Source organism: Somniosus microcephalus, chromosome 16 (assembly GCF_052327205.1).
Source record: "Somniosus microcephalus isolate GS21.2 chromosome 16, FLI_Smic_1.0, whole genome shotgun sequence".
Lineage (NCBI taxonomy): Eukaryota > Metazoa > Chordata > Chondrichthyes > Squaliformes > Somniosidae > Somniosus > Somniosus microcephalus.
The window spans coordinates 7507213-7651391 of record NC_141002.1 but is presented as its reverse complement, the minus strand read 5'-3'; the positions used below and the strand labels follow the sequence as shown (position 1 = coordinate 7651391).

The following is a 144179-nucleotide window of genomic DNA, read 5'->3' as shown; positions in this document are numbered from 1 at the left end:
GTCCGTCCATAGAAGAGAACGTTGCCTTGGTGGACAAGGACACTGAGGGGAGATTTTTACGGCTAAGGGTAAAATTGGAGGGATTTAATTGCAATCTTTTTAATATCTATGCACCGAACGACCATTGCAAGCGTCGCGAGTTTTTTCGGGGGTTATTCACTGAAGTGACAGAGGTGGAAAATCCTTGTATTGTGGGGGATTTTAATGTATTTTTTATCTTGGATGGACATTTCAGCCCAGATGACCTTTAAAGAGGATAACTCCAGAGGGATGATTATAAAAATGATGGCAAATTTAAATTTGAGAGACTTATGGAGGGACCGGAACCCCATAAAAAGGGAGTTCTCCAGAGCAGGTTGGGTGGGTGATGTTTTAAACAGAGCCGAATAGATTTTGTGTTAATGCGGGAAGGGTTAAGTTCGGAGGTGATGGAGATTTATTATAAAAAAGTATTTTTTAGTGATCACTCGGTTTTGGTTCTTAGAATTAGGAACAGCAGAGGTAAGATCGGTTCAGGGGTGTGGATTTTAAACAATCAATACCTGAAGGAAAGTGCTTATCAAGAAGGGATTATAAATATAATAAAGAATGCTCAGAAGGAACTTTTGTTTTTGAAAGAAGGAAGAGTTTGGTGGGACAATTTCAAATATGAGGTAAAAGTTTTTTCGGTACGTTATGGGAAAAAGAGAGCGGCAGCTAACCAGCGTCGAGAAGAGAATATAAACAAAAGGTTTACGGATGTCTGTAAAGCAGTTGACGGAAGGGATAAGTGAGCTGAGACTAAGTTCCGGGTGCTAAAGTTAGAGTGGGAATTATTGCAAGCTGAAAAATGCAAGGGGGCCATTCTCCGTGCAAAGGCTAGAGATGCATTGGAGGGCGAAAGATGCACTAGATATTTTCTAGAGCAAGAGAAGCTGCGACAGAGATTATCGTTAATTGAGGAGTTGACGGTTGGGGAGAAGATCATTCATGAAAGTGAGGAGATTTTGGAGGCGGCTAGCAGCTTTTATCAAGAGTTATATACTAAAGAAGACATTTCCAATTTGGAGATGGAGAAGGTTACTGCTTTTATTGAAAAGGGTTTAAAGGAGGATGAGAGAAGCATGTGTGATAAGTAGGATTAGCAGAAATAAAAATAGCAATAAGTGGAATGAAGGGGGGGGAAAGCCCAGGGTCCGATGGACTAAGTGCAGAATTTTAGAAGGAATTTTTCAAAATTTTAAGTCCATTGCTCTTAGAAGTTTTTAAGGAAATTAAAATTGAGGGAAGCCTGGCCCCATCTATGAGGAGAGGTATCATAAGCTTAGCTTATAAAAATAAAGGGGATAGACGGGATCTGAAGAATTGGAGGCCCATCACACTATTAAATGTGGATTATAAGATCTTGGTGAGGGTTATGGCAAATCGTTTGAAGGAGGTGTTACCGGAGATAGTTTGGCCCTCTCAGTCCTATGGAGTCATAGGGCGGGACATCGCAGACTCTGTGGTCTCAATCCAAGATGCGATAGAGCTCATGGAAGAGAGTGGGAGGGAGGCTTATGTATTAAAGACTAGCTGAAGTGCCCGGCGGTGCCGAGGCTTTTTCGAGGGAATGTTGTTGTTGGAAGAGAGAGAGAGAGCGACTGGGGGGAAGAGAGAGAGCGACTGGGGGAAGAGAGAGAGCGACGGGGGGGAAGAGAGAGAGCGACTGGGGGGAAGAGAGGGAGGGGGAGGGGAGGGGGAGGGGAGGGGGAGGGGGGGAGGGGAGGGGGAGGGAGGGGGGGAGGGGGGAGTGGGGGGGGGAGGAGGGAGGGTGGGGGGGGAGGGAAGGGGGGAAGGGAGGGCGGGGGGGGAGGGAGGGGGGGAGGGAGGGGGGGAAGGGAGGGCGGGGCGAAGGGAGGGTGGGGTGGGAAAGGGAGGGGGGCGGGGGGAAGGGAGGGCGGGGGGAGGGGGGGAGGGAGGGGAGGGGGGGCGGGGGGCACCCCCGAGGGTCGCGGCCCCCCCGAGGGTCGCGCACACCCCGAGGGTCGCGGCCCCCCCCGAGGGTCGTGGCCCCCCCCCGAGGTGAAGACCGCCGATTGCGCGCGCAGCAGGAGCTGAGACGCGGCGTCTCTCTCTGGCTCGGCCGGCGGGCCCGGTTGCCAGGGTAACCGTGACGCTGACCAAACCCCGCCCCCTGGCTGAGCCAGAGAGAGAGACGCCGCGTCTCAGCTGCTCCTGCTGCGTGCGCGGCCCCCCCGAGGGTCGCGGCCCCCCCTGAGGGTCGCGGCCCCCACAGAGGGTCGCGCCCCCCCCCGAGGGTCGCGGCCCCCCCGAGGGTCGCGGCCCCCCCCCCCCGAGGTGAAGACCGCCGATTGCGGCTGTGCAAGACGGCCGGGGGGCCGGTTGCCAGGGTGACGCTTGACGCTCAGCAAGCCCCGCCCCCCGGCCGAGCCAGAGAGAGACGCCGCGTCTCAGCTCCTGCTGCGCGCGCACCCTAGCGGCGCTGGGCTGAGGCTCGGCCCTCCAGCCTTCGAGTGGGGCCGGGAGGTGCCTAGCTCGGGCGTGGGTGCGAAGGAGAAGCCGAGGCTTCGAGGCCTACCTGGAAAAATGGGGAAAGGTAGGAAAATTAATGAGATTAGATAAGTTAATTACTTTCTAAATCATTTTTTTTTAAAACAATATGTGTTTTAAAAGCAACGTTTTTTTTTAAGACGCAGAAAGCGGGAAAAAGAAAGGAAAAGTTTGGAATCAAGATGGCGGCGACTCACCTCGGTTCAGAACGATAAGGCCCGGCCACACACGCACCGATTGGCCCGGCGGCACATGCCAGCAACCCAGCATACGATTGGTCGAGCTCGAGGTCACTCTGTCGCTAATGAGCGGATAATGAGATGCTAATGAGCGGAACGTTGAAGGTTTTTGGGATACCGCGAGCGCAATTTTAGCCCGGCCGAAACGTAAATACGCTTAAAACCGTCTCGGAAGCGTAAGCTTTCTTTGGAGGTAACGCGCGCGTAGGTACGCCCTGTAACTTTCGAGCGCATACCCCCCAGATGCACACGCGATGACAGACAGACAGACAGAAGGACAGAAGGGCAAAAGTACCGATTTATATATATAGATAGACTAGCTGAAGTGCCCGGCGGTGCCGAGGCTTTTTCGAGGGAATGTTGTTGTTGGAAGAGAGAGAGAGAGCGACTGGGGGGAAGAGAGAGAGCGACTGGGGGGAAGAGAGAGAGCGACTGGGGGGAAGAGAGGGAGGGGAGGGGGAGGGGAGGGGAGGGGGGAGGGGAGAGGGGGAGGGGAGGGTGGAGGGGGGGAGGGGAGGGGGGGAGGGGAGGGGGAGGGCGGGGGGGAGGGGAGGGGGGAGGGCGGGGGGGAAGGGAGGGCGGGGGGAAGGGGGGGATGGCAGGGGGGGAAAAAGGGGGGGAAGGGAGGGCGGGGGGGAGGGGGGAGGCCCCCCGAGGGTCGTGGCCCCCCCGAGGGTCGCGGCCCCCCCCGAGGGTCGCGCCCCCCCGAGGGTCGCACCCCCCCGAGGGTCGCGGCCCCCCCCCGAGGTGAAGACCGCCGATTGCTGCGCGCAGCAGTAGCTGAGACGCGGCGTCTCTCTCTGGCTCGGCTGGCGGGCCCGGTTGCCAGGGTAACCGTGGCACTGACCAAGCCCCGCCCCCCAGCCGAGCCAGAGAGACGCCGCGTCTCAGCTGCTCCTGCTGCGCGCGGCCCCCCCCGAGGGTCACGGCCCCCCCTCCGAGGGTCGCGGCCCCCCCCGAGGGTCGCGTCCCCCCTCCCGAGGGTCGCGGCCCCCCCCCGAGGGTCGCGCACCCCCCCGAGGTGAAGACCGCCGATTGCCCCCCCCCCGAGGTGAAGACCGCCGATTGCGGCTGTGCGAGACGGCCAGCGGGGCCGGTTGCCAGGGTAACCGTCGGCGCTCAGCAAGCCCTGCCCCCCGGCCGAGCCATAGAGAGATGCCGCGTCTCAGCTCCTGCTGCGCGCGCACCCTAGCGGCGCTGGGCTGAGGCTCGGCCCTCCAGCCTTCGAGTGGGGCCGGGAGGTGCCTAGCTCGGGTGTGGGTGCGAAGGAGACGCCGAGGCTTCTAGGCCTACCTGGAAAAACGGGGAAAGGTAGGAAAATTAATGAGATTAGATAAGTTAATTACTTTCTAAATCATTTTTTTTTAAAACAATATGTGTTTTAAAAGCAACGTTTTTTTTTAAGACGCAGAAAGCGGGAAAAAGAAAGGAAAAGTTTGGAATCAAGATGGCGGCGACTCACCTCGGTTCAGAACGATAAGGCCCGGCCACACACGCACCGATTGGCCCGGCGGCACATGCCAGCAACCCAGCATACGATTGGTCGAGCTCGAGGTCACTCTGTCGCTAATGAGCGGATAATGAGATGCTAATGAGCGGAACGTTGAAGGTTTTTGGGATACCGCGAGCGCAATTTTAGCCCGGCCGAAACGTAAATACGCTTAAAACCGTCTCGGAAGCGTAAGCTTTCTTTGGAGGTAACGCGCGCGTAGGTATGCCCTGTAACTTTCGAGCGCATACCCCCCAGATGCACACGCGATGACAGACAGACAGACAGAAGGACAGAAGGGCAAAAGTACCGATTTATATATATAGATAGACTAGCTGAAGTGCCCGGCGGTGCCGAGGCTTTTTCGAGGGAATGTTGTTGTTGGAAGAGAGAGAGAGAGCGACTGGGGGGAAGAGAGAGAGCGACTGGGGGGAAGAGAGAGAGCGACTGGGGGGAAGAGAGGGAGGGGAGGGGGAGGGGAGGGGAGAGGGGGAGGGGAGGGTGGAGGGGGGGAGGGGAGGGGGGAGGGGAGGGGGGAGGGGAGGGGGAGGGGAGGGCGGGGGGAGGGGAGGGGGAGGGCGGGGGGGAAGGGAGGGCGGGGGGGAGAGCGGGGGGAAGGGGGGGATGGCAGGGGGGGAAAAAGGGGGGGAAGGGAGGGCGGGGGACCCCCCGAGGGTCGCGGCCCCCCCGAGGGTCGCGGCCCCCCCCGAGGGTCGCACCCCCCCGAGGGTCGCGGCCCCCCCCCGAGGTGAAGACCGCCGATTGCGCGCGCAGCAGTAGCTGAGACACGGCGTCTCTCTCTGGCTCGGCCGGCGGGCCCGGTTGCCAGGGTAACCGTGGCACTGACCAAGCCCCGCCCCCCAGCCGAGCCAGAGAGACGCCGCGTCTCAGCTGCTGCTGCTGCGCGCGGCCCCCCCCGAGGGTCACGGCCCCCCCTCCGAGGGTCACGGCCCCCCCTCCGAGGGTCGCGGCCCCCCCCGAGGGTCGCGGCCCCCCTCCCGAGGGTCGCGGCCCCCCCCGAGGGTCGCGCCCCCCCCCGAGGTGAAGACCGCCGATTGCCCCTCCCCCCCGAGGTGAAGACCGCCGATTGCGGCTGTGCGAGACGGCCAGCGGGGCCGGTTGCCAGGGTAACCGTCGGCGCTCAGCAAGCCCTGCCCCCCGGCCGAGCCATAGAGAGACGCCGCGTCTCAGCTCCTGCTGCGCGCGCACCCTAGCGGCGCTGGGCTGAGGCTCGGCCCTCCAGCCTTCGAGTGGGGCCGGGAGGTGCCTAGCTCGGGTGTGGGTGCGAAGGAGACGCCGAGGCTTCTAGGCCTACCTGGAAAAACGGGGAAAGGTAGGAAAATTAATGAGATTAGATAAGTTAATTACTTTCTAAATCATTTTTTTTAAAACAATATGTGTTTTAAAAGCAACGTTTTTTTTTTAAGACGCAGAAAGCGGGAAAAAGAAAGGAAAAGTTTGGAATCAAGATGGCGGCGACTCACCTCAGTTCAGAACAATAAAGCCCGGCCACACATGCACCGATTGGCCCGGCGGCACACGCCAGCAACCCGGCGTACGATTGGTCGAGCTCGAGGTCACTCTGTCGCTAATGAGCGGATAATGAGATGCTAATGAGCGGAATGTTGAAGGTTTTTGGGATACCGCGGGCGCGATTTTAGCCCGGCCGAAACGTAAATACGCTTAAAACCGTCTCGGAAGCGTAAGCTTTCTTTGGAGGTAACGCGCGCGTAGGTACGCCCTGTAACTTTCGAGCGCATAGCCCGACAGACGCACAGGCGATGACAGACAGAATGACAGACAGACAGACAGACAGACAGACAGAAGTACCGATTTATATATATATACTAGCTGAAGTGCCCGGCGGTGCCGAGGCTTTTTCGAGGGCATGTTGTTGTTGGAAGAGAGAGAGAGCGACTGGGGGGTAGAGAGAGAGCGCGGGTGGGGGGAAGGGAGGGCGGGGGGAAGGGAGGGGGGAAGGGAGGGGGAAAGGGAGGGCAAGGGGTGCGGGGTGGAAGGGAGGGCGGGGGGGAAGGGAACGGGAAAGGGGGGGCGGGGGGAAGGGAGGGGGGGAAGGGAGTGGGGGAAGGGGGGAAGGGGGGGCGGGGTGGAAGGGAGAGCGGGGGGAAGGGAAGGGGGAAGGGGAAGGGCCGGGGGGAAGGGAGGGGGGAAGGGAGGGCGGGGGGGAGGGAGGAAGGGAGGGCTTGAGGCTGAGAGACAGGCACGGCCACGCCCGGTTGCCGTGGTAACCCTGCCGTGCCGCCCCGCACTGCCAAGAGCCCAGCTCTCCGAGCCCCGCCACCCCCCCGGCCGAGAGCCGCGCTCTCCGAGCCCCGCCCCCCCGGCCGAGAGCCGCGCTCTCCGAGCCCCGCCCCCCCCGGCCGAGAGCCGCGCTCTCCGAGCCCCGCCCCCCGGCGGCCGAGAGCCGCGCTCTCCGAGCCCCGCCCCCCCGGCCGAGAGCCGCGCTCTCCGAGCCCCGCCCCCCCGGCCGAGAGCCGCGCTCTCCGAGCCCCGCCCCCCTGGCCGAGGGCCGCGCTCTCCAAGCCCCGCCCCCCCCCGGCCGAGAGCCACGCTCTCCAAGCCCCAGCCGGCCCGCACTCCCGTTGCAGGGGTAACCCGATCCGCACTCTCGAGAGCCCCGCCCGAGCCGAGCGCGGAACAGAGTCTCACCTGCTCCTGCTGCGCGCGCACCCTGACCCTCGTGGCTGACGCCGTTGCCCCGGTGCCCCGGGTAACGTGACACGGGGGGGGGAGCGGAGGGTGGTGAGGAGCTTAGAGCTTAGCAGCAGCCCAGTTACCTAGCTCGGGCCTGGCTGGGCAAGAAAGGCCCAGGCTTTCAGGCCTAAGAAAAAAACGGGCAAAGGTAGGAAAAAGAATGTTCAGGTGAGATAAAATATTTACAAATGAGCGATTTATTTTAAAAGAATTTAATAAATTGAATTTTATTTTGCTGGAAAAGTATATTTGAAAAGAAAGACGCAGAAAGCAGGAAAAAGAATGGAAGCAAGATGGCGGCTACTCACCTCGGTTCAGAACGATAAGGCCCGCCCACACACGCACCGATTGGTCGACCGTCAGGTGACCAAAGCGTAGGATTGGTCAATCGTCCCATCACTCGACCGTAGGAGGGCCCGGCCGCACGCGGCAGCAAGCCGCCGTACGATTGGTCGACCTCGAGGTCACTCTGTCGCTAATGAGCGGATAATGAGATGCTAATGAGCGGAACGTTGAAGGTTTTTCAGATACCGCGGGCGCGATTTTAGCCCGGCCGAAACGTAAATATGCTTAAAACCGTCTCGGAAGCGTAAGCTTTCTTTGGAGGTAACGCGCGCGTAGGTACGCCCTGTAACTTTCGAGCGCATAGCCCGACAGACGCACAGGCGATGACAGACAGAATGACAGAATGACAGACAGACAGATCGACCGATTTATATAGATAGATAGATAGATAGATAGATAGATAGATAGACTAGCTGAAGTGCCCGGCGGTGCCGAGGCTTTTTCGAGGGCATGTTGTTGTTGGAAGAGAGAGAGAGAGCGACTGGGGGGCAGAGAGAGAGCGACTGGGGGGAAGAGAGAGAGCGACTGGGGGGAAGAGAGAGAGCGACTTGGGGGAAGAGAGAGAGCGACTGGGGGGAAGAGAGGGAGGGGGAGGGGAGGGGGAGGGGGGGAGGGGAGGGGGAGGGAAGGGGGGGAGGGGAGGGGGGGAAGGGAGGGCGGGGGGAGGGGAGGGCTGGGGGGACGGGAGGGAGGGGGGGAAGGGAGGGCGGGGGGGAAGGGAGGGCAAGGGGGAAGGGAGGGCAGGGGAGGGGGGGAGGGCGGGGGGGAAAAGGGGGTGGAAGGGGGGGCGGGGGGGGAAGGGAGGGCGGGGGGCCCCCCCGAGGGTCGCGGCCCCCCCGAGGGTCGCGCCCCCCCCGCGAGGGTAACGGCCCCCCCCCGAGGGTCGCGGCCCCCCCCCCCGAGGGTCGCGGCCCCCCACCGAGGTGAAGACCGCCGATTGCGCGCGCAGCAGGAGCTGAGACGCGGCGTCTCTCTCTGGCTCGGCCGGCGGGCCCGGTTGCCAGGGTGACCGTGACGCTGACCAAGCCCCGCCCCCCGGCCGAGCCAGAGAGAGAGACGCCGCGTCTCAGCTGCTCCTGCTGCGCGCGCGGCCCCCGCCGAGGTTCGTGGCCCCCCCCGAGTGTCGCGGCCCCCGCAGAGGGTCGCGCCCCCCCCCCAGTTGAAGACCGCCGATTGCGGCTGTGCGAGACGGCCGGGGGGCCGGTTGCCAGGGTGACGCTTGACGCTCAGCAAGCCCCGCCCCCCGGCCGAGCCAGAGAGAGACGCCGCGTCTCAGCTCCTGCTGCGCGCGCACCGTAGCGGCGCTGGGCTGAGGCTCGGCCCTCCAGCCTTCGAGTGGGGCCGGGAGGTGCCTAGCTCGGGCGTGGGTGCGAAGGTGAAGCCGAGGCTTCGAGGCCTACCTGGAAAAACGGGGAAAGGTAGGAAAATTAATGAGATTAGATAAGTTAATTACTTTCTAAATCATTTTTTTTTAAAACAATATGTGTTTTAAAAGCAACGTTTTTTTTTAAGACGCAGAAAGCGGGAAAAAGAAAGGAAAAGTTTGGAATCAAGATGGCGGCGACTCACCTCGGTTCAGAACAATAAGGCCCAGCCACACACGCACCGATTGGCCCGGCAGCACACACCAGCAACCCGGCGTACGATTGGTCGAGCTCGAGGTTACTCTGTCGCTAATGAGCGGATAATGAGATGCTAATGAGCGGAACGTTGAAGGTTTTGGGATACCGCGGGCGCAATTTTAGCCCGGCCGAAACGTAAATACGTTTAAAACCGTCTCGGAAGCGTAAGCTTTCTTTGGAGGTAACGCGCGCGTAGGTACGCCCTGTAACTTTCGAGCGCATAGCCCGAAAGACGCACAGGCGATGACAGACAGAATGACAGACAGACAGAATGACAGGCAGACAGACAGACAGATGTACTGATTTATATATATAGATAGATCAAGAGAAAGCCTTTGATAGGGTCTCTCATGAGTTTTTATTGAAGGTTTTGGAAGCATTTGGTTTCAAGGAAAATTTCATTCAGTGTATAAGGATTTTTTATTCAAACATATTTAGCTGTGTTAAATGTAATGGTTTTTTTATCTAAGTATTTTCTGATACAGAGATCAGTGAGACAGGGTTGTCCCCTGTCCCCACTGCTGTACACATTGGTAGCAGAACCATTAGGTTACATGATGCGAAAGAAACAAGGTGTAGTTGGGATTGTGGTACCCAGTGTCGGTGATACACCAATATGCAGATGACACAACCTTAACATTGAGAAATGGGGAGTCAGTGAGGAAAGCTATGGAGGTAGTGGAGGAATATTGTAGAGCTTCAGGTGCCAGAGTGAATTATAGTAAGTCCCAATGCCTGGTTGCAGGGAGGGGTAGGGGGGAATGGTTGGGGGAATGTCCCTTTAAGGTGGTGGAGGTTTTGGAAGTTCTGGGGGTGCATATGGGGTGCAAGAAAGACAGGGAAGAAGTGGATCGATTAAATTGGGAACCGAAGGTTATGAAAATTAAAAAGATTTTGGGAAGATGGAAAAGAAGGTGGTTGAAAGTGCAAGGAAGAGCGACAGTGGTGTCTGCTCTCCTGCTATCTAAGCTATGGTACTTATTGACGGTGGAGGATATTCCTGAGTGGGCAGAAAAGTCCATCCGAGAGGCTTGTGTGAGGTTTTTATGGGAAGGGAAACCAGCCTTGGTGGCTTACAATACCATCATTGGACGGAGAAATCAGGGAGGACTCAACTTCCCAGATATTGATTTGAAGAAAAAATCCTTTAGAATCAAATGGGTGAAGAGATTTCTTCAGAAGTCAAATTCCAGTTTTTGGAAGAGTTGTTCTGAGCATTTTTTAAAACGAAGTGGGATAGGAGGGCAGGGGATATTGTATATGGAATACAATAATATGTTTTTGAAATCGATTAAGCTTCTCCCTAGGTTTTATAAGGTGGTTGTAGAGACTTGGGCTCAATTTTTTTAAAATGTGCAGTTTATGCCCAAGGGGGCTGAGGAATTTTTAGAACAGCCTTTATTTTTGAACAGGTGGGTCAACATCGAAGGAGAGGTTTTATTTAATCAAGCTTTTATAAAAGCTGGGATTATATCGGTGAAAGATGTATTATACGAGGTGATTCCAGGTTGGTTGCCGGAAGCGATAGTGAGGGACATGGTGTGGGAGGAGGATCAGGAGGTAGAAGGAAAAGCAATAGGAATCATGTATGAGAAGATTGTGAGGGCAATGCCACAGGATTGGATGGAAGAAATAAATGCGGAAATCTCCAAAGGAAGTAAAATGCGTCCTGCTTTTCCAAGCTTTGTACTGGAGAAAGGGGGAGAGTTAGTCCAATTTGACAACTGTAATACTCGAGATTTCTATGAGGTATTCAGAGAATGGAGATTCAAGACACCTGCTGGTCAGGAGTTTTGGCAAAGTATATACCCACAGCTGGACTTCAACAGGATTTGGAAGGGAGTGTGGGCGAATTTTAAATGTCCAGAATGGATTGAACTGGATTTCAAATTGGCTCATAACCGGATTTTTACCATGACGGTCTTGTGTAAGATTGGACGAGGGGATGTGGCAACTTGCCCAATGTGTGGGACACGGGATGAGACTCTGTCCCATTTACTGGTGTTATGTCCGCAGTTAAATGACTTCAAGTACTATGTTCGACAGTTGTGTGAAGCTTTTTTGCTGGGTGGGGACCCGAACAGCGAGAATGGGAATCCCGTGGGACTCAATTTTGAGATGGGGATTGCAGGAGAGTCTGCCAGAGTCTAGCGGAGCGGCAATAAATTTAATGTTCAGTTTGGCTAAATTTGTGATTGTGCAAAGAAGGAATGCTCTGTTTTTTAAGGGGAGGAGAATCAATCTAAAAGATTATTTTAAATATAAGCTAAAAGACCATTATAAGGCTCTGTGGATGTTTTATTCAGAAAGGAATTTAAGGACAGTATTTTACAACCAATTTTTAAAGTACAATCGATGTTACAGGTGACAAATTAAACTTCAGGTTTTGATGTTAAAATGTGGTGGCGGAATGGCTGTGCAGGGCGGTGGAATTGATTTGTATCATACAATGTAATGATCACGATGTTGTAAATGTTCTTAATGTTCAATAAAGTATTATTTTAAAAAAAAGTTGGGAGCACACTCGCCTCTGAGTCAGAAGGTTGTGGGTTCAAGTCCCACTCCAGGGACTTGAGCACATAAAGCTAGGCTGACACTCCAGTGCCGTGCTGAGGGAGTGCAGCACTGTTGGAGGTGCCGTCTTTCAGATGAGATGTTAACCGAGGCCCCGTCTGCTCTCTCAGGGTGATGTAAAAAATCCCATTGCACTATTTTGAAGAGCAGGGGAGTTCTTCCCGGTGTCCTGGCCAATATTTATCCCTCAACCACCATAATAAAAACAGATTATCTGGTCATTATCACATTGCTGATTGCAGGAGCTTGCTGTGTGCAAATTGGCTGCTACATTACATAGAAACATAGAAGATAGGAGCAGGAGTAGGCCATTTGGCCCCTCGAGCCTGCTCCGCCATTCAATGAGATCATGGCTGATCATCCAAATTCAGTACCCTGTCCCTTTCTCCCCATATCCCTTGATCCCTTTAGCCTTAAGAAATATATCCAACTCCTTCTTGAATATATTTAATGAATTTGCCTCCACTGCCTTCTGTGGTAGAGAATTCCACAGGTTCACCACTCTCTGGGTGAAGAAATTCCTCCTCATCGCTGTCCTAAATGGCTTACCCCTTATCCTTAGCCTGTGACCCCTGGTTCTGGACTCCCCGGCCATCGGGAACATCCTTCCTGCATCCAGTCTGTCCAATCCTGTTAGAATTTTATAAGTTTCAATGAGATCCCCTCTCATTCTTCTAAACTCCAGCGAGTATAAGCCCAATCGATCCAATCTCTCCTCATACGTCATTCCTGCCATCCCAGGTATCAGTCTGGTGAATCTTCGCTGCACTCCCTCCATGGCAAGAACATCCTTCCTCAGAGTGTAGTTACAACAGTGACTACACTCCAAAAGTACTTCATTGGCTGTAAAGCGCTTTGAGACATATGATGGTTGTGAAAAGCGCTATATAAATGCAAGTCTTTCTTTCTCTTTTTTTCTCTCAACATGTCAGTATGTTTTCTCCCTTGTCGCCCCTCAACCAACACCCAGTACGGTGCCAGCAAGCCAGCTGGGCCAGACTGCCCCAGCAGAAGCTGAAGTGCAGCAGTCTGCAGCCGGGCCCACTCAGGCTTGAGCACCCTGGACACACCGGTCACTAACATCTCATGGGTCCCCACATGAGCAACAGCTGCCTTCCACCAGCTCTACTGAAGCCACTAGGCAAGCGCCTTGTAGGAGTAGAGTGAGGAAACATTGTTAAGAAAAACACTATGGATTGCGCACTGGTGTCAAGTTGGAGGCCGGGCCACGGGGACCTGTTCCCCTGGTTCTGTGTGTGCTGGTTTGAGCCGGTCGATGGAGACTGTGTCGACCCTGTCGCCGAGTCGCAGCTTGAAGACCTTGTCCCCGGTTTGTAGTACCTCGTACGGTCCGTCGTACGGGGGTCGCAGGGGCCCGCGGTGCGCGTCGTGTTGCACGAAGACGAAGCGCACCTGCTGTAAATTTGGCGGGACGTGAGGTGCGAGTTCGCCGTGTCGGTTGACCGGAAGTGGGGCGAACTGCTGAGCGTAAGAGAAAGAGTTGAGCCGCTGCTGTTCGGCCGACCAAGGCGTGGTAGCCTCTGGAAGGAATTCGCCTGGGACGCGCAGTGGTTGTCCGTAGACTAACTTCGCTGCCGAGGACTGGAGGTCTTCCTTGACCGCGGTGCGTAGGCCTAGTAGCACCCACGGTAGGCGGTCAGTCCAGGTACTGTCCTGCAGGCCGGCGCAGAGTGAGGCCTTGAGTGACCTGTGGAAGTGTTCACAAAGCCCGTTGGCCTGCGGGTGGTACGCCGTGGTTCGGTGGAGCGTCACCCCGAAGTTGCGTGCTGTGGCCGTCCAGAGTTCGGAGGTGAACTGGGCACCTCTGTCGGAGGTTATGTCGGCCGGTACGCCAAACCTCGCAACCCAGGTGTTAACGAATGCCCTGGCGACGTCGGCTGTGGTGGTGGAGGTCAGCGGCACTGCCTCAGGCCAGCGTGTGTAGCGGTCGACCATCGCGAGGAGATAAGTTTGGCCTTGCGATGGCGGCAGAGGGCCAACGATGTCGACGTGTACATGGTCGAAGCGGCGGCTGGGTACCTTGAAGTCTCCCAGGGGTGCTTTTGTGCGCAGCTGTACCTTAGCCCGTTGGCAGGCGAGGCAGGAGGTGGCCCAAGTCCGAACATCTTTGCTGAGGCCGCGCCAGACGAAGCGCTGGGAGAGGAGTTTGACGGATGCGCGGGAACCCGGGTGGGAGAGCCCGTGGAGCGCGTCTAAGATGCGGCGGCGCCAGGTTGCAGGGACGACCGGCCTGGGTTGGCCGAGTGAGACGTCGCAAGTGACTGCCGTGGCTTCGGGCCCGTGCGCGACCTTGGTTAGGCGTAGCCCTGGCAGGCTGGTAGCCGCCGAGAGGAGGTCTGGGTCCGTGAGCTGGGCCGCTGCTAGTTGCGCGTAGTCGACCGCGAGGTGATTCGCGCAGATGGCGGGATGGGAAAGGCAGTCGGCGACAACGTTGTCTCTACCGGAGACATGCTGGATGTCCGTAGTAAACTCGGACACGGCTGCGAGCTGGCGTTGCTGCCTAGTGGACCAGGGTTCGGTGTGCTTGGCCATCGCGTATGTGAGCGGCTTGTGGTCCACGTACGCGGTGAAGGGGCGGCCTTCCAGGAGGAACCTGAAATGGCGGACCAACAGGTGGAGCGCAAGAAGCTCGCGGTCGAAAGTGGAGTATTTGACCTCCGGGGGGCGCAGTTGGCGGCTGTAGAAGGCAAGTGGCTGCCACGCGCCATTGACCCACTGCTCGAACACGGCGCCGACCGCGTGGTCGGAGGCGTCGGTGGTGAGCGCGACCCGGGCATCGGCCCTCGGGTGCGCGAGCAGGGTGGCGTCGGCGAGCGCGTTTTTGGTGGCGTCGAAGGCGGCTGACGTGTCAGTGGTCCAGGCTACGTCCATCTTGCCGGATTTATCTCGGAGGGAGTCGTATAGGGGCTTGATGAGGGCTGCAGCTCTGGGGATGAACCTGTTGTAGAAGTTCACCATCCCGAGGAACTCCTGGAGGCCCTTGATGGTTGTGGGGTGGGGGAATTGCTGGACGGCCTGCACCTTGTTGGGCAGGGGGACGGCCCCAGCAGGGGTGATGTGGTGACCGAGAAAATCGATCTCGGTTAGGCCGAATTGGCACTTCGCCGGGCTGAGGATGAGCCCGTGTTGGGCTAGGCGCCCGAACAGGATGCGAAGGTATTCGAGGTGTTCCTGTTTGGAGGAGCTGGCCACGAGAATGTCGTCTAGATAGACGAATAGGAAGTTCAGGTCCGGGAGGACTGAGTCCATAAGGCACTGGAAAGCCTGGGCTGCATTCTTGAGGCCGAAGGGCAGAAACTGGGGGGCCGGTGGTGGGGATATAGTGCTCCACACCATGTTTGGCGGCTTTGGCCGAAAAGGTCGGGTTAGTGAGGGCGGGAAACTCGGCTAGGAGTGACGAGTAGTCGTCCGTGGCTCTGGCGAGGCAGTAGGTCGTCAGGCCGGCCGAACGGGACGGGGTGAATGCGCCGGGGATGGGGGCCATAGTGTTGATGTCGACGAGGCGGTGCCTCGGAATGTCGACAAGGAGGCGGTGGGCGCGTAGGAAGTCGGCGCCGATGAGTGGGCAGAGGACCTTGGCTGTGAGGAACTCCCAGTGGTAGCGGTGGCCCGCGAGGTCGAGCGTGACCATGCGGGTGCCATATGTGCGGATGTCAGAGCCATTGGCTGCGGCCAGCGTGATACCCCATGTGCCGCGTTGGATTTCGAGGGCGGAAGCGGGGGTGATGCTGTGCTGGGCCCCTGTGTCGCACAGAAATCGGCGGTTGGTTCTGTCGTCGGTGACGTACAGTAGAGGCCCCTTTTGCCCCGCGGCCATCGTGGGGGCTGGTGCGGGGGGGGGGGTTTGAAAGTACACGGTGGCGTGCAGCGTTGGGCCCTAGTGCCAAAACGGGTGTGGTAGTGACCCGGAGTGGTAGGGCGGTCGGGCCTAGTGGGCCGGGAAGACCGCGTGGTCGTTGCCGTGAGGTCGGGCGCGACGTCGCGAGCGGACTGTGCAGAGAGCAGCCGGTCGGCCTTTTCGGCTATGTCATTCAGGTCCGTGGAGCCAGACTCCACAATGAGCGGGCGGATGCTGGCGGGGAGCTGCTGAATGAAAAGCGTGCGAAAGAGGGCGCCGGTGTTTTTGTCGTCCGAGAGGGACAGCATGTGGGAAAGCAGATCCGAGGGTGAAGCGTCACCAAGGCCGGGGAGGTCAAGGAGTTGGCAGTTGCGCTGGTAAGAGGACGTTTGAAATTTTCTAAGGAGCGCAGCCTTCAGATGTTCGTACTTGCCTTCCGGTGGTGGATCCTGCAGCGCTGCCCAAACCTTGGGGACTGTGGCGTAAGTGAGAGAGATGAGGCAGTCGTACTTTGTGGCGTCGACTGTAATGTGTTTCAGCCGGAATCTGGACTCAGCTTGAACAAACCAGGCTTCGGCCAGGTTCTCCCAAAAGTCCGGTAGTTTAACCGAGGCTGCGTTTGTATCCGCCATGCTAGCTTAGGATTCGTCCTGAGCGTCGGGGTCACCAGTGTTGAGATACCGCGGCAAAAGTGGGAGTCGAGACCAGAGCTAGTAAAACACAACTGCTTTTATTCTACCTCATGGCAAAGAGAAACTGGAAAAGCCCGTGCATCCACTTAAATACTCCCCAGACAGGAAGTGCTCCTGGCAGCCTGTCCCTGCGGGAAACAAGTTGCTGGAGGAAAGGGCCCCCGGCTGGGGGCGTCTGCTTAAACTGTCCGTGCCGCCGTGAGCGGATTATGTCCAGTGGTGGCGTGTCGCCACAAAGTTCTATTTTTTAAGGGGACCTCTAACCTATTACAAATTCCCCTTTAAGGCACTTTAGCCCCTATGTTAACTCCAGGCGGAACGCAGTGGACAATTGCACGGCGCTGATGCTGCCTGATGACTCCAGATAGGTGGCGAGATCGGCTTCAGGGAGCCGTCTCCTGGGGTCTCGCGTTCGGGGCCAGCGGGAAGGTTGAAGCATTCCCTGTGGGGCCTGCGGGAGTGACCCTGTAAGGAAAGTGAATAAACGGACCTTTTTGGACCTCTTCTGGTCCTGGCTCCTCTTCCCTGCTGTCTGTACCTGGCGGGAAAGCCACCGTGGATTCCTCCCTCAGGCTATCCAACTAAAATTACAGCAGCAAAATACTGCGGATGCTGGAAATCTGAAATAAAAACAGAAAATGCTGGAGATACTCAGCAGGTCAGGCAGCATCTGTGGAGAGAGAAACAGAGTTAACGTTTCAGATCGATGAAAGGTCACCGACCTGAAACGTTAACTCTGTTTCTCTCTCCACAGATGCTGCCTGACCTGCTGAGTATTTCCAGTATCTTGTTTTTAAAATTGCAGTCAGGTCCCGATGACATCATTGGAACTCGACGTGCCTATGTAAAGAAGAACCCCACTGACTGTGGCCAGGTATCCTTGCTGCCTGCTCAGTCGATCAGGTTAAAATTCGGATCGATGGGTTCCTGGCAGCTTTCAAGCGGGTAAGTAACATGGGTGATCTTAACTGCTCACCTGCTCTGTTTCCCCTGGTGTGTAGGGTTAAAATTGGTCCGCGGGGGAGAAGAGAGATCAAATATGAACACGCTGTGCTTCCTGACATAATTCTCAGTCTGTCTCTCTCACTACTTACAGCCAACAAGATTTGTCAGATCCCACCAAGCTCCCAGAACCAGAGATTCCCAGCACAATCGGTGAGATGTTTATCTATTACCGAGAGAAGCTAACCAATTTACTTATTATTTAGTCTTTTGGGGAAACAAGCTACCATTGGTACATTAATCACCTTTGATCTGATTGCGAATGCACCTTGTAGAACTGATGCTTACACACAAGCGTAATGTTATTTCTATTTCATATGCTAAGTTAACTTTTAATTTCCCAGCAAGCTCTCTGCCAAGCTAGGTCATTTGCCTCGTTAGTTAATTGTAACGTGAATATATAAAGAAAATACGCGTTACTAAACAAATGCGCACGATCTTGTAGTGTTTGCTCCCTATACTATATGCTAAGCTAGCCTTAATTACATGACATCCTTTCCTACATTACAAATGTATCATAACCCTTATCACACCTTCATTAGGCCACAGATGAATTATGATCCCTACTCCATAAAATCAGAGTATCCACTTAGAAGTCAGGTACCAAGAACTAATTTTTTCCTCTCCTGAAGGCGTTGACTCCTTGCAGTGCTGAGGGGTCCATGGGCACCAGCCGCCTTCCAGATATCCAGTAACATGGCCATTATTATTGTTTGAGCATAGACACTGAATAGCAGCAGGATATTTGACCATGGAAGGCAACACACCCAAGCCTGACCCTGTTCGCAACCAGCATCCATATGTGAACCCTTTCCAGCAGCAGTCACTGATTCGTGATCAGGAACAGAAACCTCAGATGATTTACCCCTTTAATTGTAATCTCGCTGTTACCCCAGCTGAGATCAGCTAACAGAGGGGCCGTCTACTCTAAGGCGTAGACTAAACTTTACCCTTATCCACTAAGTCAGGATATCTATCTTTTTAAAGCTAGGGCTCATAACCAGCAAGATGTCAAAACCAGTAAGTGGCCACGATTATGAGGCCTCATAAGCAAAAATGTGAGCCCCATACACAATGACATGTGATACATAAAAAGTGAGATCCTTACATAAAAATTCCCAGACCCCGCCTTACACAAACAAAATGGGAATAGGCTCCTTGTAGTGCCCTCTGCAGCCACCACAATCCTCCAAACAGGTACACTCCTTTTTCAACAAGTTGCATTGATATTTTTCTCTGTGTAGAAGGCACCCACTGCTACAGTTCTGAATCCTCAGCCATTCCTACCATTATACCACAAATAATTGGATTGCCAGGGATGTGGATGGGTGAGCTGTGGCACACATTTTGGGCGCTCAGGCTTCCTCTGAAATTCAAAGAGCCACTGCGGATGTGCAGGAATGTGTGTACGTGCTATAGTGCTCCAGGTTTTGATAGAAGGCAAGTCTAATTCAGTTGTCTAATGCCACTTCACTCGTGGTGCTGATGCTCCTCACGATGGTGACTTAACAGCCTCAATTAGAGGCAAGATTCATTCAACCAGAGGACTGGACAGAAGTTTCTGAAGACCATGCAACCCCTTGCATCTTGATCTCCTTTGATGGAACAATGAAAGTCGTTTCTTTCATTCTTCAATGTCACCGTTTGTTTGTCTCACGCAAGTCTCCCACTCGAGTTTGTTGGCTCCATCCTTAGTCTGACTTCATCCATCGATATTAAGAACATAAGAAGTAGGAGCAGGAGTAGGCCATACGGCCCCTCGGGCCTGCTCCGCCATTCAATAGGATCATGGCTGATCCGAACCTAGACTCACGTCCACTTCCCTGCCCACTCCCCGTAACCCCTAATTCCCTTATCAGCTAGGAAACTGTCTATCTCAGTTTTAAATTTATTTAATGTCGCATTAATTTATTTAATATTCTCTTTCTTACTACCTCCTCTAGTCTCAAATGGAACTCCTACACCTCCTCCATTGCTAAAGCTGCCTCCAGGAAGCTTACATTCTTCTGTTGTGTCAAATCCGTCTTTTTCTCTCAACAACTATTAACTCTGTAAAGTCCAAGTCTGCCCACGATAACCACCCCCCCAGCTCTGAGAAGGCTCTTAACAACTGTCTCGGGCTTCTGGATAAGACACAGGAATAACTTTGTCATCCTATAATCGACACCCCTCTCAGCTCTCTCTCTTTCAATCTTTCTCTGTTGCAACATTTCCTATCTCCATCCAATTTTTTTTAAATGAGATCAGTTTCCCTGATCTTATGTTCTTGACTGCAAGTACACCATCCTGCATACTCTACCCGCTTTTGACATCCTCACTGTGTTGAAATAATGGGACACTTGGTTGTATCTTTGCCTCTGTGTCAGAAGATTGTGGGTTAAACTCTCATATCTGTAACTGAGGATTTGGGGGGTGAAATTCAACTTTGACAGGTCACAAAACAGGTGATAGCTGATCAACCGCCCATTATACACCCCACCCCATTTTCCTTTACATTGATTCAATGGAAAGGGAAATCGGGCAGAGTGTATAACAGACGGCTGATCCACGATTGTCCATTTTGCGCACCTGCCGAAGTTGAATTTCACCCTCCTTGTCTGGGACGATAGCCTAGCAGAGTTCTGAGGGAGTGCAGCATTGTTGGAGGTAGAATTCTTCATCTGCCTTTCAGAATCGTAAAATCAGGCCATTTGGCTCATTCAGTCTGTGTCCGTTTTTTCCCAAGTAATTAATTCCCCTTTAAAAGTATGCACTGACTCTGCCTCAAAAATGGTTCATCACAGAGCTCTGCTCTAACCACTCGAAAGAATGTTTCTAACCTCTAATTCTTTGTGTTAACGTCTCATCACCCAAACGAAAGAATCTATCACCATGTAATTGTCATAACCCTTCATAATCAACCTTCAAAACTGTAGTGAAAAAACCCCAACCTTTCAAAGTTCTCTTCATAACTGTGACTGATCATCCCAACTAGTATCCTAGTGGATCTACCCTGCAACTTTTCCATTGCTTTTATATCCTTCCTAGAAATGGGGTGCTGAAAGCTATATATATTACAGCCGTGGCCTAATAAAATCTTGTACAACGACAACTTTATTTCTGTGTTCTGACGAAGGGTCATCGACCTGAAACATTAACTCTGTTTCTCTCTCCACAGATGCTGCCTGGCCTGCTGAGTGCTTCCAGCATTTTCTGTTTTTAAGATTTCCAGCATCTACAGTATTTTACTTTTGTACATTATTTCCTTGGTTTTGTATTCTATGCCTGCAGTTACAAAACGAAGGATTTAGCTTACCTTTTTATGGCCTCATGTACTGGAACAGCCACCTTTAATGACCTGTGTACCTGCACACCAAAGTCCCTCTGCTCCTCCACTCCATTTAAAACCTCACCATTTAAGGTCTACTTTTTCCCTATTCTTACTTCCAAAATGTATTAAAACATCACTCTTAGCTCAGTGGCAGCACTCCTAGCTCTGTCAGTAGGTTCAAGCTCCACGACTTGAGCTCATAATCTAGGCTGATACTTCAGTACTGATTGAGCACTGCATCGTTGGAGGTGCCATCTTTTAGATGGGATATTAAACTAAGGCCCCGCCTATTCGTTGCTTTGGATGTAAAAGATCACATTATTCGTGGTGTCCTGGCCAACATTTATCCCTCAACCTGCAGTACCAAAAACAGCTTAAATGGTCAATCACCTATTGCTGTTTGCAGATCCTTGCTGCGTACAAATCAGCTGCCACTTTTGCCTACAAAACAGTGACTACACTTCAAAAGTAATTGTTGGCTGTTAAGCGCTTTGACATGTAATATAAGTGCATGTAATAAATGTAAATGCAAGTTCTTTCTTTACTGCACATTTCTTTACATTGAACTGCATCTGGCATCTATGTTCTCCTGCATTTTTCACAATCCTCATCAAAGTTTGCCATATCTCCCCTTCAAATTTGCTGTTTGTAAATTTACATTACTGTTCCCTCAATTTATAAGTCTCGATCATATATATGCAAATAAGAGCAGCCATAGAACTGACCTTTGTGGAATTGTTTTCCTACAAAGTAACAATGACTACACTTCAAAATGACTTCACTGGCTGTAAAACGCTCTGGGATGTCCCGAGGATGTAAAAGTGCAGTAGAAAAGCAAGTCTTTCTTTTAACACTACTAATATATCTTCTCAGTCTGATAAACCATTACCTCTACCCTTAGCTTTCTACCTTCCAACCATCTCTCCATCCATGTGGCCACTTTCCCTTTAATGCTGTATGCCATTATCTTTACCATAAATCTCCTGTATGTGGTACCTTGGCAAATACATTTTTGAAAAGCAATATATGCCACATCTACTGCATTTCCTTTTTTTATTCTCTGTTATTTCCATAAAGAATTCTAAAGGTGAAAGTGTCAGACTTGGCTCAGTGGCAGCATTCTCACCTCTGAGTAAGGGTGTGGGCTCAAGTCCCAATACAGACATTTGAGCCCATAATATAGGTTGACACTGAAACGCAGTACTGAGGGAGTGCTGCAGTCAGAAATTTTCAACAGCAATTTCTGCTACTGACTAGGTGCTCCCAGTATCAGTTGCTAACCCTAACCACTAACCTCAAACAAAACCTAAGCACTAACCCCTAATCCTATCCCTTCACCCTAAAAGTGTCAATAGCACAATACAGGGTGGCTGTGGTGTCAATAGTTATTGTGATGTCCTTGGCGATGCAGGCGGACCACGTTGTCAACAGTCACTCTGAAACAGCTTATCTGGTCATTTATTTCATTGCTGTTTGTGGGACCTTGCTGAGTGCAAATTGGTTGCCGGGCTTCCTACATTAATCATAGAAATTTACGGTACAGAAGGCCATTCGACCCATTGTATCTGTGCCGTCCGGAAAAGATCTCTCCAGCCTAATCCCACTTTCCAACTCTTGGTCCGTAGCCTTGTAGTTTACGGTACTTCAAGTGCATATCCAAGTACTTTTTAAATGTGATGAGGGTTTCTGCCTCTACCACCCTTTCAGGCAGGGAGTTCAGACCCCCACCACCCTCTGGGTGAAAATAGTTCTCCTCAATCCCCTCTAATCCTTCTACCCATTACTTTAAATCTATGCCCCCTGGTTATCGACTTCTCTGCTCGGGGAATTATCCACTCTATCTAGGCCCTTCATAATTTTATACATTTCAATTAAGTCTCCCTTCAGCCTCCTCTGTTCCAAAAAAAACTCCAGCCGATCCAATCTTTCCTCATAGCTAAAATTCTCTAGTCCTGGCAACATCCTCGTACATCTCCTCTGTGCCCTCTCTAGTGCAATCACATCATTCCTGTAATGTGGTGACCAGACTATACACAGTACTCTAGCTGTGGCCTAATTAGTGCTTTGTACAGTTCAAGCATAACCTCCCTGCTCTTATAAGAACATAAGAAATAGGAGCAGGAGTAGGCCAATCGGCCCCTCGAGCCTGCTCCGCCATTCAATAAGATCATGGCTGATCTGATCCTAACCGCCAATCCACTATCACAGAACCATCTCCTGAATCTAACAGAATTAGACACATGAAATAGGAGCAGGATCAGGCTACACGGCCCCTGGGCCCGCTCCGCTACCCACAGGGCCATGACCGATCCGAACCTAGACTCATGTCCAAATCCCTGCCCGCTCCCCGTAACCCTTAATTCCCTTTACTTCTAGGAAACTGTCTATTTCTGTTTTAAATTTATGTAATGATGTAGCTTCTACAGCTTTTTGGGGCAGCATATTCCATGGACCTACCACCCTCTGAGTGAAGTAGTTCCTCCTCATCTCAGTTTTGAAAGAGCAGCCCCTTATTCTAAGACTATGCCCCCTAGTTCTAGTTTCACCCATCATCGGGAACATCTTCCCCGCATCCACCTGATCCGACCCCTTCACAATCTTATATGTTTCAATAAGATCGCCTCTCATTCTTCTGAACTCCAATGAGTAGAGTCCCAATCTACTCAACCTCTCCTCATATGTCCATCCCCTCATCCCCGGGATTAACCGAGTGAACCTTCTTTGTACTGACTCGAGAGCAAGTATGTCCTTTCTTAAGTATGGACACCAAAACTGTACGCAGTATTCCTCACCAATACCTTGTACAACTGAAGCAATACCTCCCTATTTTTATATTCTATCCCCCTAGCAATGAAAGCCAACATTCCATTGGCCTTCTTAATCACTTGCTGCACCTGCATACTAACCTTTTGAGTTTCGTGCACCAGGACCCCCAGATCCCTTTGTACTTCAGTACTTTCCAGTTTCTTGCCATTATATTCTATGCCTCGGCTAATAAAGGAATGTATCCCATATGCCTTCTTAACCATCTTATCTACCTGTCCTGCTACCTTCAGGGATCTGTGGACATGCACTCTAAAATCCCTGTTCCTCTACACTTCTTAGTATCCCACCATTTATTGTATATCCCCTTGTTTTGTTAGACTTCCCCAAATGCATTACCTCACACTTCTCCGGATTGAATTCCATTTGCCACTATTGTTCCCACCTGATTAGTCCATTGATATCTTCCTGCAGTCTACAGCTTTCTTACTCACTGTCAACAACACGGCCAATTTTTGTATCATCTGCAAAATTTGTAATCATGCCCCCTACATTGAAGTCTAAATCATTGAGATATACCACAAAAAGCAAGGAACCTAGTACTGAACCCTACGGAATCCCACTGGAAACAGCTCTCCAGTCACAAAAACACCCGGCAACTATTACCCTTTGCTTCCTGCCACTGAGCCAATTTTGGAACCAACTTGCCACTTTCCCTTGGATCCCATGGGCTTTTACTTTTCTGACCAGTCTGCCATGTGGGACTTTGTCAAAAGCCTTGCTAAACTCCACGTAGACTACATCAAACGCACTACCCTCATCGACCCTCCTTTTTAGCTCCTCATAAAATTACAACAATGACTACACCTCATTGGCTGTAAAACAGGACGTCCCGGGGTGGTAAAAGGCGCTATATAAATACATGTTCTTTCTATTAGAATTTTGGTCAAGTGGAATCTCCTTTTAAAAATCGATGCTCGCCGGCCTTGATTAACTTCGGTGCTCAGTGATTTAATTCCATTTTCCAGCATCTGGTAGGTTAACCAGCACTGAAACTAGACCAACTGCCCAGCATTTTCCAGTGGTTCAGGTGGCGGTTAAAGATGCCACACCTGGCTGTCAACTGCTCATTCAACTCACTGCTCTTTGTGGGATCCTGCTGTGTACAAAATGGCCGCCACGTCGGCCCACATAACTACAGTCACCTTACTTCAAACTGAATGCACTGCCGCTGAAAGGGTCTCTAAGTCTTTCAGGTGACTGGTCCTATGATTTGGCGGGGACAGCGGGTGACACCCCTTTGGCACCCGATTACTCTGCCCCTTTTCTCTGGGAGTTCGGTGACAAACCGGCCGCATGAGGTGGCGGCGGTCCGCTGGTGCTTGGTCACTGCAGTAAACGTCCACTCTGCCATGGGCCGCTTCCTTTCGGCGCCAGGGACTTCCTCTGAATGGCTGCTGACCGGCGTCAGTTGGAGCACACGATTGGCTGAAACCGTCCGGTCTTACCAGGATTGGAGGATGATCTTATTGGGGCGGCGCTCTGATTGGTTCGCGGTGACATATGGCCCCGCCTTCTCCCCGCCCACACGGCCAATGATTGGGCATCTGGCACTCCGGCCATTGGTCCGGCGCGGCTGTCAATCACCGAGCGATCGCCCCGCCCCGCGTCCGCCTTTGTTCGCGCGCACTTTGAACGTGAAGAAGCGGAGCGAGCCGGGGCCTAAGCGGCGGGCTGTGACTGCGAGTAACACTGCGTTACCCGGCTCCGGCCAGCACCCGACACCCCGGCGGCAGGGCTTCCTCTCGGCTCAGGTCACACAGCGGCTTCAGAGTTATCGCTACCATGGGCCGGAGCGGCTGCTGAAGGGACGAGGCCGCAGGAACCGTGAGACAGCGGTCGGGCCGGGTCGCCCCAAGTCCGCTGTGAGTGACGGGCCTGTTCCTGCCGCAATGCACCGTCACCGTGGGCTCTGCTGATTGGGCGGGATCTGCCTTTAGGGGGCGGAACACCCCGGGTGATTGACGGAATGGACCCCCGACTTTGGTTCGGGGGGTGGATCCCCCGCTGATTAAGGGGGGTGGATTGGATCCCCCGCTGGGGGTGTGGGGGAGGGTGGATCCCCCGCTGGGGGTGTGGGGGAGGGTGGATCCCCCGCTGGGGGTGTGGGGGAGGGTGGATCCCCCGCTGGGGGTGTGGGGGAGGGTGGATCCCCCGCTGGGGGAGGGAGGATCCCCCGCTGGGGGGGGGACTGGATCCCCGCTGGGGGTGTGGGGGAGGGTGGATCCCCCGCTGGGGGTGTGGTGGAGGGTGGATCCCCCGCTGGGGGTGTGGTGGAGGGTGGATCCCCCGCTGGGGGTGTGGTGGGGGAGAGGGTGGATCCCCCGCTGGGGGTGTGGTGGGGGAGAGGGTGGACCCCCGCTGGGGGTGTGGTGGTGGTGGTGGTGGGGGGGGGGAAGAGGGGGGATCCCTGCTGGGGGTGTGGGGGAGGGTGGTTCCCCCGCTGGGGGTGTGGTGGGTGTGAGAGGGTGGATCCCCCGCTTGGGGGGGGGGGGGTGGATCGGGTAGATCCCCCGCTTGGGGGGGGTAGATCCCCCGCTTGGGGGGGGTGGATCCCCAGCTGGGGGTGTGTGGGGGGCGTGGATCCCCCGCTGGGGGGGTGGAGAGGGTGGATCCCCCGCTGGGGGTGTGGTGGAGGGTGGATCCCCCGCTGGGGGTGTGGTGGGGGAGAGGGTGGACCCCCGCTGGGGGTGTGGTGGGGGGGGGAAGAGGGTGGATCCCTGCTGGGGGTGTGGGGGAGGGCTGTTCCCCCGCTGGGGGTGTGGTGGGTGTGAGAGGGTGGATCCCCCGCTTTGGGGGGGGGGGGGAAGGGGAGGGTAGATCCCCCGCTTGGGGGGGGTGGATCCCCAGCTGGGGGTGTGTGGGGGGGGGTGGATCCCCCGCTGGGGGGGGGTGGAGAGGTTGGATCCCCCGGTGGGGGGGGGGGGATCTTGAATCCGCTGCTGTTGTGGGTGGCTGCAGTTGCCCTGAGAAGGAGGTGGTGGGCAATCTCATTGAAGCATGGCATTCCTTGAATCTTTTCTGTAGCAATTATTTTACAACTGAAGGGACTCTGTAGGCCACTTAAGAGGGCAGTAAGAGTCAAACACATGGTGTAAAACCAGTCACACGTAGGCTATACTGGGTTGGGTGGCAGGTTCCCTTCCCTGAAGGACTGTAGGGGGTGGTGTTTGGGTCAGCTTCGCCTCTGACTCATGAGTGGTTCAAATCGCTCCCACTCCCTTGGTTCTAGACCTTGGACTTATTTGGGAGTTGTGATAAAAGTGCAGCAGACAACTGATTTTGGTGCAAGAATCTTTGATCTTTATTTGAGAAAGAAAATACAACACAATAATCTTAACACTCTAAAAATGGGGAACACTTCGGTACATACGAGGGAAAATGACAGCAGACAAATACTTCACCCCTCCCAATCCCACTTTACTAGCTAAGTTGGGCTCCAAAGGACCAGGGATAATGCTCACCAAACGAATCCTTGACAGTTGAGCTGGTTCGCGGTTTCGGGGTTGGTTAGTGCCTGCCGTACCCCGGACGCGGTGGAGGACTTCAACTGCGTGTCTGGTGATGTTCTGGATCGCTGACACTGTTGAGAACTTCTCTGGGGAACTGGTGCTTCCAGAAAGAGAGACTGTGAACTGTTGCTTCCAGAGCGAGAAACTTCCTAAATCACCTCAAATCTAGCTCCCCAGACACCCTTCATTTCAAAGCCTTTCAGACCCAAGAGCTAAACCCAGAAAAGAGTCCCCTGAGTCAGCTGCTACTGAAACTAAGTACTCAGCCGGACCCTGACCAGCCCCGGACCCTGACCAGCCCCAGACCAACACAGCCGTCCAAACACCAATCCGAGTGAACCAAATCATTAAACAATGCAAAGAAACCTACCTGGAACATTGGAACAAAATAACCGAAAGCCAAAGCAGATTAGAATGTTACCGGGCCCTAAAAAGAGAATATAAACTGGCAGACTACCTCACGACCATCAGAGACACAAAACAGAGACAGACCCTCACCAGGTACAGACTAAGCGACCACCAACTGGAAATTGAAAAAGGCAGATACAAGAAATCCTGGCAGCCTAGAGAGAATAGAATATGCGATCAATGTCTGGCCGGCGAGGTTGAAACAGAAATGCATTTCCTCCTAAAATGCGAAAAATTCAACACATCAAGAAATATATTATTCAACAAGCTAAGCCAAACAACCCCAGATTTCAAGGAATTGGATGACCTGTCAAAATTGAGATTAGTCCTGGGAGAAGGAGACAGACCATACCTTGGGGCCAAATATGTAACAACATGTCACAACCTGAGGACTGTTTAAAATTAAGAATGTTTAAAATTAATATTGAACGTACCAAATGAAGTAGAAAGACTGTTTAAAATTAATATTGTTTAAAAGTAATATTGTATGTACCCAACAAATGTCAAATCGATTGACACCTACAGAATGTTGGAAAACTGTACCTTTTTGCTATGTAAGCTTTGGCAATATGGTTCTCTGTAAACTTTCATGCCAATAAAGCATTTGAATTGGAATTGGAATTGGAGAACTCCTGTGTCGAACTCGAGAGCGAACTGCCTTTCTGAACTGACTGCTGAACTCTGTAGAGAGAGAGAACTGCTTGAATTTCTTCTTGATGATTTCCTTGATGTACTCCCCTCGATGAACTAACTGCTTTCTTGTAAAAACAGGCCTCCAATTATACTAAACGAGGCCCGCTAATCTACGCGCCAAATCAGTCTTGGCTTATTGTTAGATTTTGGGCGGGCTCATTAATATTGATCTGTTCAATTGGTTTTGGGATGGTTCCATCTCTTGCTTAAGTTGTTTAAGAACGTGTGAAGTGGTTTTGGGATGGTCCCATCGATTGTTTAAACTCTTGTTTAATTGTCAGTTTTGTCCCTAGTCTGAGTTTCCTGTGGTTCTTCAGATTCTTTGTTGGTTGACGGCATGTTTTGTATTATGCATGTTTTTGGATGGTTCTGTAATTTGGGCGAGAACGGCTCTTCAGTAGGTCTATTGTCAGTATGTAAAATTGTCTGAGTGACTGAGACAGTTTGGATAGTCCCCAGACAGCTCGGTTAATCCCAATACCCAAAACTCTCCGTTTACAGAGGCCAATCCCAATCCTTTGTTGCAGCCTTTTCCTTCCACATGCTTTTTAAAATACCAAATCTTAGGGTTTTGACTTTGAATCTCTCTCTTTAGGCCCAGTATTCTTTTATCACCCTGTGATAGTTTAGAATAGTCCAAAATCCCTTCCTTAGGGTTACTCTCCGAGTTTTGGGGGATGTGCGAGATTTGGAGAATCTTACAGGACGGACGTTAGTGAGCCCATTGGGTGTTTGCAATTTTTCATGATCATCTTTTCCAGGTGCCAGCCCACATATTACCAGATTTATTGAATTAATTTTCTTAACTTGCCATGGTGGAATTTGAACTCTCAACCTCCTCTAGTCTAGGACCATAACCACTTGGCCACTGTAACCAGACTTGAGCTAACAATTGCCGTTTAATGGTTACTTCACTGTCTCTCTCTCTCTCTCTCTCTTTCGCAGGATATGGCTGAAGAGAAGCCCCAAGCTTCCTCTCGGTTTCAGTTTCCCTTCAAACCCTACTCTATCCAAGAGGAATTCATGACTGCGCTGTACAATGTGCTTGAAGCAGGGAAGATTGGAATATTTGAGAGTCCCACTGGAACGGTACGTTTTAATATTGAAGGAAAAAAAAAGAAAAGTTTGCATTCAATGTTCCCTATTTTTTGGGGTGCGTGGCCCCTTTAAGGGGCTGCGCGGCCCATTCAGTTTCGTGAAACTTAACATTGAAAAACTGGCCTCGGGCTGCGCCTGGCTGCGCAGATTATAGGCTACGTTGCTTGCATTTATATAGCGCCTTTCACGGCCCTGGGATGTCCCAGAGTGCTGCACAGCCAATGTTACATATGGCAAATAAATCTAATCTGAATCTGAAGTAATTTTGAGGTGTAGTCACTGTTGTAATGTCGGAAATGTGTTCACCAATTTGCGCACAGCAAGATCCCACAAACAGCAAGGTGATAATGACCAGATAGTGGTTCTTTTATTTGGACTCAAGTGGTGCCTTTACTCACTAATTCACTGAGGGAGGCTTACTTATGTAATTGTACTGTATAACAAAGCATTAACTTTTTTTTAGAAAGGTCCAACTTTGCCTTCATTTTGCAACAGAGTGAAGCCTAAGCCTGTCATCCTCCGATGTGTGTCAGCACACGTATATTTTCCAACAAAAGCATTTACAAGTGAGAACCTGGGCTTTTTTTGCTTCCCATTCAGTTCCGGGAGGGGGAGACCAGTATTGCAGCGTTGCCACTGGCAGGAGACTAATTACAGGGTGATAAGTTTTTGTCGGTGTTTCCATTTATAGACGTTGATCTAGGAATTTAAAATAGGGGCAAAAGTTGAGACAAAAGTTTGACAAGACAACCGGAAGTATGGTTTTGTGGATAGGAAGAGCGTAGAGATAAGATTTATTTTTATATCTATCTCTCCATCCATCCATCCCTCCCTCCCTCCCACAACATTACTTACAGTGGATTGGATTATTTGCTGTTTCATAAGGGCAGATATAATATTCTGCTGCTGAGGTGGATCTGTGTCCCTTTAAATTGCCAAGTCTAATTGTCACATGAATTGTTCAAGCCGTTAAGAGTTTAATTGATTGGTCAAACAACTTTGCAAGTTGGCATGTGATTTTCAGTATCGGACTCCCTCTGAAAACGCACAGCACCTTGAATATTGCTCTGTACCTGTCAGAATGTCACTGATAGGCGATTCTGAATATACAAAACACACGAAAGACGAAGAACGTGGAGCAGACCAGCTGGTCCATTGAGCCTGCCCTTCTGATGCCCTTAAGCATCGTGATTTACAATGCTGTCCACCCACCAGCAGTCATGTGATCTCCTGGGAGAGGCAGTATAAAACCAAAGGCCTATTTAAGGAGAAAAACTGTGGAAAGTTCCACTTTTAGGTGATCAAAACTAGACCATAGGAACAAGAGCCCTCGAGCCTGTTCCACCATTCAAATAGATCATGGCTGCTCCGAGTCCAGTAGCACACATTGACTGCAATTTATATGACTTATACCACCTACCTCTGTATGCTGTGATCTCTGCCTCAACCAGCAACTGGCTCAGCTCTGTGTACTAGCAAACCTCCCGTGGCATTGCTTGTGATAAGTCAGAGGATGTGGTGTGTCATAACAACAACAACTTGCATTTATACAGTGCCTTTTTAATGTAGCAAAATGTCCCAGGGTGCTTCACTGGAGTGTTATCAGGCAAAATTTGACACCGAACTGCATAAGGCGATATTAGGGCAGGGGATCAAAAGCTTGGTCAAAGAGGTAGGTGTTGAGGAGAATCTTGAAGGAGGAGAGAGAGGTTTAGGGAGGGAATCCCGGAACTTAGGGCCTTGGCTGCTGAAGGCACGGCAAGTGATGAAAATTGGGGATGGACAAGAGGCCAGAATTGGAGGAGCGCGGAGATCTCGGAGGGTTGTAGGGCTGGAGGAGGTTACAGAGATGGGGAGTAGTGAGGCCATGGAGGGATTGGAGCACAAAGATGCGAAGTTTGATGACATGTAACTGCCTTCAGGTAAACATTGGATTCATACAGAGGTCAGTTAAGCAGTAGATCAGTTCATATAGATGGCAATCAAGAAACTGGTTCCGGAGCACTTCTTTGTACTTTCCTTTGAAACATGGTGCAGAAAGTCGATACTTGAAGTGTGACGGACAGGAGATGCACACTAGTAGAAGCTTTTTACAATATCACTAGTAACTCTCCCATGACGCCCCTCACAGAGTTAGAGGAGGTGCAGTTTTAGAAGGAAAGAACCATCTTGCCTCCCATCTTGCTGTGTGTTCGGGGCTTATAAAGGTAAAAGATCAAAATCAAGTGCATAAGTCAAGGAACGCCCTCTAATAATAGTCACTGGTTTAGAGTTGTCACTGAATTGCACGATCCTGCCCAGATATTTATCATCAAAACAATGGGATAGCATGCACTGAAAAACAGTTTTAGTCCGTCAGTGTAAATCAGTGCCTCAGATAATGCATGCATAATAGCCCTATTTTAATATAAGTTATCCTCTTGCTCGCTGTGGGCAACATCATTGAAGATCTGCTGGAGTGAGTGTGTATGTATTAGCAGATTGCCCATGGTATTGCTCGCAGTTCGAGCACCTGCTTTTTATAACAATAAAGGTACCCTCAACAAAGGAGGAGAGGGAAGGTGTTACAGGAAGTAGGTGTGACATTATCAGTAACTATGCTGTCTCTACGCAGGGCTTATAATATGTTTTTTATTGATGTATTTTCTAACGTTGGCATCTGATTTACTAAATATGGCTACCATCACTCCCCCAGGGGAAGTCACTCAGTCTCATCTGTGGCGCACTCACTTGGCTCCGAGACTTTGAAGAGAAAAAAAAACTGGAAGCAGCCCAGCTTTTGGAAGACCGTATGCCACAGCCAGGGCAGTCCCAAGATCGGCAGAATTCCTTGGGTGTTGGCTCCAAGCAGTCGGAAGCCAAGACCTCAGGGGGTGAATTAGACTGGATCACTGAATTTGTGCAGAAGAAGGCCGAGCGGGATCTGGTCGATAAGTTAAAGGTCAGTATCGTCATAGATTTGAGGTGGTTTTTGCATTTAATGATCTTTATTTGCTATTGGGAGCCATGCCATTTGGATTTTCTACCTTAACAAACCTAACTCTTCAAATAGTGGGGCTGCCTGCTCCTCTGAGGCCCAACTGGTATGTGAGGAAACTTGTCTATCTCACTGTCTATCACACTGATATGTGGAAATTCCAGTGGATTGGAGGCATGTCAACAGGTGAAGGGCCATTCGAGGTGGGAGCTGCTGCTGTTTTGACAAGGGACATAAGGAAACTGTCTTGTAGAATTGGAAACAACCAGATGTTCAGAACCTCAGCAAAGGCTGTGGAGGAAATCAAAATGTAAAGTTTCAAACATTGTGAAGGTTGAGAAAGAAGTTGATGATTTATAGAGTGGAATCATCAGCAAGCGATTAGACAAGGTTGAATGATGACTGGAGGTCACTGACCTGGGGAAGAAACTGTGGGAGAGGGAGGGCACAGAGTTTGAGAAAGACCACCATATAGAGTGTCTTGGGAAGAATTGTTGGAAGTCCAGACACTCTCCCTCACTCGCTCCTTGTTAAGGCCCACAAGGAGTGACAATCCTGTCTCTGCTAATTTTAGTGAAAACACCCATGAGTAAGAGTGGCGTTTTCCCACTTCATACTCCCATTTCCCCTAAATGTAGTGGACAAGGGTTTCACCGACTAAGTTTGACCTGTCTGGAACCGTAAGAGATTTACTTACAAATCGGGATCTGTCACAGGGAATCTGGGCTTCTCCCCGGGGACTTGAGGTATATGAGGGGAGCAAATGGCTATGTTCAGACAGAGCTTGTTCTAAAGCACATGGATATTTCCAAACTTTTTTGTAGGATGAAGAATTAAAGAGAAAGAAAAGGGAGGAGCGATTGGAGCAAATGCGTAACAACGTGCAGCTTAAATACGCTTTGAAACGCAAGGTAGGAATTCTTCTTTAAACTAGAGATGTGGAGGAAGGCTTTGTGGAGACAAAATGGCCATGTGTGGAGATTTTATTTTCATTTGCAACGTTGCTCACAAGAAAAGTTTGGATGAAGAAGGCCCTTTGTCCGTCCTACTGCCTTCCCATTGCACCATTTAGTGTTTTTCCTTCAGTGTGATGTACGGTACCACCCATCCTATAAACCTATTCCAGCTGCTCATTAATCTCTGTAAAATAAAGAAAGAAAAACTTGCATTTCTATTGCGCCTTTCACAACCTCAGGTTGTAATGTAGGAAACGTGGCAGTCACTTTACACACATGAGGTCCTGCAAACAGGAGTGAGATAATGAATAGATAATCTGATTTTAGTGATGTTGATCAAGGGATAGATGTTGACCAGCACTCCCCTGTTCCTCTTCGAATAGTGCCATGGGATCTTTTACATCCGCCTGAGAGAACAGATAGGGCCTCGGTTGAACGTATCATCCAAAAGTAATACTTTCCACTCATCCTATCTCTGTGTTAGTAATTCCCCATCCCTCCCTCTCGCTGCAATCTCCGCCAGCTCTATACTGGGCAGGTGTTAGTGCAGCAAACATTACTGTGATCTACCAAGTGTCCGTAGGTGTTCCTAAAGAGCCATTACTGCCGTTCCTTGGCAAAGTGCCAGCTGTCCTAACCTATCAGACTGACTCCGGGTGCCTTTTAGATGGAAGTCTGGTCTCCAAATTTGAATCGAATATTCTGACCAGACATTACTTGTAGTAATTTTGTCCCCTGCACAGCAAAAACTTGACTTCTCCCCCACCTGTGGCACTCGCAGCAATTTCTCAGTACACAGCTCAACAGCACTAAGATGGTGTAGGGGTTGAGATGCAGGAGCGGAGAGTTGAGTGTGTTCGTTGAAAGAAAAATATTAAATGGAGTTACTGAATGGTAATTATGTCTGAGCAGTCTTCGAGGAAGCTGCTGCTCAGGATTATGACCCTTCCTCAGATCTTGGTGACTCCCTTTGGCCCAAGGTGTCTTGCATCCCCTCCAGTTGCTTGATGAAAGGCTGAGACTTTTGCCTCAACCCCTGAGAGATTTAGACCATTGTCTTAAGTCACTGCATCTTGCATGTCCTCCGCTTTGTGGGGTATAGTAACGATATTTTTCCTCTGACAAGCGATTGCCAGAATGATCTCCATCTAACCTGTGCTTGGTCCCAGAGAGATGACGATGACACTGAACGCCTCATTCAGATGAGTGGAGAAGTGCTGAATCCTGAGCAGGCGTCGAGCACAGAGCCTATGGACAAGGAGGACGAGAGCTTCATTCTGGCAGATTATGAGAGCGACAATGAAGAGAAACCAAAGGATTCTGGGTACGTGGAGGTCTTGGCATTGCCTCTGTGAGAGAAAGAAAGAGAGAATTTGTATTTCTATAGCGCCGCTCACGACCTTAGGACATCCCAATGAAGTACTTTTTGAAGTGTAGTCACCGTTGTAATGTAGTGAAACGTGGCTGCCCATTTGCACACAGCAAGATCCCACTAACAGCAGTGTGATAATAACCATATAATGTGTTTTAGTGAAGGTTGAGGGATAAATATTGGCCAGGACACTGGGGAGAACGTCCCTGCCCTTTAAATAGTGCTATGGGATCTTTTACATCCACCTGAGAGGGCAGACGGGGCCTCGGTTTAACGTCTCATCTGAAAGACGGCACTTCTGACAGTGCCGCACCCCCTCAGTACGGCACTGGAGTGACAGCCTGGATTATGAGCTGAAATCTCAGGTTTGGGACTTGAACCCACAGGCGAGCGTGCTGCCCACTGAGCCACAGCCAGTGCCATGGATTTTGTTGCTATGGAGATTTTCAGCTCTGGGACCTCGGTCGTGCTGATGGTGCTTCTCCTGTCGCTGTGAGCAAGAGCCCGAGTGATCTGAATTTAACAGTGATAACGTTACTCTGCAATTACACCTACCTGAATTTTTAAACTTCACCGCTTCCCCCCCCCCCCCCCCCCCCCCCCCCATGTCCTTGTGGGTGAAGGAACAAGAAGGTGACAATAACAAAGCTGCATAGTTGAGGAGGTCTCGGCTGCAATCTCCGGCCTGCACTGAGCTAGCTAATCTCAGGCGGGCTGGCAGCTGAAGCTACAACTGTGGGCTAGAGCAAAGAATGATGAGCCAGGGTTCCCGCCCCTGATCTCTACCCAACGATCCCTGGTGGACAGTCTGTGTTCCAGATGTTGGGGCAGAACAGTTTGGCCTCCACTCGCATGAAAGTGGTCACTCAGGGAGAGCGGGGGGGGGGGTGGGGGGGATGATTGGGTGGGCTGCCAGTCTCCCTGGACCGTACCCGAGCGAACAGGATTGCTTTCAGGGGAGGAGGGAGAAAACAGACCAAAATAACTGGGAGACTGGTGCAGAGAGAAGAATTGTCCAGGGCTCGGACAGCTCTGTCCACTCAGGGCATCAACTTAGAAAAGTCTGTGACCAGTTAGCGCCTGCTGTGTTGCACAGTATGCACAGATGTTTTTATGATGTTTTATGGGTGGTTCTTCCCTTTCCATTTTTTTTTCAGCCTGTCTGACGAGGATGATTTGGAGGAAGAACATGTGACGAAGGTTTGGAGGACAGATATTGCCTAATCTGGATGTTTTAGTGATTGTGCCCAATGTACATGATCACAAAGGGCTCCCTGTCCTGGAGTCCTGTAACAAGTGCCAGTGATTAATTTCAAACCATTTGCTTGAACCAATTGAATACAAATAGCTTCAGCTGCTGCACTAAAATCATCTCTTTCTACAGCAATTAGTCTTTCATAAGGAATAATAAGGGGAAAAAGTCACTAGTGGGCATAGTCTATAGGCCTCCTAACAGTTGCAACTCTGTTGGTCGGAGTATAAATCAGGAAATAGTTGGGGCTTGTAATAAGCGAACAGCTATAATCATGGGGGATTTTAACTTTCATATTGACTGGACTAATCAAATTGGGCATGGCAGCATTGAGGAAGAGTTCATAAAGTGTATTAGGGACGGGTTCCTTGAGCAGTATGTAACTGAACCAACCAGGGGGCAGGCAATCTTAGATCTGGTCCTGTGTAATGAGACAGGATTAATAAAAAATGTCCTAGTAAAGGATCCCCTTGGAATGAGTGACCATAATATGGTTGAATTCCAAATTCAGTTTGAGGGTGAGAGAGTTGGATCTCAAACCAGCGTACTAAGCTTAAATAAAGGAGACTATGAAGGTATGAGAGTAGAATTGACTAAAGTGGACTGGGGAAACAGATTAAAGTGTAAGACGGTACAAGAGCAGTGGTCTACATTCAAGGAGATATTTCACATCTTTCAAGATAAATATATTCCACTGAGGAAAAAGGGGAGTAAAAGAAAAGACAGCCATCCGTGGCTTAGTAAAGTAATAAAGGATAGTATTCGACTGAAAACAAGGGCATATAAAATAGCCAAATCTAGTGGGAGGATAGAAGATTGGGAAGCATTTAAAAGCCAGCAAACAATAACTAAAAGATTAATTAAGAAAGGGAAGATAGATTATGAAAGTAAACTAGCAAAAAATATAAAAACAGATAGCAAGAGTTTCTACAGCTATATAAAAAGAAAAAGAGTGGCTAAAGTGAACGTTGGTCCCTTAGAGGATGGGACCGGGAAACTAGTGGTGGGGAACATGGAGATGGCAAAGACGCTGAACAAATATTTTGTATCAGTCTTTACAGTAGAGGACACTAAAAATATCCCAACACTGGACAAACAGGGGGCAATGGGGGGGGAGGAGCTAAACACGATTAAAATCACTAAGGAGATGGTACTCAGTAAAATAATGGGACTTAAGGCGGATAAATCCCCCGGACCTGATGGCCTACATCCTAGGGTCTTGAGAGAAGTGGCGGTAGGGATTGTGGATGCATTGGTGATCATTTTCCAGAACTCCCTGGACTCAGGAAAGGTCCCGGCAGATTGGAAAACTGCTAATGTAACACCCTTATTTAAGAAGGGAAGTAGACAAAAAGCTGAGAACTATAGACCAGTTAGCCTAACATCTGTGGTTGGCAAAATGTTGGGAGTCCATTATTAATGAAACAGTAACAGAGCATTTGGATAAACATAATTTAATAGGACAGCGTCAGCATGGTTTTACGAAGGGGAAGTCATGTTTGACAAATTTGCTCGAATTCTTTGAGGATGTAACATACAGGGTGGATAAAGGGGAACTAGTGGATGTGGTGTATTTGGACTTCCAAAAGGCATTTGACAAGGTTCCACACAAAAGATTACTGATCAAGATAAAAAATCACGGGATTGGGGGTAATATACTGGCATGGGTGGAAGATTGGCTGTCTAACAGAAAACAAAGAGTTGGGATAAATGGTTCGTTCTCGGGCTGGCAATCAGTAGCTAGTGGTGTTCCGCAGGGGTCAGTGCTGGGACCCCAACTCTTTACAATCTATATTAACGATTTGGAGGAAGGGACCGAGTGCAACATATCCAAGTTTGCCGATGATACAAAGATGGGAGGGAAAGCAGTGAGTGAGGAGGACATAAAAAACCTGCAAAAGGACATACAGGCTAAGTGAGTGGGCAGAGATTTGGCAGATGCAATATAATGTTGGAAAGTGTGAGGTTATGCACTTTGGCAGAAAAAATCAAAGAGCAAGTTATCTAAATGGAGAGAAACTGCAAAGTGCTACAGTACAAAGGGATCTGGGGGTCCTGGTGCATGAAACACAAAAAGTTAGTATGCAGGTGCAGCAGGTGATCAGGAAGGTCAATGGAATCTTGGCTTTTATTGCAAGGGGGATGGAGTATAAAAACAGGGAAGTCTTGCTGCAGTTATACAGGGTATTGGTGAGGCCACACCTGGAATACTGTGTGCAGTTTTGGTTTCCATATTTAAGAAAAGATATACTTGCTCTCGAGGAGGTTCAGAGAAGGTTCACTCGGTTGATTCCAGAGATGAGGGGGTTGACGTATGAGGAAAGGTTGAGTAGGTTGGGACTCTACTCATTGGAGTTCAGAAGAATGAGAGGCGATCTTATCGAAGCCTATAAGATTGTGAGGGGGCTTGATCGGGTGGATGCGGTGAGGATATTTCCACTGATGGGTGAGACTAGAACTAGGGGGCATAATCTTAGAATAAGGGGCTGCCCTTTCAAAACTGAGATGAGGAGAAACTTCTTCACTCAGCGGGTAGTAAATCTATGGAATTTGCTACCCCAGAGAGCTGTGGAAGCTGCAACATTAAATAAATTTAAAATGGAGATAGACAATTTCCTAGCAGATAAGGGAATTAGGGGTTACGGGGAGAGGGCAGGGAAGTGGACGTGAGTCTAGATTCAGATCAGCCATGATCCTATTGAATGGCGGAGCAGGCCCGAGGGGCCGTATGGCCTACTCCTGCTCCTACTTCTTATGTTCTTATAACTACACCTCCTTTCTCTCTTACATTTCCTGAAACACAAGCTTTAAGGTGGATTTCATCATTTACACCCAGCCAGCTTTCAGAAATACCTATAATATCCAGTTTCCCTAGTGCTGCATAAGACTGAAGTTCTAGTATTTGTTTTTTGATACTTTTGGTATTAACAGAAAAGCTTTTTAAAGATCCATCAACTTGCTGGTTTAAGATTCTCTCTCCCTTAAACCCATGATCTTGACCTTTGTTGTCTTAATGGGTTTTATGTCTCGGTTAATCTCCCTAAAGGAGCCGCATACACAATTGTCCAATACAACCGCAGGCTCAATTAATTTAAATCCTAAAGTAGGGAGGAGAAAGGTCGGCTAGGGTTCCCGCTCCTGATCATTATCCAGTGACACATGCTGGAACGTGAGATGTACGGCCATAGACGAAAACAGATTGAAGCTGAAATGTGATCGGCCTCCTCCTCCATAGTCTGAGCGCCTGTTTGGCCCACTAGGGTAAGATATTGGAGGAAGGCGAGTCCCCTCAGGAGGAAGAGAATATTGGAGGGATAAACAATGGAACAAACCTGGACTCTAGCAATTGTTACATAAAACATTAGAAAGTAATGGGTACTTGGAGTTAGGATCAGGCTGTAATTGAGGGGTTAGGGTGAGATTAGCAAATGTATTTGATAATCATCTCAATCCCTCTGAAGAGATCACTGCCCCGTAATCATCCCATTTACCCATTCTTCATGTGTGAGCCTTGGTACACTGTTTTTGGAGGATGAGTCCAATCCCATTGTCACTGGACGTCCCCATCCAGCAGTAGTCACTGGGCAGTGATCAGGAGAAGAACAATTGTTGGTTATTGTTAACCCATCCTACCTCGGCAGTGCTGAGGCCAACTGTAGCACCCCTACCATTCCCCTTGCTGAGATCAGCTAACTCAGCATAGACTGGGAATCAAACCTGGCATCTTCTAGTCTGTCGGGCTTTGTAGCACACCACTTGGCGCAGGTCCCCACACTGCCATGGACAGTGTGGAGGCACTCCGATTGTAGAGAAACTCATTTATTCTGCGATTTGATGGGAGCAGTTTTAGTTCAATCCCATAGGATTGTCCCATCATGACACCATCCCACCTCCTCAGATGGGGTCAAGTGCCAGGTAACTTGTGCGAGATTATGTTGCCATGAACTAAGAGGCAGACAGTGAGCACCAAGAGCATTGAGGACTGAGCACCCACTGTCTTTGAATTGACCTCCTACAATTTCTCTATTCCCAGATCTATTACTGTAGTCGCACGCACTCCCAGCTCGCTCAGTTCATACACGAAGTTCAGAAAAGTCCGTTTGGCAAAGAAATCAGGCTGGTGGCGCTTGGGTCTCGGCAGGTATGTAATGGAAAGGGCTGATCCACACCTTTAAAGTTTAGGATCCTCATGGCTCTAGTGAATGGTTGGAGTGTGGTTAGCAGAAGACTTGGAGCACACTGGTGCTTCTCAAGTGGGGAATGTAATGTGGGACAACGAGGCCAGACTGGAAATTGTACCAGGCTGCTCCTAGTGGGTCAGTTTTGCCTTTTTTAAATTGAGAGGACAAGATGAAAGGCTGAAGACCACAGTACAGGACACTGCCAGGGCTGAGAAGAGTAGGCGAGGAAATGGGGTAAATCGGGAAGTTGTGACTCGGTGATGCCAAGCCACAGTTTCAAAGGCCTGAAGATTGTAAGAGGAAGGGAAGACTGAGTGAGTCCAGGAGTTCGCTGGTATCGAGGTCCTGGGAAAACATGAGTTTGAGATGATGCAGTGAGTCTTGACTTGAGCGTTTAAAGACTGCTTGCAGCTTGGGAGCAACAAGAGGTTAAGTCAAGAGGGGAATGAGCAAAGTAGTGTTGATTAAAATAGAGAAGGGAAAGGTTGGCAGGGAGTCACTTGGCATGTCTTGTCACAGGAGTGGTGGGGGGGAATGATGTGCTCCAACATCATCTATTCCATCTTTCCATGTTCACACCTCGGCTCAGACTCTTGCTTTCCCGGTTAGAGGAGAGCCACATGCTGAGGGACTAAAAGTGGGGACTGTGCTGATCCTACAGGCAAGAATGGAAAAATCTTTTTCTCCGCTCTTGTGACGGAGCTGACTCTTCCCAGGGCATGGATCGCGGGCGCCAGCAGCTCTCCAGTACCCCATCAGGCAGTTATATATGTATATATATATATATAATATAAAAACAGCAGTTTACAGGGCCGCGCGGTTTACGGCTGGCCGCTGCTGCTCCCCCGCTCTGTGTCTCGGGCCGAGCGGTTGTGAGGCCCGGCCCGAGTGACCCCAACTCAGAGAGAGAGAGAGACTGGGGGGGAGAGAGAGAGAGACGGGGGGGGGGGGTGGAGAGAGAGAGAGAGAGTAGAGACTGGGGAGAGAGAGAGGGAGAGAATGGGGAGATAGAGAGAGAGAGACTCTGGGGGAGAGAGACGGGGGAAGGGAGGGAGAGAGAGAGACGGGGGAAGGGAGGGAGAGAGAGAGACGGGGGAAGGGAGAGAGAGAGACGGGGGAAGGGAGGGAGAGAGAGAGACGGGGGAAGGGAGAGAGAGAGACGGGGAAGGGAGAGAGAGAGACGGGGGAAGGGAGAGAGAGAGACGGGGGAAGGGAGAGAGAGAGACGGGGGAAGGGAGAGAGAGAGACGGGGGAAGGGAGAGAGAGAGACGGGGGAAGGGAGAGAGAGACGGGGGAAGGGAGAGAGAGAGACGGGGGAAGGGAGAGAGAGAGAGAGAGAGAGACGGGGGAAGGGAGAGAGAGAGAGAGACGGGGGAAGGGAGAGAGAGAGAGAGAGAGACGGGGGAAGGGAGAGAGAGAGAGACGGGGGAAGGGAGAGAGAGAGACGGGGGAAGGGAGAGAGAGAGAGACGGGGGAAGGGAGAGAGAGAGAGACGGGGGAAGGGAGAGAGAGAGAGACGGGGGAAGGGAGAGAGAGAGAGACGGGGGAAGGGAGAGAGAGAGACGGGGGAAGGGAGAGAGAGAGAGACGGGGGAAGGGAGAGAGAGAGACGGGGGAAGGGAGAGAGAGACGGGGGAAGGGAGAGAGAGAGAGACGGGGGAAGGGAGAGAGAGAGACGGGGGAAGGGAGAGAGAGAGACGGGGGAAGGGAGAGAGAGAGACGGGGGAAGGGAGAGAGAGAGACGGGGGAAGGGAGAGAGAGAGACGGGGGAAGGGAGAGAGAGAGACGGGGGAAGGGAGAGAGAGAGACGGGGGAAGGGAGAGAGAGAGACGGGGGAAGGGAGAGAGAGAGACGGGGGAAGGGAGAGAGAGAGACGGGGGAAGGGAGAGAGAGAGACGGGGGAAGGGAGAGAGAGAGACGGGGGAAGGGAGAGAGAGAGACGGGGGAAGGGAGAGAGAGAGACGGGGGAAGGGAGAGAGAGAGACGGGGGAAGGGAGAGAGAGAGACGGGGGAAGGGAGAGAGAGAGACGGGGGAAGGGAGAGAGAGAGACGGGGGAAGGGAGAGAGAGAGACGGGGGAAGGGAGAGAGAGAGAGAGAGAGACGGGGGAAGGGAGAGAGAGAGAGAGAGAGAGAGACGGGGGAAGGGAGAGAGAGAGAGAGAGAGAGAGACGGGGGAAGGGAGAGAGAGAGAGAGACGGGGGAAGGGAGAGAGAGAGAGAGACGGGGGAAGGGGGAGAGAGAGAGAGACGGGGGAAGGGAGAGAGAGAGACGGGGGAAGGGAGAGAGAGAGACGGGGGAAGGGAGAGAGAGAGAGAGAGACGGGGGAAGGGAGAGAGAGAGAGAGAGAGAGAGACGGGGGAAGGGAGAGAGAGAGAGAGAGAGAGAGACGGGGGAAGGGAGAGAGAGAGAGAGAGAGAGAGACGGGGGAAGGGAGAGAGAGAGAGAGACGGGGGAAGGGAGAGAGAGAGAGAGACGGGGGAAGGGGGAGAGAGAGAGAGACGGGGGAAGGGAGAGAGAGAGACGGGGGAAGGGAGAGAGAGAGACGGGAAGGGAGAGAGAGAGAGACGGGGGAAGGGAGAGAGAGAGAGACGGGGGAAGGGAGAGAGAGAGACGGGGGAAGGGAGAGAGACGGGGGAAGGGAGAGAGACGGGGGAAGGGAGAGAGAGAGAGACGGGGAAGGGAGAGAGAGAGACGGGGGAAGGGAGAGAGAGAGACGGGGGAAGGGAGAGAGAGAGACGGGGGAAGGGAGAGAGAGAGACGGGGGAAGGGAGAGAGAGAGACGGGGGAAGGGAGAGAGAGAGACGGGGGAAGGGAGAGAGAGAGACGGGGGAAGGGAGAGAGAGAGACGGGGGAAGGGAGAGAGAGAGAGAGAGAGAGAGACGGGGGAAGGGAGAGAGAGAGAGAGAGAGAGAGACGGGGGAAGGGAGAGAGAGAGAGAGACGGGGGAAGGGAGAGAGAGAGAGAGACGGGGGAAGGGAGAGAGAGAGAGAGACGGGGGAAGGGAGAGAGAGAGAGACGGGGGAAGGGAGAGAGAGAGAGACGGGGGAAGGGAGAGAGAGAGACGGGAAGGGAGAGAGAGCGAGAGACGGGGGAAGGGGGAGAGAGAGAGGGAAGGGGGAGAGAGAGAGAGACGGGGGAAGGGGGAGAGAGAGAGAGACGGGGGAAGGGGGAGAGAGAGAGAGACGGGGGAAGGGGGAGAGAGAGAGAGACGGGGGAAGGGAGAGAGAGAGAGAGACGGGGGAAGGGGGGAGAGAGACGGGGGAAGGGGGAGAGAGACGGGGGAAGGGGGAGAGAGAGACGGGGAAGGGAGAGAGAGAGACGGGGGAAGGGAGAGAGAGAGACGGGGAAGGGGGAGAGAGAGAGACGGGGGAAGGGAGAGAGAGAGAGAGAGACTGGGGAGAGAGAGAGAGACGGGAGAGAGACTGGAGAGAGAGAGAGACTGGGGAGAGAGAGAGAGAGAGACGGGGAGAGAGAGAGAGACTGGGGGGAGAGAGAGAGACTGGGGAGAGAGACGGGGGAAGGGGGAGAGGGAGAGAGACGGGGGAAGGGAGAGAGAGACGGGGGAAGGGAGAGAGAGCGCGAGACGGGGGAAGGGAGAGGGAGAGAGAGAGAGAGACAGGGGAAGGGAGAGGGAGAGAGAGACGGGGGAAGGGAGAGAGAGACGGGGGAAGGGAGAGAGAGAGAGAGACGGGGAAGGGAGAGAGACGGGGAAGGGGGAGAGAGAGAGACGGGGGAAGGGAGAGAGAGAGAGAGACTGGGGGGAGAGAGAGAGAGAGAGACGGGAGAGAGAGAGAGACTGGAGAGAGAGAGAGAGACTGGAGAGAGAGAGAGACTGGGGAGAGAGACGGGGAGAGAGAGAGAGACTGGGAGAGAGAGAGACTGGGGAGAGAGAGACGGGGGAAGGGGGAGAGGGAGAGAGACGGGGGAAGGGAGAGAGAGACGGGGGAAGGGAGAGAGAGAGAGAGAGAGACGGGGGAAGGGAGAGGGAGAGAGAGACGGGGGAAGGGAGAGAGACGGGGGAAGGGAGAGAGAGAGAGACGGGGGGAAGGGAGAGAGAGAGAGAGACGGGGAAGGGAGAGAGAGAGAGACGGGGGAAGGGAGAGAGAGAGAGACGGGGGAAGGGAGAGAGAGAGAGAGAGACGGGGAGAGAGAGAGAGAGACGAGAGAGAGAGAGACTGGGGAGAGAGAGAGAGAGAGACTGGGGAGAGAGAGAGAGAGACTGGGGAGAGAGAGAGAGAGAGAGAGACTGGGGAGAGAGAGAGAGAGACTGGGGAGAGAGAGACTGGAGAGAGAGAGACTGGGGGAGAGAGAGACGAGAGAGAGAGAGAGACTGGGGAGAGAGAGAGAGCGAGAGAGATTGGGGGGAGAGAGGGAGAGCGCGAGACTGAGGGGCGAGAGAGAGAGAGACTGGGAGAGAGAGAGAGAGAAACTGGGGGAAGAGATAGACTGGGAGACAGTATATATGTGTGTATATATAGATACACACACACACTTCCCAGCAGGTGTCACTCGGTAGTAATGGGGTGCAGGAACCCTGGCTGGCGTGTGTGTCTTTTTTCCTCCTCCCTAACACTGGGGGAGCTGAGGTCAGTTGTAGCAGCAACTCACTGCAGGCTGGGGGTCTAACTTGATGATCTGTGTGGCGTTTTACCCCCCCTCCCTGTGCAGTTTCTTTACCCACTCGTCCGCCGAGGGAAGCTCTTTTTATTTAGTTTGTAGATGTAACTAACCTTTCTGTGGCCTTTTTTGAGACTCGTGGTGAAACCCATCATCCAATGGAGAGTCATTCAATGAAAGCTGGTCTACACTGTGAAGATAATGTTCCTATTTCCCACTTTCAGTATTAACGGTAGATGACCTAGCTGGTCGCCTCAGTACAGGAACCCAGCCAAAAAACCGAGGAAGCTGACCCAGTGAGAGTAGCCCTATCTGAACGTGTTTTGCCAAAACATTGAATTTCAAAATAAACTCCGTATCGTGCTCTGCCTCTGTGTGCTTCCGTAGTTTATTACAATTTCCGCTCCATCTGGTCAACAGTAACCAATAAAAGCACATTCCTTTTTTTTCCGGTTCTTCCTCCCCCTGGCCCTGAAGAACATGTGTGTAAATGATGAGGTGAGGCGTCTGAGGTCGGTCCAGCTGATCAATGACCAGTGCCTGGAAATGCAGAAGAACAAACGCGGTGAGTGCAACCTGTATTTGTCTCCTAAAAACTTGTGTCTCGTTGTATTTCAGTCTGGTTTTGAAGGAGTTTCTGCACCAGTGCCGCTCTTAAAAATGAAGCTGTTGCTAATAATTATTTTAATCTATGTCTCTGCCCAAGTGTGCTGGTTTACAGAATTAGTGCTAGTCTGTTACTCCCCTGCTGCTCCTGGCAGCTTTTCTCTTGTCCTCCCATGTTTTTTTGGACAGCTGAACTCTCCTCCCTCGTCCCTCCTAAGCTGCAGACACACTCGAGGGGCCGTATGGCCTACTCCTGCTCCGAATTCTTATGTTCTCACACCATCCCACATTCCTTTTGCCCTCCCCACATCCTTGTCCTGTTGAAACCAAGCCTTGTACAAATCCATAGGATTGAGAGAGGTGCTGTGAGCTATCGGGTCCATTTCAACGTTCGAATGCCCACACTTCACTTTCTCTTGTATCCTGCAAATGCTTTTGCCAAAATGTTGTTCAGTGTTTACATTGGGTGACATTTAGGGCTGGACTTTCCTCAGGTGGTCCAGCAGGGCTCTGCTGTGTTCTATTGGGTGATGGTGGATTTCAGTGTGTGTTCTATTGACTGATGGTGGATTTCAGTGTGTTCACAGAATCACAGAAACCTCACAGTGCAGAGAGAGGCCATTTCGGCCCATTGAGCCTGCACCGACACATATCCCACCCGATCCCCGTAACCCCTACACCAACACATATCCCACCCTATCCCCATAACCCCACATATTTAATCCCCCTAACACTAAGGGTCAATTTTTATCATAGCCAATCAACCTAACCCGCACATCTTTGGACTGTGGGAGGAAACCGGAGCACCCGGAGAAAACCCACGCAAACACGGGGAGAATGTGCAAACTCCACACAGACAGTCACCCGAGGCCGGATTTGAACCCGGGTCTCTGGCGCTGTGAGGCAACAGTGCTAACCACTATGCCACCGTGCTGCCCAGTGTGTTCTATTGGCTGACGGTGGATTTCAGTCTGTGTTCTATTGGCTGACGGTTGATTTCAGTGTGTGTTCTATTGGCTGACGGTGGATTTCAGTGTGTGTTCTATTGGCTGACGGTGGATTTCAGTGTGTGTTCTATTGACTGACGGTGGATTTCAGTGTGTGTTCTATTGGCTGACGGTGGATTTCAGTGTGTGTTCTATTGACTGACGGTGGATTTCAGTGTGTGTTCTATTGACTGACGGTGGATTTCAGTGTGTGTTCTATTGGCTGACGGTGGATTTCAGTGTGTGTTCTATTGGCTGACGGTGGATTTCAGTGTGTGTTCTATTGACTGACGGTGGATTTCAGTGTGTGTTCTATTGACTGACGGTGGATTTCAGTGTGTGTTCTTTTGGCTGACGGTGGATTTCAGTGTGTGTTCTATTGGGTGACGGTGGATTTCAGTGTGTGTTCTATTGGCTGATGGTTGATTTCAGTGTGTGTTCTATTGGCTGACGGTGGATTTCAGTGTGTGTTCTATTGGCTGACGGTGGATTTCAGTGTGTGTTCTATTGGCTGACGGTGGATTTCAGTGTGTGTTCTATTGGGTGATGGTTGATTTCAGTGTGTTCTCTTGACTGACGGTGGATTTCAGTGTGTTCTATTGGGTGATGGTGGATTTCAGTGTGTGTTCTATTGGCTGACGGTGGATTTCAGTGTGTGTTCTATTGGGTGATGGTTGATTTCAGTGTGTTCTCTTGACTGACGGTGGATTTCAGTGTGTTCTATTGGGTGATGGTGGATTTCAGTGTGTGTTCTATTGGGTGACGGTGGATTTTAGTGTGTGTTCTATTGGCTGACGGTGGATTTCAGTGTGTGTTCTATTGGCTGACGGTGGATTTCAGTGTGTGTTCTATTGGCTGACGGTGGATTTCAGTGTGTGTTCTATTGGCTGACGGTGGATTTCAGTGTGTGTTCTATTGGCTGACGGTGGATTTCAGTGTGTGTTCTATTGGCTGACGGATTTCAGTGTGTGTTCTATTGGCTGACGGATTTCAGTGTGTGTTCTATTGGCTGATGGTGGATTTCAGTGTGTGTTCTATTGGCTGATGGTGGATTTCAGTGTGTGTTCTATTGGCTGACGGATTTCAGTGTGTGATCTATTGACTGACGGTGGATTTCAGTGTGTGTTCTATTGACTGACGGTGGATTTCAGTGTGTTCTATTGACTGACGGTGGATTTCAGTGTGTGTTCTATTGACTGACGGTGGATTTCAGTGTGTGTTCTATTGGCTGACGGTGGATTTCAGTGTGTGATCTATTGGCTGACGGTGGATTTCAGTGTGTGTTCTATTGACTGACGGTGGATTTCAGTGTGTGATCTATTGACTGACGGTGGATTTCAGTGTGTGATCTATTGACTGACGGTGGATTTCAGTGTGTGATCTATTGACTGACGGTGGATTTCAGTGCGTGATCTATTGGCTGACGGTGGATTAAGGGTAGTTGCATCACCTGACGCATTGTGGTGGGGACTGAACAGCTTGACAGTGCGGTGTTTTTACAGTTCTGGCATGATGTTGGTATCTTAATAGTGTAAATGCACCTTGTCGGGTTGTGTTTTGTGCTATTAGCAGTGGGGCACAGTCCGTCTGGGTATTCTGGTTGTTGAGCAGCTTACAGCAGTGGCTCAGTGGGTTGCTCGCTTGCCTCTGAATCTAAAGGTCTTGGGTTCAATCCCACTCCAGAGGCTTGAGCATAAAAATCTGGAGTGCAGTGCTGAGGGGGTTGCTGCCCTGTCAGAGGTGTGTGCTTTCGGATGGGATGTTAAACCAAGGCCCTGTCTGTCCGCTCAGGTGGACGTAAAAGATCCCATGGCACTATTTCAAAGAAGAGCAGTGGAGTTCTCCCCGGTGTCCTGATCAATATTTATCCCTCGACCAACATCACTAAAACAGGCCCCCGAACAATAGTTGTAATATAGGGCAGAGTATAAATCAGGAGCTTCGAGGCGCATGTAACCAGGGTAATAGTGATCATGGGGGACTTTAATCTACAAATAGACTGGGCAAACCAAATTTGCAGTAATAGTGTGGGCGACGAATTCATGGAATGTATGCAAGATAGTTTTCTGGATCAGTATGTTGAGGAACCAACTAGGGAACAGGCTATTTTAGATCTGAGAAAAGGTTAATTAATAACCTTGCACTAAAGGGGCCTTTAAGGGAAGAGTGACCATATTTAGTTAAATCCAAAACTAGGGTCTGAAATCTAAACCAAGCAAACTACGTAGATAATGAGGGGTGAGTTGGCTGAGGTAGATCAGGAAACTACATTGAAAGGTATGACGGTAGACAAGCAATGGCTAGCATTTAAAGAATTAATTATACATAATTTACAACAAATATACATTCCTTAAAGGCACAAAAACCCCACAGGAAAAGTGGTCCAACTGTGGCTAACAGGAGAAGTTAAAGGTAGCATTAGATCAAAGGAAGAGGCTTCTAATGATACAAAGCTGGGTGGGAATGTAAGTTGTGAGGAGGCTGCAAGGAGGCTTCAAGGGGATATAGACAGGCTAAGTGAGTGGGCAAGAACATGGCAAATGGAATATAATGTGGAGAAATGTGAAGTTATCCACTTTGGTAGGAAAAATAGAAAAGCAGAGTATTTTTTAAATGGTGAGAGATTGGGAAATGTTGGTGTTCAGAGGGACCTGGGTGTCCTTCTACACGAATCGCTGAAAGTTAACATGCAGGTACAGCAAGCAATTAGGAAAGCAAATGGTATGTTGGCCTTTATTACAAGAGGATTTGAGTGTAAGAGTAAAGACGTCTTACTGCAATTATATAGGGCCCTGGTGAGACCACACCTGGAGTACTGTGCACAGTTTCGGTCTCCTTACCTAAGGAAGGATATACTTGCCATAGAGGGAGTGCAACGAAGGTTCACCAGACTGATTCCTGGGATGTGGGGATTGTCCTGTGAGGAGAGATTGAGTAGACTAGGCCTATATTCTCTAGAGTTTAGAAGAATGAGAGGTGATCTCATTGAAACATACAAAATTCTTACAGGGCTTGACAGGGTAGATGCAGGGAGGATGTTTCCTCCTGGCTGGGGAGTCTAGAACCAGGGGCCACAGTCTCAGAATAAGGGGTCGGCCATTTAGGACTGAGATGAGGAGAAGTTTCTTCATTCAGAAGGTGGTGAATCTTTGAAATTCTCTACCCCAGAGGGCTGTGGAGGCTCAGTCATTGAGTATATTCAAGACCGAGATCGATACAGCACGGTGGCATAGTGGTTAGCACTGTTGCCTCACAGCGCCAGGGACCCGGGTTCGAATCCGGCCTCGGGCGACTGTCTGTGTGGAGTTTGCACATTCTCCCCGTGTTTGCGTGGGTTTACTCCGGGTGCTCCGGTTTCCTCCCACAGTCCAAAGATGTGCGGGTTAGGTTGATTGGCTAAGATAAATTGACCCTTAGTGTTAGGGGGATTAAATACGTGGTGTTACGGGGATAGGGTGGGATATGTGTTGGTGTAGGGGTTACGGGGATCGGGTGGGATATGTGTCGGTGCAGGCTCGATGGGCCGAAATGGCCTCTATCTGCACTGTGTGGTTTCTGTGATTTCTGTGATAGATCTTTTTAATATTATGGGAATCAAGGGATATGGGGATAGTGCAGGAAAGTGGAGTTGAGGTAGAAGATCAGCCATGATCTTATTGAATGGCGGAGCAGGCTCGAGGGGCTGAATGGCCTACTCCTGCTCCTATTTCTTATGTTCTTATGTAAAACAGATTGTCTGGTCATTATCGCATTGCTGTTTGTGGGAGCTTGCTGTGTGTAAGATGGCTGCCGTGTTTCCTACATTACAACAGTGACTACACTTCAAAAGTACTTCATCGGCTGCAAAGCGCTTTGGGACATCCTGAGGTTGTTAAAGGCGCTATAGAAATGCAAGTCTTCTAAACCTATTAAGTTCTGCTAACACAACCTGGCAGTCGAGGCTGGGACCTTCAGGTTTGTACGGCTCAATGCTACACCGGGCATTGTTACAAATGTACAGGCACATGGATCCCATCCTCATTTAAAGAGAAAGATAAAAGGAACGAGTTGCAAATGCTGGAGATCTGGAATGCTGCAAATACACAGCAGGATGCTCAGTATGTGAGGGAGAAAAAGCCGATTCATTTTTTTGTGTTTCGATCTTCTATCCGAGCTAATTGAAGCCGTCCTGTAGGGGGCAGCAGTGTCCCACAGATTTTTCTGCACTCCTGACGATGCACCAGGGAGACTGCAGTCTCGTTGGCGGGGGGGGTTTACTCTGATTGGGTGACCACGTGTGAGCCTAGATGATAGCCTCACCACGCTGAGCAGCACACTCAACGCATATCTTGTCCTCACGTGACATCCACCAGCCAGCATTCTCTGGCAGGGATCGGGTGGCACTGAGGCCAATTGTGGCACCCCCTACCTGCTGCTGCGATCAGCTATCTCAACATGACGCAGGACTCGAACCATGCCCTGTTCTGTGTGTCCCCGGTATTATATTCGGCAATGCTCTCACCCACTAGGCTATTGGGAGAACAGTCACAGTGTCCTTTTTACACAGTCTTACACAGTGAAATGGATTACAGAGCTAATTGAGGGATGGGGTTAATCCCATAAACCACGAGATTAAAGCTCTCAAGCAGGTTAAAGTAAAAAAGAAAAACCTGCATTTTATAGCGCATTTGATGACCTCAGGACATCCCAACGCACTTTACAGCCAATGAAGTACTTTTGAAGTGTAGTTACTGTTGTAATGTAGGAAACGTGACAGCCAATCTGCCCACAGCAATGAGGTAAATGACCAGATAATCCGTTACAAAAGTTCCGGAGTCTTTTTCTGCCACCAGCCTTTATTCTCATTAGTGTTTCTCTGTATGCATATAACATGATGATTTGATAATGCCTCTTGTTTAGTACATTGTTATGTCGGGTTTGTTCTATGTAAAGAGATGATTGTAATTTATTAACCATTGAATTGACTAAATGGGAGTGAGGGAGGTTTTCTTTCACTGGGAACAGTGCCCATCAGGCCCAACAAGCCACTGCTTGGGGCGCAGGATGCACGAGACCTGCTCCAATCACATTTTTCTATTAGCTGACAGAAAGGGCAGCGGGGATGAGGAGGAGACCCCAAAACGGAAACGCAAGAGCCGTGTGACTTGCCCGTTCTACAGCCACGAGCAGATGCAGTTCCTGCGCGATGAGGTGCTGGTGGAGGTGAAGGACATTGAACAGCTGGTATCGCTGGGGAAGGAGATGAAGGCGTGTCCGTACTACGCCAGCCGCTATGCCATTCCGCCAGCACAGGTACGGGGAAGGTTTGCCTCTTTAACAACAAGCGCTTGGCAACAAAATTAAATCCCAGATTTTAAGATTTATTCTCGGGATGTGGGAGTTACTGGAACGGCCGACAGTGGTGGGCAATGTTCCCTCTCGGCTGCGCAGCAATGGGAAAGGTTCCCACGCAGGCCACTCACCGGCTTCTCCATTGTAAATACCGTGTATGCGCAGAAATTTAAAGGGACTGTGCACTAAAAGATACAGGCTGCGCAGCACAAAGCACAGCTTGCAGGGAACGTTGGTGGTGGGCCTTCTGCTTGACCCGCTGCAGTCCGTTCAGTGACGGTATGCCCACAGTGCTATTAGGTAGGGAGTTCCAGGGACTTGACCCAACGGCGATATGTGTCCAAGTCGGGATGGTGTGTGACATGGAGGCAAACTTGGAGGTGATGGTGTTTCTACAACATTGCTGCTCTTGTCCTTCTCTGTGGTAGAGGTTGCGGAGGAGGTGCGTTACTGCAGTGCATCCTGTAGATCGTACGTTCTACAGCCACAGTGCGCCACTGATGGAACGGTGGATATTCAGTCCAGTGGCAGCAGCACAGATGAAGTGAACTGCTTTGTCCTGGGTGGTGTCGAACTTCGAGTGTTGCAACGCCTGCACCATTCAGGTGAGTGGTGAGTATTCCATCTCACTCCTGACTTGAGCCGTGTAGCTGGTGGAGAGGCTTTGAGGGATCGAGGTGAGCCACTCTTCAGAGTATTCAGCCTCTGACCTGCTCATGTAGCCACACTGTTGATGAGAGTGGTCCAGTTAAGCTTCTGGTCAATGGTGACCCCCCCCCCAAGGATGTTGACGGTGGGGGGGTTCGGTGATGGCCCTGCCATTTAAGGTCAAGCAGAGACGGCTGAGCATTCTTGTGTTTGAGATGGATGTTACTTATGTGATGCAAATGTACTGTGGTGTGAATGTTATCTGCCACTTGTCAGCCAAGCCTGGCTGTTGTCCAGTCTTGCTACAGGCGGGCATGGGTTGCTTCATTGTCTGAGGAATTGCAAATGGAGCTGAGCACTGTACAATCACCAGTGAACAGCCCCAGTCCTGACCTTCTGATGAAGGGAAGGTCACTGATGAAACAGCTGAAGATGGTTGTGGCTGCAATGATTGGATACCAACAACCACAATCATCTTCCTTTGTGTCAGGTATGAATTTAACCCCTGGAGGGTTTGCCACTGATCTCTGTTTTTCTTGTATATAATGGCCTACAGTGCCTCCTAGATACCCACTTTTGAGCAGCTAGCTCTGCCCTTAGTCTATCCCACTTAGCACGGTGGTAGTGCTCTTGGTGGAGATGAGAGTTTGTCTTCACAAGGAGTATGTGATGGTCATAGACAAACGTGAGGACATTAGTTGGTGAGGACGAGGTCAAGTAGGTTACTTCCTTGTGTTGGTTCCTCACCACCTGCCACAGGCCCAGTCTGGCCGATCCTTCATTACTTGGCCAGCTCAGTCAGTGGTGGTACTACCGAGCCATTCTTGGTGATGGACATTGAAGTCCCCTACCTAGAGTATATTACGTGCCTTTGCTATCCTTAGTGCTTCCTCCAACAGGTGTTCAACATTGAGAAGTACGGAGTCATCAGTTGATGGGGAGAGGGGTGTAGGTAGTGATCAGCAGGATGTTTCCTTAACCCTGTTGACCCTGAAGCGATGAGACTTCAGTGTTGACCACTTCCAGTGCCATTCCTACCTGACTCTGGAACTGCTCCCACCTCTGGTGGGTTTATCCTGCCAGTGGGATAGGACATACTCAGGGTTGGTGATGGAGGAGTCTGGGATTATGTCTAATATAAATGATTCTTTGAGTATGATTATGCCAGGTTCTTGTTTGATGGGTTTGTGGGACAGCTCTGCCAACTTAAGCACCAGTCCCCAGATGTTAGTGAGAAGAACTTTGCAGGGATGTCTGGGCTGGGATTGCCTTCGTCTTATCCTGATCTAAAGGTGTTATTTAAAATTTGGTCCTCTTTCTCAAAAGTGAAAATTGCTTAGCGATGTAAGTGAAATATTTTGGTTTAGTTTGAGCTGGGTGGTGATGCCCTTTAAATCCAATGACAATGCATAAGGCAGCTGGTTTAAAAGCCAGCGACTGTTACAATTCATGGCCCAGTCGCAAGGCTGGCTTCAACTAGTTTCCTTTAACCATAGACTTGAGGAACCACGTCGCGTTGAAAGGAACACACACTTGTGCGATTCGTACAGTTATATGTGCGACAGCTGTACCTCTCTCCCCGCCCCCGCCATCACTGAGTCCAGGTACCATCAATCAAAGTGCCTCAAATTGCTTCTCCAGCTACGATGGCCTAGCTCGGCACAGGCCGGGGGCGATGCCAGCCAGGTTTCCGGTTGGTGCGGCTCAGCGACTGTTTGGTTCTTGTGGGTTTTATGAAGTTGTGACATGATTATTGGATTAGGGACGGTTTGGAGCAGGCGTTTGGTTCAAAGTGGACTGTGAATTAACACCGCCTCTCTGCGATGGTTTTCATCGGTTCCCTCTACTTCTGACAGCTGGTGGTGATGCCATACCAGACGCTGCTACACAGCTCGACCAGGCGGGCATCCGGCATCAAACTGAAGGGGCAAGTGGTGGTGGTCGACGAGGCGCACAACCTGATCGATACCATCACTGGCATTCACAGCTACCAGGTGACGGGCTCACAGGTGGGTACTGCCATAGACAAACTAGCATTGTGCTCATTTACAACCATATACAATGATACAGCACTGAAGGAGGCCGTTCAGTCCATCGTGCCTGTGCCGGCTCTTTGAAAGAGCGCTCCAATTAGTCCCGCTCCCCTGCTCTTTCCCCATAGTCCTGCAAATCTTTCACCTTCCAGTATTCATCTAATTCCCTTTTGAAAGTTCCTATTGAATCTGCTTCCACCACCCCTTCAGGCAGTGCATTCCAGAGGCAAGAGTATCAGCCGTGGCTCAGTGGGCAGCACCCTCTCCTCTGAGTCAGGAGGATGTGGGTTCAAGTCCCACTCCAGAGACTTGAGCACAAAAATCCAGGCTGACACTCCAGTGCAGTACTGAGCGAGTGCTGCACTGTCGGAGGCGCCGTCTTTCAGATGAGACGTTAAATCAAGGCCCCGACTGCCCTTTCAGGTGGACGTCAAAGATCCCGTGGCTCTTATTTTGTGGGAGCTTGCTGTGCGTAAATTGGCTGCTGCATTTCCTACATTACAACAGTGATTATATGTGTTTTGTTTATAAGTCTGCCACTGGGAAGGAGTTAGGTAAATGGGAGTATTGTGTGGGGATCGCTTCGATCCTCATGGTGAGAAGTGAGTATCTTTATGTTTTGTTGTGTTTCTTTTTTCTCAGCTGTGCTGTGCTCACGCCCAGCTCTCTCAGTACATGGAGCGCTACAGGTAAGATCTTACGCTCTTCTCGCAAATGATGGTTCCATCTTCTCCATTGTGACCTGTATTGTGGATGGTCAGTGACTCAGTTTACCAAATGGACTAGTGTGATAGAGTCATTCACGCCACGGGGGTCCCAGGTTTGATCCCTGGTCTCTGCTGAGTTAGCTGGCAGCCACAATTGGCCAGCCCTTGCACAGGGAGGGAGGGAGAGAAATCAGCCAGAGTGTTTGTTGTCCTATGCCTTCCGTGTGTGGATGTTGGGGGTGGGGGGGAAAGACAGAATTGGGCTTGTGTGTGATGCTGCTGAAGTCGAATAGCCCATTGACCCTCATTATTGAGGCTCACGCAGAGGAGTGGCCGGTTGGGTGAATAGCTGGACGGTGAGGCCTCGGCCCTGTTAGGGTTTGAATGTGTCTGGAGTCCTGTGCTCCATTTTGGTCCCCAAGCTGCGATCTGACCAGGGCACCGTGCAGTTTTAGCTCAAGACCTACTGACTGGTATTCACCTGTCACAGCCCAGCAAGCCTTTGGCCCAGTGGTAGCATTCCCACCTCTGAGTCAGGGGGTACAGGGTTCGAACCCCACTCCGGACATTCCTGGTGAATGGAGACTGGAGCTCCAGCTCCAAATTCTAGGTTGGCATCCAGCAGGATACTCTTATCCGGTGGGTGTGGGTTCTCCCCCCCCCCCCCCCCCCCCAACCAATGTATAGGTTGTAGATGCCCAATAAACCCATCGTATAGGACTATTCCCCACCAACTGGTATAACGATGGTTACTGCCATGGAAGGAACGTTGACGTCACAGCCTGTCGGACTGTTAATCGGCCTGCGAATCTTTCGACTACTTCACATTGCTCTCCAAGGGAAGAAGGTGAAGATAGGAAAACAACAACATGCCTTCTAGTCGCTGTTTGCTACTTTCCTCTTCACCTTTGGCTAGTTCTACGTATGTGCGATTGGTTTGTGATTCCCGTTTTGTTCCTTCGGGTATCCTGTACTGATTTGCCCAGCTTCAGGTATTTTTAACTCCTTTGCTTCGATGTCTTGACACCCTTTCCTCCCCCCAGAATTAGTGTGCAGTCTGCGTTGCTTTTCTGTATTTATCCTTAGTTAGAGACAATAGGGGCCCCAGCATCGATGCCTGGACCACTCCACTCAGTATTCTACCCGCAAGCCACAAGACCACTCATCTAACATGTATTTACCCCCTTCAGCTAATTCACAGTACATATCCCTTTCACATTACGTGCATGGTTTTATCAACCAGGATCCTGTTGTATCTATTGAAATTAGCCCTTGTACCTCATGGGAGTTGGGCAGGGTGTAAATTGTCTCGTGGTCCTGACAACGGATGTTTTTCTTGATGCACAGAAGCAGACTGAAAGCAAAAAACCTGATGTACAACAAACAGATTCTTTACATCCTCGTTAATCTACTCCAAGTTTTAGGAGGTGAGCTGTTGTTGGTTGTGCTTTCCTTTGGTTTAAACTTTTTTTCCTGTCAAAACTTGCGCGCATCAGTGTGAGGGATGTTGGGGTATTGGAGAATGGAACACTTTCCATTTCAGTCACCCAGGGTGATTATTCAGGAGTCCCTGGGCAGGTACAGTACACTTAGACACAGTGCAAAGCTCCCTCTACACTGTCCCATCAAACACTGCCAGGGCAGGTACAGCCCGGGTTAGATAGAGTAAAGCTCCCTCTACACTGTCCCATCAAACACTGCCAGGGCAGGTACAGCCCGGGTTAGATAGAGTAAAGCTCCCTCTACATTGTCCCATCAATCTCTCCCAGGGCAGATACAGCATGGGTTAGATACAGAGTAAAGCTCCCTCTACACTGCCCCATCAAACACTCCCAGGGCAGGTACAGCACGGGTTAGATACAGAGTAAAGCTCCCTCTACACTGCCCCATCAAACACTCCCAGGGCAGGTACAGCACGGGTTAGATACAGAGTAAAGCTCCCTCTACACTGCCCCATCAAACACTCCCAGGGCAGGTACAGCACGGGTTAGATACAGAGTAAAGCTCCCTCTACACTGTCCCATCGAACACTCCCAGGATAGGTACAGCACGGGTTAGATACAGAGTAAAGCTCCCTCTACACTGTCCCATCAAACACTCCCAGGGCAGGTACAGCACGGGTTAGATACAGAGTAAAGCTCCCTCTACACTGTCTCATCAAACACTCCCAGGGCAGGTACAGCACGGGTTAGATACAGAGTAAAGCTCCCTCTGCACTGTCCCATCAAACACTCCCAGGGCAGGTACAGCACGGGGTTAGATACAGAGTAAAGCTCCCTCTGCACTGTCCCATCAAACACTCTCAGGGCAGGTACAGCACGGGTTAGATACAGAGTAAAGCTCCCTCTACACTGTCCCATCAAACACTCCCAGGGCAGGTACAGCACGGGTTAGATACAGAGTAAAGCTCCCTCTACACTGTCCCATCAAACACTCCCAGGGCAGGTACAGCACGGGTTAGATACAGAGTAAAGCTCCCTCTACACTGTCCCATCAAACACTCCCAGGGCAGGTACAGCACGGGTTAGATACAGAGTAAAGCTCCCTCTACACTGCCCCATCAAACACTCCCAGGGCAGGTACAGCACGGGGTAGATACAGAGTAAAGCTCCCTCTACACTGTCCCATCAAACACTCCCAGGGCAGGTACAGCACGGGTTAGATACAGAGTAAAGCTCCCTCTACACTGTCCCATCAAACACTCCCGGGGCAGGTACAGCACAGGGTAGATACAGAGTAAAGCTCCCTCATCCCCAAGAATATGCCTCAACCTCCACCTCCAAAGACTGCTCCCTCCTGCACTGTTTCCCACCACCAGGGATCCTAGGCCAGTTACTGCCTAATTCAAGACAGTTTAGTCCTGTTCGCCTGTGACTTCTAGGAAGTGGATAGAGACTGTCCAAACTCACTTCACCACTGGGGTTCTTCACCCCATCAGTCTGGATTGAACCCAGTGTCTCACCCACTGAAACATCAGGTTCCTGCCTTTATAGTCTGCTTTTTATTGTTTGTGCTTTCTTTGTGGGTTTGAACTTTTTATTCACTTTTTTTTTTATTTTATGATTAACCAGGAAAAGTTGGACAAAATCCTAACACACAGAAGATTTTTCAGGGAGGTAGGTGACTGAGTTCTTCAATGCTTTGGAGTATTCTAAGCTGCTTACTTTGAACATGTTAGAAAGACTATCCTCCCTTCAGTTATCCAGTCACTTGGACCCCACTGGTGTTCTGATAGGTGTGGAAGTTACACTGGCGGCCAATTAAATGATGCAAGGATGGCCTTTCTCGGGAGATTTTCAAGCCTGTACTCTCTGATGTATCTTCAGTGAAACCATTGTACATTTTGACTATCTGGCATACCTGTGAGTGGAAGATGTTCTGGCATTCGCTTACTTGGTACTGGGAGCAATGTGTGTTGGAGGATTGTCTCATTGGAGAGGATGTGGAGCTCTGCCTGACTGGTGGCCCGTTTGGGTGGGGTAAATGTTCTTGGTGTAAGGCAGGTCACTGCTGCTGGCCAATTGCTCTCTTGGCCGGTGGCTTTGGGGTTGTATAGAGCCTTGATCAGATGCCATCTGGAGTGCTGTGTTCAGATCTGGACACCGCACCTGAGCACGGTTATATTGGCCTCGGAGGGGGTGCAGAGCAGACTCTCCAGAATGATACCAGGGCTGAAAGGGTTCAATTAAGAGGACAGGTTGCATAAAGTTGGCTTGTATTTCCTTGAGTTTAGAAGGTTGAGGGGTGATCTAATCGAGGTGTTTAAAATTATTAGCGGAGAAGAGATTTACTAGAATGGTTCCAGGGATGAGGGACTTCAGTTATGTGGATAGACTAGAGAAGCTGGGGTTGTTCTCCTTAGGACAGAGAAGGCTAAGAGGAGATTTGCTAGAGATGTTTAAAACCATGACGGGTTTAGATAGAGTAAATAAAGCAAAACTGTTTCCAATGGCTGTAGGGTTGATAACGAGGGGGCAGAGATTTAAGGAGAGGCAACTTTTTTATATAACGAGTGGTTTGGATTTGGAATCCGCTGCCTGATAGGGTGGTGGATTCAATATTAGCCTTCAAAAGGGAATTGGATAAATGCTTGAAGGAAAAATTGCAGGGATATGGGGAAAGAGCGGGGGAGTGGGACTGACTGGTTGCTCTTCAAAAGAGCCGGCGCAGACTCGATGGGCCGAATGGCCTCCTTTTATGCTGTACTATTCTATGATTCGATAGTGTAGATAGAGAGAAACTATTTACTCTGGTGGGGAATCCAGAACAAGGCGATAGAATCTTAAAATTAGAGCTGGACCAATGAGCAGAGAAATTCGGAAGCACTTTTTCACACAAGTAGTGGAAACCTGGAACTCCCTCCCCCAAAACGCTGTGAACGCTGGGGGATAATTGGAGCCTTCAAGACCGAGATCAATAGATTTTTATTAGCTAAAGGTATCGAGGGATATGTAGCAAAAGCAGGTAAATGGAGTTGAGGTACAGTTTTGGTTCGCTATCGGAGTGGAACTCCAGTTTGCTATCAGAGCAGGCAGCTTAACAGTGGTCTTCCCAGGCCTGTACATTTAGTGTACATATGATTACTTTGATTTATGTTTAATAAATATACCTTGACTTCAAATCTCATTCTGCTTTTCTCGCGACTTTCTGAAGGCACTGAACTACAGTCAATCAATGATTTCCTCTTCCGTGCACAGTTTGACAACATCAACCTATTCAAAGTAAGTCGTGTTTATGTGCAGTGCAGTGAGGGGCACTGTTTAGTGCTGCATCCTTCTACCACACCCACCCCCCCCACCCCTCCCCTTGTGGCAGATTTGTAGTGTTGAGTAATTTGTGCTGGAACCTGCATACATGGAGCTGTCGGGTGAGGACAGGATTGGGCTCAGATCTTATGCTTCCTAAGATCAAGGTCAAGCAGCCGGCTGGCACTTATTACTGAGGCTCACAACAAGAGCCACTTAGATGAGGTGCTACTGCGGACTCATTTGGATCCATAACCCAGCAAAAGAACCAGGGGGAGATGAGACAGTTTTTTCTGTAGCGAGTTGTTATCACAGAATCACAGAAACCCCACAGTGCAGATAGAGGCCATTTCGGCCCATCGAGCCTGCACCGACACATATCCCACCCGATCCCCGTAACCCCTACACCAACACATATCCCACCCTATCCCTGTAACCCCACGTATTTAATCCCCCTGACACTAAGGGTTAATTTATCATAGCCAATCAACCTAACCCGCACATTATGATCTGGAACGCGCTACCTGAAGGTGGTGGAAGCAGATTCAATGGTAACTTTCAAAAGGGAATTGGTAAATGCTTGAAGGGGAGAAAATTGCAGGGCTGTGGGGAAAGAGCGGGGGAGTGGGACTAATTGGAGAGCTCTACCAAAGAGCCGGCACAGGCACGATTTGCCGAATGGCCTCCGTCTGTGCTGTAAGATTCTGTGATTCTAAGATGTCGGCCCCTTCAGGTGAGGAAGGGAAGAAAAGTTTGTTCAGTAACAATCAGGTGTGTTCTAGTGGTGGCTTGGGCTGAGTTATGAGCTCCCAGCATCTCCGCACTAACTGGATCATTCCCTGCCTCTTGTTTCTGTATCACTGACGTGCTGTGGATGTGAACTGCCTGTGTGGGTATTCAGTTTGCTGTCTTTTTTTAAACAGGTGCAGCGTTATTATGTGAAGAGCATGCTCAGTCGAAAGGTGAGTGCCTTTTGATGGCCACAGTTAGAGTCGGGAGTGCACATTTTCACACCTCTCTAGTCCTGCTATAGTCTGAGCAGAACTGCATGACATGCTGCCTTAGAATGTCTTACTTTCCCCTTGGGCCGGATTAGCTCATCTCGCGTGGCTGGATGTAAGGCAGCTTTTTGAAACGGGTTTGAGCGGTGTCAGTCCTGTCCTGGTGGGATCGGCCCACATCATAGAAAGGCTCCTAAACTGGCACAACGTTGGTAATCTTACTCTGAGCCCGTGCGGGTGCTGTGAACATTGGGACAAATGTTACACTGGTGCTATGGGGTCACCTGTTGAGGTTAAGGCTGAGGTGTATTGTTTGGGTTGGAATAGGAGTTTTACTTTCAGTTGAGCTGTCGTATACCTGCCCTGGAAGTGTTTGATGGGACAGTGTAGAAGGAGCTTTGCTCTGTATCTAATCTGCTGTATCTGCCCTGGGGGTGTTTGAAGGGACAGTGCAGAGGGAGCTTTGCTCTGTATCTAACCCGGGCTGTACCTGCCCTGGGAGTGTTTGAAGGGACAGTGCAGAGGGAGCTTTGCTCTGTATCTAACCCGGGCTGTACCTGCCCTGGGAGTGTTTGATGGGACAGTGTAGAGGGAGCTTTGCTCTGTATCTAACCCGTGCTGTACCTGCCCTGGGAGTGTTTGATGGGACAGTGTAGAGGGAGCTTTATTCTGTACCTAACCCGTGCTGTACCTGCCCTGGGAGTGTTTGATGGGACAGTGTAGAGGGAGCTTTACTCTGTATCTAACCCATGCTGTACCTGCCCTGGGAGTGTTTGATGGGACAGTGCAGAGGGAGCTTTGCTCTGTATCTAACCCGTGCTGTACCTGCCCTGGGAGTGTTTGATGGGACAGTGTAGAGGGAGCTTTACTCTGTATCTAACCCGTGCTGTATCTGCCCTGGGAGTGTTTGATGGGACAGTGTAGAGGGAGCTTTACTCTGTATCTAACCCATGCTGTACCTGCCCTGGGAGTGTTTGATGGGACAGTGCAGAGGGAGCTTTGCTCTGTATCTAACCCGTGCTGTACCTGCCCTGGGAGTGTTTGATGGGACAGTGTAGAGGGAGCTTTACTCTGTATCTAACCCGTGCTGTACCTGCCCTGGGAGTGTTTAATGGGACAGTGCAGAGGGAGCTTTGCTCTGTATCTAATCTGCTGTACCTGCCCTGGGAGTGTTTGATGGGATAGTGCAGAGGGAGCTTTGCTCTGTATCTAACCCATGCTGTACCTGCCCTGGGAGTGTTTGATGGGACAGTGTGAGTTACTCTGTGACTAACCCATGCTGTACCAGTGTACAAAATCACTGTGACCTTTGCCTAAATAGCATGAACTTCAAAATAATCACCGTAGGGTCAGTTCAGCAGGAACTAACAACAACGTGCTTTTATATAGCGCCTTTAACGCAATAAAACTTCCCAATGCGCATATTTAGAGCGTTATCAATAAATAAAAATTGACACCGAGCCACAGAAGGAGATATCGGGACAGATGACCAGAAGTTTGGTCAAAGAGCATCTTAAAGGAGGAGAGAGATGCTGAGAGGTTTAGTGAGGGAATTCCCGAGATTGGGGTCAAGGCAGCTGAAGGCACGGCCGCCAATGGTGGAGCGATTAAAATCAGGGATGCGCAGGGTGCCAGAATTGGAGGAGCGCGCACATCTCGAAAGATTGTAAGGCTGGAGGAGGTTACAAAGATAGGCAGGAGCGAGGCCATGGAGGGATTTGAAAACAAGGATGAAGATTTTGAAATGGAGGTGTTGCCGGACCGGGAGCCAGTGTATGTCAGCACGCTCGGGGATGATGGCCGAACGGGACTTGGTGCCAGTTTGAGATTTGGGATGAGCTCAAGTTTATAGAGGGTGGAAGCTGGGAGGCCGGTCAGGAGAGTGTTGGAATAGTCATGTCTGGAGGTAACAAAGGCATGAATGAGGGTTTCAGCAGCATATGAGCTGAGGCAGGGTCAGAGTCGGATGATGATACGGAGGTGGAAGTAGGCAGTCTTGGTGATGGAGCGGATATGTGGTCAAACACAACTGGTCAAACACAACAGCAAGGTTGCGAACGGCCTGGCTCCGCTTCAGACAGTTGCCTGGGAAAGGGATGGAAACTGTGGCCAGGGAACAGAGTTTGTGGCGAGGACCAAAGACTATGGCTTCGGTCTTCCCAATATTTAGTTGGAGTAAATTTCTGCTTGTCCAGTACTGGATGTCAGACAAGCAAAGTGACAAATCAGAGACAATGGAGGGGTCAAGAGAGGTGGTGTTGAGATAGAGCTGAGTGTTTTCAGATGATGCCGCCGAGGGGCAGCATGTAGATGAGAAATAGGAGGGGACCAAGGAGAGATTCTTTGGGGACTCCAGAGGTAACGGTGCGGGAGCGGGAAGAGAAGCCATTGCAGATGATTCTCTGGCTATGATTCGATAGGTAAGAATGGAACCAGGCAAAGGCAGTTCCACCCAGCTGGACTGAGGAGAGGCGTTGGAGGAGGCTAGTGTGGTCAGCTGTGTCGAAGGCTACAGACAGGTCAAGAAGGATGAAGAGGAATAGTTTACCACGGTCACATAAAATGTCATTTGTGACTTTGATAAGGGCCGTTTCAGCACTGTGGCGGGGGCAGTACCCCAATTGGAGGGATTCTAAAATGGAATTGCGGGAAAGATGGCCATGGCTTTAGGAGATGCCAACAGGTTCAAGAACTTTTGGAGAGTAAAGGGAGGTTAGAGATGGGATGGTAGTTTGCAAGGACAGAAGGTTCAAAGGTGTTTTTTTTTTTGAGGGGTGGTGATGACGGCAGATTTGAAGGGGGGGGGGACAGTACCCGAGGAGAGGGAACCGTTAGCAACATCAGCTAACGTGGGGGCCCGGAATGGTGGTCAGCAGTTTAGTGGGAATAGGGTCAAGGGAGCAGTAGGTGGGTCTCCTGGACAAGATGAGCTCGGAGAGAGCACGGCAGGAGATGAGATAGAATCTAGAGAAAGATGCGAGTTCAGGGCTAGGGCAGTGGGGAACATTAGGGGAAGTACTGAAGGATAGTATAGATTAGAGACGGGGCCACAACATTGTACTACTAGCTTTCTGAACCTTTGCGTGCAGGATTGCTAAATGTAGCCCTGTATGTGAAAAGCTTTGAGATGGTTGTGAGAGGTGATGGGGTGTTTATTTAAATACCAATCTTGTTGCTTTGTTTCCAGTAATGGCCCAGAACTTGGTGTCGGGGGCTTGCCGCGCGTGCAAGCCCTCGATCTGCACTCACCCTGCGCGCTGACATCTGAAGCCTGGGCCTGCTTGCATTTCCTGTGACAGGCCCGGTTCAGATGTCAGCGCGCAGTGCTTACCTGATCCAGCGGCGTAGTTAGTGCGATGTGCCGGCTGGGATCGGGTGAGCACTGTACAACCAATCAGGGGAGGGGAAGGTTCATTCATGAGTTTGAGAGTAAGAACTGTCAAACTCATGAAAACTACGGGGGCCCAAAACACTATTTAAACTTTAAATAAAAATTTAAAAAACATCCCAATCATTAAATTAAGTATAAATAACTTAAAAAAAATAATTTAAACAATAATTATTTTTTTTTGAAAAAAAAATATTTTTAATAAAAAGGGTCTAAAACTAAACTTACCTTATTGTAGATTCTTTAAAATAATAAACCTGTGGAAAAAAAATTCTAAATTACACTAAAACACCACTTACCTGTAAAAATAAATACTTACGTGTGCTTTTTACAAGCGTAAAGACCGGAGGCCTTTAGACATGCGCAAATCCCCCAAAACAGAGAAAATCCAAGACGCACGCGCTGCCCCCCTACAGTGCACGCACTAGCCTCTTCACCTCTTGGGTTAGAGGAGAGGAAATGCCGGTTTTCAGCGCATGCGCTGTGCATGCTGAAAACCGGCATTTCCTCCGGCCAGACGCGTGAGTACCCCTTCCGTACTCGCGCGTTTGGGGAGGAATTACTGCCCCAATGTGTTTGACATTGTTTGTACCACAGATATTTTACTGGCTCCCTTCATTCCTCAGCTCTTTGGGTTTGTGGAGAAGTACCAGGTTTCAGCCTCAAAACCTAACGACGCGCAGAATCAGAAAGGATCCAAGACAGCGGGTCTTGAGAATTTTCTTCAGACGCTCAATGAGAAATCCAGTGGACAAGGTCAGTGTCTAAACTCAAAGTGCCTGGTTATGATTTTTGTGGGCGTTTTTTTTTTTTACGGTGCGCTGGGGGTGAACCATCCTGTAATCTAGCTCCAGTCTCGAAGCTGGTTCACTCCTGGTGATCTACATTCAGCTTTGCGATCGCTGCCGAGATTTTTAATGAGTGTTGCTGGGCAGTAATTACCCGGCTATACCATGCACTGTCGGTTCAAGTCCGCAGGAGACTTGAGCAGGTAACTTGTTGCTTTACGAGACATAGCAGTCAAAGGGAATGAGTTGGGTGTTTGTAAATGAAATTTGATTGGATGCCATTGACGATTCATAATTTACCAGTGGCCGCTTTTGTGAATGAGCTTTCGACCATTAGAAAGTGGATCATATTGTCTAGTTCAGCCAGGATATGATCACGTAGCACCAACATTATATGTCTCCAGAATGTCTGTTCACTTACGAATAAGGCCTTTGCCATCTATGGCCTTACTGTGGACGATTGCATGGCCTTGGTGGAAACTTGGGTGATGACTCCTTGCCCCTTGCTGAGGCTTCCCTGCCTGGCTATACCTTCCACCACTTATACCGCTCACACCGCCGCAGTGATGGTGTGGCCCTTATCACCAAATCACACCTAGGTCTGTCTCCTTACTCCTTTAGCATCTTCTCCTTTGGGCACCTCACCTTGATTCAACCCCTCTTTTTCCTTTAAAATTCTTGTTTTTGCAGGCTGCCCAAGCCCCACGCCAAGTTTCTCACTGAGATATCCTCACTGCTTTCCTCCCTCCGCCTCTGCACCAAGCAACTTCTCATCCTCGGAGATTTCAACCTCCATCTCAACTCATCAAGCCCTCCCTCCTGAGTTCACTGCCCTCCTGTCCACCCTTAATGTCTCCCTCGCCCCTCTATTCAATCCTCTCAATTACAGATAAGACCATCTCTGATCACTTCCTTGTATCGCTCTCCACTCACATCCCCCTGCTCCCTCCCAACCCCACTTCAGTCTGTGTCCGCCCCTGGAAAAAACACTCCCCCCAAGTTACTTACAATGACACTTTCAAGCTCCCAACTCTCTGGCCCTCCATTCACCACAACATTTCTGCAACTACCGATCTGCACAATCACACCCTCACCTCCGCCTTTGAAGCCCTTGTCTCCATTACTCTATATCTCTCTCACTCATCCTGGTCGTTCCCCCTTGTCCAACCCTCATCTCTGTTCCCTGAAGTCCAAGGGATGCAGACTTGAACGTTTATGGTGAACAACCTATTTAGCCATTCATCGCCAGATTTGGCTGGACCACATAAAGCATTATTGTCTTCGGCCTCCGCCACAAACTCTGTTCCCCAGCCACCGATTTCATCCCCCTCCCTGGCCACCGTCTCAGGCTGAACCAGATAGTTCACAACCTTGACGCTGAGCTTCTGACGCCATATTCTCTCTCTCACCAAGACAGCCTGCTTCCACCTCCGTAAAATCACCGTCTCTGCCCCTGCTGCTGAAAGCCCATTTCAGGCCTTTGTCACCTCCAGACTCACCTATTCCAACACTCTCCTGGCCGGCCTCCCATCTTCCACCCGCCGTAAACTTCAGTTCATCCAAAACTCTGCTGCCCGAATCCTAACTCACACCCAGTCCCGTTCACCCATCACCCCCTGTGCTCACTGCCCCGTGTCCTAACTCACACCCAGTCCCGTTCACCCATCACCCCCTGTGCTCACTGCCCCGAATCCTAACTCACACCCAGTCCCGTTCACCCATTACCCCCTGTGCTCACTGCCCCGTGTCCTAACTCACACCCAGTCCCGTTCACCCATCACCCCCTGTGTTCACTGCCCCGTGTCCTAACTCACGCCCAGTCCCGTTCACCCATCACCCCCTGTGCTCACTGCCCGAATCCTAACTCACACCCAGTCCCGTTCACCCATCACCCCCTGTGCTCACTGCCCCGTGTCCTAACTCGCACCCAGTCCCGTTCACCCATCACCCCCTGTGCTCACTGCCCCGTGTCCTAACTCACACCAAGTCCCGTTCACCCATCACCCCCTGTGCTCACTGCCCCGTGTCCTAACTCACACCCAGTCCCGTTCACCCATCACCCCCTGTGCTCACTGCCCCGTGTCCTAACTCACACCCAGTCCTGTTCACCCATCACCCCCTGTGCTCACTGCCCGTGTCCTAACTCGCACCCAGTCCCGTTCACCCATCACCCCCTGTGCTCACTGCCCCGTGTCCTAACTCACACCCAGTCCTGTTCACCCATCACCCCTTGTGCTCACTGCCCGTGTCCTAACTCGCACCCAGTCCCGTTCACCCATCACCCCCTGTGCTCACTGCCCGTGTCCTAACTCACACCCAGTCCCGTTCACCCATCACCCCCTGTGCTCACTGCCCCGTGTCCTAACTCGCACCCAGTCCCGTTCACCCATCACCCCCTGTGCTCACTGCCCCGTGTCCTAACTCGCACCCGGTCCCGTTCACCCATCACCCCCTGTGCTCACTGCCCCATGTCCTAACTCACACCCGGTCCCGTTCACCCATCACCCCCTGTGCTCACTGCCCCGTGTCCTAACTCACACCCGGTCCCGCTCACCCATCACCCCCTGTGCTCACTGCCCCGTGTCCTAACTCACACCCGGTCCCGTTCACCCATCACCCCCTGTGCTCACTGCCCGTGTCCTAACTCACACCCAGTCCCGTTCACCCATCACCCCCCTGTGCTCACTGCCCCGTGTCCTAACTCACACCCAGTCCCGTTCACCCATCACCCCCTGTGCTCACTGCCCCGTGTCCTAACTCGCACCCAGTCCCGTTCACCCATCACCCCCTGTGCTCACTGCCCGTGTCCTAACTCACACCCACTCCCGTTCACCCATCACCCCCTGTGCTCACTGCCCCGTGTCCTAACTCACACCCAGTCCCGTTCACCCATCACCCCCTGTGCTCACTGCCCCGTGTCCTAACTCACACCCAGTCCTGTTCACCCACCACCCCCTGTGCTCACTGCCCGTGTCCTAACTCGCACCCAGTCCCGTTCACCCATCACCCCCTGTGCTCACTGCCCCGTGTCCTAACTCACACCCAGTCCCGTTCACCCATCACCCCCTGTGCTCACTGCCCCGTGTCCTAACTCACACCCAGTCCCGTTCACCCATCACCCCCTGTGCTCACTGCCCCGTGTCCTAACTCACACCCAGTCCTGTTCACCCATCACCCCCTGTGCTCACTGCCCGTGTCCTAACTCGCACCCAGTCCCGTTCACCCATCACCCCCTGTGCTCACTGCCCGTGTCCTAACTCACACCCAGTCCCGTTCACCCATCACCCCCTGTGCTCACTGCCCCGTGTCCTAACTCACACCCAGTCCCGTTCACCCATCACCCCCTGTGCTCACTGCCCCGTGTCCTAACTCACACCCAGTCCCGTTCACCCATCACCTGTGTTCGCTGACCTGCAATGGCTCCTGATCCAGCAATGCCTCGATTTTAAAAATAAATAAATAAATTCTCATCCTTATTTTCAAATCCCATGGCCTTGTCCCTCCCTATCTCTGGAACCTCCTCCAGCCCTACAATTCTGTGTTCCTCCAACTCTGTACATCCTCCATTCCCTTCACCCCACCATTGGCAGCCGTGCCTTCAGCTGCCTCGGCACTAAGCTCTGAATTCCGTCCCTCCTGGGAACCTACCTCTTTAACCAAACTCCTCGTCACCTGTCCTAATCGATCTCGGTATCTGATTTCACCTCTGAAGTGCCTTGGGACATTTTCCTACGTTCAAGGAGCTATATAAACACAAGCTGTTGTGTTGCTTTGTATAAGCTACATTACTATCAGTCGCCCTGGGATGAAGTGTACATGTTGTGGATTTGGGTGAGAACAGACTGCCTCCACCAGGGTCAGTCTGTGACCCTCGCTGTTCACACCCACACACAAACTAGCCACTTAGCTGTGTTGTGGACAGCGCCATGGGCCTGCAGCAGAGCGCGCCAGTTGGCACCTTCAGAGTAGGAGCAGAGCAAACTGGAGGAAACATTGGATTGGCCGGGTGAAAGGCAAGAATGAAATGGGGATGGGAGAGGCAAAAGTGATGGTTAGGATTTATCTTGAGTATTGTAAGATATTTCAATACATTTCTGGAGTTTAAATCCGCCCATTTCTGGTGGATGGACCAAGGTGCTAAAGTTCCTGTTTGTGTTTTTATCAATTTTTTTTTGCTTATTTTGCAGTTACACCCCATGACCAGGGAGAGGCCCTAGAGAAGGAACAACCTGCCCTGGCGTCACCGATGATGCACATTGAGGGCTTTCTCTTTGCCCTGACGAATACTAACAAGGATGGGCGAGTGGTCGTTCAGAGACACGGTGGGAATAAGTGTCCAAGCCTGTAAAAGTCCCAGATCTTTCAGTAATTCGGTTTATTTTGGTGGGAAGAGAAAATGCAATCACATTATTCGCTCTTTGCTGTTCAGTTACCTTCTGTTCAAATCACTCCACCTCTGCTGGAGTTCATAGCTCGTTCTCTGAATGTCCCTGCGCCAGATTGGTACCTCCCAGGGCACTACTGTCTTGCCCACCCTGTCTCACCTTTTGTCCAATCCTATCACTTTACTGATGATTCCATTCTGCAGTCTAACCTCCCTTGAGATTACGCACTTTTTCTGTCCTCCATTCCTCTTGCAGTGCGGTTACTCAACGATTACATCTTGATCAGCTCCGTGCCCTTGGATAAGGAGTGAAAATACTTCCATCAGCCCTTCTGTGAGAGTTTCTTCATATCCCCAAGTGACCTCTTACCTTTAAACCCATCCCAAGTGCTTTGTTTGTTGGCACTCTCGGTCTCACTAGCTCCTCTGAGCTGTAATCATATCGCCATTGCTGAAGCTGCTTCCAACAGCTTCCCTATTTGTGCCAAATGCTTTTTCCATGTCAAAAGCTCTTAACTCTATAAAACCCAAGTCCATCCATCCAAGACTTCAGTGCTACTGCTGTATCTGGGGAGGCTCCTCCAACATCTCCCACACCCCTGGATGGGATACAGGGAAAACTGTCATGTGATAGAGGATCCCTTTCTCACTCCAATCCCCCTCTCTATCGTAATCTTTTCTTTTTCCTCTCTATTTATATCAATGCCTCTCTATCTATCTCTCTCTACCTATCTCTCTTTTTTTTAATATATATTATATATCTCTATATCTATCTTTCTCTCTCTCCATCTTTCTCTATCTATCTCTCTCACTTGCATTAGTGCTACTGTAATCCTTGCTCCTCTGAACTGTCTGCTCTTGTTCCTCCTTAGTTCCAAACATTCTACCTAATGTCCCCTTTCTCCTCCCTGCACCCCACTTTGTTAAAAGATTCTCTTTCTCTACCTCCTTCTTTCCTAGTACCTCAAAAGCCTGCAACTCCTCTCTTCACTTCCTCCTACAATCTGCAGGCTTTTAAAACCTCAGCTGGTGTTCCCAAATCCTGAGTTTTGCTGTCTTCTTTTCTACTGTTGTTGGCCACGCGAGGGTCCTTCAGTAAGGGCCTATGGTTCCTGAACGTGAGGTAAGTGCTTTCTTATCCGTGAGTCCCAGGAGGATGTGGTGGTTACATTTTTCTGTCAATGCACATTACCATTCTCTGAGGGTTTGGAGGATTTATATGCACTTTCCTCAGGAGAGTTGATGGATTTGGCAAAATCCACAACTGGGGAGATTGTGCACGCCGGCATGAGGAAAGTCTGGCTCTGAGGAGCTGAATGGCACTTTTTGTCGGAGGTGCCGTCTGTCGAATGAGGCGTTAAACCGAGGCCCTGCCTGCCCCCTCAGGTGGATGTAAAAGACGCCATGGCACTATTTTGAATAAGAGCAGGTGAGTTCTCCCCGGTGTCCTGGCCAAAATTTGTATCTCAAACAACACCGAAAACAGATTATCTGGATATTATCTCATTGCTGTTTGTGGGAGCTTGCTGTGCGCAAATTGGCTGCTGCGTTTCCTACATTACAACAGTGACTGCACTTCAAAAGTACTTTATTTGATAAAGCTAGGTCATGCCTGACAAATCTGATTGAATTTTTTGAGGAGGTGGCTAAAGTAGTGCACAGGGGAATGTCTATGGATGTTATTTGTATGGACTTCCAGGAGGTATTTGATAAAGTTCCACATAAGAGCCTGTTGGCTAAGGTAGAAGCCCATGGAACTGAGGACAAATTATTGACCTGGTTAGGAAATTGGCTGAGCGGCAGGAGACAGAGAGTAGGGATACTGGGCAGGTTCTCTAGTTGGCAGGGTGTGACTAGTGGTGTCCCGCAGGGATCTGTGTTGGGGCCTCAACTATTCACAGTATTTATTAACGACTTGGATGGAGGTATAGAAAGTCACATATCCAAATTTGCCGATGACACAAAGATAGGCGGCATTGTAGAAAGTGAAGATGAAAGCATAAAATTACAAAGGGATATTGATAGATTAAGTGAACAGGCAAAACTGTGGCAAATGGATTTCAACATAGGCAAATGTGAGGTCATCCACTTTGGACCTAAAAAGGATACAACAGGGTACTTTCTAAATGGTGAAAGGCTAAAAACAGTGGAAGTCCAAAGAGACTTTTTGGGGGGGGGGGGGGGCAGTCCAGGTACATAGATCATTAAAATGTCATGAATAGGTACAGAAATTAATCAAAATGACTAATGGAATGCTGGCCTTTATATCTAGAGGACTGGAGTACAAGGGGGTAGAAGTTATGCTGCAGCTGTACAAAGCCCTGGTTAGACCACACCTGGAGCACTGGGAGCAGTTCTGGGCACCACACCTTAGGAAGGAGATATTGGCCTTGGAGGGAGTGCAGCGTAGGTTTACCAGAATGATACCCGGACACCAGGGGTTAAGTTACGAGGAGAGATTACACAAAGTAGGGTTGTAGTGCCTAGAATTTAGAAGGTTAAGGGGTGATCTGATTGAAGTTTTCAAGATATTAAAGGGAACGGATGGGGTAGATAGAGAGAAACGATTTCCGCTGGTTGGGGATTCTAGGACTAGGGGGCATAGTCTAAAAATCAGAACCAGACCTTTCAGAAGTGAAATTAGGAAACACTTCTACACACACAGGGTGGTAGAAGTTTGGAACTCTCTTATGCAAATGGAAATTGGTGCTAGATCAATTAATTTTAAATCTGAAATTGATAGCTTTTTGTTAACCAAAGGTATTAAGAGATATGGGGCAAAGGCAGGTATATGGAGTTAGGTCGCAGATCAGCCATGATCTCATTGAATGGCAGAACAGGCTCGAGGGGCTGAATGGCCTCCTCCTGTTCCTATGTTCCTACTTCATTAGCTGTAAAGAGCTTTGGGACGTCCTGAGGTCATGAAAGGTGCTATAGAAATGCAAGTCTTTCTTTCTTTTAAAGGCATTGGGCCCTGCTGGGTGGTGGTTTGTTCCACAGACCCTGGTCGTCCTCCAGTACCTTCCTCAACTGTTCCTCCTTCATGTGTGAGGCTAGGCTGAGTGTTGGCGGGCTCTTCGACCAACTGGCTCCATTCTCAGCCAGCATCCAGACATGTATTTTCCAACAGGGGTCACAGGATCGAAATCCGGAACCATGCTCACCATGTCCATCAGTATCTGAAAGAGAAAAGCCAAGTCAATGTCTTGCATGGGGATTCTTCAAAAGAACCAAATGATTGGTGTGGAGGAGCAAACCAGTGTCTTGAACTGATTGGTGCAAAGTTTTGTTTTGAGCTGGGGTTATGTTTAAACTTTGTTCTGTCTGTCCTACAGGTACGGTGTCCCAGAGCAGCCTGAAGTTCCTGCTGCTGAACCCGGCAGTCCACTTTGCTGAGGTAGTGAAGGAGTGTCACGCAGTGATCATCGCTGGAGGCACAATGCAGCCGGTAAGGGCTTCCTGTTGCTGCACGCACGTGCTTCGAGCTAGAGAGACTCTGCTTCCTCCCTGATTGATTCTCTCTCCCCTCATTCGATTTCATCTGCATGAATTGAGTCAAATTATTTTCACTTCCCTCACCATATATGTACAGTTACCCCCCGGCAGCTCCGGGCTAAGGAGGGCAATTCATTTTGCATTCGGCTCCTGATCGATATCCAGTGATTCCTGCCAGAAATTGTGTGTGTGTGATCTCTCATGAAGGGTGAGCAGCAGGAGTAGGCCATTCAGGCCCTTCGAGCCTGCTCCGCCATTCAGTGAAGATCACAGCTGATCTTCTACCTCAACTCCACCTTCCCACACTATCCCCATACCCCTTGGTTCCCTTAGTATCCAAAAATGTATCCGTCTTAGTCTTGAATATACTCGACGACTGAGCATCCACAGCTCTCTGGGGCAGAGAATTCCCAAGATTCACAGCCCTCGGAGTGAAGAAATTTCTCCTCGTCTCAGTCCTAAATGGCCGACCCCTAGTTCTAGACTCCACAGCCAGGGGAAACATCCTCCCAGCATTTACCCTGTCAAGCCCCTTAAGAATTTTATATGTTTCAATGAGATCACCTCTCATTCTTCTAAAATCCAGGGAATAAAGGTCCATTCTGCTCAATCTCGCCTCATAGGATAATCCCCCAATCCCTCCCCCCATCCCAGGAATCAGACTAGTGAATCTTTGTTGCACTCCCTCTAAGGCAAGTATATTGTTCCTTGAGTAAGGAGACTAAAACTGTACACGGTACTCCAAGTGTGGTCTCACCAAGGCCCTATGTAATTGTAGTAAGACCTCTTTACTCTTATACTCCAATCCCTTTGTAATACAGGCTAACATACATTTGCTTTCCTAATTGCTTGCTGTACCTGTATGTCAACTTTCTATGATTCATGTACAAGGACACCCAGCTCCCTCTGAATGCCAACATTTCCCAATCTCTCACCATTTTAAAAAATACTCTGTTTTTCTGTTCTTCCTTTTAAAAAAAAAAAAAAAAGTATAAAACTGCACATTTCCCCACATTATACTCCAGCAGTCACCTTGCCCACTCACTTAACCTGTCTATATCCCTTTCCAACCACTTTGCGTCCTCCTCACAACTTACTTTCCCACCTAGCTTTGTATCGTCAGCAAACTTGGATACATTACACTCGGTCCCCTCATCTAAATCATTGATATAGATTGTAAATAGCTGAGGCCCAAGGGCTGATCTTTGCGGCACCCCACTAGTTATAGCCTGCCAACCCGAAAATGACCTGTTTATTACTACTCCCTGTTTTCTGTCCATTTTGTTGCTCTTTACCAATTTCTTGGTCATCCTTTGCTGAATTCTAAAATCCTCCCAATCCTCAGGCTTACTAATTTTTTTGGCAACATTATAAGCCTCTTCCTTTCATCTAATACTATCCTTAACTTCTCTTGTTAACCACGGTTGGACCATTTTTCCTGTGGGGTTTTTATTCCTTACGGGACTATTCCTTGTTGCGAATTATAAATTATTTCTTTAAATGTTTGCCATTGCTTATCTATCGTCATCTTTTAATATCGATTCCCAATCTACCTTAGCCAATTTGCCCCTTATACCTACATAGTTTGTTGAGGGAGATGAGGAGTTGCACAATATTGAGGTGCTGCAAAAGAATGAGATAGAGTAGGCAACAGTGCAGCAAGTCTTAATCACAACACCGCGAAGAGAAGGAAGCTGTTACAGATCTCACAAAACACAAGGTATTTCTGATTTTGTTGCTAGGTGGCAGACTTCAAAGACCAACTCCTGTTAGCATCGGGTGTCTCTGAGGACAGACTGGCTGAATTTTCATGTGGTGAGTCCAGACTGACCTGTGCTATTGTCTGAGCATTGTAATAGTGACTGACCTGTGCTATTGTCTGAGCATTGTAATAGTGACTGACCTGTGCTATTGTCTGAGCATTGTAATAGTGACTGACCCGAGCTATGGTCTGAGCACTGTAATAGTGACTGACCTGTGCTATGGTCTGAGCATTGTAATAGTGACTGACCCGAGCTATGGTCTGAGCACTGTAATAGTGACTGACCCGAGCTATGGTCTGAGCACTGTAATAGTGACTGACCCGAGCTATGGTCTGAGCACTGTAATAGTGACTGACCTGTGCTATTGTCTGAGCACTGTAATAGTGACTGACCTGTGCTATGGTCTGAGCACTGTAATAGTGACTGACCTGTGCTATTGTCTGAGCACTGTAATAATGACTGACCTGTGCCATTCACAGAATCACAGAAACCCCACCGTGCAGATAGAGGCCATTTCGGCCCATCGAGCCTGCACCGACACATATCCCACCCGATCCCCGTAACCCCTACACCAACACATATCCCACCCTATCCCTGTAACCCCACGTATTTAATCCCCCTAACACTAAGGGTCAATTTATCATAGCCAATCAACCTAACCCGCACATCTTTGGACTGTGGGAGGAAACCGGAGCACCCGGAGAAAACCCACGCAAACACGGGGAGAATGTGCAAACTCCACACAGACAGTCACCCGAGGCCGGATTCGAACCCGGGTCTCTGGCGCTGTGAGGCAACAGTGCTAACCATTATGCCACCGTGCTGCCATTGTCTGAGCACTGTAATAGTGACTGACCCGAGCTATTGTCCGAGCACTGTAATAGTGACTGACCCGAGCTATTGTCCGAGCACTGTAATAGTGACTGACCTGTGCTATTGTCTGAGCACTGTAATAGTGACTGACCTGTGCTATTGTCTGAGCACTGTAATAGTGACTGACCCGAGCTATTGTCTGAGCACTGTAACAGTGACTGACCCGAGCTATTGTCCGAGCACTGTAATAGTGACTGACCCGAGCTATTGTCCGAGCACTGTAATAGTGACTGACCCGAGCTATTGTCTGAGCACTGTAATAGTGACTGACCTGAGCTATTGTCTGAGCACTGTAATAGTGACTGACCCGAGCTATTGTCCGAGCACTGTAATAGTGACTGACCCGAGCTATTGTCCGAGCACTGTAACAGTGACTGACCCGAGCTATTGTCCGAGCACTGTAATAGTGACTGACCCGAGCTATGGTCTGAGCACTGTAATAGTGACTGACCCGAGCTATGGTCTGAGCACTGTAATAGTGACTGACCCGAGCTATGGTCTGAGCACTGTAATAGTGACTGACCCGAGCTATGGTCTGAGCACTGTAATAGTGACTGACCTGTGCTATTGTCTGAGCACTGTAATAGTGACTGACCCGAGCTATGGTCTGAGCACTGTAACAGTGACTGACCCGAGCTATTGTCCGAGCACTGTAATAGTGACTGACCCGAGCTATTGTCCGAGCACTGTAATAGTGACTGCTGATTTTTTTTTTATGTATTCTCGGGTGTGCGCCTTACTGGCAAAGCCAGGCATCCCTAGTTACCCTGAGAAGGTGGTGGTAGGTCTTACTCTTGAACCACTTTTAGCCATTTGATACAATTAAGTGGCTTGTTAGGCCACTTCAGAGGGCAGCCACATTGGTGTGAGACTTCTCTTTTGAGTAGAGGTTCCTTCCTTGATGTAAAGTCTCCTTATTCTCACTTATCACAGAGGCATCTTCATTCCTTTGCCTCCAGTTACTCGGAAATATACAGCTGCATCGGGCATGGAAGCACCTCTCCTTTCTAGGATAGGGGCAACCTCGTTCCCTTGTTATTGAGAGATTTGGTACTTGTCCTCAGCACAGCCCAACCTATCCCAGGATAATAGAATTGGGCCAACCAGACTTTGTGGCCGAGTCTGAGAGTGCTGCACCAGAACTGTAGTTAGTTCCAAACAGGTTGGTCTGGTGTTCCGTGAGGAGGATTAAATACCTTTGATCCCTGAGCCTCAACCCAGCCTTTGTGGTACTCAACACCTTCCCAATGAGAAGCTACGGTCCAGCCGGGTAGTCATCCCTTCCACTGCTGGTAGACGTGTCTCGGACCACCTCCATGCAGCAGCAGACTGCAGCGTGTCCCCAGGTGTATACCTATCGTCTAAAGTACACTTGTTGTCAATAGACCTATTTTTATTGACAATGAATCATCAAGTGCCCGGCTTCTGTTGAACGATTGTGGAGAGATTAGGATGGAGGGGAGACGGCCGCCCATTCCCATGAATGGCTTCTTTAGCTGTTTCCTTTCATCCCCATTATCTTTTAAAATATTTGAGCAGATAGCTGATAGTGAAGTTGGTGTTTTGCCATTCATTGTTCTCAGAAGTCCTGGCTCTTTGATATCCTGGAGTTAAGCAGTGCCATGGGAGGGACTTCCTTGCTCAGCTGCCTGGTCAGATCCTTCACCCAGATCCTCCAAGCTTCCATTTTATGGCTTGGAGTTAAGAGAATGCATTTCCTAGACGTGGAACTAATCACTTTCGAGGTTGATGCTCTGTTAGTCTGATGGTGTGCGGAGGTCAATGCTCTGTTGGTCTGATGGTGCGCGGAGGTCGATGCGCTGTTGGTCTGATGGTGTTTGGAGGTCGATGCTCTGTTGGTCCGATGGTGTGCGGAGGTCGATGCGCTGTTGGTCTGATGGTGTGCGGAGGTCGATGCGCTGTTGGCCTCATGGTGTGCGGAGGTCGATGCGCAGTTGGTCTGATGGTGTGCGGAGGTCGATGCTCTGATGGTCTGCGGAGGTCGATGCACTGTTTGTCTGATGGTGTGCGGAGGTCGATGCGCTGTTGGTCTGATGTGCGGAGGTCGATGCGCAGTTGGTCTGATGGTCTGCGGAGGTCGATGCACTGTTTGTCTGATGGTGTGCGGAGGTCGATGCGCAGTTGGTCTGTTGGTGTGCGGAGGTCGATGCGCAGTTGGTCTGTTGGTGTGCGGAGGTCGATGCTCTGTTGGCCTGATGGTGTGCGGAGGTCGATGCGCTGTTGGTCTGATGGTGTGCGGAGGTCGATGCACTGTTGGTCTGATGGTGTGCGGAGGTTGATGCACTGTTTGTCTGATGGTGTGCGGAGGTCGATGCACTGTTGGTCTGATGGTGTGCGGAGGTCGATGCTCTGATGGTCTGCGGAGGTCGATGCACTGTTTGTCTGATGGTGTGCGGAGGTCGATGCGCTGTTGGTCTGATGTGCGGAGGTCGATGCGCAGTTGGTCTGATGGTCTGCGGAGGTCGATGCACTGTTTGTCTGATGGTGTGCGGAGGTCGATGCGCAGTTGGTCTGTTGGTGTGCGGAGGTCGATGCGCAGTTGGTCTGTTGGTGTGCGGAGGTCGATGCTCTGTTGGCCTGATGGTGTGCGGAGGTCGATGCTATGTTGGTCTGATGGTGTGCGGAGGTCGATGCGCAGTTGGTCTGTTGGTGTGCGGAGGTCGATGCTCTGTTGGCCTGATGGTGTGCGGAGGTCGATGCTCTGTTGCTCTGATGGTGTTTGGAGGTCGATGCGCTGTTGGTCTGATGGTGTGCGGAGGTCGATGCGCTGTTGGCCTGATGGTGTGCGGAGGTCGATGCGCTGTTGGCCTGATGGTGTGCGGAGGTCGATGCTCTGTTGCTCTGATGGTGTTTGGAGGTCGATGCACTGTTGGCCTGATGGTGTGCGGAGGTCGATGCGCTGTTGGTCTGATGGTGTGCGGAGGTCGATGCGCTGTTGGTCTGATGGTGTGCGGAGGTCGATGCGCTGTTGGCCTGATGGTGTGCGGAGGTCGATGCGCTGTTGGCCTGATGGTGTGCGGAGGTCGATGCGCTGTTGGCCTGATGGTGTGCGGAGGTCGATGCGCTGTTGGCCTGATGGTGTGCGGAGGTCGATGCGCTGTTGGTCTGATGGTGTGCGGAGGTCGATGCGCTGTTGGCCTGATGGTGTGCGGAGGTCGATGCTCTGTTGGTCTCATGGTGTGCGGAGGTCGATGCGCTGTTGGTCTGATGGTGTGCGGAGCTCGAGGCGCTGTTGGTCTGGTGTTTGGAGGTTGATGCCCTGTTGGTCTGATGGTGTGCGGAGGTCGATGCTCTGTTGATCTGATGGTGTGCGGAGGTCGATGCGCTGTTGGTCTGGTGTTTGGAGGTTGATGCCCTGTTGATCTGATGGTGTGCGGAGGTTGATGCCCTGTTGATCTGATGGTGTGCGGAATCTAAGTAACACCAAAGCTCTTGTAAATCTCTAATCCTTTGGATCAAAATGAACTGTGGCTTCAAAATAGGCCACTTTATAAGGTGATGTTCTGGATGCTAGTCACAGAATCACAGAAACCCCACAGTGCAGATAGAGGCCATTTCGGCCCATCGAGCCTGCACCGACACATATCCCACCTGATCCCCGTAACCCCACGTATTTAATCCCCCTAACACTAAGGGTCAATTTATCATAGCCAATCAACCTAACCCGCACATCTTTGGACTGTGGGAGGAAACCGGAGCACCCGGAGGAAACCCACGCAAACACGGGGAGAATGTGCAAACTCCACACAGTCAGTCGCCCGAGGCCGGATTCGAACCCGGGTCCCTGGCGCTGTGAGCCGTGATGGGATGTTGTCCCTTGAAATTTTTATTCCAGATGTAACAAAGAGCCTGGCTTGACTTCCTTGTGTAGGTTGCCTTAACCTGAAGTCTGGAGTCAACCTGTCGAGGGGTGCTAAATGCTGCAAAAGCTCTAACAAAGGTTTTTGAAGAGAAAATGGTGAAATTCACAACCAGTTCCATTATACGAGCTGGCAACTTCTTGTGATACGTTTAGTGTGAAACCTTCTGTTTATCTCACTGTTCTTCTCCCCTAACCTCTTAGGTCACGTAATTCCACCAGAAAACATCTTGCCCATAATCCTCTGTAGTGGTCCATCAGGACAGCAGCTTGAATTCACCTATCAGAAGAGGGACAAGCCACAACTGGTGGGTATTTCACTCCATGCAGCATTCCCGCTGCTGTCTCCGAAATCTGAAATACCTCCGCAAATCTCAATAAAGAATGGTGTTTCTGCCTAAACTGCTGCTATCTGCCTGATTTAGTGGTTGAAAATCTTTGTGAAACTTGTTGTGTTGTGCTTAAAGCTGGGTGGGAGGACCTGTTAACACGAGCATATTGGGAGCCACGCACAATCCACAAGTTAAGGAATCACAAGGAAGTCTGGGAGCGAAGTACGCTTTTGTTGAAGAAACTGTTTCCACTGGCAGGAGTGTTAGTAACCAGAGGATACAGATTTAAGAAGGGAGATGAGACATTTTTTACGATCTGGAATGCACTGCCTGAAAAGGGGGATGGAAGCAGATTTGATAGTAAATTTCAGATGGGAATTGGCTACATACTTGCAAAGGAAAAAATTGCAGGGCTATGCGATAAGAGCGTGGGAGTGGGACTAATTGGACAGCTCTTTCAAAGAGCCGGCACAGGCATGATGGGCCAAATGGCTTCCTTCTGTGCCAGAAGATTCTTTGGAAAATAGCCTCTGCTTGTCTTTGACCTTTTGGCCCCTTTCAGTCTCATTGTTGATTAGGCTCGAGAAAAGATTCAAGTTTAGTGATTCCTTCTGCCTGGCCAAACCTTAGAACTCAGAAGTGGACTGCTGAACTATGCAGTTTTTATCCCCTTGAAGTGTTGGAGCTGCCCGTGATGGGAAACCTGAAACATTTCCTTTCAGATGTTTCTGCACAAGTAGTAAAACCCAGGCATGCTTTCTTCGTGCATTGGCTCAGAGAGGGTCACAGCTGAGCCCCAATCTGACCTCACACAACGGCCTCTAACTAGAATTACTGGATAGTGATCAGGATACGTTACAGCTGTGGTGTAAGGATTATCACAGCTGTGATGTAAGGATTATCACAGAGCTGTAGTGTAAGGATTATCACAGTGCTCTGGTGTAAGGATTATCACAGAGCTGTGGTGTAAGGATTATCACAGAGCTGTGGTGTAAGGATTATCAGAGCGCTGTGGTGTAAGGATTATCACAGAGCTGTGGTGTAAGGATTATCACAGAGCTGTGGTGTAAGGATTATCACAGAGCTGTGGTGTAAGGATTATCACAGAGCTGTGGTGTAAGGATTATCACAGCTGTGGTGTAAGGATTATCACAGCTGTGGTGTAAGGATTATCACAGCTGTGGTGTAAGGATTATCACAGCTGTGGTGTAAGGATTATCACAGAGCTGTGGTGTAAGGATTATCACAGCGCTGTGGTGTAAGGATTATCACAGAGCTGTGGTGTAAGGATTATCGCAGAGCTGTGGTGTAAGGATTATCGCAGAGCTGTGGTTTAAGGATTATCGCAGAGCTGTGGTGTAAGGATTATCGCAGAGCTGTGGTGTAAGGATTATCACAGAGCTGTGGTGTAAGGATTATCACAGAGCTGTGGTGTAAGGATTATCACAGAGCTGTGGTGTAAGGATTATCACAGAGCTGTGGTGTAAGGATTATCACAGCTGTGGTGTAAGGATTATCACAGCTGTGGTGTAAGGATTATCACAGAGCTGTGGTGTAAGGATTATCACAGCGCTGTGGTGTAAGGATTATCACAGAGCTGTGGTGTAAGGATTATCGCAGAGCTGTGGTGTAAGGATTATCGCAGAGCTGTGGTGTAAGGATTATCACAGAGCTGTGGTGTAAGGATTATCACAGAGCTGTGGTGTAAGGATTATCACAGCTGTGGTGTAAGGATTATCACAGCTGTGGTGTAAGGATTATCACAGAGCTGTGGTGTAAGGATTATCACAGCGCTGTGGTGTAAGGATTATCACAGAGCTGTGGTGTAAGGATTATCACAGAGCTGTGGTGTAAGGATTATCACAGAGCTGTGGTGTAAGGATTATCACAGCTGTGGTGTAAGGATTATCACAGCTGTGGTGTAAGGATTATCACAGAGCTGTGGTGTAAGGATTATCACAGAGCTGTGGTGTAAGGATTATCACAGCTGTGGTGTAAGGATTATCACAGCTGTGGTGTAAGGATTATCACAGAGCTGTGGTGTAAGGATTATCGCAGAGCTGTGGTGTAAGGATTATCGCAGAGCTGTGGTGTAAGGATTATCGCAGAGCTGTGGTGTAAGGATTATCACAGAGCTGTGGTGTAAGGATTATCACAGAGCTGTGGTGTAAGGATTATCACAGAGCTGTGGTGTAAGGATTATCACAGAGCTGTGGTGTAAGGATTATCACAGAGCTGTGGTGTAAGGATTATCACAGCTGTGGTGTAAGGATTATCACAGCTGTGGTGTAAGGATTATCACAGAGCTGTGGTGTAAGGATTATCACAGCGCTGTGGTGTAAGGATTATCACAGAGCTGTGGTGTAAGGATTATCGCAGAGCTGTGGTGTAAGGATTATCGCAGAGCTGTGGTGTAAGGATTATCACAGCTGTGGTGTAAGGATTATCACAGCTGTGGTGTAAGGATTATCACAGAGCTGTGGTGTAAGGATTATCACAGCGCTGTGGTGTAAGGATTATCACAGAGCTGTGGTGTAAGGATTATCGCAGAGCTGTGGTGTAAGGATTATCGCAGAGCTGTGGTGTAAGGATTATCACAGAGCTGTGGTGTAAGGATTATCAGAGCGCTGTGGTGTAAGGATTATCACAGAGCTGTGGTGTAAGGATTATCACAGAGCTGTGGCGTAAGGATTATCACAGAGCTGTGGTGTAAGGATTATCACAGAGCTGTGGTGTAAGGATTATCACAGAACTGTAGTGGATGGCAGAACTGTTGGATTTTGCTGCTTTTGCCTTCCTGTAAAATAGGCTTGAACGGCATTTTTCTCAAAAGTTTCTGATTAAAGTGGACATTGGCCAAACAGGTCATCATCGCTGGTCCATAAGGCTCAGATTGTTCTGAGCGACCAGGTTTGTAATTGTCTGCAGTATCTGCCAGTCCGGTACGATGCTGATCGGTGGAGGAGGCCCGATATTCTGCACTGTTTTTAACATCAACTCTTGCTCTTTGTAGCTGGATGAATGTGGCCGGGTGCTGGTCAATCTGTGTAAGGTGGTCCCTGGCGGCATTGTGTGCTTCTTTCCATCGTACGAGTATGAAAAACACGTGTACACACACTGGGAAAAGACTGGTCTCCTGGCGCAGCTAGAAGCCAAAAAGAAGGTAACTCGATTGTTGTGTTTCTGTGGCTTTAGCTTTTAGCACCTGGGAGGAGCTATTTTGGAACCACTTTCCTCTTCCTTTGGTCGAAAGTTAGCAGTAGGATATTGGAAAGCCCATTTTTCCAAACAAATCACTGAATGCCCCTTCCTCCCCCCCTCTGCAAAGTTTCATCCTCCCCTCACATCTTAACTTACATAGGTTTCCATTTCACTGTATCTCATTGTGTGCAAGCCACTTTGAGAATTTCTGAGTGATGGGAAAAGACGTTTTGTAATTACAAGTCTTTCTATTCCTCCCACCTGCTTTTTTTCCCGGGGGACCTGTTGGTGCTGTTCCCTGCTGGTTAATGGACCCAGCCACACTGGTGCAAGGAGTCAGTGAGAAGGACTGTGTATCTCCCGCTGCACAAACCCTTCCCTCTGCCCTCCTATCTTCACTCCATTTTGCCCTCATATAAACTCCCCCCATACATACTTCCAGCTACCTCCCTAAGGTCCTCAATTGAGTCTCTACATCCCAGCATGTGCTCATCTCGCTGGGTGACTCCCTCCAGTCCTGCTTCCATCCTCTCGGCACTGAGATGACCCTGACCAGAGTGGCTGTGATCATGATATGTTATCCCCCCTTGTTTCCTCGACCACTCCGTTGTCTTTGATACAATCGACCATGCCACCGTCCTCCATTGCCTCTCCCCTCGTTGTCCAGCTCACACGGTTCCACTCCAACCTGTCTGAACACAGCCAGAGTATCTCCAGCAACAGCTTCTCTTCCAGTTCTCCACGGTGCCCCAAGGGTCTATCCTTTTCCTCCTCCTCTTCCTTATCTATAGCTTCCCCTCGATTATATCATCCACAGGCGTGGGAACAGCTTCCATATGTACTTTGGTGACGGCCAGCTTTACCTGTCCACCACTCAACCACCTCTGTGCTGTAAGACTGCCAGGATGTCATCAAGTCATGGATGAATCACAGCTTCCTGCAAATGAACACTGTGAAGACAGAACCCATCGCTTTTGGTCCCCACTGTAAACTCTGAACCCTTCCCGCTGACTCCATCCCCTCCCTAACACTCACTCTGGTGAGCCGGTCCTTCTGAAACCTGGGTGTCCTGTATGATCCATAGCTGAGCTTCACAGCCAACATCTAGCCACCACCAGGGAAAGTTGATTCAACTCCAAAACATTGCCCATCTCGGCCCCTCCACTGCTGAAACCCTGATCCATGCGTTGTCTTTCCAGACTCGATTCCCTCAACGCCCTCCTGGCTGGTCTCAGTGCTACACCCGCCGTAAGCTTCAACTTGTCCAAATCTCAGCTGCCTGTATCATATCCCACTCACCCATCACACCTGTCCTCGCTGACCTACATTGGCTCCCTGTCTCCCAATACATTCAATTCAAAATCCTCATCTTTATCTCCCTCCATGGTCTCTGCTCACCCTATCTTCTCCACCCTTACAGCTTTCAGTCCTCTAACTCTGGCCTTTTATGCACCCCCCACCCCCCAAACAAAGTTGATGGCAGTGCCTTCAGTCACCTCCTGTGGAATTCTCTCCCTGCATCCCTCCTCTCTACTTCTCACTCCACCTTTTAGTAACCTTTTCAACCAAGCTTTCGGTCTCCCCGCCCAATATTTCTACTTTTGAAGGCTGTATATCAGATGAAGATTATCTCTGAATGAAGGTTGAAATTTGTTTAAGGGTCAAACTGGGCACCAAGATGCTTTTGATGAAAGGAAAGGCTGAAATTTAACTTTGGGTCACGGAATGTGTGGTAACGGATCGGCCAACCGTTCTACAACCTGCCCAGCTTTCCTTCCCATGGAAGTCCGTGCGGGGGGGAGGCGGAAGTACAGGGGTGGGAGAGTGTGACAGGTGGGGCGGGGGGTGAAGTACAGGGGTGGGAGAGTGATAGGCGGGGTGGGAGAGTGTGATGGGCGGGGCGGGGGGTGAAGTACAGGGGTGGGAGAGTGACAGGCGGGGTGGGAGAGTGTGATGGGCGGGGCGGGGGGTGAAGTACAGGGGTGGGAGAGTGTGACAGGCGGGGTGGGAGAGTGTGATGGGCGGGGTGGGAGAGTGTGACAGGCGGGGCGGGGGTGAAGTACAGGGGTGGGAGTGTGACAGGTGGGGCGGGGTGGAAGTACAGGGGTGGGAGAGTGACAGGCGGGGCAGGGGGTGAAGTACAGGGGTGGGAGAGTGTGACAGGCGGGGCGGGGGTGAAGTACAGGGGTGGGAGAGTGTGACAGGCGGGGCGGGGTGGAAGTACAGGGGTGGGAGAGTGTGACAGGCGGGGCGGGGTGGAAGTACAGGGGTGGGAGAGTGACAGGCGGGGCAGGGGGTGAAGTACAGGGGTGGGAGAGTGTGACAGGCGGGGCGGGGGGTGAAGTACAGGGGTGGGAGAGTGTGACGGGCGGGGGGTGAAGTACGGGGTGGGAGAGTGACAGGCGGGGCGGGGGGTGAAGTACAGGGGTGGGAGGGTGTGAGGCGGGGCAGGGGGTGAAGTACAGGGGTGGGAGAGTGTGAAAGGCGGGGTGGGAGAGTGTGATGGGCGGGGTGGGAGAGTGTGACAGGCGGGGCGGGGGGTGAAGTACAGGGGTGGGAGAGTGTGACAGGCGGGGCAGGGGTGAAGTACAGGGGTGGGAGAGTGCGACAGGCGGGGCGGGGGGTGAAGTACAGGGGTGGGAGAGTGTGACGGGCGGGGGGTGAAGTACGGGGTGGGAGAGTGACAGGCGGGGCGGGGGGTGAAGTACAGGGGTGGGAGAGTGTGAGGCGGGGCAGGGGGTGAAGTACAGGGGTGGGAGAGTGTGAAAGGCGGGGTGGGAGAGTGTGATGGGCGGGGTGGGAGAGTGTGACAGGCGGGGCGGGGGGTGAAGTACGGGGTGGGAGAGTGACAGGCGGGGCGGGGGGTGAAGTACAGGGGTGGGAGAGTGTGACAGGCGGGGCGGGGGGTGAAGTACGGGGTGGGAGAGTGACAGGCGGGGCGGGGGTGAAGTACGGGGGTGGGAGAGTGCGACAGGCGGGGCGGGGGGTGAAGTACAGGGGTGGGAGAGTGTGACAGGCGGGGCGGGGGGTGAAGTACAGGGGTGGGAGAGTGCGACGGGCGGGGGGTGAAGTACGGGGGTGGGAGAGTGCGACAGGCGGGGCGGGGGGTGAAGTACAGGGGTGGGAGAGTGCGACGGGCGGGGGGTGAAGTACGGGGGTGGGAGAGTGCGACAGGCGGGGCGGGGGGTGAAGTACAGGGGTGGGAGAGTGTGACAGGCGGGGCGGGGGGTGAAGTACAGGGGTGGGAGAGTGACAGGCGGGGCGGGGGGTGAAGTACAGGGGTGGGAGAGTGACAGGCGGGGCGGGGGGTGAAGTACGGGGTGGGAGAGTGTGACAGGCGGGGCGGGGGGTGAAGTACAGGGGTGGGAGAGTGTGACGGGCGGGGGTGAAGTACGGGGTGGGAGAGTGTGACGGGCGGGGGGTGAAGTACGGGGTGGGAGAGTGACAGGCGGGGCGGGGGGTGAAGTACGGGGTGGGAGAGTGTGACAGGCGGGGCGGGGGGTGAAGTACAGGGGTGGGAGAGTGCGACAGGCGGGGCGGGGGGTGAAGTACAGGGGTGGGAGAGTGTGACAGGCGGGGCGGGGTGGAAGTACAGGGGTGGGAGAGTGCGACAGGCGGGGCGGGGGGTGAAGTACAGGGGTGGGAGAGTGTGACGGGCGGGGCGGGGTGGAAGTACAGGGGTGGGAGAGTGCGACGGGCGGGGCGGGGGGTGAAGTACAGGGGTGGGAGAGTGTGACAGGCGGGGCGGGGTGGAAGTACAGGGGTGGGAGAGTGTGACAGGCGGGGCGGGGTGGAAGTACAGGGGTGGGAGAGTGACAGGCGGGGCAGGGGGTGAAGTACAGGGGTGGGAGAGTGTGAAAGGCGGGGTGGGAGAGTGTGATGGGCGGGGTGGGAGAGTGTGACAGGCGGGGCGGGGGGTGAAGTACAGGGGTGGGAGAGTGTGACAGGCGGGGCGGGGGTGAAGTACAGGGGTGGGAGAGTGCGACAGGCGGGGCGGGGGGTGAAGTACAGGGGTGGGAGAGTGTGACGGGCGGGGGGTGAAGTACGGGGTGGGAGAGTGACAGGCGGGGCGGGGGGTGAAGTACAGGGGTGGGAGAGTGTGACAGGCGGGGCAGGGGGTGAAGTACAGGGGTGGGAGAGTGTGAAAGGCGGGGTGGGAGAGTGTGACAGGCGGGGCGGGGGGTGAAGTACGGGGTGGGAGAGTGACAGGCGGGGCGGGGGGTGAAGTACAGGGGTGGGAGAGTGTGACAGGCGGGGCGGGGGGTGAAGTACGGGGTGGGAGAGTGACAGGCGGGGCGGGGGTGAAGTACGGGGGTGGGAGAGTGCGACAGGCGGGGCGGGGGGTGAAGTACAGGGGTGGGAGAGTGTGACAGGCGGGGCGGGGGGTGAAGTACAGGGGTGGGAGAGTGCGACGGGCGGGGGTTGAAGTACGGGGGTGGGAGAGTGCGACAGGCGGGGCGGGGGGTGAAGTACAGGGGTGGGAGAGTGCGACGGGCGGGGGGTGAAGTACGGGGGTGGGAGAGTGCGACAGGCGGGGCGGGGGGTGAAGTACAGGGGTGGGAGAGTGTGACAGGCGGGGCGGGGTGGAAGTACAGGGGTGGGAGAGTGTGACAGGTGGGGCGGGGGGTGAAGTACAGGGGTGGGAGAGTGTGAAAGGCGGGGTGGGAGAGTGTGACAGGCGGGGCGGGGGGTTAAGTACGGGGTGGGAGAGTGACAGGCGGGGCGGGGGGTGAAGTACAGGGGTGGGAGAGTGTGACAGGCGGGGCGGGGGGTGAAGTACGGGGTGGGAGAGTGACAGGCGGGGCGGGGGTGAAGTACGGGGGTGGGAGAGTGCGACGGGCGGGGGGTGAAGTACAGGGGTGGGAGAGTGTGACAGGCGGGGCGGGGGGTGAAGTACAGGGGTGGGAGAGTGCGACGGGCGGGGGTTGAAGTACGGGGGTGGGAGAGTGCGACAGGCGGGGCGGGGGGTGAAGTACAGGGGTGGGAGAGTGCGACGGGCGGGGGGTGAAGTACGGGGGTGGGAGAGTGCGACAGGCGGGGCGGGGGGTGAAGTACAGGGGTGGGAGAGTGTGACAGGCGGGGCGGGGGGTGAAGTACAGGGGTGGGAGAGTGACAGGCGGGGCGGGGGGTGAAGTACAGGGGTGGGAGAGTGACAGGCGGGGCGGGGGGTGAAGTACGGGGTGGGAGAGTGTGACAGGCGGGGCGGGGGGTGAAGTACAGGGGTGGGAGAGTGTGACGGGCGGGGGGTGAAGTACGGGGTGGGAGAGTGTGACGGGCGGGGGGTGAAGTACGGGGTGGGAGAGTGACAGGCGGGGCGGGGGGTGAAGTACGGGGTGGGAGAGTGTGACAGGCGGGGCGGGGTGGAAGTACAGGGGTGGGAGAGTGTGACAGGCGGGGCGGGGGGTGAAGTACAGGGGTGGGAGAGTGCGACAGGCGGGGCGGGGGGTGAAGTACAGGGGTGGGAGAGTGTGACAGGCGGGGCGGGGTGGAAGTACAGGGGTGGGAGAGTGTGACAGGTGGGGCGGGGGGTGAAGTACAGGGGTGGGAGAGTGCGACAGGCGGGGCGGGGGGTGAAGTACGGGGTGGGAGAGTGTGACAGGCGGGGCGGGGGGTGAAGTACAGGGGTGGGAGAGTGTGACGGGCGGGGGGTGAAGTACGGGGTGGGAGAGTGTGACGGGCGGGGGGTGAAGTACGGGGTGGGAGAGTGACAGGCGGGGCGGGGGGTGAAGTACGGGGTGGGAGAGTGTGACAGGCGGGGCGGGGTGGAAGTACAGGGGTGGGAGAGTGCGACAGGCGGGGCGGGGGGTGAAGTACAGGGGTGGGAGAGTGTGACAGGCGGGGCGGGGGGTGAAGTACAGGGGTGGGAGAGTGCGACAGGCGGGGCGGGGGGTGAAGTACAGGGGTGGGAGAGTGTGACGGGCGGGGCGGGGTGGAAGTACAGGGGTGGGAGAGTGCGACGGGCGGGGCGGGGGGTGAAGTACGGGGTGGGAGAGTGACAGGCGGGGCGGGGGTGAAGTACAGGGGTGGGAGAGTGTGACAGGCGGGGCGGGGGGGTGAAGTACGGGGTGGGAGAGTGTGACAGGCGGGGCGGGGGGTGAAGTGAGATAGGCGGAGTGGGGGGGTGGGTGACTAATCTGAATTTCACCCCCCCTTGTTTAGTCTGTTGCCGTTCTCCACCTGTGTTCTGTGCCTGTTCCTGTGTGAATTACTTTTCTGTAATGCCAGCACAACATAGCTGGATAAATCCATGAGCTCCGCGGTGATGCTTGGGCTGTGATTCTGTCGACTAAATTGCTTTCATTTATTTGATGCCATAGATTTTCCAGGAGCCTAAAAAGGCCAGTCAAGTGGAGCAGGTGCTGTCTGAATACTCCAGGTGTATCCAGGTATGTACCAGGGCGTACTTCAATGTCTGATGCTTCAGGAGTGGGTTGAGCTGCTTTCCAATGGCGGTGTTTTCTGTGGTACACCGTCGGAGGGTGGAGTAAAATGGCCTGAGGAGGGTATTGAGTTTGAAATCAGCTTTAGAATGAGATTGTTGCACACAGCAGACTGCAGGCAGTTCAGAAGTAGAAGTCGAGCCACATGTACTTTGCAGGTTGAGTGTCCTGTTGTCTACCTCGGTGTAGGGCACAGTGACAGAAGCCAGGCATGGGCCGCAGTCTATGCTGAGTCAGCAGGGGTGGGAATGCTACAACTGGACCTCCAGCCCTCCCTACAAAGGAGGGAGGAAAATAGCCTCGAGCCCCATTCCTGACTGCTATCTGCCGATTCCTGTTGGAAGCAGCATGGGTGTGGATGTTGGATGAGGACCGGGCTGGGCTGTGCCTATTGCCCTCACGGTCAAACAGCCTGGACAAGGTACCGGAGGGAGGGCTGACCTGTACCTCCAGCGAGAGTCATCACCTTCAGAAAAACCTGGGTTCTTGTAGAGCATCTCGGTCATCGCTGCGTGCTAGAGGTGATGGGGTTTCAAATCTTTGACGTGATTGGATAAGAACAGAGACTGAGAAGCAGCTTATTGATCCGTATTGTTAGTGAGAGAGAAGCGAAAGTCGGGGTTGATTTTTGGAACTCGATGACCACTGCAGTTACTTTATTTTCTGGTGACCTACAGCACTCGAGCCGATCGCCAGGCCTGGTCACTGGGGCTCTGCTCTTCTCTGTGGTTGGGGGAAAGATGAGCGAAGGCATCAACTTCTCAGATGACCTGGGCAGGTAGGAATTAATAATCTGATTGCTCCAAGATTCTTGCAGCTTGATTTTTGGCCACACCAGTTGCAAATGTTGCTGCTACAATGCTGGATTTTGCTTTCCCCTTCCACAGGTGAATGAAGAGAGGGCACCAAGGTTGGCCCTCCTGGATTGCCCACTGTGGGAATAGGCCTTTCACTATTCTGCAGTGTGAAAGCAGGTGAAACAGTGGTCATTACCAGAATAGTTGACATAGCTGGGACCCGCCACCAGCTGGGACACCAGATTTATCGTGGCGAGGTGCCTGGAAGGGGTGCTTTTTCCATGGCTCCTTGCCTTTGTTTACCTGATACACTGATGCATGGAGGTTTTTGGCACATTTGCTCCATCTCTTCCTGCGAGGTGGGAGAAAGGCTCTCTTGTGTGGAACTGTGTACCCCTGAAAGGCATTGTAAAATAAAATGGGCTTTGCTGTGAAGGTTCAATATTCTGATATTCTCATGCAACAGCATATACCATTACCTTCAAAGGGGTACGTAAGAATGGTCAAGGATGAGAATGTGTCCTTCAGCTCATGAAAGCTCACCCTTCTAGTCCCCTAACTCTCCTATTGAAGCTCCTCCCTCTAGTCACCTAACTCTCCTATTGAAGCTCCTCCTCCTAGTCCCCTAACTCTCCTATGGAAGCTCCTCCCTCTAGTCCCCTAACTCTCCTATGGAAGCTCCTCCCTCTAGTCCCCTAACTCTCCTATCAAAGCTCCTCCTTCTAGTCCCCTAACTCTCCTATTGAAGCTCATCCTCTAGTCCCCTGACTCTCCTATCAAAGCTCATCCTCTAGTCCCCTAACTCTCCTATCGAAGCTCCTCCTTCTAGTCCCCTAACTCTCCTATGGAAGCTCATCCTCTAGTCCCCTAACTCTCCTATCAAAGCTCATCCTCTAGTCCCCTGACTCTCCTATGGAAGCTCCTCCCTCTAGTCCCCTAACTCTCCTATCAAAGCTCATCCTCTAGTCCCCTGACTCTCCTATCAAAGCTCATCCTCTAGTCCCCTGACTCTCCTATCAAAGCTCATCCTCTAGTCCCCTAACTCTCCTATCGAAGCTCCTCCTTCTAGTCCCCTAACTCTCCTATCAAAGCTCACCCTCTAGTCCCCTAACTCTCCTATTGAAGCTCCTCCCTCTAGTCCCCTAACTCTCCTATCAAAGCTCATCCTCTAGTCCCCTAACTCTCCTATCAAAGCTCATCCTCTAGTCCCCTAACTCTCCTATCAAAGCTCATCCTCTAGTCCCCTAACTCTCCTATCAAAGCTCATCCTCTAGTCCCCTAACTCTCCTATCAAAGCTCATCCTCTAGTCCCCTGACTCTCCTATCAAAGCTCATCCTCTAGTCCCCTAACTCTCCTATCAAAGCTCATCCTCTAGTCCCCTAACTCTCCTATTGAAGCTCCTCCCTCTAGTCCCCTAACTCTCCTATCAAAGCTCATCCTCTAGTCCCCTGACTCTCCTATCAAAGCTCATCCTCTAGTCCCCTAACTCTCCTATTGAAGCTCCTCCCTCTAGTCCCCTAACTCTCCTATGGAAGCTCATCCTCTAGTCCCCTAACTCTCCTATTGAAGCCTGACCCTTTTCACTATATTTGTGATTTAGATGAAGGAGCAGAGAGTGTATATCCAAGTTTGCTGCTGACCCCATTAGGTGAGACAGTAAATAGTGTAGATGGGAGCAGAAAGTTGCAAAGGGACATTGATAGATTAAGTGAGTGGACAAAACTGTGGCAGATGGATTTCAGTATGGGAAAGTGTGAGGTCATCCACTCTGGATCTGAGAAAGATCGATCAGAGTATTTTCTAAATGGCTAGAAGCAGAGAGACTTAGGGGTCCGAGTACAGAAATCAGTAAAAGCTAGCGGACAGGTACAGAAATAATTTAAAAGGCTAATGGAATGTGGGCCTTTATCTCGAGGGCTGGAATACAAAGGGATGGGAGTTCTGTTGCAGTTATATAACGCTCTGGTTAGACCCCGTCTGGAGCGCTGTGTTCAGTTCTGGGCCCCGCACCTCAGGAAGGATATATTGGCCTTGGAGGGGGTGTAGCGCAGATCCACCAGAATGATCCCGGGGCTAAAAGGGCTAAGTTATGAGGACAGGATGCATAGACTAGGCTTGTATTCCCTCGAGTATAGAAGATTAAGGGGTGATCTAATTGAGGTGTTTAAGATGATCAAAGGAGTTGATAGGGTTGATGGAGAGAAACTATTCCTCTGGTGGAGGAGCCCAGAACAAGGAGCATACCCTTAAAATTAGAGCCAGACCGTTCAGGGGTGATGTCAGGAAGCAGTTCTTCACACAAAGGGTAGTGGAAATCTGGAACACTCTCCCTCAAAGAGCTATTGAGGCTGGGGGTCAATTGAAAATTTCAAACTCAGATTGATAGATTTTTGTTAGGGAAAGGTATTGAGGGATATGGAGCAAAGGCGGGTAGATGGAGTGAGGATACAGACCAGCCATGATCTCATTGAATGGTGGAACAGGCTCAAGGGGCTGAATGGCCTTCTCCCAATCCCACGTTGCCTGCCCCTAGTTTCCAGCTGCACTTTGAACAGCCTGTGTCTCTCCTACCCTGCCCAGCAGAGTTTTCCTGACATTTCTCACTGAGCAAATCTGCTTTAAATTGACTTTTAACTGGTTTAAGAATATGTTCCACAGTGCTACTGATCTGGGTTCACTTGCTCAGTATATCCAGTCATTACTTCCCCTCAATAAAGCCCCATTCTGTCTACCTTTGCTCCAGACTAACTGACGCCTCTCAAATCCCCTTCACGCTTGGAAACATTCTTGTTGCTATTTTCTGTACCCTGCATGTATGCCCTTGTTGCAATGTGGCGTGATCAGAATTCAATGCTGGTGAGCAATCTGACTAATGCCTCGTCAAGCCCAGTAATAACACCGGAGACTTTTTATCAAGTGACATGGTTCTGTATCCCAGTGAGTTTTCTGAATTGTTCTTCCATTGTAATTCTATTCCCTTCATTCTATACCTGTGCCGCACATTTCAGTGCCCAGAGTGCAATCCTTCACATTTATCACTGGGAAATATCATTGCTATTTGTGGGTCTAGTTGCATAACAACAGCAACTTGCATTGATATAGCACCTTTAACGTAGTAGAACGTCCCAAGGCGCTTCACAGGAGCGTAAACAGACAAAATTCGACACCGAGCCACATTGGGACAGGTGGCAGTGATCTCGGAGGGTTGTAGGGCTGGAGGAGATTAGAGATAGGGAGGGACGAGGCCGTGGAGGGATTTGAACACAAGGATGAGAATTTTAAAATCGAGTCGTTGCCAGTGTAGCTCGGCAAGCACGGGGGCGATGGGTGAACGGGACTTGGTGCATAAATGATCTACATCAATGGTTCTCAAACTGGGTCCTGGGGGTCTGTCGAGACTTTCCAGGAGGGTCCGCGGCCAGAGGTCATTTCAAACCTGCTCCTAGTTATAAAACCGGCACTGATTCAGTTCTTGCGAACTATTCTCAAAGGCTGGGCCCGCCTCCTCACAGAGGCCCACAGCTCTCACTCACTTTGCAACGAGCGCTCCCTGCCAGTCCAACCGATTCCTCTCCCTGGCGCCGCGACCCTGTGCCATCCTCCCGACACGTGAGCAGAGCGCCTGCGGGCCCTTCAGACACATGTTCACGCAAACACGTACAATCCCACAGTGCAGCTGTTACAGAACATACCAGTGGGACAGTCTTGTGGCGAGTCATGCTTCCAGCAGCATCCTAGCATGTGCGTGGGTGTTCGTGCCTTCACTCACCTTAGCCAGCCTACTGGCTGCTTTAAAAATTGCCCAGCCCTAAGTGGCTAATAGCGGCCATCTGTTGCTACGGACTGAGTGCCCAGAATTAGTGAGAGAAGCAGGCACACCCATCGCACTAATATTTATAGGTAAATACCTGTTTTCTTAAAAGCATTATTAAACCACTCTTTACATGCAGCACTGTCGTATTATGCGTTTTATATAGTACTAGCTGGGGGAGCCCGGCTTTGCCAGGGCTGTTTTGGGCCGGGCGGTTTAAATTGAGTCCCAGGCTTTGGGGCCTCTCTGTGTCCCTCTGTGAATCTGCTCCTGGGCAACATTTTAAATCGAGTCCCAGGCTTTTGGGCCCTGTCTCTGTGTCCCTCTCTCAATCTGCTGCCAGGCAACATTTCCACCTTTTTAATACCTTGAAAGATGAAAGTGAAAGTACTTATAAAACGTTTTTGGTAAATGTTATGTTATTTTTAAAAGAGATACTAACTTTTTCGAAGTTGGATTAGCAGAGTAGTTTGAGCTGGAAGTAGTGAAGCAATGGCTGCCCGATGCCTGAGTTGAAAAGCATTAGTCCTGCCCACAGACGCAGCGATTGGCCAACCATCAGGCGACTGAACTGTAGGATTGGTCAATCGTGCCGGCACAGGATTGGTTGACCTTGACGTCAGTCAATCAATGCTAATTAGCAGATAATGAGTTTAATTTTGAAGGTTTTTTGCATAACGCGCGAACAATTTTTGTCTGGCCGAAACGTAAATACGCTTAGGACGGTTCTGGAATCGTCAGCTTTCTTTCGACGTAACGCACGTGTAGGTACGCTCTATAACTTTCAAGTTAATTCCAGACAGACAGACAGAATGACAGACAGAAGTATCCTTTTATATATATAAGATTATAATTTAGATGAGGGATCTGTGATTATTAATGGATTTGAAAAGGGGTCCTTCAACCAAAAAAGTTTGAGAACCACTGATCAGGTCCCTTCACAGATCTTCCCAAAGTGCAGCCTCTGACACAACTGCTAACCTTATTTTAGTCCCCTCCAGCATTTTGACAAGCTCATAAGGTGTTGGCATCCATGGTCATTTACATAGATTAGAAAGGCGGGTTTCAGCTCCCTAGCACCTTCCGTGACCTGGCCTCAACCAGTCTTGGTCCATAACGACATAGTTGTGTCATGTTACAGGTGTGTGGTGATGGTCGGAATGCCGTTTCCCAACATCAACTCGCCGGAGCTGCAGGAGAAGATGGCTTATCTGGACAGGACCATGGTATGTTTGGGGTGGGCCTTGAGCACAAACTCCTTTCTAGCCCAGGAGTTGGAATACTTGTATATCGGTGTGCAGGTACCAATGTCCTGTGTCTCAGTGTGGGAGCCCGTTGTAGCTCTAGCCCCACACGGGGTTGCAGCCAATGCGCAGTGATGATCTCTGCCGTCACCCTGAAACGGCCACTGTGCTCTTGTGCAGTATTTATGGGGATGAGTTAAAAGTTTTTCAATTTGCAGCGTGGGCCCAGTTATAAACCACTGTAGCCTTCGAGGGAGAAGCTCAACAAGTAACCACGAGCCTCTGCTCCCAACTTTCAACCTTTACAAAATTCATCTTTTTTGAGCTAACTTTATTTTGAATTTTTAATATATTTATCCCTGCATTCCACCCCCTCCCCTGAAGGTGCTGACTCTCTCCCCCCTCCCCTGAAGGTGCTGACTCTCTCCCCCCCTTCCCCTGAAGGTGCTGACTCTCTCCCCCTTCCCCTGAAGGTGCTGACTCTCTCCCCCCTCCCCTGAAGGTGCTGACTCTCTTTTCCCCCCCCCCTCCCCTGAAGGTGCTGACTCTCTCCCCCCACTCCCATGAAGGTGCTGACTCTCTCCCCCCTCCCCTGAAGGTGCTGACTCTCTCCCCCCTCCCCTGAAGGTGCTGACTCTCTCCCCCTCCCCTGAAGGTGCTGACTCTCTCCCCCTCCCCTGAAGGTGCTGACTCTCTCCCCTTCCCCTGAAGGTGCTGACTCTCTCCCCCTCCCCTGAAGGTGCTGACTCTCTCCCCCTCCCCTGAAGGTGCTGACTCTCTCCCCCTCCCCTGAAGGTGCTGACTCTCTCCCCCTCCCCTGAAGGTGCTGACTCTCTCCCCCTCCCCTGAAGGTGCTGACTCTCTCCCCCTCCCCTGAAGGTGCTGACTCTCTCCCCCTCCCCTGAAGGTGCTGACTCTCTCCCCCTCCCCTGAAGGTGCTGACTCTCTCCCCCTCCCCTGAAGGTGCTGACTCTCCCCCCCCCTCTCCCCTGAAGGTGCTGACTCTTCCCCACCCCCCCTCCCCTGAAGGTGCTGACTCTTCCCCACCCCCCCTCCCCTGAAGGTGCTGACTCTCTCCCCCTTCAGCAGCAAACAACGTGTTGTCCAGTAGTGGCCAACATGGATGAAGCTAATTAAAATGTCTCTCTCTCTCTCTCTCTCTCTCTATTTACTGCACCTAGTGGCAGCTTGTCATAGAGTCATAGAGTTATACAGCACAGAAAGAGGCCCTTCGGCCCATCGTGTCTGCGCCGTCCATCAAGCCCTGTCTAATCTAATCCCATTTTCCAGCATTTGGTCCATAGCCTTGTATGCAATGGCATTTCAAGTGCTCATCCAAATGCTTCTTGAATGTTGTGAGGGTTCCTGCCTCTACCACCCTTTCAGGCAGTGAGTTCCAGACTCCAACCACCCTCTGGGTGAAAAAGTTCCTCCTCAAATCCCCTCTAAACCTCCTGCCCCTTACCTTGAATCTATGCCCCCTTGTTATTGACCCCCCCCTACTAAGGGGAAAAGTTCCTCTTTATCTACCCTATCTATGCCCCTCATCATTTTGTACACCTCAATCAGGTCCCCCCTCAGCCTTCTTTGCTCCAAGGAAAACAACCCCAGCCTGTTTAGTCTTTCTTCATAGCTGAGGCACTCCATCCCAGGTAACATCCTGGTGAATCTTCTCTGCACCCTCTCCAAAGCAATCACATCCTTCCTATAGTGAGGCAACCAGAACTGCACACAGTACTCCAGCTGTGGCCTTACCAGCGTTTTGTACAGCTCCATCATAACCTCCCTGCTCTTATATTCTATGCTTCGGCTAATGAAGGCAAGTATCCCATATGCCTTTTTAACCACCTTATCTACCTGATCCGCTGCCTTCAGGGATCTATGTACATGTACACCAAGGTCCCTCTGACCCTCTGTACTTCCTAGGGTCCTACCACTCATTGTGTATTCCCTTGCCTTATTTGTCCGTCCAAAACGCATCACCTCGCACTTTTCAGGGTTAAATTCCATTTGCCACTTTTCCGCCCATCTGACCAACCCGTTTATATCGTCCTGTAGCCTGAGGCTTTCCTCCTCGCAATTTACCACCCCACCAATTTTCGTGTCATCTGCGAACTTACTGATCATACCTTTTACATTCTCAACCAAATCATTTATGTAGATCACAAACAGCAAGGGACCCAGCACCGATCCCTGAGGTACCCCACTGGACACAGGCTTCCAGTCACAAAAGCAACCTTCGACCATCACCCTCTGCCTCCTGCCACTCAGCCAGTTTAGGATCCAACGTGCCAAGGCACCCTGGATCCCATGGGCTCTTACCTTCTTGACCAGTCTCCTATGCGGGACTTTGTCAAAAGCCTTACTGAAGTCCATGTATACCACATCCACAGCATTTCCCTCATCCACACACCTAGTCACCCCCTCGAAAAATTCAATCAGATTGGTCAGACATGATTTACCCTTGACAAAGCCATGCTGACTATCCCCGATTAATCCTTGCCTCTCCAAGTGGAGACTAATTCTGTCCCTCAGAATTTTTTCCAATAATTTCCCTACCACAGATGTTAGGCTCACTGGCCTGTAATTCCCTGGTTTATCCCTGCTACCCTTCTTGAATAATGGTACTACGTTAGCTGTTCTACAGTCCTCTGGTACATCCCCTATGGCCAGAGAGGTTCTGAAAATTTGTGTCAGAGCCCCTGCAATCTCCTCCTTTGCCTCACACAGCAGCCTGGGATACATCTCGTCCGGGCCTGGGGATTTATCCACTTTTTGGCCTGCTAAAACCGCTAGTACCTCCTCCCTCTCGATGCTAATATGTTCAAGTATATCACAGTCCCCTTGCCCGATTTCTATGTCTACATCGTCTTCCTCCATAGAGAACACAGATGCAAAAAAATCATTTAAAACCCCGCCTACATCATCTGGCTCTACACACAGATTGCCACTTTGGTCCCTAATGGGCCCTACCCTTTTCCCTGGTTATCCTCTTGCCCTTAATATACTTATAAAACATCTTAGGATTTTCCTTTATTTTGCTCGCCAGTGTTATTTCATGGCCCCTCCTCGCTCTCCTAATTTCTTTTTTAAGTATGCCCCTGCACTTTTTATACTCCTCTAGGGCTTCCTCCGTCTTTAGCCTTTTGTAACTGCCAAAAGCCCCCCTTTTTTTCCTAATGCATTTTTGTATATCCCTTGTCATCCAAGGTTCCCTTTGCTTGTTGGTACCACCCTTGACCTTTACAGGAACATGTTGGCGTTGTACTCTCTCTATTTCCCTTCTGAAAGTCTCCCACTGCTTTGATGTGGATTTTCCTATAAGCAGCTGCTCCCAGTCCACTTTGGCCAGATCCTGTTTTGCAGAGTACTGATTACTTTCAAGTTGTAGTTTGCAATTTAATCTGAACTGTGTTATCTAGAACTGGGGTGTAGATTGTAATGTGATCTAGAACCGTGAACATAAAATAAAGTATTTTGCTGCTGTTGTATATTTTAATCCTACAGACAAAAACTGATGGGAAGAGTCCAGGAAAAGTACTAGTGGAAAATTTATGCATGAAAGCTGTCAACCAGTCTATAGGTAAGTGACTGTGTAACAGAGGACAACTTGTTAGTGGTTTGAGAAGATACTAGAGAGCGTCAATATGGTACTGGGTGGGGCCCGTACGTGGATAACATTCAGGTCACGGTGCGACTGTACGAGGGGAGCAATAAGGTCACGGTGAGACCGTACAAGGGGAGCAATAAGGTCACGGTGAGACCGTACAAGGGGAGCAATAAGGTCACGGTGAGACCGTACAAGGGGAGCAATAAGGTCACGGTGAGACCATACAAGGGGAGCAATAAGGTCACGGTGAGACCGTACAAGGGGAGCAATAAGGTCATGGTGAGGCCGTACAAGGGGAGCAATAAGGTCATGGTGAGGCCGTATGAGGGGAACATTAAGGTCACGGTGAGACTGTACGAGGGGAACATTCAGGTCACGGTGAGACTGTACGAGGGGAACATTCAGGTCACGGTGAGACTGTACGAGGGGAATATTCAGGTCACGGTGAGACCGTACGAGGGGAGCAATAAGGTCACGGTGAGACCGTACGAGGGGAATATTGAGGTCACGGTGAGATTGTACAAGGGGATCAATAAGGTCACAGTGATACCGTATAAGGGGATCATTAAGGTCATTGTGGTAACGTACAGTTACATAACCCTATTCATTGTGATTGGGCATTATCCCTCCTCGTCCTCCAACGTCTCTGCAAACTGATGAACCACACTGTCCTCCTCCAAAACCTCTCCATTGTCCAACTGCATGAGACTGTCTTCACTTGGTTTCACTTTTAACTATCTGATCTTAGCCAGAGAATCCCCAGCAATGGCTTTGCCTCCCATCCCCAAACCGTTACCTCTGAAACTCCCCATGGAGAGATTGGGACGATTGGGCTTGTACTCGCAGGAGTTTAGAAGCATGAGAGGGGATCTCATTGAAACTTATAAAATTCTGACAGGACAGGACAGACTAGATGCAGGAAGGATGTTCCTGATGGTCGGGGAGTCCAGAACCAGGAGTCACAGTCTAAGGATAAGGGGTAAGCCATTTAGGACTGAGATGAGGAAGAATTTCTTCACCCAGAGAGTGGTGAACCTGTGGAATTGTCTACCACAGAAGGCAGTAGAGGCCAATTCATTAAATATATTCAAGAAGGAGTTGGATATATTTCTTAAGGCTAAAGGGATCAGGGGAGAAAGCAGGGACAGGGTACTGAATTTGGATGATCAGCCATGATCGCATTGAATGGCGGAGCAGGCTCGAGGGGCCGAATGGCCTACTCCTGCTCCTATCTTCTATGTTTCTTGGTCTCCTCCTTTGCCTCATCTACATGCTGTCCCTTGGGCGACATCATCAGCAGACATGGGATCAGCTTCCACATGTGCATTGACCATAACCAGCTCTCCCCTTCTCTCAACCCCATCACTGGCCCTGTGCTGTCTGACTTGCTCTGACAGCCAGCCGTAGATGAGCCATTATTTCCAACAGCTAAACATTGGGAAGACTGGAGCCGCAGACTTCTCTCCTTTACCACAAACTCTGCTCCCTTGCCGCTCTCGTCACTAACTGTCACAGTCCTTTAATTTTGGCCAGTGGCCTGTCCAGTGGTTTACTGTCTTGAAAGAAGCAATGCAAACCTGCGGGGATGAAAGTGGCTTGTGCTGCCATATAGTGCCCAGAGTCCCTGCCTTGTAGCACGATTGTAATGAAACTGCGAGTGAGCATTCTCAGTCACGCACTCTGCTGTTTGTAGGGCGAGCGATCCGTCACCGTGAGGACTATGCTACGATTGTGCTTTTGGATCATCGCTACACCCGGCCCACCATTCTTAGCAAGTTGCCAGCTTGGATCAGAGGGCGAACGCAGACAGAAGCTTCGTTTGGACCTGCCTTAGGAGCCATTGGAAAGGTGGGTTATCGGAGATGTGACTTAACACCAGTCAGCCTGCCATGGCAGCATGGAGATACCACCAGCTGAGGTTATCGTCAACAGATTGTTTCGAGAATGGATGATGTAACTCCGTGATTTCAAACATGCTCCCTTTATGTAATCACTTGGTTAGCGGAAGAGTCTAGATTAGTACAGGTACACTATCCCTTATCCGAAAGCCTTGGGACCAGCTGAGTTTCGGTTTTCGGAATTTTTCGAATTTCAGAAAGTATTATTATAAGACTGGAAAATTTGTATTTAATATAAATTTTAAAAGTTCAGGCTACCTCTTGCGACTGTTCCGTGTCTCATTCCCCTTCCTGCTTCTCTGGAAAGCCGGATATCGGCTGACTCCTACTAAGCTGGCCCGCAAATCAGGTCGGGGGTGGTTGGGGGGGGAGAAAAGAATATCTGACGGGCCGCGGTTCAAGTCGGGGGAGAAAAGAATATCGGACAGGCCGCGGTTCGGGTCGGGGAGAAAAGAATATCAGACGGGTCAGCGGGCGGAGAAAAGAATTTCGGACGGGCCGCTGTATTGTTGGGTTCACTCTCCCGGTACCTCCTTCACACTGCCCGGCTCGGCCTGCAATCTCCTACCCAGGTGGGAACTCTGTGACCCTCTGCCCTGCTCAGCGTAAGTCATGCGCCACTCTGGTCATGTCGTGCGCACGACTTACGCTGAACGAAAAAACTTTCGGTTTTTAGAGGTTTTCGGAAGTTCGGATAAAGGATAGTCTACCTGTATTGCATTAAATATTTAACAAATCTCCGTGATTTATTTTTTGTGTTGCAGTTCTTCAGTAACAGGAAGTCCTGTGGAGATGCTGAGTAGCTGCAAGGGACCATTGCTGGGATGTGAGACGTTCGTGGTAACAGCAGTCTTACTCGTGAACTTCAACTGCTTCAAGCTGCTCGTTCAGTTACATAGCCTGGTCCCAGTTGTATGAAAATGAAGTAAAGTTGATTCTAATCCTTTCTGTGCTACTTGTTAGTTTTCTGGCGATTGTTTGATATTTACCTGATGACTGCTTATGTGTGAAATGTTTGTATTCTCTTTTGCTGAATCTCTGAATAATTAAAGATAGAGATGGCCTTGTTTGTGTGGAAATCCTGCCTCCCTGCCCTCTGAAGGATTATGTCAGGTACTCTGGTATAGCCTGCATCATTCGAAGGTAACTGGCCGTGTATCCAAGTTCCGGTTGTGATACCACGACTCGTGTGAGCAGAGGCTCCCAAGCCCAGGAAAGGGAGCAACTCAAACATGTAAACTTCACAACAAAACCCGAGAGGGATGCATGTAAAATGGTGGGACTCGTCACCACGAGAGGCATTGGAGATGGTTTCAGGATCCCCGGTTTTATAATAATAAAGGTAAATCCATTAATCACCTAAGAATATTAATTGAAGGAGAACAGATGTATCTTTGACCCTTTTTTGCTCCCAGTTCCTCTTTAAGAGAACTGGCTGAAGAGTGACGACTGTCTACGGCTTATTAGCTGCTTGCCTCTGATCCATGTTACATCCACCAGTTCATTATATTAACAGATAGACAAACAAATTAACGGGAACAGTAGCATACTGGTTATGTTACTGGACTAATGATCTGGAAACATGAGCTCAAATACCACGCCTGTTGTGGAATTTACATACAGTTAATTAAATGGCCTGTTTCTGTGCTGTAGGTTCTATGTAATTCTAGTAGGTAAACGGTGGCTGTTTTCATTAGAAACAAGAAGGTTAGGAGGCGATCTGAGTAGAGTTCAAAATTATGGGGTAGAACGGGAAAAAACTTCGCACTGGTTGGTGAGTTGGTAACCAGAGGACATGATTTTAAGATCTTAATAAAGATCCAGGCCTCATTTAAATAGACCAGGCCCAACTCCAGCCCAACCCTGGCTCAAGGAGCAGGACAGGAGACTGCAGCCAGGGAATAGCCGGAACAATCACCGCCAAGATAGGCGGGGCGTGGGCTGCTCACACACGATTGCAGGAAGCCCTGAGGCGGGGCGGGGGGTGCTTGCACCATTGCAGGAAGGCGTGGGGTGTTCACACGATTGCAGGAAGCCCTGGGGCGGGGCGTGGGCTGCTCACACACGATTGCAGGAAGCCCTGAGGCGGGGCGGGGGGTGCTTGCACCATTGCAGGAAGGCGTGGGGTGTTCACATGATTGCAGGAAGCCCTGGGGCGGGGCGTGGGCTGCTCACACACGATTGCAGGAAGCCCTGGGGCGGGGCGGGGGGTGTTCACACACGATTGCAGGAAGTCCTGGGGCGGGGCGGGGGGTGCTTGCACCATTGCAGGAAGGTGTGGGGTGTTCACACGATTGCAGGAAGCCCTGGGGCGGGGCGTGGGGTGTTCACACGATTGCAGGAAGCCCTGGGGCGGGCCGTGGGGTGTTCACACACGATTGCAGGAAGCCCTGGGATGAGGCGTGGGGTGTTCACACGATTGCAGGAAGCCCTGGGGTGGGGCGTGGGGTGTTCACACACGATTGCAGGAAGCCCTGGGGCATGGGGTGTTCGCACACGATTGCAAGAAGCCCTGGGGCGGGGCGCAGGAAGCCCTGGGGTGGGGCGTGGGGTGTTCACACACGATTGCAGGAAGCCCTGGGGCGGGGCGTGGGGTGTTCACACACGATTGCAGGAAGCCCTGGGGCGTGGGGTGTTCACACACGATTGCAGGAAGCCCTGGGGCGTGGGGTGTTCACACACGATTGCAGGAAGCCCTGGGGCGGGGCGTGGGGTGTTCACACACATAGAAACATAGAAGATAGGAGTAGGCCATTCGGTCCTTCGAGCCTGCTCCGCCATTCAATGAGATCATGGCTGATCATCCAAATTCGGTACCCTGTCCCTGCCTTCTCCCCATATCCCTTGATCCCTTTAGCCTTAAGAAATATATCCAACTCTTTTGAATATATTTAATGAACTGGCCTCCACCGCCCTCTGTGGCAGAGAATTCCACAGGTTCACCACTCTCTGGGTGAAGAAATTCCTCCTCATTTCAGTCCTAAATGGCTTACCCCTTATCCTTAGACTATAACCCCTGGTTCTGGACTCCCCGGCCATCATAAACATCCTTCCTGCATCTAGTCTGTCCGGGCCTGACAGAATTTTATAAGTTTCGATGAGATCCCCTCTCAATCTTCTAAACTCCAGTGAGTATAAGCCCAATCGACACAATCTCTCCTCATACATCATTCCTGCCATCCCAGGTATCAGCCTGGTGAATCTTCGCTGCTCTCCTTCCATGGCAAGAACGTCCTTCCTCAGGTAAGGCGACTAAAACTGAACACAGTACTCAAGGTGCGGTCTCACCAAGGCCCTGTACAACTGTAGCAAGACATCCTTGTTCCTGTACTCGAACCCTCTTGCTACGAAGGCCAACATACCATTTGCCTTCTTGACCGCCTGCTGCACCTGCATGCTTACCTTCAGCGACTGGTGCACAAGAACACCCAGGTCTCTTTGCACTTCCCCTTCTCCCAATCTATTGCCATTCAAATAATAATCTGCCTTCCTGTTTTTGCCACCAAAGTGGATAACCTCATTTATCCACATTATACTGCATTTGCCATGTTTCTGCCCAATCACCCAATCTGTCCAAATCGTACTGGAGTTTCACGACATCCTCCTCACAGCTTACCCTCCCACCCAGCTTTGTGTGGTCTGCAAATTTGGAGATATTACATCCAATTCCCTCGTCCAGATCATTAATATATATTGTGAACAGCTGGGGTCCTAGGACCGATCCTTGCGGTACCCCACTAGTCACTGCCTGCCACTCGGAAAATGACCCGTTTATTCCAACTCTTTGCTTTCTGTCCGCCAACCAGTTCTCTATCCAAGTCAATACCTTGCCCCCAATCCCATGTGCCTTAATTTTGCATGCTAATCTCTTATGTGGGACCTTATCGAAAGCCTTCTGAAAGTCCAAATACACCACATCCACTGGTTCTCCCTTATCTATTTTACCAGTTACATCCTCAAAAAATTCCAGTAGATTAGTCAAGCATGATTTACCTTTTGTAAATCCATGTTGACTTTGTCCGATCCTGTCACTGCTTACCAAGTGCTCTGCTATTACATCTTTTATAATAGACTCCAGCATTTTCCCCACTACCGATGTCAGGCTTACCGGTCTATAATTCCCCGCTTTTTCTCGACCACCTTTTTTGAATAGTGGGGTAACATTAGCTACCCTCCAATCCATGGGTACTGTTCCAGAGTCTATCGAGTTCTGGAGGCTGACCAGCAATGCATCTACTATTTCCAGGGCCACTTCCTTAAGTACCCTGGGATGTAGATTATCAGGCCCTGGGGATTTATCGGCCTTTAGTCCCATCAATTTTCCTAACACCATTTCCCTACAAATACTGATTTCTTTCAGTTCCACCCTTTCATCAGGCCCTATGTTCCCCGGCATCTCTGGGAGGTTATTTGTGTCCTCCTTTGTGAAGACAGAACCAAAGTATGAAGAAGGGTCCAACCCGAAACGTGAACTCAAATTTCTCTCCACGGATGTTGCCTGACCTGCTGGGTTTTTCCAGCATTTTCTGTTGTTATTATGTATTTAGTTGGTCTGCCATTTCTTTGTTCCCCATTATAAATTCCCCTGATTCTGTCTGCAAGGGACCTACGCTTGACTTCACCGATCTTTTTCTCTTCACATATCTATAAAAGCTTTTACAGTCAGTTTTTATGTTTCCTGCAAGCTTACTCTCATATTCTATTTTCCCTTTCTTAATTAATCCCTTTGTCCTCCTTTGTTGAATCCTAAACTGCTCCCAATCCTCAGGATTATTGCTTTTTCTGGCCAATTTATATGTCGTCTCCTTGGATCTTATGCTATCCCTAATTTCCCTTGTTAGCCACAGTTGAGTCACCTTTTTTGTTTTATTTTTATGCCAAACTGGGATGAACAAATTCTGTAGCTCATCCATTCGGTCTTTGAATGTTTGCCATTGCCTATCCACCGTCAACCCTTTGAGTGCCATTCCCCAATCAATCCTACCCAACTCGCTCCTCAGACCATCGTAGTTTCCTTTATTTAAATTGAGGACCCTAGTCTCTGAGTCAACTACTTCATTCTCCATCTTAATGAAGAATTCAATCATATTATGATCGCTCAGACCCAAGGGGCCTCGTACAACAAGATTGCTAATTAATCCTTTGTCGTTACATAATACCCAGTCTAAGATGGCCTGATCTCTGGTTGGTTCCTCGACATATTGGTCCAGGAAACCATCCCGTAAACACTCCAGGAATTCCTCCTCCACAGTATTGTTACTAATTTGGTTGGCCCAATCTATATGTAGATTAAAGTCACCCATGATGACTGCTGTGCCCTTATTGCACGCTTCTTTAATTTCCCTTTTAATGCCATCCCCAACCTCCGCCTTACTGTTGGGAGGTCTATATACCACTCCCACGAATGTTTTTTTCCCTTAGTATTTCTCAATTCTACCCATACAGATTCCACATCATTAGAGCTAATATCCTTCATTACAATTGTATTAATCCCTTCTTTAACCAGTAATGCTACCCCACCTCCCTTTCCTTTTTGCCTATCTTTCCTGAATATCGAATACCCCTGGATGTTGAGTTCCCAGTCTTGGCCATCCTTGAGCCACGTTTCCCTAATCCCAACCAAATCATATTCATTTACCTCTATTTGCGCAGCCAATACGATTGCAGGAAGCCCTGGGGCGGGGCGTGGGGTGTTCACACACGATTGCAGGAAGCCCTGGGGCGGGGTGTGGGGTGCTCACACACGATTGCAGGAAGCCCTGGGGCGGGGCGTGGGGCGTTCACACATGATTGCAGGAAGCCCTGGGGCGGGGCGTGGGGTGCTCACACATGATTGCAGGAAGCCCTGGGGCGGGGCGTGGGGTGTTCACACGATTGCAGGAAGCCCTGGGGCGGGGCGTGGGGTGTTCACACGATAGCAGGAAGCCCTGGGTGGGGCGTGGGGTGCTCACACACAATTGCAGGAAGCCCTGGGGCGGGGCGTGGGGTGTTCACACGATAGCAGGAAGCCCTGGGTGGGGTGCTCACACGATTGCAGGAAGCCCTGGGTGGGGTGTGGGGTGCTCACACACGATTGCAGGAAGCCCTGGGGCGGGGCGTGGGGTGTTCACACGATTGCAGGAAGCCCTGGGTGGGAAGTGGGGTGCTCACATGATTGCAGGGAGCCCTGGGTGGGGCGTGGGGTGCTCACACACAATTGCAGGAAGCCCTGGGTGGGGCGTGGGGTGCTCACACGATTGCAGGAAGCCCTGGGGCGGGGCGTGGGGTGCTCACACACGATTGCAGGAAGCCCTGGGGCGGGGCGTGGGGTGTTCACATGATTGCAGGAAGCCCTGGGTGGGAAGTGGGGTGCTCACACACGATTGCAGGAAGCCCTGGGTGGGGCGTGGGGTGCTCACACGATTGCAGGAAGCCCTGGGGCAGAGCTTGGTCTACGGATTCCTTGGTCCATTCCTGCTCTTCCTCCTGGCCTCCAAGGAAACCTTTAAAAAATAATATGGACTCACTTCGCGACGCCTCTGACACCAGCTGTCAATCTCACTGCTGCCGGTTAAAATATGGTTGGGGTCTAAATAATGTCATCAGACCATTAAATCTCAACGAGGACCTGGCCTGCCTGGGGCGGAGGCCTCACACCCTGCTCAACACATGCCTGTTAAAATGGTGGGGAGCTTGTATATATGGATGGATCCAGTGAGCACCACACTGGCGATATGTTACCCTCCCGCACACGCCATTCTCGGGCGGGGGTTTAAAATGTGCAACAACTGGTAGAAAGGTGCAGACTAAACCCATTGGAGTATCCCATGATTCTCTAACAGTCTTCTTGCTTCACTCATGGCAATCTCAAACTCTTCAACTGTATCATAAAACAAAACGTATCCCCAAACTAATGTCAAAGGGCCTCATACAATAACTGGAGTGTTTCCAGACAAAGAATTGATCATTATCTCACACCTTTGGCTGCAACCCAAAGCAATCCCATTCGCTTGCTGGGCAACTCTGCTGAAAGTTTTACCATAGTTGTCAAGATTCCAGTTTAATCTTTCTCAGTATGAATTCTTTACGTGAAATTCTCACAACTGGGACTCCTTAACCCCCTCAGTCTGTCGCTTCTCTTACAACCTTCAGGCTTCTAAAATCCAAACATGGCACCACCTGATCACCACTTCTCTTTTTGACCTAGGTGTCCCTCAGAGTAGGCCTTGACACTTCCCCTTCCCCAGTGGATATACGCCGGGAATTTCCCCAGGGCTACTCCCGATCAGCCACCATTACTCAGGTGGAATCCTTGTTTGTACGGTTTTCCGGTTTCTGCCGGATGAGGTGGCACAGACAAAAACATGGGCCGTGACTCAGTTGCTAGCACTCTCACCTCTGAGTCAGAAGCTCATGGGTTCAAGTCCCATTCCAGAGACTCCAGTACTGAGGGAATGTTGCACTATCGGACGTGCCGTTTCTCAGATGAGGCGGTGGGAGATCCCATGGCAGTATTCGAAGAAGAGCAGGGGAGTTCTCCCCGGTGTCCCTCAACTAACATCACTGAAACAGATGATCTGGTCAATTATCTAATTGCTGTTTGTGGGATCTTGCTGTGTGCAAATTGTCATTTCCCTACAAAACAACAGTGACTACATTTCAAAAGTGTTTTATTGGGTGTAAAGCACTTTGGGACGTCTTGAGGTTGTGAAAGGCGCTATAGAAATGCAAGTCCTTTGCCTTTTTATTAGTGATGTTCAAAATGGACGCCAAGATGGGAGAGTTAGGAATGGCCTTTTCTTGGATTGACTTCTCGGGTTCACATGAAGGTTTGAGAAGCTGGTCTCCAATACTCAGTTGCATACAGACAGCTAATTTAGTGAGAATAACAAGCCTTAGCAGCCTGCAACACTCGGGGCAGCGTTGGAGGCAGACTGCTGCTTGGTGGGTCGATGTCCCACCTCCGTCGATTTGTGGCCAACCCACGCTATTTTCCCTTGATTGACCTTGTTACACCCGCCAGCAGGCCAATTAAGGGAAAGCCAGTTGCAGAGAACGTCAACGTATGATGTTTCATCTGTCATTGACAGCTCTGTGAAGATGTCAGTGACATTCTCTGTAGTTTGATGAGGTCTTGAATTCAAGACCTCATCAAACTTCTTTCTTTTACAGAAATGTGATGGTTGTTGCATCTGAGAATGCAACGATCATCTGTCATCTGCAACGCGGAGGTCCGAGACTCTCCACATACCCACCGATTGAAGCCTGCAGGAAGAAACACAGGTAAGTACACTTTTAAAAACACTTTGCACTTGCCTCAGATACTCACCTCTACACTCTTGCACCCATCACTTACCTTCACACCACACTTTTGCAGCACCCCCCGCCCCCGACCGCGCAGACCCAGTACTCGCTGAGCTGAGCTGACGGGTTTTGGAGCCTTCGGGAAGCCCGCACTTGTGAGGGCAAAAAGGGTATTTTCTGCCTGTTAACTACCTGTTAACCGGCAGTTAATAGGCTTTAATCCCTTTACGCCTCCAAGGAGACAGGACCTGGCATGGGACGGCTACCCGCCTCATAGGAAGATGGCATGGAGGTGGTTTGGGGGGCGGGTTGGGCACCCGTCCTCAAATTCTGCCATTCTTCCGGCAGTCCCGCCTCCCCAGGGCTGGCAAAATTGGCCCTAGGGTTTCTGTGCTGTTGAACAGGTCCGGAGGGATTGCACCTTTGTTTATTAGTTATAAAAATATAAGAGTTGGGAGAAAAGCATTATCCAATTGAGCCATAAAGAGTCTGTTCGCTTTCCAGTTGTGGCGTGGGAAGATGGTGTGTCTGCGGATAGACGTGTTGGGCGACCAATGGTAAGAGTGTGAGGGGGGGTAGTGGGAAGTCATGTGATGAAACCTCCAGGCTGCATCCAACCAGAGTTGGCAACCCAGAAGTACCGCAAAACATGCAATGGTGAATTGGCAGCCCGTTTTGCACCCCACCTGAAATCAATCGGCGGAGCACAAAGCAGGCTGCTGATTGGCCATCGCCCAATTCAAATTTATACCCCAATGTTTCTGCAGGTTTCAGCATGCAGTTCTTCAAAGATTCTCCCTCAGAAAATGGTTTCAAGGACATTTTATGGGTGGTCACAGAGAGTGTCTGAACAGCAGCATCAGTTACAGGGCAAGCAATCAGCAAACATTGATTGCTGCTTTTTAAAGGACAGTAATTCAGGACATTTATCTTCACACTACTTTTCTATGACCTCATTATTTACATAGGATATACAGCAAAGAATCAGGCTATTCGACCCAACCAGTCCATGCCGGTGTTTATGCTCCACTCGAGCCTCCTCCCGTCTCCTCATCTATATCAGCATAACCCTCTATTCCCTTCTCCTTCATGCTTGTCTAGCCTCCCCTTAAATGTATCTATACTATTCGCTTCAACCACTCCCTGTGGTAGCGAGTTCCACATTCTCACCACTCTTTGGGTAAAGAAGTTTCTTCCGAATTCCCTATTGGATTTCTTGGTGACTATCTTATATTGATGGCCTCTAGTTATGCTCTTCCCCACAAGTGGAAACATTCTCACTGTATCCACTCTCTCAACATTTTTCATAATTTTAAAGACCTCTATCAGGTCACCCCTCAGCCGCCTTTTTTCAAGCGAAAAAAGACCCAGCCTGTTCATCCTTTCCTGAAATGTATACCCTCGCATTTCTGGTACCATCATTGTAAATCTTCTCTGCACCCTCTCCAGTGCCTCTATATCCTTTTTATAATATGGCGACCAGAACTGCACGCAGTGCTCCAAGTGTGGTCTAACCAAGGTTCGATACAAGTTTAGCATAACTTCCCTACTTTTCAATTCTATACCTCTAGAAATAAACCCTAGTGCTTGGTTTGCTTTTTTTTTATGGCTTTGCTAAACTGTGTCGCAACTTTTAGTGATTTGTGTATTTGTACTCCTAGATCCCTTTGTTCCTCTACCCCACCTAGACTCGCACCCTCCAAGTAATAAATGACCACCTTTTCTTCCTACCAAAATGTAATACCTCACATTTATCTGTGTTGAACTTAATTTGCTAATTATATGCCCATTCTGCAAGTTTATTAATGTCCTCTTGTAATTTGTTGCAGTCTTCCTCAGTATTGACTATTCCCCCCCCATCCCCAATTTGGTGTCATCCGCAAATTTAGAAATTGTGTTTTTGCTTCCTAAGTCTAAATCGTTAATGTAAATTGTGAACAGCAGTGGTCCCAGCACTGATCCTTGTGGAACACCACTACCCACCTTCTGCCACTGTGAATAGCTACCTTTACTCCTACTCTCTGCTTTCTGTCCTGAAGCCAGCCAGCAATCCATTCTGCTACTTGTCCCCCGACACCGCATTCTCTGACCTTGTTCATCAGTCTATTATGGGGCACCTTATTGACGGCCTTTTGAAAATCCAGATAAATTACATCTACAGCATTACCCTTGTCTACTCTCTCTGTTACCTCTTCAAAAAATCCAATAAGGTTGGTCAAGCAAGACTTTCCCTTTTGAAATCCATGCTGACTATTCATTATCATATTTTGGGTTTCTAGATGTTCTTCTATTTTCTCCTTTAGTAGGGATTCCATTATTTTTCCTACCACTGATGTTAAGCTGACTGGTCTATAATTCCCTGGACATGTTCTATCCCCCTTCTTAAATATCGGCATTACGTTAGCTATCTGCCAGTCCTCTGGCACTATACCTTTTTTTAATGACTTATTAAATATGTGCAGTAATGCCTCTGCTATCTCTTCCCTAGATTCTTTTAAAATGCGTGGATGCAATCCATCCGGACCAGGGGTTCTATCCTCTTTGAGTTTGATTAGTTTATTTAAAATATCCCCTTTTTTATTTTAAATGCCCTTATCTCATTACTAATCTCATCACCCAATGTCATGTCCACCTGTTCTATCTCCCTGTTATTTAATATTTCTGCCATCTCTCTATCGTTACCTGTGGTATTGTCCTGTCTATCCCTTAATGGCCCTATTCCCATCCCAACCTTCCTTTTTTTATTGATATGCCTATAAAATATTTTACTATTTTGTTTTATGTTCCATGATAATTTAATTTCATAGTTCCTCTTTGCCTCCCTAATGGCTTTTGTTTACTTCTCTCCTAATCTTTTTGTATTCTTTCTTATCATGCACTCCCCTGCTGTCTGTGTACTTAATGAATGCCTCTTTCCTTACCCTCAATTGTTCCCTTATAGCTTTATTCATCCATGGAGTCTCATTATTGTTTAGTTTGTTCTTTCCTTTTAGTGGAATATATTTTCCCTGCACTCTGTTGAACACCGTTTTAAATGTTTCCCATTGCTGTTGTACATCGTTGTTTGCCAATATTGTTGCCCATTTTATTTTCCCAAATTCTATTCTCAGCCTCTCAAAATCAGCTTTTCTCCAATCTATTACCCTGGTTTTCATCATACTTATGTCCTTTTCAATGATCATCTTAAAGCGTATTACATTATGGTCACTATTGCCTATATGTTCCCCTACCTTTACTTCTCTTATCTGCTCTGGTTAATACCCCTTTACTAGGTCCAATATCGAATCCTCCCTTGTTGGGCTTTTTACATATTGGGTTAGAAAGGAGTCCTGTACACATTGTAGGAACTCCATTCCCTTATCCCACCATTTGCTTCATGGTGTCTTCGAATGTTGTATTCTTTCACCACAGCGACCGTTTGTTTACAAATCAAGCACCTGAACTTTCCTTTCATGTCCACAAAGAAAGAAATCTCATAATTCATGTGAATGTTCTGGTAATTTACCCAATTAGCACCACATGTTTCTGAACGACAACCTGCACAGTTTGAAAGAGGGAGGATGATCGTGACGATTGTCACAGCTCAAAAAAAAAGTTTTGCTTTTGAAAAGACCTGGAATTTCCTGAACACTTGTACAACAATAATGGTGCAGCTGTGGTGTACGCCATTACTAATTCTGGCAATTATGGCGTGAGTGAGTGAATGCCATTACTTACACCACACCATAACTTCCTGGGACTTTAATGCCTTTCAGTCAAGACCCTCGCCAACACAGTCCATAATAGCTCCGCACCCCCGAACAAAATCGATAGGGTGTGAGGAGGCAGCATAGACCAGTTGGGCTGAATGGCCTGTTTCTGTGCTGTACATTCTATGTATTGCTACGTAATTGTGATTTGGCTGACTACCGCTATTTTGAACGCAGCTGGCAGTTAGACTGTTACAGAATGGCGCTGGTGGTAATCATGGGCACAGAGGGCACAAACCGCTAGCTTAGACCCGCTGACGAGGGCGGCTATGAGGACCCCTCTTGCCTATTAAAGACTCAGCTTTCGGGGCAGTTATAAAATAGCAATGGGTGAACCTTCGGACCAGCCTCGTTCTAAGGACAAGAACAACAAAGCTATTCGGCCATGATGCAAGCTGTGCACTGACACTGGATGGCTGTTAGAAACTCTGAGTGTCCTCAGAGAGCAGAAAGAACCAGTCACGTCAGGCAAAAGGTAGACAACTTAGAAAGCGAGGGGTCAATGCAGACCGAGGGGCAAAGGAACATATTCCCAACCCCCATTAGATTTCAAAAAGTATTTGTAAGCTAAGTCTTGCGACACCCTGCAAGCCCCTTTCAACATTTGTAAACCCAGCGACGATGGCAGCAAGCTGAGCCTGCAGGAGAGCAGTCTGTGTTTCCACTGCAGCACTGAGACGTTGGATCACCTCTGCCTGTCCCACAATGGAAGTCGCAACATCGCCATCACATGCAGCATCATGGCTGTGTCCACAAGGTCTCTCCTGGCGTTGTCCATCATTTCCAGCCTGGAAATCGTGGACTCCAAGCTCTCCGCAAAGCTCCATCCAATGTTGGAACCGGACTCCTCCATGCTCCTTGACACTGACAAGAGGCTCTTTGGCAGGCTTGCCATTGCACCTAGCATTTCCGTATGCATGCCCATCACTCTCTTCTGAAGGCTGCCCCATCGAGGTCATCATCTGAGTCGTGTGCAGTAGAGCTTGTGCGCAAACTTGCCCTCTGCGGAGCTGGCACCCGAGCTACCCTTTCCCCCTGGCCTGGCTGCAGCCCACTCATGCCTGCTGCTTCACCATGTGCAGATCCCGCTTCTATACTACCCGCTAAATTCCACGCAGTGCCATTTTCTGAGCTAGCGTCTGCGAGTGTCTGATGCAGTGCTGGTGTCTCTTCTTCTTGTTCGTCTCTGTGGTGATTATTCCTTGATTAGTAAAAGTATTGTGATTCGTTGTTTGTTAACTGCCTTGGGATATGTGTTGTAATCTCATTGGTAGTTGATGATCACATGATGTGTTGTGGCTACCTTAAATTCAGTCCTTTTCTAGCTTAGTTGGGACTGGATGTGGAAAGATATGCTGCTGATTTTAAAGTTAATAAAGCCTAGCTTTGGAAGGCAAATCTATTCTTTATTTCAATTTATGAACTTTTTGTTAGAATGGAGCGATATCTTCAACCAGAACGATTCAAGGCTGACCCCAATTCTGCTGGAGTGGATGATAAATGGAAACACTGGTATTGTACATTTAAAAACTTTTTGGGCGTGTTGGATCAAGAGGCTCTAAATAAGCTGAATATGCTGATCAACTACATTGACCCGGATGTATATAAATATATTTTGCACTGTAAAACTTATGAAGAGGCTATTTCTACATTGGAAAAGATTTTTGTTAAACCAAAGAATGAGGTATTTGCGCGTCATCTTCTATCTGCCCGTAGGCAGCAGGTGGGAGAACCTTTGGATACTTATTTACAAGCACTTCGGTGCCTTAGTGTTGACTGTAATTATAAGGCTGTGACGGCTGAAGAACATAAGGACGAATCGGTACGGGATGCTTTTATTAATGGATTACTGTCTAGATCAATTCATCAGCGGTTGTTAGAAAATAAGACTCTGGATCTTAAAAGTGCTTTTGAGCAAGCTTCTACATTGGATGTGGCTCAGAGAAGTTCGGATTCTTATGCTCTTTTTAATCGGCCTGCGACTATGGTTTCGGCAGTTTCGGATGAAAAGGAATTATGTGGACTTAATGGGAGTGGTTTACTAGATTTTGAAACAGTTTCTACTTCGGCGGCCGTTGCCTCTAGGATTCAGAAGTGTTATTTTTGTGGGAATATCCGGCACCCTCGTCTGAAGTGTCCTGCTCGGGAGGCTGTGTGTAGTAAATGCGGCAAGAGAGGTCATTATGCACGTGTGTGCAAATCATCAGGTTCAATTACCTTCCCTTCTCCTGGTGTGGGAGGGTCTTCCTCCACTACCTCTTCTGTGACTATTCAGCCTTTAGATAGGGCATTTATTGCATCAATTTCTGCTGCATTTGCTCATGGCCTAAACAAAGCTATAGTTATGGCTCAAGTTAATGGGTTGGAAGTGAAGGCCCTTATAGATACGGGCAGTACTGAGAGTTTTATAAGTCTTCAGTTTGCGAAGGAGAAGCATTTGAAAATTTCGCCTGTTATGTATCAGGTGTGTATGGCTCAGATGACCCTTACTTCACAAATAGCTGGTTGTTGCTTTGTGAAAATGGTTCTTCTGGGTAATACGTATACTGATATACGCCTATCTGTTTTGCCTAATCTCTGTGCGGATATTTTGATTGGACATGATGTGCTTCAGTTACACGAGTCTCTTAGTCTTTCATTTGGAGGGACTAAGCCACCTTTATCTATTTGTGGATTAGCCTCTTTATCTATTCCTCCATTATCACTTTTTTCCAATTTGATGTCGGATTGTAAGCCAATTGCTACCAAGTCAAGAAGATATAGTAGTCAGGATAGAGAATTTATTAATTCTGAAGTTCAACGTCTCTTATTGGAAGGAATCATTGAACCCAGTTGTTCGCCTTGGCGAGCACAGGTAGTTGTCACGACTAATGAGAGACACAAGAAACGAATGGTGATAGACTATTCCCAAACTATTAATAGGTATACTCAATTAGACGCGTACCCTTTGCCTAAGATTGATGAGCTTATCAATAAAGTATCTCAGTATAAAGTTTTTAGCACTATTGATTTAAAGAGTGCTTATCATCAGATTCCTATTGTTAAGAAGGATCAACCATATACGGCCTTTGAGGCTGGTGGAAAGCTGTATCAGTTTTGCCGAATACCATTTGGTGTTACTAATGGTGTTGCTTGTTTTCAACGGGCAATGGATGCTTTTATAAGTGATAACTCCCTCTCTGACACCTTTTCATACTTAGATGACATCACAGTGTGTGGCAAATCAAGGGTGGAGCATGATTCTAATTTAAAAAGATTCCTTCAAGCTGCGGAAAAAGTTGGTTTAACTTTTAACAAAGAGAAATGTATCTTTTTGACTACTGAGGTAAATCTATTGGGGTATATTATTTTGGGAAATAAGATTAAACCAGATCCAGAATGTCTGCGACCATTGATCGATTTACCTTGTCCTACTAATTCTAAGGCTTTGCAACGAGTTGTTGGACTGTTTTCTTATTATTCTAATTGGATTGCAAATTTTTCACAGAAGATCCGGCCTCTTATTCGGGTTACGACATATCCTCTATCATGGGAGGCCAGGACATGTTTTGAGAATTTTAAAAAGGATATTTTAGGAGCAGTTGTGCATTCCATTGATGAGCAGGTTCCCTTTGTGATTGAGACGGATGCTTCGGATTTTGCAATTGGGGCTACTTTGAACCAAAATGGAAGACCTGTGGCCTTTTTCTCACGTACTTTGAATAATAGTGAAAAAAGGCATTCCTCAATAGAAAAAGAGGCATACGCAATAGTAGAAGCATTGTGTAAATGGAGACATTATTTATCGGGGTGACATTTCACGTTGGCTGATCAAAAATCTGTGTCCTTTATGTTTGATGTTAAACATTTTGGAAAGATTAAAAATGATAAAATAATGAGATGGAGGATTGAGTTGGCATGTTACCATTTTGACATAGTTTATCGTCCGGGGAAGGATAATGTTGCTGCTGATGCACTGTCGAGGGCTTATTGTTCTGTGATTCACGGAGATACGCTTATTAATCTTCACAATGCTTTATGCCATCCTGGGGTTACGAGGATGATACACTTTGTACGCAGTAAGAACTTGCCTTTTTCAGTTGAAGACGTCAAGCGGATGACTTCATCATGTTCTATCTGTGCTCGGTGTAAACCGAATTTCTTTAAGCCTCAACGAGCTCATCTTATAAAGGCTACTTCTCCTTTTGAACGTTTGAGTGTTGATTTTAAGGGACCTCTTCCTTCAACTACTCAAAACCGATATATATTTACTGTTGTGGACAAGTTTTCAAGGTTCCCTTTTGCTTTTCCTTGTGCAGATGTATCAGCTGCTACAGTTATTAAATGTTTGACTCAACTTTTTGTCATCTTTGGGATGCCTGCGTATATCCATTCGGATCAGGGAAGTTCTTTTATGTCTTCCCAGTTGAAGGAATACCTTCAGAGTCGGGGAATTTCTACTAGTAGAACTACCCCGTATAATCCCCAGGGTAATGGACAGTGTGAACGATACAATGGGGTGATCTGGAAGGCAGTTATGTTGGCGTTGACATCCCGGAACCTTAAGAATACACAGTGGGAAATGGTGCTGCCTGATGCCCTGCATTCCATTAGATCATTGCTTTCAATGGCTACTAATGTGACCCCCCATGAAAGGCTCTTTAACTATCCGCGGAGATCTACTACGGGATATTCGGTACCTTCATGGCTTACTATGCAGGGACCTGTGTTGCTCCGACGTCATGTTAGATTGTCAAAATATGACCCCTTGGTGGAGGAGGTGGAGCTGTTGGAGGCAATTTCCCAATATGCTCATATTCGATTCCAAGATGGGAAAGAAAGTACTGTTTCAATTAAAGACTTGGCTCCTTGTGGGGGCCAGCCCTCTTCTGAGAATATTAATAGTGGTCATGATTCGGATAATGTGGATACTGTTACAGATACTATGAATATTTCCAATCCGATTGCAGATAATCATACTTCTATTAGTCAGCCTTTGATAGATGTTTATGACCGTCCTAGTTCATCTTCTGATGGGATTTCTAATCCGGAAACCGTTGAGAATCGGGATATGGATAGCCTTCCTGTTGAAGATACTTCTGTGCCTTCTGGCGTGGGAGGGCAAGGAATTTCACCAAGGTTAAGAAGGTCGACACGAACAAGATATCCGGTCGACCGATTGAAAATGGACTTTTAAATTGATAGTAATGTTTTAAAAATTGTTGAAATATTATAGTATATTGTTTTAGTTGAGAGATACTTAATACTTATGCGTAATGTTATTATTTGTTGTTGTTCATTTAGTATTGTGTTATGTAAATAGTTTTATTCTCGTGCATAGTTTAGTTGTAAATAATTAATTGTAAATTGTAAAAGTTATTAGGTTGGAGTATATTTTAAAAGGAGGGGTGAATGTGGTGATTATTCCTTGATTAGTAAAAGTATTGTGATTCGTTGTTTGTTAACTGCCTTGGGATATGTGTTGTAATCTCATTGGTAGTTGATGATCACATGATGTGTTGTGGCTACCTTAAATTCAGTCCTTTTCTAGCTTAGTTGGGACTGGATGTGGAAAGATATGCTGCTGATTTTAAAGTTAATAAAGCCAAGCTTTGGAAGGCAAATCTATTCTTTATTTCAGTCTCCTTCAGTTTGGGCAACATAAGGGACAGGCTGGGCTGCTGACACTTCTTGGATATCTGAAAGCAGAAAGGCACAAGGGTCAGGTTGTGAGGGGAAGAGGGGAAAGCAAGATGTCCATGCATACAGCATCAGCAGCTTGTAAGTGAGCAGAGATTGTGGGATGAGGGGGAAGTGGGATGTGAGAAGAGGATTAGGTATGACCATACCGTCATCATCAGCAACAGCTTCAACTTCTCCGCTGGCCACGGACTCTGTCACTGCCCCTCAATCATTTCAAGCACCCATTCCCCCAGATCGCTGAGGTTCTGTGTTGCAGCTTGGCCACCTCCCGTCTGCCGTTGATCCCTTCTGTTATGAGCCACCTTTGCCTGTAGGAGAAAGGGAAGTGTGTCGGTGAGTGTAGTGCAATGTGTTTGGGTGATGTGCCTGCCATAGTTGAATGGCTGTCAGTGTGTGCAAGGTGTGAGATGTGGCTGTGAGTGTTGCAGCAGTGGTAAGGTTGTGAGGGTGATGTGAAGCTCTGATTGTGAGGTGTGAGTGGTGATAGATTGAGATTGTCGTTAGGTGAGTGCTGGTGGTGTGAAGCTCTGATTGTGAGGTGTGAGTGGTGATAGATCGAGATTGTTGTTAGGTGAGTGCTGGTGGTGTGAAGCTCTGATTGTGAGGTGTGAGTGGTGATAGATCGAGATTGTTGTTAGGTGAGTGCTGGTGGTGTGGTGCATTGAGCTTGTGTGAAGCTTGTGGTGCAGATGGTGGGAAATGGCATTTGCTGAAGCCTTCGCTCACCTTGACCTGCCGTCTGAGGTCATTAAACCTTTTTCGGCCCTGGATCCACGTCCTTGGGACCACACTGGTGGCCATGATGGAGTCAGCTATCTCCTCCCACAGCCTTCTGCAAATGGCCTTGGATGGCCTCCTGCCTCCCTGCGGGTACAGGACAGACCGCCTTCGTTGCAAAGAACCAAGGCTCCCAGTGCAGCATCTGAGAAACCTCTTGCTCGCTCCCTTGGTTGCTGTGCCATGTCTTCATCCACACTGACAATGAGGCACCTCTCCTTTAAGTAGTGCAGTGAGCCTGGGCCAAATATTACTGGCCATTAGACTGCACCCGATACTGGCGCCGCCCCCCCCCATTCAATGCTAAGCCAACCAGCAACGCGTTTAGCGCTGAGATCACTGCTCCAATCATTATAATGAACAAGCAGCACAAATTTTGTGTGCTGCCTGCACCATGTTGAACAGCGCAGGCACATAGCGCTGGCCCGTGACTCCGCCCATCTTCAGGCCATATCCAATTTCTAGGTCTATGTTCCTAATTATAAAGCCTTTTTTAAGTTATAAATTGTATAAGCGACAACCCACATGTATTTAAAGTCGATAAATAATAAGGTAATCCAGCATTGAACTATAGCTCCAGACAATGTGAAGATAATATGCCAACGGTAAAAATGCAATTTGAATCTGAAGTTAGCTGCCTTCATTTCTTGGATTTGTCCAGTTTTTGAGGCTTTCAGAAATGTGATTAAACATCGGCAATGTACGGAGAATTAAAAATGAGCTTTAGTCACAAGTCGAATGTCAATGACCACAAGCAACAGGCCACGTTTCAGAATCTGCTCTCACTGTCCATCAGTTGGGTATTTCCGAGTTAAAATTTACGCCTCGTTAAGCAAACGTTTTATGGCATCAGAATGTCACGTCGTAGCAGTCAGAAGGTGCACAGGGGATATTAGTTTAACAATTAAACTAATTTATAACATGAAAGTCCTCTTGGTGCCAGGTAAAACATTCACAGGTGAGAATGATAGAAATTCCTGCATTAATACCACTGTTTCCTTTAAAAAATACATAGATTTGCTGCATGTGTAACTAGGGGGTTCATTAATGAATTAGTTAGCTGCCTTCACTTTTTGGTACTTTCAGAATTGTGATTAAACGTAAATGGACATTGATAGATTAAGTGAGTGGGCAAAACTGTGGCAGATGGAGTTCAATGTGAGTAAGTGTGAGGACATCCACTTTGGACCTAAGATAAAGCAGTGTATTTTCTAAATGGTGAGAAGCTGGGAACTGTGGCGGAGCCGAGAGACTTAGGGGTCCAAGTGCAGAAATCACTAAAAGCTACAGGTACAAAATTAATTAAAAAAGCGAATGGAATGTTGGCCTTTATCTCACGGGGGCTGGAATATAAAGGGCTGGAAGTTATGCTACAGTTGTATAAAGCTCTGGTTAGACCCCATCTGGAGTACTGTGTTCAATCCTGGTCACCACACCCCAGGAAGGATATATTGGCCCAGAAATTCGGGTCGGGGGCTTCCCGCGGGTGCAAGCCCCCGACCTGCACTTACCTAGCGCGCCGACCATTGTGCTGTGGGCCCGCGTGGGATTCCGATCCTGGGCCTCCTCCAGCTGCCGGCGCGCAGTGCTTGCCTATCCCAGGGGCGCAGTTAGTTGGATGGGTCCCCTGGGATCACATGGACCATGGAGAGCCAATGGTAGCAGGGAATGCCCATTCATAAATTTGACAGGAAGAGCTGTCAAAGCTATAAATACTTTAAGCCCCAAAACATCACTAAAACTTCAAATAAAAAATTTTTTAAATCACATTTTTAAAATAACTATAAATTACATGAAATAACTATTTTAAACAATAATTTAATTTTTTTTTAAATTAATTACATTTTCTAACAGGGCTAAAAATAAACTTACCTTTCTTTAAAGTATTTCAAAATAATAAACCTGTGGAAAAAATGTTTTAATTTTAATTAATTCACCACTTACCTTGTTAAAAGCAAGCCTTGCGACTGCTTTTTAGAAGTGTAACTGCTGGAGACTTACCCTCCCGGAGAAACCTGCAAAAAAAACGTAAGTTCCAGGCGATCGCGCTGCCTCTCCAGCGCACGCGTTCCACCTCTGAACCCCTTCCTTTAAGGGAACAGAAGTTCCGGTTTCCCGCGCATGCGCAGTGCATGCACGAAACCGGCACTTCCATTGGGCCCACGGGTGAGTACCCCGTGCGTACTCACCCGTGGAGAACCGAATTACTGGGCCATTGTCCTTGGAGGGGGTGCGGCGCAGATTCACCAGAATAATACCGGAGCTAAAAGGGTTAAATTATGGGAACAGGTTGCATAGACTAGGCTTGTGTTCCCTCGAGTATAGAAGATTGAGAGGGATCTAATTGACATGTTTAAGATGATTAGGGGAGTTGATAGGGTAGACAGAGAGAGAAACTATTCCCTCTGGTGGGGGGAGTCCAGAACAAGGGGGGCATAACCTTAAAATTAGAGCCAGGCCGTTCAGGGGTGATGCCAGGAAGCACTTCTTCACATAAAATGTAGTGGCTATCTGGAACTCTCCCCCAAAAAGCTATTGAGGCTGGGGGTCAAATGAAAATGTCAAAACTGAGTTTGATAGATTTTTGTTAGGCATAGTAATAAGGGATCTGGATCCGAGGCAGGTAAATGGAGTTAAAGATACAAATCAGCCTTGATCTAATTGAGTGTGTTTGGTGAGTGTGTTTTTGGTGTGAGTGTGTTTGATGAGTGTGTGTTTGGTGTGAGTGTGTGTTTGGTGTGAGTGTGAGTTTGGTGTGAGTGTGTGTTTGGTGTGAGTGTGACTTTGGTGAGTGTGAGTTTGGTGTGAGTGTGTTTGGTGTGAGTGTGACTTTGGTGAGTGTGAGTTTGGTGAGTGTGAGTTTGGTGTGAGTGTGTCTCCTTGAAGAAGTTCTGCTCTTCTCTTCGACGGGATCTCCGTTTGGCTCTTCAACCTTGTTCATCTTCATTACTTTCAGTTTCCCTTCTCGTGTTTGATCAGGTATCTGCCAAGACTCGGTTTCACAGCCACATCATTTTCCTCAGCAACTGTCTCCGGTTCCGACTTACTCCACGTGGATTCCAACTAAACTTCCACCCTTCGTGCTTCGGATCCACCCAGGATTACAAATATCTCCAAGATATTCATCGTTCCTCGAACTACTGCTCTCGCCGCATCCTGAGATCCACGCTCAACGCCATGCGGCGCCACATGAACACACTCGACTTCTCTCTTCAGCAACACCGGCGCACTCTATCTCAAAGCTGTCCGGGTCCACAGTTCCATTTCATCCTTCGACTCATCCGACGCTTCAACAAAAAACTTTTCTTCTTCCTTTCCGATGACAAGGATCGCAAGCTTCATCAACTCTTGGACACCAACACCCCTCTGGAACCTTCTTCCCCTTCACTTTCCTCTGACCCCGCTTCTCCCAATCCCACCCCCTGCCGCGTTTTCACTATCCCCTCTGACCTTCCACTCTCTGACCCTGAACGATCAGTCCTCAGCAAAGGCCTGAGCTTCATCCCCTTACGCCCCCACCTCAATGAATTTCGAGCTCGGCACGATGTTGAGCTCTTTTTCCGCCGCCTTCGTCTCCGTGCCCACTTCTCTGGCCAGGAGTCTTCCCCCCGCACAACTGACCCTTTCTCCCGCTTGCAGAATTCCCGCTCTACCTGGACCCCTCCCCCTGGCCTCTTACCCTCTCTAGATCTTTTCATCGCTAGCTGCCGCCGTGACATCGGCCGTCTCCATTTCTCTGCTCCCCTCACTCACTCCAACCTACCTCCCTCTGAACTTGCAGCACTCCATTCTCTTAGATCCAACCCTGACATTGTCATTAAACCCGCTGACAAGGGTGGTGCTGTTGTTGTTTGGCGTACTGACCTCTACCTAGCGGAAGCTGAACGCCAACTCTCCGACACCTCCTCCTACCTCCACCTGGACCATGACCCCACTACCGAACATCAAACCACCGTTTCCAAGACTGTCACTGACCTCATCTCCTCTGGAGATCTTCCCCCTGCTGCCACCAACCTCATAGTTCCCCAACCCCGCACAGCCTGCTTCTACCTCCTTCCCAAGATCCACAAACAGGACTGCCCTGGTAGACCCATCGTTTCAGCCTGTTCTTGCCCTACGGAACTTATCTCTTCCTATCTTGACTCTATCTTTCCTCCCCTTGTCCAGTCTCTTCCCACCTACATCCGCGACTCTTCGGACGCCCTCCGCCACTTTAACAGTTTCCAGTTTCCTGGCCCCAACCGCTTCCTTTTCACCATGGACGTACAATAACTCTACACCTCCATCCCCCACCCGGATGGCCTGAGGGCGCTCCGCTTCTTCCTTGAACAGAGGCCCGACCAGTCCCCATCCACCACGACCCTCCTCCGCCTGGCTGAACTTGTTCTCACATTGAACAACTTCTCCTTTAACTCCACTCATTTCCTCCAAATCAAAGGTGTTGCCATGGGTACCCGCATGGGTCCTAGCTATGCCTGCCTTTTCGTGGGCTATGTGGAACAATCTTTGTTCCAGTCCTACTCGGGTCTCCTCCCTCACCTCTTTTTCCGATACATTGATGACTGTATCGGTGCCGTTTCCTGCTCTTGCCCCGAACTTGACAATTTCATTCACTTTGCCTCCAATTTCCACCCTTCCCTCACCTTCACATGGTCCATCTCTGACTCTTCCCTTCCCTTCCTTGACTTCTCCGTCTCCATCTCTGGGGATAGATTATCGACCAATATTCACTACAAGCCCACTGACTCCCACAGCTACCTGGACTACACTTCCTCCCACCCCGCTTCCTGTAAGGACTCTATTCCATTCTCCCAGTTTCTCCGTCTCCGCCATATCTGCTCTGACGATGCCACCTTCCACACCAGTGCTTCAGACATGTCTTCCTTTTTCCGCAACCGAGGATTCCCCTCTACCGTGGTTGACACTGCCCTCGACCGTGTCAGTTCTATCTCCCGCACTTCTGCCCTCACCCCTGCCCCTCCCTCCCGGAACCACGATAGGGTTCCCCTAGTCCTCACCTTTCACCCCACCAGCCTCCACATTCAACGGATCATCCTCCGGCATTTCCTCTACCTCCAAAGTGATCCCACCACCAAACGTATCTTCCCCTCCCCTCCCCTTTCAGCATTCCGCAGGGACTGCTCCCTCCGAGACACCCTAGTCCACTCCTCTATCACCCCAAACAGCCCTTCCCCTTTGCCTGGCACCTTCCCGTGCAAGCGGAGGAGATGTAACACCTGCCCCTATACCTCCCCCCTTCCCACTGTCCAGGGCCCCAAACACCCCTTCCAGGTGAAACAGCGATTTACTTGTACTTCTCACAATCTAGTATACTGTATTCGCTGCTCACAATGCGGTCTCCTCTACTTTGGGGAGACCAAACGCAGAATGGGTGACCGCTTTGCGGAACACCTCCATTCAGTCCGTAAGGGTGACCCCGAGCTTCCGGTCGCCTGTCATTTTAATTCACCGCCCGGAAATAAGGGTTCTAAATTGGGGGAAGGCCGATTTTAATATGATAAGGCAGGATCTGGCCAATGTGGACTGGGAGCAGCTGCTTATAGGAAAATCCACATCAAAACAGTGGGAGACTTTCAGAAGGGAAATAGAGAGAGTACAACACCAACATGTTCCTGTAAAGGTCAAGGGTGGGACCAACAAGCAAAGGGAACCTTGGATGACAAGGGATATACAGAAATGCATTAGAAATAAGAGGGGGGCTTTTGGCAGTTACAAAAGACTAAAGACAGAAGAAGCCCTAGAGGAGTATAAAAAGTGCAGGGGCATATTTAAAAAAGAAATTAGGAGGGCGAGGAGGGGCCATGAAATAACACTGGCGAGCAAAATAAAGGAAAACCCTAAGATGTTTTATAAGTATATTAAGGGCAAGAGGATAACCAGGGAAAGGGTAGGGCCCATTAGGGACCAAAGTGGCAATCTGTGTGTAGAGCCAGAGGATGTAGGCGGGGTTTTAAATGAATTTTTTGCATCTGTGTTCACTATGGAGAAAGACGATGCAGACATAGAAATCGGGCAAGGGGACTGTGACATACTTGAACATATTAGCATCGAGAGGGAGGAGGTGCTAGCGGTTCTGGCGGGCCAAAAAGTGGATAAATCCCCAGGCCCGGACGAGATGTATCCCAGGCTGCTGTGGGAGGCAAGGGAGGAGATTGCAGGGGCTCTGACACTAATTTTCAGAACCTCTCTGGCCACAGGGGATGTACCAGAGGACTGGAGAACAGCTAACGTAGTACCATTATTCAAGAAAGGTAGCAGGGATAAACCAGGGAATTACAGGCCAGTGAGTCTAACATCTGTGGTGGGGAAATTATTGGAAAAAATTCTGAGGGACAAAATTAATCTCCACTTGGAGAGGCAAGGATTAATCGGGGATAGTCAGCATGGCTTTGTCAAGGGTAAATCATGTCTAACAAATCTGATCGAATTTTTCGAGGGGGTGACTAGTGGGGTGGATGAGGGAAATGCTGTGGATGTGGTGTACATGGACTTCAGTAAAGCTTTTGACAAAGTCCCGCATAGGAGACTGGTCAAGAAGGTAAGAGCCCATGGGATCCAGGGTGCCTTGGCGCGTTGGATCCTAAACTGGCTGACTGGCAGGAGGCAGAGGGTGATGGTCGAAGGTTGCTTTTGTGACTGGAAGCCTGTGTCCAGTGGGGTACCTCAGGGATCGGTGCTGGGTCCCTTATTGTTTGTGATCTACATAAATGATTTGGATGAAAATGTAAAAGGTATGATCAGTAAGTTCGCAGATGACACGAAAATTGGTGGGGTGGTAAATTGCGAGGAGGAAAGCCTCCGGCTACAGGACGATATAAACGGGTTGGTCAGATGGGCGGAAAAGTGGCAAATGGAATTTAACCCTGAAAAGTGCGAGGTGATGCATTTTGGACGGACAAATAAGGCAAGGGAATACACAATGAGTGGTAGGACCCTAGGAAGTACAGAGGGTCAGAGGGACCTTGGTGTACATGTACATAGATCCCTGAAGGCAGCGGAGCAGGTAGATAAGGTGGTTAAAAAGGCATATGGGATACTTGCCTTCATTAGCCGAGGCATAGAATATAAGAGCAGGGAGGTTATGATGGAGCTGTACAAAACGCTGGTGAGGCCACAGCTGGAGTACTGTGTGCAGTTCTGGTCGCCTCACTATAGGAAGGATGTGATTGCTTTGGAGAGGGTGCAGAGAAGATTCACCAGGTTGTTACCTGGGATGGAGCGCCTCAGCTATGAAGAGAGGCTGGACAGGCTGGAGTTGTTTTCCTTGGAGCAGAGAAGGCTGAGGGGGGACCTGATTGAGGTGTACAAAATAATGAGGGGCATAGATAGGGTAGATAAAGAGGAACTTTTCCCCTTAGTGGGGGGGTCAATAACAAGGGGGCATAGATTCAGGGTAAGGGGCAGGAGATTTAGAGGGGATTTGAGGAGGAACTTTTTCACCCAGAGGGTGGTTGGAATGTGGAACTCAATGCCTGAAAGGGTGGTGGAGGCAGGAACCCTCACAACATTCAAGAAGCATTTGGATGAGCACTTGAAATGCCATTGCATACAAGGCTATGGACCAAATGCTGGAAAATGGGATTAGACTGGACAGGGATGGATGGGCGGCGCAGACACGATGGGCCGAAGGGCCTCTTTCTGTGCTGTAAAACTCTATGACTCTATGACTCTATTCCCACTCGGACCTCACCGTCCTTGGCCTCTTGTATTGTTCCACGGAAGCTCAACGTAAACTCGAGGAACAGCACCTCATCTTCCGATTAGGCACTCTGCAGCCTTCTGGACTCAATATCGAGTTCAACAATTTCAGATCATAAACTCGGCCACCATTTCATTTTTTCTTGTAATTGTTCCACTCCTTCCCCCCCCCCCCTTTCCTTTCGTTTCTCTCTCACACCTGGCAGCTATCTTTTGCCCTGCCAGTACACTTTACACCTAATCTCAGCCTATTAACATCTCGTCTAGCTTCTAATCTCTTTTACTTCTTTTGTTTCTTTTATTCTTTTGTCCGATCGCAGCCCTGCCTTCGATCTAGTTTCTTTTCTTTCCAGTTTTGAAGAAGGGTCAAACCCGAAACGTCAACTCAAATTTCTCTCCACGGATGTTGCCTGACCTGCTGAGTTTTTCCAGCATTTTCTGTTGTTATTTCGGATTTCCAACATCTGCAGTATTATGCTATCGTCCTCGTGGTGTGAGTGTGTGTTTGGTGTGAGTGTGACTTTGGTGAGTGTGAGTTTGGTGTGAGTGTGTGTTTGGCGAGTGCGTTTGGTGTGAGTGTGACTTTGGTGAGTGTGAGTTTGGTGTGAGTGTGTGTTTGGCGAGTGTGTTTGGTGTGAGTGTGTGTGTGGTGGGTGTGAGTTTGGTGAGTGTGTGTTTGGTGTGAGTGTGAGTTTGGTGAGTGTTAGTTTGGTGTGAGTGTGTGTGTGTGGTGAGTGTGAGTTGAGCTGAGCTGGGCAGAGAGCTGAGCCCAGGAGCGGAGCGCGGACGATGTTTCTCCGCCGGGGCAGGAGCTCTCGGGCCGGGGATTGTGGTGTCACAGAGCCCGGGGCAGGAGCTCGGCTCCCTTCAAACTGTACCGGTCACCTGCCAACCGCCCAGGCCGGGCCCCGACCCCCGGTGCCGCCCTGTGTCCGGCCCGGTGCCACGCCCTGTGTCCGCCCCGGTGCCGCCCTGTACCCGCCCCGGTGCCGCGCCCTGTGTCCGCCCCGGTGCCGCCCTGTACCCGCCCCGGTGCCGCCCTGTACCCGCCCCGGTGCCGCGCCCTGTGTCCGCCCCGGTGCCGCGCCCTGTGTCCGCCCCGGTGCCGCCCTGTGTCCGCCCCGGTGCCCGACCCGATGCTGGCTCTCTGGCTCCTGCTGGGTGCGGTGTCTCTCCGGGCAGCGCCGGCTCCGCCCATCACCCTGAGCTGCCCCTTTGCGGAGAGCCACCGGCTGGACTCGCCGATCCGCCGCACCTGCCTGTGGCGAGCCTCGCTGCTGCTGGAGTACGGAGCCAGCCCGGCCACCGACACCAGCGGACCCGCCCCCACCATCGAATGGTTCATCAACCACAGCCTGGTGGCCACTTCCAGCCAGTGGGCAGCCCAGCAGAGACTGGCCGGGGTGGCCCTGGACTCCCCCATCACTCTCAAGTACATCTCTGTCTCCTGCCCCAACTGCCGCTACAAGAGTGTCACCATCCACACGGCCATGCTGAGGGTGCTGTTCTTCACACTCCAGCCCCACCGAATCCTGGTCATCCACCAGGACCTGGAGCTGGCCTGGTGCGCCAATCTGAAGAGCTCACAGTGGAACTACAGGGTGACCTGCGCTGGTGGGACACCTTCTTCCAGCACCCTGTCCGGTAACCGCGTGGCCCAGATCGAGAGTGGCAGCTACCCGCAGGGTAAGGAGGCGGAGTGCTCCCAGGATTACCATTACCTGGTCAAGGTGCAGTACCCTCAGGTCGGCAACTACTCCTGCACCCTGGATGTCACCAGCGGCTCCCTCCCCTCTCAAAGGGTCTCCTTCGAGGTAAAGGCGGCAATGCTGCACCTCCTCAGCGCCCAGTCTGCTACCATCCACCAGAAGGTGAGGCTGATCATATCCTGGAACCTGTCTTCTGCGGGAAGCATCGTCTCCTACCAGCTGGCTGCCAGTCCGCCCGGCCAAAGCACCTGGGCTTTGTCCTATCACCCCAACGCCATTAGCTGCGAACTCTGCCCCTGCACCTGGCCCCGGAGGGGCGAGTGCATCACGCAGGTGCTCCTGATGGTGGACAAGACTGCCCTCAGGGCCTCCACTGCCACCATCACCTTTTACAATGGGGCTCTCCAATTCGTGCGTCATGGGAAGCTCATCTCGCTGACACCCAACTCCACCATGTCAGGAACAGTCTTCTACTACATCAGCTCGAACAACCAGCTCTACTATTCAAGGGAGGATGGTCCTCCTGGAAGCTATCGACACTACCTCCTGATCAGGGCTACTGAAATAAGCCACCTCTTTCTAATAGATTACAGCAGTCCCGAGCAGTACACTTTCACTGTCCAACTGTACTTGAACCTAAGAGGGACCATTTACAATTCCTTAAAGGATCTGAACGTCAGTCCCTCCCTGTTTAACAGTGGCCCCACAGAGATGAGTCGAGTGGTTAATGTGGTCTGGTTCATTCCCCTCCAGCATCCCACCATGCAGTGTGCCTGGACCTTTGAACTGACCGTAGGCACCACGATCAGCTCGCATGATTACAGCCAGATGGTTGTGGATGCACAACGCTACATCCCGGACATCCAGCTGACCTTTAACCCTAAGCAGTATTCAGGCTTCTTGGTCAAGGTGACTTGCTCGATTGCTGGTGAGAAGCCAATCCGTCTTAGGGCGAGTGTAGGTAGTTACAGCTCCGCTCTCGTGGAGTCATCCCTGTTCTGTGACCTGGTCCACTGCCAGCTGCCCTCACCCACCATACAGGAGCCACCTCCTCCCGACACCATCATCCGCACCACCAAGGGCTCCCCTCTGGATGTTTATGGAGATGCTGGTTTACGCTGCGATAGTATTGAATCGGTGTCTGTCTCTTGGAAAGTCTACGCTGTCACGGACATGGATTCAGAGCCGGATTGGGCCCACAGTGTGCCGCTTCTACCCAGTATACAGACCAGCACAGCCACCCTGCACCTCCCCAGGCTCAGCCTGGACTATGGGTTCTATCGCTTCATATTCGACGTGACCATCTCCACTACAGATCCCGACCTGCCGTACCTCAACAATTCATGCCAAGCCTTGGTCGAGGTGACTAAGAGCGAGCTGGTTGCGCTGATTTCTGGCGGCTCTTATAGGACTGTGGGCTGGGAGGACACCGTCAAACTGGACGCTTCCCTGAGTGCTGACCCTGACTCGCCCTACCCGCACCTCGGACTGAACTTCTCTTGGTACTGCACAATGAAATACTCGGACTACAGCACCATGACTCTCTCCAACAAACGGTACTGCCATCCTGGGAACCCTGACCTTAAGTGGAACTCCTCTACACCCCAAATCTTGGACATCCCTCCCCACCTGCTGATTCCCAAAAACAACTTCTACTTCCGAGTGGTAGTTGAGAGAGACACAAGGACCAGTTACTTTGACCAAATCATCGCGGTGCTCCCTGGCTTTGTGCCACAGATATTGATCATTTGCATTGAGAACTGCCAGAGGTCCCTGATACCAACAGATCGCTTCATCTTGAACGGGACTTGTTCCAATTGCCTGGAATCCATTGAGCTGAAGTACCAGTGGAAGCTGCTTTCAGGGAACTCTGTTTCTGAGGTCAGTTTCGACTGGTCATCTGAAAGTCTCACGGGAATCTCTCTGTCTTACGTGTCATTGAACCCCATGTCCTTCATACACTTGGATGATGGATGGTATACGCTTGAACTGAGAGTAACCACTTCCAGTGGCTCCTATAGCCTCACCAGATACCACTTCTACATCAACTCCCCCCCAAAGGAAGGACGCTGCGTTATCACCCCAAAACATGGATGGGCCCTTCAGACGAAATTCACCTTGATATGTTTGAAATTCCAGGACAGAGATCGCCCCCTCCGTTACAAGGTGATGGCACAAACCTACTACCCAATTGGCAATATAGATAGTCTGAAGAACAAACTTCTGGGTACAATTGTATATTTCGGATACAGGGCCAAGTCTCCACCCTTTCTCCTTCCAGTGGGAAGCACCTCAGGCCAACACCTCCTCATCGTTGCAGTCCTAGTTTTTGATAATCATGGTGCCTACACGAGGGTGAACCTGAGGGTCAGAGTGTATGATCACCCAGTTGACCTAGGTCAAAGGTCTATGGTGGACCAGCTGTTTGGCTTTGTTGAAGGAAAGGTGGCACCTTTGACAACCCTGCTCCATGAGACGGACTATCTGGAAGCCAACCAGCTGCTCTATGAAGTTGCTTCCGTGTTGAATAGTAACAGTTTCCAGGGTAAGGACAAGATCAAGGTCGATAAGCTCCGTGAAACTCTTGTTAATATCTCCGCCAGCATTCCAGTCACATCCCCCAAGCTTATCAATCAAATATCCGCCTCAATCTTTGAAGCAACACAAAAAACAGTTGAGGTCAACCAACATGCCCAGCGTCTTGCTGCCACAAAGTTGTTGGAACTTTCTTCCGTTCTGCTGAACTACACTAAAGAAGCAGTGATTCTCTCCGACAGCACCGAGCAATTGTCCTGTAGCATTCTGACTGCGGCCTCCAATGTGATGGCCGCCTTTTCCTCCCAGTTCCCAGCCCAAGGCACAGAGGAGGGCATCCCACTAACCACAGAGCAGCAGCGGGTGACAGCTGACATCTTCCCCGCCTTGAGGACTTTGACGGAAGCAGTGTCTCACAGCAAAGTCCCAGGACAAAAAAATACATTAATACAGACTAAGCAATGGCAAATAACCGTGAAGAAAGCTGAGAAACGCAAACTTGAGGATTCCTATCTTTCAGACCTGGATTGTGTCAACTGCATTTACCCGGTGGTGGCAGAGGATGGCGATGTCACGGGACCCACCCAGCCGGTGTCCTCTGTGGTTTATAAGTTTGAAGAGAATCCTTTGCCGTGGCTTGGGAAAGCATCGCACATAGCTACAGATGTCACTGGCTTCCACATGTCCACCCTGGATAGCAGTGGGGGTGTGCTCAACTTGGTCCCCAAACACATAGAGACAGTTATGGTCAGGAGGGACATTGTGTCCTCCCAACGCATCAAATTGGCCAAAGACCCCAAGCAAAGTGGTGTGATCAGAGGGCGTTTCAAGATTGAAATAAACTCCACCTCAGCTCAAGAAGTCTTTCTCCAATTAGTTGTAGACCTGAACCTCGTCTTCACAGTTAGCATCTACTCGGGGAAGGGTTCTGCTGACCAAGCTCCAGCTCAGGAACATACAGTCCCACAGTGCGATACAGGCCCACCTCTACACAAAGACCAACATGTGCAGGATCCTTACATCATCAGGATCCCAACCAGCCTGTTCCAGAAGAATGCGACTGACCCGAAGGGCAGCAGATACATCACCATTGTTTTTCAGACAGAGCACCCGATGGCTCAACCGGTCATTAAGGCAGGGCTCATTGTCTCTGTTTTCGTTGCAAGCTGTCTGACTTTCCAAGGGAATTCTGACAATTGGGATTCTGCCTCCTGCACAACAGGTCCTCTTACAAGTGGCAAGAGAGTACACTGTATCTGTAATAGTGTCAACAGTAAAATCGACAAGAGGGAACTGAGCCTGAAGTTTCCCTGGTTCCTGACAGCCAGTGTCTTGGTGTTGCCCGATATCATTGATCTGTTTGAAATTGGAGAACTGATTGCCACCTTGCCGAGAAATCTGGTGACGTTGATTACAGTTCTGACGATTTTCCTCATCTACATCATACTGGCCTGGTGGGCATGGAGAAAACGAGAAAGCGACAAGAAAAATATCATAATTCTTCCCGACAATGACCTCTGTGATGCCGCTTGCTACTTGGTGACCCTTTACACAGGCGGCCGATTTGATGCTGGGACGACTGCAGATGTTTTTCTGACCCTGGGCAGCGCCTCTCTGGAGAGCAACGCTCACCTTCTCCGCCATCCGGACTATCGGACATTCAGAAGAAATAGCGTGGACACCTTCCTACTCACCACCAAGGATGATCTCGGGGAGCTCACCTTCATCAGGGTCTGGCACAATAATGTGGGACCCTCGCCCTCCTGGTACCTCAGCAGGGTGAAAGTGCAAAATGTGCTAACCAAGCAGCCCTGGCATTTCTTCTGCAGAAAGTGGTTAGCTACCGTGAAAGAGGGTGGCCTGTTGCACCGGACTTTCCCAGTCACTGACCCTGACGCCCTGCTGAGGAGGCGGGATGTCTTCTTCATCGAAACATCCAGCAAGATTGAGAAAGATCATTTATGGTTTTCTGTCTTCGCCTCCGATGTTGAACAGTCCTTCACCAGAATTCAGAGGTTGTCTTGCTCTTTGGCTATGCTGTTATGCAGTCTGCTGTCTGGCATATTGCTGTTCCAAAAAGAGGAACTCGAAGAGTTTTGGCGCAGAGTAATGAGATCTTTGGTGATTGGGGTTGAATCTGCATTGGTGATGGTGCCAGTGGAAATTTTAATATCCAGTCTGTTTACATATGCGCAAAGGAAAGATGTCTCTTTAATAATAAAAGGAGAAGGCCCAGAGCCTCAACCAAACACAGGTCAAGAAGTTGACGGGCAGCTAAATAACTGGAGGGAGAGGTTGAAGCACTGGTATCTGATGGACGAACCGGCCAGTGAGGTTGAAGAAAGTCCCAAGAAAGTGGCAGACACACCAGACGACGACCGTTACAATCTTTTATCCTTCACCGCAGGTGTGGAAAACATTCAGGAACCCTCGGCAAAAGGGAACAATAACTGTGCAATCTCACAGTCTGTCGCAGATCAAATTACCACAGAGGAGAGTGTCGAGGAAGTAGGTGGAAGCAAGAAGGCAGTTACAATTAAAGCCAAGCCAATGGAACGGCTTCGTCAAATTGGACCTGCAAGACACAAGAAGGCGACCGGCAGATCTGCCCAGCCCTCCAAAAACATAGGCCCAAAAAACAAGTCAAGGGTTGTGCTGTCTCGGTGTCTCCTGTGCCTGGCTTGGTGTACAGTGTGGCTCGTGTCAGCTGTGTCGGTAGTGTTTATAATACTGTACGGGCTTTCCTATGGTGTCCAAACCTCCTGGCTCTGGCTCATGGCCTCTGTCCTTTCCTTCCTCCAGAGTATCTTCCTGCTGCTGCCTCTGATGATCATGGCCTTTTCTGCCATCTTTGCTTTGAGACGCAGACGTGCCCGGGACATGGACTGGTCCACGGGGATTCAGGTGCTGGAGATCAGCACAGAGCATCTTCCCAAGAATGACAGCGACTGCCTCCGGCCAGAAGCCCGGGATAGGAAGCAATACAGACCGCTGGAGGGTGATGAGCTAATATTGGCCAAGAGAAAAGGATCCATCAGACACCGTGCATTTGTGCTCTGCAGAAAAGTCTTGACTCACCTAGCTTTCCTTGGACTCTTGCTGTACTCGGTGTGCTTCACAGATTACAACAACGCTTACTATTACAACAACATCATTCAGCATAAATTCTCTCAGAACCTGGAGCAAGTTAACACGGTCCGCGAGTTCTACGCCTGGATGAGCATCACTTTCTTGCCCTTGATTCACGAAGACTCAAATCCAGCCTTTCTGTCTGACACCAGCTCCGTAATCCTGGGCCTGCCAAGGATGCGCCAGATTAGATCCAAACAAGGGTGGGTAGATTGCTTTGAGAAAGCCAACGTTCTGTCCACCATCCTGGGCAAGCAGCGTTGCCGACCTTTGTTTCATATCCAGCAACAGGACACCAAAGATTACAATGGCTCCTGGGAGTTGCCCGTTGGAAGTGTCCCCATGAAGGACCCGTTAGACTACACAGGGTGGGTGTATGAAACTATAGATTCCCCTTGGTTGTACCATTCGCGTGGGGAATATTACGTGTATCCACTGGGGGGCTACTCACTCTACTTCTCCCCATCAAGCTTGCAGACTTCAACAGTAAGGCTACTGGGCCTCCAGAACAGTAGCTGGATCGAGAGGAGCACGTGGGCCATCATCACTGAAACCACCATCTACAATGCAAATGTTGACTTACTCTGTACCATCTCATTGATTTTGGAGACAGGCCCTCTTGGTGTGGTCAACAAGAAGTTGCTGGTGAAATCCTTCTCCCTCAGGCTTTTTGAAAGGGGAGAAACGAATTGGATCTTCATCAGTGTCCTCTTCATCCTCTTCTTCTTCATGTTTGCCATAGATGAAAGTAGGAAAATGAAACAGAAAGGTTACATCTACTTCCACAAACTCAATAACATTGTCAGCTTGGCGATGACTGTGCTGCTGCTGATGGCCATAGTCCTTTATGTGGCCAAGATTACATTGTCACACAGTATGCTAAGGTTCTACAAGAAAAATCCAACCACCTTCATTGCTTTTCACGTTATTTCCGCCTTGGATCAGCTACTCAGGTTCAATGTTGCGTTCCTAATTTTTGTCGCCATGCTGAAGTTGCTCAGGCATGCACGGTTCCTTTACGATGTGCGCTTAGCTCAAAAGGCCATCGCTATAGCCTTTCCTACTATCTGCTCCCTGGCTCTAGTAATGGCAGTGTACTCCCTTATTTTTATGTCATTTGGCCACCTGCTCTTTGGTCAATTTGACAGCAATTTCAATACCATGATCCACGCAGCACAGACCATTGTGTCCTACTACACAGGGGACTTTAACAACACAGAGTTTCCCTACAGCAGAGTTATTGGTGGCATCTACCTGGCATCCTTTCTCTTTATTGTGAACTGTATCCTGATAAACCTCTTCGAATCAGTGGTCATTCTGTCCTATGGAGACGTGAGACAGTTCATCCACGAGAAGCCATCTGAGGAGGCAGATGTGGCCAACTTTGTTGTGCAGGAATGCAGGCATATCTGGTACGCATTGTGGAGAAAAACACCCCCAAAAGGTGGGAACGAGGTTCTGACAACTTTGTTTTATGGACGAGGTTCTGAAAGAACTTATGGGTTAAAGAAAAAGAAAGTGAAAGGGAAGAAGATGAACTACCTAGTTATCTGATTACTCAGACCTACTGACTAGGAATCTTCAAAAGGAATGTAATCCTAAAAGAGAAGGAAAGGCGGGCAGGGCATTGACTTTCAGTACAAAGTTCCTGCCCAATCTGTGATTTATTATCAAGAAGGATTTGCTTTGGTATGGGCTTTTTCCCAATTGTATTCATGGCAAAAAGAAAGTTTCAGTTTCAGACTGAATCTTGCACACTTATATGTGTTGTGCAGTATATAGTTCATGGAAGATGATATAGATTATTTCTCAGTTGATATTTTGGGACTTTTAAAATATTTTTCTTGATAAATATTCTTATATCTGTTCTAAAGGGTGAAGAATACCACACTCTTAGATCTATGTGTGCAGGCTAAAAGTCTAAGTTGGGTTTATTTAGATTAATTAACACACAGAAGCCAAATGATACAGCTTAAAATTTTTGTTCAATTTTCCTGTAAAATATGCAATGGTCTCAACCACTCCCTGTGGCAAATCATCCTATGCTCCATTAACCCTCTGTATAATGGCATTTCTCCTATCCTCTCTCCTCACTCTCTTTGTGACTATTTTAAATTGGTAATTCCTTGCCACTGAGTCCCCAGCTAGAAGAAACAGTCTATATTCACTCTATTAACTTTAAAAATCTTCTTTCGTCTTCTCTGCTAAGTGAAATATAACTATAGTTTTCCATCCTTGACACCATTCTGGTGAATCTGCACTGTACATTATCGCCATAAAGCCCTTTCTATAATGAAACACCTGAGACTGCACAAAATACTCCAACTGTGGCCTAACTTGTACAAATCTACTATTACCTTGCCCCTATTTCTAAGACCATTTTTTGTATGTTTGGTGGGCTGTAAATGGGGAACTCTGAAGGTATTGGAGAGGTAGCTGGATTTTGTTTCCGTGATTGATTCATTTTGGGTCATTTTAACTTTTGACGATGAGTTAAAAGGGCGATACCACATCGGCTGCCCATCATAGACTCCAGTGGGAAGGAGAATTGAGCGGGGTGTATAACTGCCACTTGATGCGATAGTGCCCACTTAACTTATCGACAAAAGTTAAAATTACCCCAATGTTTCTAATGTGAAAAAAAAGCCAGCAAAAATGGAACATCCCCCACACCTTAATATCTGATTCACTATTTCTAACAATATAAACACTGAGACAATGAGAAAACTTGTGCATGACTCTAACCTGAACCAATCACAAAGATCACATATGAGCCTACAGTTAGCTATTCACAACGGGCACAGAAGATAATAGATAGATAGATAGATAGACAGACAGACAGACAGACAGATAGATAGATAGATAAGTGGATAGATAAGTAGATAGATAGATGGATAGGTAGATAATTAGATAGATAGATAAGTAGATAGATAGATAGATAACGTAGATAGATAGATAAGTAGATAGATAGATAAGTAGAGGAGGTGTATTAGACTGATAATATTCCCCTTGACCTTTCCTTGTTCCATACCGATAAGGCTTTTTAAGATGCACCAATCATATAGCTCCTCTGAGCACAATGTATCACCCAGAGAGTGTGTCCTGAGTTGGAAGATTGTGACTTGTGATATACATTGCCAATATTAATATAAAAAGTACACAAACCTACAGCTGCAAGAACAGCCTGTGAGGACCACATCAACATCACCAGAGCTTCCCGCAACCCTAAGCAGGGTCTGATAACGTAAAGCAGTTCTGCAAATGTTCTGTAGTGAGCTGAACTAAATGTGAATTCATGTTTCTTAAGTGTCTATTCTGCTCATGAAGCAAAATGTCAGAAACTCTCAAAATTACACAATGTATTACTCAATATATTTTAGAATTAAAACTTTTATTACAATAACAATTAGTTTAAACTAATTTTGCAGGGGGATGGGCACCAAGATGAAACATTAGAGAGGAGAAACCAGGTGCACAGAGAGCTGGCAGAGACAACTAGCACTAGAGTAAAGAATAGTTCAGAAATGGGAGGAATTGGACAGGGGAAATGTGAAGCAATCTAAGGTAGGTTTGCAAGGGGAGGAATTCCTGAACTATGTACAAGAGAATATTCTTGATGAGTGTATTTCCAGCCCAACGAGGAAGAAAACAGAGTTGGATCTAGCTCTGCGGAATGAAGTGGGGCAAGTGGAGCATGTTTCATTGGGAGAGCATTTGGGGAACAGTGATTATGATATCATCAGGTTTAGAATAGTTATGAAAAAGGACAAAGGAGACTCAAGCATAAAAATACTCAATTGCAGAAGGGCTAATTTCAGTGAGTTGAAAAGGGATCTGGCCCAAGTGGATTGGAACCAAAATTTGTTAGCAGAGCAGTAAATGAACATGGGAGGCCTTCAAAGAGGATACGGTTCTGGTACAGAGTAGACGCATTCCCATGAGGCGGAAAGGAAGGGCATCCAAAGCCAGAGCTCTCTGGATAACTAAAGATATAGATGGGCTAGAAATTCGTTATAGCCAAGAAATGGGCAGTGCTTAGACTAAAAAAGGTTAAGCTGCGCCTCCTGAAAACCGTCTAGGATTCATGCAATATTTGTGTTAACTCCTCATTAAAATGATTGTAGTTATGATTCTAGTCTAAAAACTCAAGCTCATTGTCTGTGTGGAGTTTGCACATTCTCCCCGTGTTTGCGTGGGTTTCCTCCGGGTGCTCCGGTTTCCTCCCACAGTCCAAAGATGTGTGGGTTAGGTTGATTGGCTATGATAAATTGACCCTTAGTGTTAGGGGGATTAAATACGTGGGGATCGGGTGGGATATGTGTCGGTGCAGGCTCGATGGGCCGAAATGGCCTCTATCTGCACTGTGGGGTTTCTGTGATTCTGTGATTCTGTGATTGGCGTTATACTGAAAAGATGGACCAGTATCGGGGGCAATCTAACTGCAAGTCATGATTGCGCCAGGCTTTACCCACTACTTAAAGGGGAGGTTCATTGATGCTGCAGCAATTCATTGTCAGGATTGTTGGAGGCCTGCAACTGCCCCAACAGCAAAGCAAGCAACAGTCTGAAGACATCAATAGCAACCATGGCAGACCGGAGGTGTAGATTCTCCGATGAAGCTCTTGACGCACTGGTGTCGTGGTGGGGAGAAGGCGGGTAGTCCTAGACCCGCCGACTGGCAGAAGGCCCTCGCCACAAGTCTGCTGCACTATGTGGAGGGAGATAGTGGACCATGTCACAAGCAGCACTGCGGTCCCCAGGACCCACAGAAAGTGCAGGAAGAAGTTTAACGACCTCAGACGGGTGGTCAGGGTGAGTGGAGGCTTTAGCAAATGCCACATACCATCATCTGTACCATAAGCTTCACACACTGCTCAATGCACCACACCACCAGCACACACCCACAAACAATCTCTACTTATCAACACTCACTCCCACATCACACAGCTTGCAAAAATGACAGCTACTCAAATATGGCAGGCACATCACCCAAATACATTGCACCACACTCATTGACACACATCACACATTCACTAGTTCCTTGTCTTACAAAATGTCCCTGGTAAGCTGGGGCTGGCACCCGAGTATTTATGCTCCTTGGATGGCGCCACCGACTGGCCGTCCAGTATTATTTCACGAGTAGTTTCTAGATGAATGATGAGATTTATAACACATTGCACCACACTCACTGACACACTTCACCCAAACACATTGCACCACACTCACTGACACACTTCACCCAAACACACTGCACCACACTCACTGACACAGTTCACCCAAACACATTGCACCACACTCACTGACACACTTCACCCAAACACATTGCACCACACTCACTGACACACTTCACCCAAACACACTGCACCACACTCACTGACACACTTCACCCAAACACATTGCACCACACTCACTGACACACTTCACCCAAACACATTGCACCACACTCACTGACACAATTCACCCAAACACACTGCACCACACTCACTGACACACTTCACCCAAACACATTGCACCACACTCACTGACACACTTTACCCAAACACATTGCACCACACTCACCGACACACTTCACCCAAACACACTACACCACACTCACTGACACACTTCATCCAAACACACTGCACCACACTCACTGACACACTTCACCCAAACACATTGCACCACACTCACTGACACACTTCACCCAAACACATTGCACCACACTCACTGACACACTTCACCCAAACACACTGCACCACACTCACTGACACACTTCACCCAAACACACTGCACCACATTCACTGACACACTTCACCCAAACACATTGCACCACACTCACTGACACACTTCACCCAAACACATTGCACCACACTCACTGACACGCTTCACCCAAACACATTGCACCACACTCACTGACACACTTCACCCAAACGCATTGCACCACACTCACTGACACACTTCACTCAAACACATTGCACCACTCTCACTGACACAATTCACCCAAACACACTGCACCACACTCACTGACACACTTCACCCAAACACACTGCACAACACTCACTGACACACTTCACCCAAACACACTGCACCACACTCACTGACACACTTCACCCAAACACACTGCACCACACTCACTGACACACTTCACCCAAACACACTGCACCACATTCACTGACACACTTCACCCAAACACATTGCACCACACTCACTGACACACTTCACCCAAACACATTGCACCACACTCACTGACACGCTTCACCCAAACACATTGCACCACACTCACTGACACACTTCACCCAAACGCATTGCACCACACTCACTGACACACTTCACTCAAACACATTGCACCACTCTCACTGACACAATTCACCCAAACACACTGCACCACACTCACTGACACACTTCACCCAAACACACTGCACAACACTCACTGACACACTTCACCCAAACACACTGCACCACACTCACTGACACACTTCACCCAAACACATTGCACCACACTCACTGACACACTTCACCCAAACGCATTGCACCACACTCACTGACACACTTCACTCAAACACATTGCACCACTCTCACTGACACAATTCACCCAAACACACTGCACCACACTCACTGACACACTTCACCCAAACACACTGCACAACACTCACTGACACACTTCACCCAAACACACTGCACCACACTCACTGACACACTTCACCCAAACACATTGCACCACACTCACTGACACACTTCACCCAAATACATTGCACCACACTCACTGACACACTTCACCCAAACACATTGCACCACACTCACTCACACACCACCCAAACACACTGCACCACACTCACTGACACACTTCACCCAAACACATTGCACCACACTCACTGACACACTTCACCCAAACACATTGCACCACACTCACTGACACACTTCACCCAAATACATTGCACCACACTCACTGACACACTTCACCCAAACACATTGCACCACACTCACTGACACACTTCACCCCAACACACTGCACCACACTCACTGACACACTTCACCCAAACACATTGCACCACACTCACTGACACAGTTCACCCAAACAAATTGCACCACACTCACTGACACACTTCACCCAAACATATTGCACCACACTCACTGACACACTTCACCCAAACACATTGCACCACACTCACTGACACACTTCAACCAAACACATTGCTCCAGACTCACTGACACACTTCACCCAAACACATTGCACCCCACTCACTGACACACTTCACCCAAACACATTGCACCACACTCACTGACACACTTCACCCAAACACATTGCACCACACTCACTGACACACTTCACCCAAACACATTGCACAACACTCACTGACACACTTCACCCAAACACATTGCACCACACTCAGTGACACACTTCACCCAAACACATTGCTCCACACTCACTGACACACTTCACCCAAACACATTGCACCACACTAACTGACACACTTCACCCAAGCACGTTGCACCACAAATCAAATCAACTTTTATTGTCATTGTTAGTGCACAAGTGCAGTACAACGAAATGTAGGCTTGCGGCTCCCGAGAGTGTACAATTTAGATTAGGACACTTAAACATTTCAACATACATTTGTACATATATATTAGCATAAATATGACCATAATAAAGTGCATCGGCAGATGTGCAGGCTTTAGTGTTTATTTGTGGAGTTCAGTAGGATGACAGCCCTGGGAAAGAAGCTGTTCCTAAATCTGGTCGTACGGGTGCGAATGCATCTGTAGCATCTTCCAGATGGTAGGAGGGCGAACAGACTGTGGCTGGGGTGGGTAGGGTCTTTGATGATGGACCGTGCCCTCCGTAGGCAGCGTTTCTGATATATATGTTCTATGGTCGGTAGCCGGGTGCCGGTAATGCGTTGGGCAGTTTTGACTACCCGCTGCAGGGCTTTCCGGTCATGGGAGCTACAGCTGCCGTACCATATCGTGACACAGTTTGTCAGGATGCTCTCTATAGTGCAGCGGTAGAAGTTAGAGAGGATCGGGGGTGACAGATTACATCCCTTCAGCCTCCTCAAGAAATATTACCGCTGCTGGGCCTTCTTCACCAGAGAGGAGGTGTTGAGGGACCAGGAGAGCTCTTCCGTGATGTGGACTCCGAGGAACTTAAAGCTGGCCACCCTTTCCACCTCCGCCCCATTGATGTGGATGGGGGTGTGACTTCCGCCTTTGGACTTCCTGAAGTCCACGATTATTTCCTTTGTTTTCTTGGTGTTAAGGGCCAGGTTGTTGTCGGCGCACCACTTCACGAGATGCTGGACCTCCTCCCTGTAGGCTGACTCATCGTTGTTGGTGATCTGGCCTACTACCGTGGTGTCATCCGCAAACTTGATGATGGTGTTGGAACCATGAACAGCCACACAGTCGTGGGTGAAGAGGGAGTAGAGGAGGGGGCCCAGCACACATCCTTGTGGGGCCCACTCAGTGACACACTTCACCCAAACACACTGCACCACACTCACTGACACACTTCACCCAAACACACTGCACCACACGCACTGACACACTTCACCCAAACACATTGCACCACACTCACTGACACACTTCACCCAAACACATTGCACCACACTCACTGACACACTTCACCCAAACACACTGCACCACACGCACTGACACAATTCACCCAAACACATTGCACCACACTCACTGACACACTTCACCCAAACACATTGCACCACACTCACTGACACACTTCACCCAAACACATTGCACCACACTCACTGATACACTTCACCCAAACACATTGCACCACACTCACTGACACACTTCAACCAAACACATTGCACCACACTCACTGACACACATCACCCAAACACATTGCACCACACTCACTGACACACTACACCCAAACACATTGCACCACACTCACTGACACACTTCATCAAACACATTGCACCACACTCACTGACACACTTCTCCCAAACACACTGCACCACACTCACTGACACACTTCACCCAAACACATTGCACCACACTCACTGACACACTTCAGCCAAACACATTGCAACACACTCACTGACACACTTCACCCAAACACATTGCACCACACTCACTGACACACTTCACCGAAACACACTGCACCACACTGACTGACACACTTCACCCAAACACACTGCACCACACTCACTGACACACTTCACCCAAACACATTGCACCACACTCACTGACACACTTCACCCAAACACATTGCACCACACTCACTGACACCCTTCACCCAAGCACATTGCACCAAACTCACTGACACACTTCACCCAAACACATTGCACCACACTCACTGACACACTTCACCCAAACACATTGCACCACACTCACTGACACACTTCTCCCAAACACATTGCACCACACTCACTGACACACTTCACCCAAACACACGGCACCAAACTCACTGACACACTTCACCCAAACACACGGCACCAAACACACTGACGCACTTCACCCAAACACATTGCTCCACACTCACTGACACACTTCACCCAAACACATTGCACCACACTCACTGACACACTTCACCCAAACACATTGCACCACACTCACTGACACACTTCACCCAAACACATTGCACCACAGTCACTGACACACTTCACCCAAACACATTGCACCACACTCACTGACACACTTCACCCAAACACATTGCACCACGCTCACTGACACACTTCACCCAAACACACTGCACCAAACTCACTGACACACTTCACCCAAACACATTGCACCACACTCACTGACACACTTCACCCAAACACATTGCACCACACTCACTGACACACTTCATCCAAACACATTGCTCCACACTCACTGACACGCTTCACCCAAACACAGTGCACCACACTCACTGACACACTTCACCCAAACACATTGCACCACACTCAGTGACACACTTCACCCAAACACATTGCACCACGCTCACTGACACACTTCATCCAAACACAGTGCACCACATTCACTGACACGCTTCACCCAAACACATTGCACCACACTCACTGACACACTTCACCCAAGCACATTGCACCACACTCACTGACACACATCACCCAAACACATTGCACCACACTCACTGACACACTTCACCCAAACACATTGCACCACACTCACTGACACACTTCACCCAAACACATTGCACCACACTCACTGACACACTTCACCCAAACACATTGCACAACACTCACTGACACACTACCCAAACACATTACACCACACTCACTGACACACTTCACCCAAACACATTGCACCACACTCACTGACACACTTCAGCCAAACACGTTGCAACACACTCACTGACACACTTCACCGAAACACACTGCACCACACTGACTGACACACTTCACCCAAACACACTGCACCACATTCA

The 144179-nt window shown here is 49.9% G+C and overlaps 2 protein-coding genes across 2 annotated transcripts; both read left to right on the top strand.

Annotated features, from left to right (window-relative positions):
- The first annotated feature begins 24820 nt into the window (after positions 1–24820).
- ddx11 (DEAD/H (Asp-Glu-Ala-Asp/His) box helicase 11) lies at positions 24821–101293 on the top strand. Its single transcript, XM_086008576.1, has 27 exons — positions 24821–25067; positions 28761–28904; positions 31609–31854; positions 32715–32801; positions 34016–34170; positions 35376–35418; positions 39504–39611; positions 44746–44833; positions 50941–51152; positions 53696–53848; positions 54515–54561; positions 55927–56006; positions 57651–57695; positions 59233–59300; positions 60248–60286; positions 64340–64469; positions 68689–68823; positions 72221–72333; positions 74123–74195; positions 79101–79204; positions 82242–82391; positions 88747–88815; positions 89547–89647; positions 94620–94704; positions 98230–98305; positions 100026–100180; positions 100995–101293. The coding sequence occupies exons 2-27, from the start codon at positions 28764–28766 to the stop codon at positions 101031–101033; spliced, it is 2742 nt and encodes a 913-aa protein (XP_085864702.1). The 5' UTR covers positions 24821–25067; positions 28761–28763; the 3' UTR covers positions 101034–101293.
- A 26283-nt stretch (positions 101294–127576) lies between these two features.
- LOC147105965 (polycystin family receptor for egg jelly-like) lies at positions 127577–137924 on the top strand. Its single transcript, XM_086009777.1, has one exon. It carries the CDS (start codon positions 127577–127579, stop codon positions 135365–135367), a length of 7791 nt encoding a protein of 2596 aa, XP_085865903.1. The 3' UTR covers positions 135368–137924.
- Positions 137925–144179: the final 6255 nt, after the last annotated feature.

Excerpts from the sequence above, each read along its gene's own strand:
- ddx11 (XM_086008576.1), top strand. The coding sequence starts at position 28,764 with ATGGCTGAAGAGAAGCCCCAAGCTTCCTCTCGGTTTCAGTTTCCCTTC. Across the intron at positions 89,648-94,619 it reads TTCTCAGATGACCTGGGCAG|GTGTGTGGTGATGGTCGGAA; the intron begins GTAGGAATTAAT and ends GTCATGTTACAG. Across the intron at positions 94,705-98,229 it reads CTTATCTGGACAGGACCATG|ACAAAAACTGATGGGAAGAG; the intron begins GTATGTTTGGGG and ends TTAATCCTACAG.
- LOC147105965 (XM_086009777.1), top strand. The coding sequence starts at position 127,577 with ATGCTGGCTCTCTGGCTCCTGCTGGGTGCGGTGTCTCTCCGGGCAGCG.